Here is a 124,637-nt window from a genome sequence, read left to right as displayed (position 1 = left end):
CTTGCCAAAACTATAGTTTGTTAACAAGAAATTTGTGGAGTGGTTGAAAAATGTGTTTTAATGACTCCAACCTAAGTGTATGTAAACTTCCGACTTCAACTGTAAGTGCCTTTGAACAGGGTACAGTAGTAGGTGCCAGGTGCACCGGTTTGAGTGTTTTTCACGCTCAACAGTTTTCTGTGTGTATCAACAATGGTCTACCACCCAAAGGGCATCCAACTTGACACAACTGTGCGAACATGGGCTTGTAAAGTCTATGCTCTGGCGAATTGAGGCTGTTCTGAGGGCAAAAGGGGTGCAACTCAATATTAGGAAGGTGTTCCTAATGTTTAATGCAATCTGTGTATCTATCTATATACAGGTAACTGCCAAAATAAAGGAAACACTTGAGTAATTGAGGGATGCAAAGTATATTGAAAGCAAGTGCATTCCACGCAGGTGTGGTCCCTGAGTTAATTAAGCAATTGAAACATCCCATCATGCTTAGGGTTTTATAGAATGCCCAGTTGCCTATTATTGTGGCTACCATGACGCGAAGAAGATAGCTCAGTAAATTTGAACGAGGGGTCTCAAAGGAGCATAGGGGGTTCAAAAGGTGTGTGCGTCTCAATCACCAGATCTCAACCCAATTGAACACTTATTGGAGATTCTGGAGCGGTGCCTGAGACCGCGTTTTCCACCACCATCAACAAAACATCAAATTATGGAATTTCTCGTGGAAGGATGATGTCGCATCCCTCCAATAGAGTACCAGACACTTCTAGAATTTGTGCAAAGGTGCATTGAAGCTGTTCTGGCAGCCAATGCCCTTTTAAGACACTATGTGTTCCCTTTATTTTGGCAGGTACTTGTGTATCTTCACTATGTAAGAAACATTTGAACACCAATGTGTTGTTGTTTTAGTATTTTTTTCAACTTTTCCTTAAAGGAAGCGTGGAGTTCTCAATAGATTGATGGAGTGTCAGAGGGGGCAGGCCTGACAGTCAGGAGAATAGACCTTCCAGTGACAGATGACAGGAGAGATTGGAGCGTTGGTAATGATGAGACCGGGGTGCACAGCGCCTGTACAGTGCAGCAGTAGATATTTTATTATCTTTCAAGAGGAACAGAACAGCTGCTCAGTCTTTTAGAGTGAGATATAAACGTCACTGTCCGAGGTCAACCGCATAGGGGCAGTTAGATACACGTGAGTTTTCCAAACATCGTGTGTCTTGCCCATTCACCCTCTGAATGGCACATATACACAATTCATCTCTCAATTGTCTGAAGGCTTAGAAATACTTCTTTAACCTGTCTCCTCCCCTTTTATCTCCACTGATTGAAGTGGATTAAACAAGTGACATCTATAAGGGATCATAGCTTTCACCTGGTCAGTTTGTTCTTGATGTTTGGTATATATTACTATGTATATTACTATCGTTACGTACACATAGTATAAATATGGAGAAGTTCCATTATGTGGTAACCATAGAATATGGTGGTGATCAACCTTGGTCATAAAGACCTACAGGATTTGCACGCTTTGGTTGCGGCCCAGCAATAAAACACCTGACATGACTAGGTGTTAAGTAGAATCATATGTTTTAGTGTTGGGCTGGAACAAAAAATGCACGCTGGGTAGTAGCTAAGTAGAGTTGGTGAGCAGACCGCTGAAGTAAGTGAATGGAAAAGGAATGGTTTCTATAATGAAGATGGCAATCTACACTAAACAAAAATACAAACGCAACATGTAAAGTGTTGGTTTCATGAACTGAAATAAAAAAAATCCCAGAAATGTTCCATACGCACAAAAAGCTTATTTCTCTCAAATGTTGTGCACAAATTTGTTTACATCCTGTTGGTAAGCATTTCTCCTTTGCCAAGATAATCTGTCCACCTGACAGGTGTGGTATATCAAGAAGCTGATTAAACAGCATGATCGTTACACAGGTGTACCTTGTGCTGGGGACAATAAAAGGCCACTTTAAAATGTGCAGTTTTGTCACAACACAATGCCACAGATGTCTCTACTTTTGATGGAGCATTCAATTAGCATGCTGACTGCAGGAATGTCCACCTGAGCTGTTGCCAGAGAATTGAATGTTAATTTCTCTACCATAAACTGCCTCCAACGTCGTTTTAAAGAATTTGGCAGTACGTCCAACCGGCCTCACAACCGCAGACCACGTGTAACCAGTGGAGTGCTGAGGAATATTTCTGTCTGTAATAAAGCCTTTTTGTGGGAAAAACAAATTCTGATTGACTAGGCCTGGCTCCCCAGTGGGAGGGCCTATGCGCTCCCAGGCCCACCCTTGGCTGCACCCCTGCCCAGTCATGTGAAATCCATAGATTAGGGCCAAATGAATTCATTTCAATTGACTGATTTCCTTAAATGAACTGTAACTCAGTATAATCTTTGAAATTGTTGCATGTTGCGTTTTTACATTTTTCGTTCAGTATATTTTAACATGGTCTTTGGCTGTGTGAGTTCTGGTATCTGAGGGTTAGTATGACTAGTTAGACTACGGCAGGTGAGGTCCCCATGACAAAAGACAGTTAGTTGGGATGATAACCACTTACTCCCAACACAGGGATGAATCTCTCACGAAGTCCCAAATGACATGTCAGTAAAGTGAACTGCTTAGCTGACTTGACCTCTCTAGGTGAGTGCTACATGAGAGGTGAATAGATACATGGATGGATGGAGGGGGTTATGGACAAGGCAATCTGTTAGCATCCAAAGCCAAGATGAATGTCCCTATTTGAGCAGGACAATGTCTTCTGTTTGCCTCGTGGCATCCCTCCCTGCAGCAGCTGTGTCCTGAGCCTACGTTACCCATGTAGGAGCATCAGCACAGAGGGAAAAATGTTCTGTCACCGCAAACTGCCGGGTCATAGCAGGATCAGAAAATTGGGGCTGTAGAGAGAAATGTCTTTCTCTCGCTCTCCCTCCCTCTCCCACTCACTCTTCCACTCCTACTCCGCCTCTCTGTTTTCAGTTATCATGGTCCTGCTGTTTGTGCGGGAGACAAAGCCTCAGGACACGGGAGCAATATCCCACTCATGTGATTAGCTCAAGAGAGCTGGAAACCAAATTAAATAATGTCCAGCAGATAATCCTGCTGGCCAGTATCCAGAATGCGTGTCTGTGTATGGCTAAAGGTTGTTCTAGTACTGTTAAGTTCTGCAGAAGATGTCTCGTGCACATTTCCCTGGATTCATCTGAGTTTGGTGGCATACTTGAAAGTCATCACAACCAAAACCTTTCTTTTGCTTGCTGGCTGAGGCATGCACTTTCCACATTATTCTGATGTGCTGAGGTGCTTTGTGATCTGTTAGTTCTGTCTCACAGAGCAGTCTGTGATTGTAGTTTACCCCAAACAAAGGTCTCGGAGGCAGCTCGCTCTATCCGATCCCAGACTTTATTCTGGGATGGAGATATTACCGTGTCTTCTGACAGACGAAAGACCTGCACTCAACCAAATGGGGTGAGGAGAAGGTGAGCGGGCTCACACTAACAAATAGAGAGAACATCATACATTTTTTTTCTTAGTCTCACTCTTCAAAGCGCCCCCTGCCACCCTATTTTATTTTGCTGCAATGTCTGTGCTGCTGTGTTGCTGCTTTAAAAAAAAAAATCCAGCTTTATTTCATCAGTCAGTTAGCTGCCATTTTGACTTCTGAAATTCAAATTGCAGCTTCTCATCAAAAATTAGGAGATATATTTCAAGTTATTGTGTAGTGTATTGTAACTGGAGAAAATGTGGCTTTTTAACATGTTAACACGTTTTTATCTTTGTATCACATGGCGTATCCTTGCTAATTCACGCACACACAAAAAAAGTATAAAATTCCAGTTCACTATCAGTAGTTTGAATTTTTTTTTAAATTGCCATATGCCCTCGCACTTACAGTAGCTTTTGGCTGTCAAAGTGAACTGTTAGCTATCATTTATCCCTAGCCTCCATCTGACGTCTCACAAGCCTGTCTCCATCTCTGAATTAGAATGTCTCTCTCTCGCTCTCTCTCTCTTTTTTCCCTCTCTCTTTCTATTCCTCTGCTCAGATGCCTGTTTCTGCCATGCAATCCCAGGGCACTCTGTTCAGATGAGCGGGCCGGAGGATTGGTTTGTGGGGTTGACTGGGTTCCATATTATCGGAATGGAGTTTCCTGCTGCAAACCGCAGTGAGGAGTGGAGTCTAAACTCACTGTCTCACATCAGAACACTATAGGCCATTAGTTTGTGCATGTGTGTGCGCCACCGACGTATGTTCATACGCATATAAGTAAAACGAATCGAATAAAGATGCGTGTATGCATACACATTCTGTATAAGCATATTTGATTGTTTGAGTGCCATTATGATGTAGGTAGAGAGAGCTTAATACTTACGCCAGGGCCAGAACTACTCCTCCTTTGTGACATAATATCTCCAAAATGTCGGTGCCCGCGGTCATGTCCCTGACACATCCCCCTCTCAGCCCTCACTCTGAGTTCATTTGGTGGCTCAGCGTTGATGAGACATTGCCTAAATGTTTGCTTAATGAGAACCACATGGAGGAAACAGTCGTTTAACACAGCAGATGCCAGCTTGACTCCGTCCTCACAACCCCCCCAATCCTCCTTTTTATTCCATCCTCCTGATTTCCCCCCTTTCTCTCCCTCTCACAGCAGACATTTTCTCTCTTCTATCTGTCTTTCGTAATCGATCCCTCTAATTATTGCCGGAGCCAAACCTGCTGTCTTGCCGGGCTGAATGAGCTTGTAGTATAGCACTTTATTTTCAGTCTTCAACGCACTTGAATATTCTCACTGCATGGTCAAACTGAGCTAAACAAGGGGGACTCGAGCTGAATACAAAATGCAGAATGAAAGAGATTTGAATTGAGTGGTCTGCCTGTGGTTGCTCTGATCATCATACATCCTCTCTAATCACAGAGATGTTTACAGAATAGCTCCCAGCATGCAGTGGGGTGTGTCGTGTTCCTCCTTCATGCACTTGGAAGGAACAGTGCCCTGCAGCCATTGTTTTGGAAGATTTCCTCCCCAGATCTTGGCATATTTGTTTTTTGTGATGTGATTAAAATGATTCATCTGAATTCAGCATTGTTCAAGTTGCTCTGGGGAAAGAGAGAAGAAAGAGAGAGACAGAAAGCATAAGAGGGAAGAAAGTACGTTTTAGACCAGTCTAAATTCATTTTCAGTGGCAGAGAGCATGCGCAGCAGATTATTGGTGTAACGTATTCCTGATTCTTAGAGCTATACAGTATCCACAATATACAGTACAAGTCAAAAGTTAGGACACACCTACTCATTCAAGGGTTTTTCTTTATTTTTACTATTTTCTACATTGTAGAACAATAGTGAAGATATCAAAACTATGAAATAACACATATGGAATCATGTAGTAACCAAAAAAGTGTTAAACAAATCAAAATATATTTTAGATTTTAGATTCTTCAAAGTAGCCATGCCTTAATGACAGCTTTGCACACTCTTGGCATTCTATCAACCAGCTTCACCTGGAATGCTTTTCCAACAGTCTTGAAGAAGTTCCCACATATGCTGAGCATTTGTTGGCTGCTTTTCCTTCTCTCTGCGGTCCAATTCATCCCAAACCAAGGCTACTTTGAAGAATCTCAAATATAAAATATTTTTTTATTTGTTTAACACATTTTTGGTTACTACATGATTCCATATGTGTTATTTCATAGTTGTGATGTCTTCACTATTATTCTACAATGTAGAAAATAGTTTTAAAAAACCCTGGAATGAGTAGGTGTGTCAAATTTTAACTGGTACTGTACTTATTATTGTTTAAGCTACAGATGCCAGTTAAGTTGGTGAATGACAGCAGAACAAAGATTAAAACCTATAGGCACAGATACCTAAATACCCGCTCAAGTACCATTAAAACCTCTTAGATGTCTAGTCTCCTATTTGGGGGACTTTGACCGGTTCTGGACTGGTTCCGACTGACATTTTGGTGTACAAAGTGCTCTGTGAACATCGTATGGTCCTGTGTCCTATATTGCAAGATAGCCCCCCCCAAAAAAATATTTATTTGTTTGGGGGAAATAAATGATTTAATGAAAAGGGAGAATCTGGCAGATGCAACAATACTAGTTTCATCTTGCTGTGGATTTAGAGCTCTCAACATGAAAGAAATAGTAAATCATTTCATAGAATGAAATTAAGACCACTTTCTCTTGGTCACAGATAGATGAAACCCTTCATGCTTGACGCTGAAGTTGTAACGAGTCTGGCCACATTTGAATGGTGTCTCTGTGCAGTTCAGTGGACGTTTAGGAGAACATTATCTTCCTGCGGTTATATGAAATACTGCCAATATTGTACTGCCACTAATTTTACAGTTATAAGAAATGTGAAATCTTATAGTTAGTCGTATAAGTTGTATTGTTACCATATTTAGAAAGCATTTCAGTCATTGCAAGCCCTATTTCCCTACTTTTGAACCTTTCTAGGATAGGTGGCACCAAATCGTCCCACCTACGTAACAGCCAGTGTAATCCCGTGGCGCGTTATTCAAAAACCTTAGAAATGCAAAAACTTAAATTTTTCAAACATATGACTATTTTACACCATTTTAAAGACAAGACTCTCGTTAATCTAACCACACTGTCCGATTTCAAAAAGGCTTTACAACGAAAGCAAAACATTAGATTATGTCAGCAGAGTACCCAGCAAGAAATAATCAGACACCCATTTTTCAAGCTAGCATATAATGTCACATAAACCCAAACCACAGCTAAATGCAGCACTAACCTTTGATGATCTTCATCAGATGACAACCCTAGGACATTATGTTATACAATACATGCATGTTTTGTTCAATCAAGTTCATATTTATATCAAAAACCAGCTTTTTACATTAGCATGTGACTAGCATGTGACTAGCATTCCCACCGAACACTGCCGGTGAATTTACTAAATTACTCACGATAAACGTTCACAAAAAGCATAACAATTATTTTAAGAATTATAGATACAGAACTCCTCTATGCACTCGATATGTCCGATTTTAAAATAGCTTTTCGGTGAAAGCACATTTTGCAATATTCTCAGTAGATAGCCCGGCATCACAGGGCTAGCTATTTAGACACCCAGCAAGTTTAGCACTCAGAAAAGTCACATTTACTATAAGAAAAATGTTATTACCTTTGCTGTCTTCGTCAGAATGCACTCCCAGGACTTCTACTTCAATAACAAATGTTGGTTTGGTTCAAAATAATCCATAGTTATATCCAAACAGCGGCGTTTTGTTCGTGCGTTCAAGACACTATCCGAAAGGGTAAATAAGGGTGACGAGCATGGCGCAATTCGTGACCAAAAAAATCTAAATATTCCATTACCGTACTTCGAAGCATGTCAACCGCTGTTTAAAATCCATTTTTATGCCATTTTTCTCGTAAAAAAGCGATAATATTCCGACCGGGAATCTGCATTTAGGTAAACAGAGGAAAGAAAATAAAGCATTCGGTCGACTCGGGCACACGCCTAAGCCCACAGTACTCTGAGCGGCCACTTGCCAAACGCGATAATGTGTTTCAGCCAGAGCTTGCCTCGATATCCATCAGCTTTTTCCCGGGCTCTGAGAGCCTATGGGAGCCGTAGGAAGTGTCACGTTATTGCAAAGATCCTAAATCTTCAATAAAAAGAGCCCAGATGAAACACAACTTGTCAGACAGGCCACTTCCTGCATGGAATCTTCTCAGGTTTTGGCCTGCCATATGAGTTCTGTTATACTCACAGACACCATTCAAACAGTTTTAGAAACTTTAGGGTATTTTCTATCCAAAGCCAATAATTATATGCATATTCTAGTTACTGGGCAGGAGTAGTAACCAGATTAAATCGGGTACGTTTTTTATCCAGCCGTGTCAATACTGCCCCCTAGCCCTAACAGGTTAAATAAGAAAATTCATATTTTCATAATATTTGTACTATGTACTTGAGCTTGTGTCCTCGAAAGTGAGTACACCTCAGCAATTTACTATTTTACCAGAAAGGTGAGTTTCAGAAAGATTGATTGTTTATGACCAACTCTTGAAAACAATATACTTTAGGTAGAAATAAAAATGTTGCCCTATCATTCAACTTTTACTTTATTGAGTTTATTTTTACAGGTACAGTGCACATTAATCAACGTTTCAGTAAAAGTGCCTGGTTTTAGCCAGCCGGTTTTAGCCAGCCGGCTAATATTCAACTGCAGTCCCTGGGCAGGTTATTGAATGAGGTTGGCTCATTCATCCCCCTCTTCTCCCCTGTAACTGTTCCCCAAGTCATTGCTGTCTAGGGAGTTTTTCCTAGCCACCGTGCTTCTACATCTGCATTGCTTGCTGTTTGGGGTTTTAGGCTGGGTTTCTGTACAGCACTTTGTGACATCAGCTGATGTAAGAAGGGCTTTATAAATACATTTGATTGATTGATTGATTGATTGATTGATTGATTGATTGATTGACTGTAAATGAGAATGTGTTCTCAGTCAACTTACCTGGTAAATAAGGGTTAAATAAAACATATAAAAAACTCAAGGCTAAGTTGACGTATCGGGTTTAAAAAGAAACCGTTTAACCATCTATTGGTCTATTCACCGTTTATTTTCACATAGTTAAGGGGATTTGTTGGAGAGCACAAGAGATTAATCCTCTCTACAGCTCTGCTCTACTCCAGCGGATTTCAGGAATTTGCTTTTATCAGGACAATTTGGATTTCCATTTTGAAATCACGAGTCGTGAGTACAACAGTCAAACCTTGCAACTGGAGAGCACTTATGTCAGTGTTTGAAACAACAAAATACCTGGGTGTGGTCTGTGGTTAGACATGGGCTGGCATGAGGGAGATAGGCAAGTCCCTACAAACCTAAATTAGCTTTAATCCTTGTCATCTCCTCTGAGCTCATAGACTTTTATTTTGTATTTATTTACTTAACCCTTATTTTACCAGGTAAGTTGACTGACAACACATTCTCATTTACAGCAACGACCTGGGGAATAGTTACAGGGGAGAGGAGGGGGGATGAATGAGCCAATTGGAAGGGGTTAGTAAGTGGAGAGGGGCATAATTGCACAACACGTTGGATTGTAGACGATAGCGGGAGGTCTAGTCAAGTGCCACATAATTGATCTGATATCTACATGTAATACTCAGATTACACAGCACTTTTAAGAATATTGCGTTACATCTGTCGCGACTCGGGAGGCGGTCTGTGGCTGTGTCTCACTGTCTCAGGCCTATTTCATTATTCCCCGTGTCGACTGCCAGTAAGCTTCCCTGGTGAGGCGACTCGTCTCATTTCATAAAGAGAATGGAAAATGACAAGATGGAGATCAGGCAAGCGGAACGACGATGCACTTGACAACAGGGAGCTGCTATTGTAACCAGAGAAATGTAGTATGGGAGTGTTTCCACTAGCACTCAGGTTCCATGGATGGACTCAGGGGTTGTCATGAATGTGCAAGTGTATAATGCATACACACATGCATACACCACACACATAAAGATACACACACACACACACACACACACACACACACACACACACACACACACACACACACACACACACACACACACACACACACACACACACACACACACACACACACGTAAGTGGTGAATGGCATGTTATGTTCCTGTTGTTTCAGACATAGAACACTCCACACCTCTCAGACCCAGGTGGGAACTTGTTGGCACCTAAATAGGGAATAAGATCAGTGTTAATATATTCAACCAGGCTTACAATTATGAGCCATAACACCTTTGAGATAAGTGCATTTGAGTTGAATCAATTCGCACACCATCTGTGTAGGACCAGTGTGTAACACTGTAAAACATCCTAGTGTATCTAAAATAGAATATCACAGAGCCAGATTTCAGTAAGTAGCTTTAACCGGTGTCCAACATCCAGATCAATGGCAGGGACACAGCTTTTGTATTCAGGAGGGACTGCCGCATTGCCTCTTCAAGGTCTGTTGAGTATTTTAATTTGGAAGAAATACATTTTTTTAATATGATTGCCTCCATATGGCCTTGGTAGTGGCTCCGCTGTGCTGTGCTGTGCCGTGCGGTGTGGTAGACCTTCCTCCCTCTGACACTCTAGCCTCCACCGCCATGCCTCTGTGGTGGTGATGTCATTATTCACTGTGACATGCACTGATTTGCATCATATTACCAGAAGTTTAATAAGTTTAATAACCTTTACTGGTTGAATAAACATTGTTTCAACGTAATTTGTCAATGTATTGTGATGTGGAACCAACGTGGAAAACACATTGGATTTGAAAAAAGTAATCAACCAGTACTGTTTTCATCTAATTTCATCCAGTGTTGTAAACATTGAAATTAGGGTAAGCTTCAACTTAAATACATTCACTTAACCTGACTAACAAATTGTTAGATCAATCTAATTTCAACACAATCATTAACTATGTGTATGTTGAAATTGCGTTGACCTAAAATCATTCTATATTGGGTGGTTGAAATTATGTCGAATTTCATATTTGATTAGACATATTTTATTTGACCTTGTTTCAATGTTGATAGTAAAATTGTATGTTTGAATCAATGTCATTGTTTCAACGTCATGCTACTGTCACAACCTGGCTCTTAGATGGTGACAAGCAAGGGAGTCCACACGTTGGCAATTAAGGAGTAACAAAAATAACTAACAAAGTATAAAACTACAAAGGAAAACTAACCTGTGACGTGTGAAAGTAGGCATGTGAGGGGTGTAATGGAGATGCGTGGATGAAGGTAAAATGTGTGTAAGTGTTGAAGGGTGCACCTAATCAAAAAACATAATCACCCAGATCACAAAACAAAAAGTTGCTTGTGGAGAGAGAGAGAGAGCCAGGACTGGGCACCAGGAACTTTTATCTCCTGGTTGATCTCAAACCCAGGTACAAATTGTTACCTTAACAACCCCCTATATTGAAATCATATGAAGCCACAGTCCCGAGATTTCTGACTGAACAGTGACTCCTACTGGTATAAGAGGGGCAATGCACTTCAGTGAGAACAAGTCTATCATCCAGATACCTACCTCGACGTACTCTGCTTAGCTTTATAAACAAATAAATATAAACTGCTATTTCCATGACGGATTGACCAGGTAAATCCAGATGAAAGCCATGATCCCTTATTGATGTCACCTGTTAAATCCACTTCAATCAGTGTAGATGATGGGGAGGAGACAGGTTAAAGAAGGATTTTTAAGCGTTGAAACATGCATTGTGTATGTGTGCCATGCAGAGGGTGAATGGGCAAGACAAAAGATTTAAGTGCCTTTAAACGGTGTATGGTAGCAGGTGCAGTCCAGTTTGCATCCGAACATGCAACATAGAGAAAACCAGCAAGGGGGCCATCATCAGCATTATGCAGACATGCCCTTCGCTGTGAGTATTCCAATGAATGGAACAGTCAGCCACATGTTGGCAAGTATCCGGCCAGTAAACTTCACCTGTCAGTGGCAACAGCTTTCACAGACTCATAATTTGTACAAATACGAAAGGTAACCCACTTCATTACTTTCATACATTTAATAACCCAATTATGAAACATAACTTATGTAATCTGACATTTGCTGCTTATTTTAGTTGCAAAATGGCGCCGATATACATTTTTGTGTGTTATTTCTTATATTATTAGTCCAGAAAGTTTTTTGCGTTATTACATACAGCCGGAAATAACTTTTGGATATCAGAGCGGCAGTAACTCACTAGCATTCCAACCAGAAATACGACTTTCACTAATTGGATTCTTTGTTCGTAACCCCCAAGGCAATTTAACTTATCCCTAAGGCTGCTCCAAGACGCCACCGGCGAAGAAGAGGTATTCGGAGTAAACTTCTAGTTTGACTCAGGAGGCGTGCACACCATCCACAGCTTTCGAGTATATTACTCACTAATGTTCAGTCCCTGGACAATAAAGTAGATGAGCTCAGGGCGAGAATCTCCTTCCAGAGAGACATCAGGGACTGTAACATAATCTGTTTCAAGGAATCATGGCCTTCTCCGGATATATTGTCCCTGTCCATACAGCCATTGGGTTCTCAGTACATGCAGATAGGAATAAAGAACTCTCTGCGAAAAAGAAAGGTGGAGGTATATGTTTCATGATTAACTACTCATGGTGTATTTGTATTTATTATGGATCCCCATTAGCTGCTGCCAAGGCAGGTACTCTTCCCAGGGTCCAGCAAAAGTACGTCAGTTAGAACATTTTAAAAACATTATAATATATTCACAACAGATTTCACAACACATTAAGTGTGGGCCCTCAGGCCCCTACTCTACTACAACACAAAATCCAAAGGTACGTGTGTGTATAGTGCGAATGTTAATTATACCCAATTGGTAGTTACAGTCCTATCCCATCGCTGCAACTCCCATAATACTCAGGAGAGGCGAAGGTCGAGAGCCGTGCGTCCCCCAAAACATAACCCAGCCAAGCCGCACTGCTTCTTGACAAAACACCCATTTAACCCAGAAGCACCAATGTTTCGGAGGAAACACCGTACATCTGGCAACCGTGTCAGCTTGCATTGCGCCCATCCCATCACAGGAGTTGCTAGTGCACAATGGGACAGGAACATCCTAACCAGCCAAAGCCTCCCATAACCCAGACGATGCTGGGCCAATTGTGCGCCGCCCCATGGGTCTCCTGATCATGGCCAGCTGCAACAGAGCCTGGACTCGAACCAGAATCTCTAGTGGCACAGCTAGCACTTAGACCACTGCACCACTCAGGAGGAACTTGTCTGTGTAAATGTTTGTGTTGCTTCAAAGTCCCCGCTGTTCCATAAGGTGTATTTTTATCTGTTTTTTAAATCTAATTTTACTCCTTGCATGTGTTACTTGATGTGGAATAGAGTTTCATGTAGTCACTGCTCTATGTAGTACTGTGCGCCTCCCATAGTCTGTTCTGGACTTGGGGACTGTGAAGAGACCTCTGGTGGCGTGTCTCCACTTTTATGCATGGCTGTCTGAGCTGTGTGCCAGGAGTTCAAACAGACAGCTCGGTGCACTCAACATGTCAATACCTCTCACAAATACAAGTAGTGATGAAGTCAGTCTCTCTTCCACTTTGAGCCAGGAGAGATTGACATGCATATTATTAATGTTAGCTCTGTGTGTACATCTAAGGGCCAGCCAAGCTACCATGTTCTGAGCCAATAGAAATTTTCCTAAGTCCCTCTTTGTCGCACCTGACAACATGACTGAACAGTAGTCCAGGTGCGACAAAACTAGGGCCTGTAGGACCTGTCACGCCCTGACCATAGAGAGCCCTTGGTTCTCTATGGTGTAGTAGGTCAGGGTGTGACTAGGGGGTGTTCTAGTTCAATATTTCTATGTTGGTGTTTTGTATGGCTCCCAATTAGAGGCAGCTGGTAATCGTTGCCTCTAATTGGGGATCATATTTAGGTAGCCATTTTTCCCACCTGTGTTTGTGGGATATTGTTTGTGTTGGTGCTTGTGTCACCACGTAGTGTTGCTTGGTTACTGTTTTGGTTAAAGAAGTTTAACTTTAAATAAATATGTGGAACTCAACAAACGCTGCGCCCTGGTCCGTCTCTTACAACAAACGTGACAGGACCTGCCTTGTTGATAGTGCTGTGAAGAAGGCAGAACAGTGCTTTATTATGGACAGACTTCTCCCCTATCAATATGTTTTGACCATAACAGTTTACAATCTAGGGTTGGTTACTCCAAGCAGTTTAGTCTCCTCAACTTGCTCAATTTCCACATTATTAATTACAAGATTTAGTTGAGGTTTAGTGAATTATTTGTCCTATATCGACATAACCTGAAAGGCCGCTCAGGAACAAGCCACTGCTCCAAAACCGCCATAAAAAAGCCAGACTACCGTTTGCAATTGCACATGGGGACAAAGATAATACTTTTTGGAGAAATGTCCTCTGGTCTGATGAAACCAAAATAGAACTGTTTGGCCATAATGACCATCGTTATGTTTGGAGGAAAAAGGGGAGGGCTTGCAAGCCGAAGAACACCATCCCAACCGTGAAGGACGGGGGTGGCAGCATCATGTTGTGATGTCAGGTGCTTTGCTGCAGGAGGGACTGGTGCACTTCACAAAATAGATGGCATCATGAGGATGGAAAATTATGTAGATATATTGAAGCAACATCTCAAGACATCATTCAGGAAGTTAAAGCTTGGTCGCAAATGGGTCTTCCAAATGGACAATGACCCCAAGCATACTTCCAAAGTTGTGGCAAAATGGCATAAGGACAAAAAAGTCAAGATATTAGAGTGGCCATCACAAAGCCCTGACCTCAATCCTAAAGAAAATTTGTGGGCAGACCTGAAAAAGCGTGTGCGAGCAAGGAAGCCTACAAACCTGACTCAGTTACACCAGCTCTGTCAGGAGGAATTCACCCAATTTATTGTGGGAAGTTTGTGGAAGGCTACCCGAAACGTCTGACCCAAGTTAAACAATTTAAAGGCAATGCTACCAAATACTAATTGAGTGTATGTAAACTTCTGACCCACTGGGAATGTGATGAAAGACATAAAAGCTGAAATAAATTATTCTCTCTACTATTATTCTGACATTTCACATTCTTAAAATAAAGTGGTGATCCTAACTGACCTAAGACAGGGAATGTTTACTAGGATTAAATGTCAGGAATTGTGAAAAACTGAGTTTAAATGTATTTGGCTAAGGTGTATGTAAACTTCTGACTTCAACTATAGACGCTTTGCTCAAAGCCAGTGACATGTCATTAGTAAAGATTGAAAAAAGTAAGGTGTCTAAACAGCTGCCCAGGGGAATTCCTGATTCTACCTGGATTATGTTGGATAGTCTTCCATTAAACAACACCCCCTGTGTTCTGTTAAACAGGTAACTCTTTATCCACAATATAGCAGGGGGTGTAAAGCCATAACACTTTCATTTTTCCAGCAGCAGACTATGATCGATAATGTCAAAAGCCGCACTGAAGTCTAACAAAACAGCCCCCACAATCTTTTTTATCATCAATATCTCTCAGCCAATCATCAGTCATTTGTGTAAGTGCTGTGCTTGTTGAAGGTCCTTCCCTATAAGCGTGCTGAAAGTCTTCTATAATTTTTTTACTGTAAAATAGCATTGTATCTGGTCAAACACATTAACCTCTTGACGTTACCCTAGGATAGGGGGCGCCACTGCGCATTTTGGAAAAAATGTGTGCCCATTTTCAACGGCCTACTAATCAGACTCAGAAGCTAGGATATGCATATAATTAATACTTGTGGATAGAAAACACCCTAAAGTTTCTAAAACTGTTTGAATGGTGTCTGTGAGTATAACAGAACTCATATGGCAGTCAAAATCCCGAGACCGATTGAACCAGGAAGTGGAATTCTGAATTGTGGACTCAAATTCACGTCGTCGCCTATAATTCACACCGTGAGATATCGTTTATTGAGCACTTCCTATTGCTTCCACAAGATGTCGCCAGTCTTTACAAAGTGTTTTGAGCCTTCTACTGTCGAAACTCAGTGAATGACACGCGTTGGAAATTGGTCACAGCGGGAGGGCCATCACCATTATGACGCCGGCGGCCCTGTCTACCCCCACCTTTGGAAACGTTTTGAAACACATTGAAATCGTCCCCCTCGAATCTTATTGGCTCTCTTGTTGAAACAGGCTCTGAAGATTTATGTTATACAACGTTTGACATGTTTGAACGAACCTAAATAAGAAAAAAATGCATTTTGTTGACAGAGTAGCCCCGCGCACGTCGGAACTTTTGGTGCAACAACAAGCTAATGGAACATAAAGGATGAACTTTTTCGACCGAAAATACATCTGTTGTGGACCTGGGATCCCTGGAAGTGCTTTCTGATGAAGACAACTAAAGGTAAGGGATTATTGACAATATTATACAACATTAGATGTGATATGCGATTGTTCCAAGATGGCGCCGAGCTGTATTTACTAGCTCATTTTCTGAGTATCGCATCCCCTTTTATCGCTAAGTGTGATTACCCAGTAAAGTTATTTTTAAATCTGGTATGACAGGTGCTTTCAAGAGATATTCATCTATAAATCTTAGAATGACAATATTACATTTTAAACATGTTTTCGAATAGTAATTCAATAAATTGTAGCACTGTTTCATCGGATGCTTTTGACGGGAAAATAGTTAGTCAACGTCAGACGCCGATGTAAAATGCTGTTTTCATATTTAAATATGAACTTTATTGAACAAAAGAATGCATGCATTGTGTAACATGATGTCCTAGGTGTGTCATCTGATGAAGTTTGTAAAAGGTTAGTGCTGCATTTAGCTGTTTTTTGGTTATTTGTGATGCATGTGGTTGGTCGGAAAATGGCTTTGTTGCTGCTTTTTACGATGGACTCCTCTAACATAATCTAATGATTTGCTTTTCCTGTAAAACCTTTTTGAAATCGGACGACGTGGGTCGATTCAGGAGAGGTGTATCTATAAAACGAAAAATTATTATTATTTTTTTTTCAAATTATGAAATTTTGTTATGTTAATGGCGATATGATTTTTCGCTGGATTTTGATCCCGCTGACGGGATGAGACGCTGTTGGTAACAGGCTGATTGGTCAGCTATTTTATTTAACTAGACAAGTCAGTTAAGAACAAATTCTTATTTTCAATGATGGCCTAGGAACAGTCGGTTAACTGCCTTGTTCAGGGGCAGAATGATAGATTTTTACCTCGTCAGCTCGGGGATTTGATCTTGCAACCTTTCAGTTATGAGTCCAATGCTCTAAGCACTAGGCTACCTGCCACCAGTAAAGTGGCTAGACTATTCTTAGGTAGGGGAATTACTTTTGCTTCCCTCCAAGCCTGAGGGCACACACTTTCTAGTAAGCTTAAATTGAAGATATGGCATATAGGAGTGGCAATATCATCCATTTTTATCATCAGTCATTTTCCATCCAAGTTGTCAGACCCCGGTGGCTTGTCATTGTTGATAGACAACAATAATTTTTTCACCTCTTCCACACTCACTTTACGGAATTCAAATTACAATGCTTGTCTTTCATAATTTGGTCAGATATACTTGGATTTGTAGTGTCAGCGTTTGTTGCTGGCGTGACATGCCAAAGTTTGCTAATCTTGCAAATGAAACAATCATTCATGCAGTTGGCAATATCAGTGGGTTTTGTGATGAATGAGCCATCTGATTCAATGAATGATGGAGCAGAGTTTGCCTTTATGCCCAAAATTTCATTTAAGGTGCTCCAAAGCTTTTTACTATCATTCTTTGTCATTTATCTTTGTTTTATAGTGCAGTTTCTTCTTCTTTTTATTCAGTTTAGTCACATGATTTCTCAATATGCAGTACGTTTGCCAATCGGTTGGGCAGTCAGACTTATTTGCCATCGCATCATCCCTCTCAACCATACAATTTTTCAATTCCTCATCAATCCACAGGGATTTAACAGTTTTTACAGTCATTTTTTAATGGGTGCATGCTTATTAGTAACTGGGATAAGCAATTTCTTAAATGTGTCAAGTGCAGCAGCTGGTTGTTTCTCATAACACACCACTGACTAGCAAATATTCTTTACATCAACAACCTAGGAATCACTACAAAACGTATTGTATGACCTCTTATACACTATATTAGGGCCAGCCTTTGAACCTTGGTTTTCCAAGATATGGCTACTATATTGTGATCACTACATTCGATGGATTTGGATAGTGCTTCAAGCTAATTTCTGCAGCATTAGTAAAGATGTGATCAATACATGTGCTGTTTGTAACTACCCTGGTAGGTTGACTGATAACCTGATCCATGTTGCAGGCACTAGTTACAGTTTGAAGCTTTCTCTTGAGTGGGCAGCCTGATGAAAGCCAGTCAATATTTAAATCACCCAGAAAATATACCCCTCTGTTGATATCACATACATTATCAAGCATTTGATTGTGGTAACATACAGGAACTCGAGTCCTTTTGTTCGCCCGACCTAGAATACCTCACAATCAAATGCCGACCGCATTACCTCCCAAGAGAATTCTCATCAGTTATCGTCACAGCTGTGTATATTCCCCCTCAAGCCGATACCACGACGACCCTCAAGAAACTACACTGAACTTTGGGCAAACTGGAAACCGCATATCCTGAGGCCACATTTATTGTACCAGGGGATTTTAACAAAGCAATTCTGAGGAAAACGCTACCAAAGTTCTATCAACACGTTGCCTGTAGTACTCACGCTTCAAAAACTCTCTACCATAGTTACTCTCCCTTCCGGGATGGCTACAAGGCCCTCCCCCGCCCTCCCTTCAGCAAATCAGATCATAACTCCATTCTGCTCTTCCCTTCCTATATTCAGAAACTCAGACAGGAAGTACCCATGCTAAGGCCTATTCAACGCTGGTCTGACCAATTGGAATCCATGCTTCACGATTGTTTTGATCACACAGACTGGGATATGTTCCAGGTTGCCTCTGAGAATAACATTGACGTATACACTGACACGGTGACCGAGTTCATAGGGAAGTGTATCGGGGATGTTGTTAGCACTGTGACGACTACCCAAACCGTGGATAGATGGCAGCATTCACACAAAACTGAAAGCTCGAACCACCGCATTTAACCACGGCAAGGTGACTGGGAATATGGTTGAATACAAACAGTCTAGTTATGCCCTCCATAAGGCAATCAAACAGGCAAAACATCAGTACAGAGTCAAAGTGGAGTCGCGATTTAGCGGCTCAGACAAGACGTATGAGGCTGGGACTCCAGACAATTACGGATTACAAAGGGAAAACCAGCCACATCACGGACACCGAAGTCTTGCTCCCGAAGAAGCTAAACACCTTCTTCGCCCACTTTGAGGATAACACAGTGCCATCGATGCGGGCCGCTCCCAACGACTATGGGCCCTCGTTCTCCATAGCCGACGTAAGGTGTTAACCCTCGCAAAGTTGCAGGCCCAGACGGCCTCCCAAGCCACGTCCTCAGAGCATGCACAGACTAGCTGACTGGAGTGTTTACGGACATATTCAATCTCTCCATATCTCAGTCTGCTGTCCCCACTTGCTTCAAGATGTCCACCATTGTTCCTACAGTGCCTTGCAAAAGTGTTCATCCCCTTTTGGTGTTTTTCCTATTTTGTTGCATTACAACCTGTAATTTAAATTTATTTTTATTTGGATTTCGTGTAATGGACATACACAAAATAGTCCAAATTTGTGAAGTGAAAAAAATAACTTGTTTCAAAAAATAAAAAAATTTAATGGGAAAGGGGTGCATGCATATGTATTCACCCCCTTTGCTATGAGGCCCCTAAATAAGATCTGGTGCAACCAATTACCTTCAGACGTCACATAATTAGTTATGTTGCACACAGGTGGACTTTATTTAAGTGTCACATGATCTCAGTATATATACACCTGTTCTGAAAGGCCCCAGAGTCTGCAACACCACTAAGCAAGGGGCACCACCAAGGAAGCGGCACCATGAAGACCAAGGAGCTCTCCAAACAGGTCAGGGACAAAGTTGTGGAGAAGTACTGATCAGAGTTGGGTTATAAAAAAAGATCAGAAACTTTGAACATCCCACGGAGCACCATTAAATCTGTTATTAGAAAATGGAAATGGCACCACAGCAAACCTGTAAAGAGAGGGCCACCCACCAAAACTCACAGACAAGGCAAAGAGCATTAATCAGAGAGGCAACAAAGAGACCAAGGTTAACCCTGAAGGAAAGTAAAGCTCCACAGAGGAGGTTGGAGTATCTGTCCATAGGACCACTTTAAGCCATACTCTCTGCAGAGCTGGGCTTTACGGAAGAGTGGCCAGAAAAAAAGCCATTGCTTAAGGAAAAAAAGAAGCAAACATGTTTGGTGTTCGTCAAAATGCATGTGGGAGACTCCCCAAACATATGGAAGAAGGTACTCTGGTTAAATGAGACAAAAATGTAGCTTTTTGGCCATCAAGGAAAATGCTATGTCTGGAGAAAACCCAACACCTCTCATCACCCCTACCATCCCATCCCCACAGTGAAGCATGGTGGTGGCAGCATCATGCTGTGGGGATGTTTTTCATCAGCAGGGACTGGGAAACTGGTCAGAATTGAAGGAATGATGGATGTTGCTAAATACAGGGAAATTCTTGAGGGAAACCTGTTTCAGTCTTCCAAAGATTTGAGACTAGGACGGAGATTCACCTTCCAGCAGGACAATGACCCTAAGCATACGGCTAAAGCAACACTCGAGTGGTTAAGGGGAAACATTTAAATGTCTTTGAATGGCCTAGTCAAATCCCAGAATCTATGGTATGACTTAAAGATTGCTGTACACCAGCAGAACCCTTCCAACTTGAAGGAGCTGGAGTAGATTTGCCTTGAAGAATGGGCAAAAATCCCATTGGCTTGATGTGCCAAGCTTATAGAGACATACCCCAAGAGACTTGCAGCTGTAATTGCTGCAAAAGGTGGCTCTACAAAGTATTGACTTTGGGGGAGGTGAATAGTTATGCACGCTCAAATTTTCAATTTTTTTGTGTTATTTCTTGTTTGTTTCACAATAAAACAAAATGGATCTTCAAAGTGGTAGGCATGTTGTGTAAATCAAATGATACAAACCCCCCAAAAATACATTTTAATTCCAGGTTGTAAAGCAACAAAATAGGGAAAATGCCAAGGGAAGTGAATACTTTCGCAAGCCACTGTATACCGAAGAAAGCAAAGGTCACTGAATAAAATTACTATTGCCCCATAGCACTCACTTCTGTCATCATGAAGTGCTTTGAGAGGCTAGTTAAGGATCATATCACCTCCACCTTACCTGACACCCTTGACCCACTGCAATTTGCATACCGCCCCAATAGATCCACGGACAATGCAATCGCCATCACACTGCACTCTGACCTATCCCATCTGGACAAGAGGAATACCTATGTAAGAATGCTGTTCATTGACTACAGCTCAGCCTTCAACCCCATAGATCTCTCCAAGCTCATCGTTAAGCTCGGGGCCAGCACATGGAGACTTGCACGATGATGTGATGAAGTCCAAAGTGACAGATAGGCTTGATACTGATGTCTCTGAATGGAGAGAGACCTGGCACTCAGCATCAAAATTTTACTAGACACAACTTTTAATTGTATTGTCTAATTGTATTATTGAATTGAATGGTATCAGTTAATATGGGGAGGGAGAAATCCTGTGTATTCTGCGCCAGGATCAGGGAACTCCTGTTGTATACGGGACACCACACAAGAAGGTATGACCACTCTGACATGTTTGCCAAGGTAGCCCCATTACCACAAGACAAAATGCCAATATGCACAGTATCTGATGAAAGGTGCACATTGTTATATTAGCAGAACACTGATTCTACGGTATTATGTAAAGGGTTGTTTATTCTACATGGAACTGTTACTACATTTGAAAGTTATCAAAACACTTAGTTTAGAATATCTACATAAATTCAGCAATTGCATTCTTCTCATATTACTCTGTAGGCTACTGACCTATTCAAAACTTCCTCCAGCATCTTAGCATACATCTGCCTGTAGTTATTCAACTCAACCTGCAGGAGTTTTTTGTTGTTGGGACTGAGTTGGTGGAAACAGCCTCAAGGTTCTGACAGATGGGTGTGTCTTGGTAGTGGCAAGGACACACCCAAGAAACATCCACATCAAACTGCACACCCAAGCCAACTCACATTTGGTTTCTGTCATGAACCCCAGCATTTCTTGAGGAGCACACCAAAAAACGAGGCTAAATCAGCAGGTGCAGTTCTCCTTTAACCCATTTGACCTCTTTTCCACTCCTGTTGTAAATAACCCCTAGCAACCCGTAGCTGATTTTTCCCAGGCTTCAAAGACATTAAATCTGTCACTGCTTATTTGGACATGAAATAAAAAAATTACAGTCGAGGTTCACTTAATCAGTCTTTCTCCCATCTCCTTCTCTCTCTCTCTCTTCCCCTCTCTGTCTTTCTTTCGCTTGCTGCTGTGGCCCTGTATTGAAAGGACACTGGGGAAGGAAGGTGTGTGTGTGTGTGGGAGTGAAATCCCTGAGCGGTTTCCTTCCTCTCCGGCAACTGAGTTAGGAAGGACGCCTGCATGTAGTGACTGGGTGTATTGATACACCATCCAAAGTGTAATTAATAACTTCACCATGCTCAAAGGGATATTCAATGTCTGTTTTTTTTTTTACCCATCTAACAATAGGTGCCCTTCCTTGAGCGTCATTGGAAAAGCTCCCTGGTCTTTGTGGTTGAATTTGTAAGGGACCTTACAGATAATTGTATGCGTGTGGGGTACAGAGATTAGGTAGTCATTCAAAAATCATGTTAAACACTATTATTGCACACAGAGTGAGTCCATGCAACTTATTATGTCACTCAGCTCCCGAGTGGCGCAGTCTAAGGCACTGCATCTCAGTGCTAAAGGCGTCACTAAAGACACCCTGGTTCAAATCCAGGCTGATTTAAAAAAAAGATATATATGTTTTACTTTAGATGATTTAGTAAATATTTTCTTAAACTGTATTGTTTGTTAAGGGCTTGTAAGTAAGCTTTTCACGGTAAGGTCTACACCTGTTGTATTCAGCACGTGACAAACACAATTTGATTCGATTTTTATTGAACGGTATTGAAAACAAGGGTGTCACTAGTTTTGACCCCTACTTTTTGAGAAAATAAATTATTACTTGTTAAACCAAATCTCTTTCTCTGAGCAATTGCATTAGTATAATATAATTTCCCAATTTTGGGGGGGCATACAATACCCACTGGGAAAAAACTGGTTGGAATCAATGTTTTTCGATGTCATTTCTACAACAACAAAAATGTGATGACGTTGAATCAACGTGGAAAACTGATTGGATTTGCAAAAAGTCATTGACGTAAGGGAATTTTGTATTTTCACCCATCTTTGAACCTAAATTCAATGACAGGGTGAGTTTCTTTGGTTGATTTCACGTTAAATTCACGTTATTTGATAAATAAAAACTAGACGTTGAACTGACGTCTGTCCCCAGGGGGTATAGCTAATTATTTGAGTTATTTCTTTTATACAGTCATTTTTGCTCATCTTTATAAAGGGTTGCAATAATTTTGGACCCCACACTTACAGTATGTCTGACAGGAATCACAACAAGTATTTATGAGCTATTACATGGTAGGCCTACGCTAATAAATTGGGCTACACTACCAAGATTTAAAATGTAATGACAGTGGTCAAATTGTTTAGCCTGGCTGGCATGCTCTAAATGACGTTTAAATCAACTCAAGGTAACTTGTCTACTTTTAAAAGTGGTACATGCATGTAACAATAATGTAGCTGATGCTGTTTCTACACAATGTAATAAGGTTTTGTGAGTTGAAAATGTCTTCCCCCTCAGCACTAGCACTAATTCCTGTTCTCTCCCCGCTCAGCTCTCTTCTCTCCTGGCTGGCAGGTGCTCAGTGGTGGCCTGGCAGGCCTGGGTCAGCGAGGCAGGGCTGTCAGATCAAATCTGTCTTCATTTGGGAGGATGCATCTTTAATAAAGCCCAGCATGGCCCAACAGGAGGCTGCTGGCGCAGCCCGCTAATGTGTGACACCATAAATCCCCTTTAGAATGGAAAGAAGCATCCCATGTGGAGGGAAAGGCATATTACAGAGAAGGGCTGGCTGGGGGTGACACCCATCATGGACTAGACCAGACACAACAACACCCAGCTAGAGAGAAGGCCAAAGTCAGAGGAGCTGCTATTGTCAGGGGCATCATGACCATTGAAAATGAGGGGGGAACAAGGCCCCCCTCAGTTTGATCAGAGCCCCTTCAAAGAAATTAGGTGTGTGACACCTCTGGCTGTAGCGACTGAACATAATCAAATCTGTTGTTCAAAGACTGTTGTGTTTTGTTATCGTGTCACACGGCAATATTAATCCTGATTCCACCTAACTCAGTGTGTGTGCCTGCAATTCATGAACATAATTTCCATCTCAGTGGCTGGGGGTGCTTGCCAGGTGCTTGCGAAACAAAAAGAACAGAGTGGTGAATGTACACAGAACAAAAACGCAACATGCAACAATTTCAAAGATTTTACTGAGTTACAGTTCATATAAGGAAATCAGTCAATTTAAATAAATTCATTAGGCCCTATTCTATGGATTTCACATGAGTGGGAATACAGATATGCATCTGCTGGTAACATAAACGTTAAAAAGAGGTAGGGGCATGGATCAGAAAACCAGTCAGTTTCTGGTGTGACCACTATTTGCCTCATGCAGCGCGATGCATCTCCTTCGCATAGAGTTGATCAGGCTTTTTGTGGCCTTCAATGGCTATGCAAAGTTGCTGGATATTGGTGGGAACTGGAATACGCTGCTGTACACGTCAATCCAGAGCATCCCAAACATGCTCATGTTTGGTGAGTATGCAGGCCATGGAAAAACTGGGACATTTTCAGTTTCCAGGATTGTGTGCAGATCCTTGTGACATGGGGCCGTGCATTATCATGCTGAAACATGAGGTGATGTTGTCACACTATCTCTGTGCATTCAAATTGCCATCAATAAAATGAAATTGTGTTAGTTGTCCGTAATTTATGCCTGCCCATACCATAACCCCACCGCACGGCATGGTAGAGAAATTAACATTGAATTATCTGGCAACAGCTCTGGTGGACATTTTTGCAGTCAGCATGCCAATTGCACGCTCCCTCAACTTGTGACATCTGTGGCATTATGCTGTGTGACAAAACTGCACATTTTAGAGTGGCCTTTTGTTGTCCCCTGCACAAGGTGCACCTGTGTAATGATCATGCTGTTTAATCAGCTTCGTGATATGCCGCACCTGTCAGGTGGATGGATTATCTTGGCAAAGAAAAAATGCTCACTAACAGGGATGTACCAAATTTGTGGACAAAATGTAAGAAAAAATAAGCTTTTTGTGCATATGGGAAATTTCAGGGATCTTTTATTTCAGCTCATGAAACATGGGACCAACACTTTACATGTTGCGTTTATATTTTTGTTCAGTATAATTAGGGACTCTGACCACCTGATAACCTTCTAGTCATGACTTAAATTTTTTGACACGGAGAGAGCACTGGCATGTGAAATGTGGCTTGACAAACATGAGTGTGAGCAGGGCTGTGTATGTATATATATAAAAAATATATATATATATAAAAAAAATATATATATATATATATAAAAAAAAAAATATATATATATATATATATATAATAAAAAAATATATATATAAAAATCTATAAAAATAAAAATATATATATAAAAATATATATATAAATATATATATATATATAAATAAAACTTACTGGAAGTACAGTATATGTTCTGTTCTGTTGAGGAGGGAGTAGACAAGGGGGATTGTATTAGTAGAAAGTGGAGATGAAGAGAGATGGAAATCAGTAGGGTACATATTGGGAAGGAGGATGGCAACAGGAGAGGCAAAAGAAGAATGTCTCACTGTCACTCTCCCTTCACCTAGTGTATCTGTAACAAGGCTTCTAGTCTGTGACAGGAACAACACCAGTCCTGCTTTGTCTGAACGTGAATTGGATTCTGTCAACAGGCTGGTGTATGGTAATAAAAAACCAGAGACAGCTTTCTCTTTGTGTGATAGACTCCTGCCATTCTGGCCTGGCCTCAACATAAATCAAGCAGGTGTGATGAGGGACTTGTTGGAGCTGTTTGGAGACCTGTTTTAACAAGCACAAAAGGGGCACTGTCTGTGTGATTGAGTCAGAACACTCCCTCTCCTCATCAGTCTCACTTCTCTCCACCCACTGCCCCCGCTCAACTCCTCACATTGTCTCCCACGTAATTACACCTGCTCCTCCAAGTATGCCCAGAGGCGCGTAGCATACCCTTATTATTAAAAATATGCAGAGTGCTGTTCCTCGCAGAAAGTCATTGAGTGGAGTGAGTGAGGGCTGAGATGTCGCCGTGGAAACGTGAGATAATGTAGCGTGGGGTGTGTATTGTGCAGCATGCACCTGTATCTCCTCCCGGGAGAGAAGGACAGAACACTCCCCAGTTGGGAGGAGAAGGTGGGGCTACTGTACGTCCGCTGGCATTCATCCACTGGTGCCTGCGCTAGGCTACTCGCCAGTCTCCACATGCGTGCACGCATGCACACACAGAGCTCTCTGCTATTAAAAAGACCCAATCCCAGCTGATTTTGGCAGGGGTTGGTTTAACAGACCCAAAACCAACAATGGAACAAGTGAAATCCTCATCAAATGAGGTCAGACTACAATATTTTGGGTAACATAACTGAAATGTGTTGACGTAATATTATACCAATTCTGAGACAGTCCAATTCTAAGACAGACCAGTCCAGCCACATTAACAAAATACAGTGCCTTCAGAAAGTATTCACACCCCTTGACTTTTTCCACATTTTGTTGTGACACAAGGTAGGATTAAAATGGATTTAATTGTAATTTTGTCGTCAACGATCTACACAAAATATCCTGTAACATCAATTTGGAAGAAAAATTCAAACATTTGTAAAAAAAAATATGAAAAGTAAAACAATTATATCTTGAGAGTTGAAGTCGGAAGTTTACATACACCTTAGCCAAATACATTTAAACTCAGTTTTACAATTCCTGACATTTAATCCTAGTAAAAATTCCCAGTTTTAGGTCAGTTAGGATCACCACTTTATTTTAAGAATGTGAAATGTCAGAATAATAGTAGAGAGAATGATTTATTTCAGCTTTTTTTCTTTCATCACATTCCCAGTGGGTCAGAAGTTTACATACCCTCAATTAGTATTTGGTAGCATTGTCTTTAAATTGTTGAACTTCGGTCTAACGTTTCAGGTAGCCTTCCACAAGCTTCCCACAATACGTTGGGTGAATTTTGGCCCATTCCTCCTGACAGAGCTGGTGTAACTGAGTCAGGTTTGTAAGCCTCCTTACTCGCACACGCTTTTTCAGTTCTGCCCACACATTTTCTATAGGACTGAGGTCACGGCTTTGTGATGGCCACTCTAATATCTTGACTTTGTTGTCATTAAGCCATTTTGCCACAATTCATTGTCCATTTGGAAGACCAATTTGTGACCAAGCTTTAACTTCCTGATTGAAGTCTTGAGATGTTGCTTCAATATATCCACATCATTTTCCATCCTCATGAGGTCATCTATTTTTTTAAAGTGCACTAGTCCCTCCTGCAGCAAAGCACACCCACAACATGATGCTGCCACCCCCGTGCTTCACGGTTGGGATGGGTGTTCTTCGGCTTGCAAGCCGGTCCCTTTTTCCTCCAAACATGACGTTAAGTCATCATGGCCAGACTGTTCTATTTTTGTTTCATCAGACCAGAGGACATTTCTCCAAAAAGTACAATCTTTGTCCCCCTGTGCAGTTGCAAACCGTAGTCTGGCTTTTTTATGGTGGTTTTGGAGCAGTGGCTTCTTCTTTGCTGAGCGGCCTTTCAGGATATGTCGATATAGGACTGGTTTTACTGTGGATATAGATACTTTTGTACCCGTTTCCTCCAGCATCTTCACAAGGTCCTTTGCTGTTGTTCTGGGATTAATTTGCACTTTTCGCACCAAAGTACGTTCATCTCTAGGAGACAGAATGCGTCTCCTTCCTGAGTGGTATGACGGTTGCGTGGTCCCATGGTGTTTACACTTGCATACTATTGTTTGTACAAATGAACGTGGTGCCTTCACACATTTGGAAATTGCTCCCATGGATGAACCAGACTTGTGGAGGTCTACAATAAATTTTTCTGAGGTCTTGGCTGATTTCTTCTGATTTTCCCATGATGTCAAGCAAAGAGGCACTGCGTTTGAAGGTAGGCCTTGACATACATCCACAGGTACACCTCCAGTTGACTCAAATGATGTAAATTCGTGATGTCAATTAGCCTATCAGAAGCTTCTAAAGCCATGACATCATTTACTGGAATTTTCCAAGCTGTTTAAAGGCATACTCACCTTAGTGTATGTAAACTTCTGACCCACTGGAATTGTGATAGATTATTTCACTTAGAATTCACTATGTCTGTAAACAATTGTTGGAAAAATTACTTGTGTCATGCAGAAAGTAGAGGTCCTAACCAACTTGCCAAAACTATAGTTTGTTAACAAGAAATTTGTGGAGTGGTTGAAAAACGAGTTTTAATGACTCCAACCTAAGTACGACTAGAATTTATATATAAATGCCTGGATTATTTTAATTTTGGTGAATCTCTTATACAATGGTATAGCAACACCGGGTGTAAATTTCTGAGAATTTCTCAGAAAGTATTGAGCTGTCAAGAGGAGTGAAGCAAGGCTGTCCGTTGTCTCCATATCTATTTATTATGGCCATCAAAATGCTAGCTATTAAAACTGGATCCAACAAGAACATCAAGGGGTTAGAAATCCAGGGATTAAAAACGAAAGTGTCAATATATGCTGATGACTCAAGTTGATCATTGAGATCTAGATCCCTTTTCTAGCAACTCTGGACTAAAACCAAATTATGGTAAGTGTACCATATTACGTGTTGGATCGTTAAAAGACAACGTTTACACTACCTTGAAGTTTACCAATAAAATGGTCTAATGGTGAAGTAGACATACCTGGTATTCATATCTCTAAAAATATAAATCAACTTACCACAACCAATTTCAATAGAAAGTTAGCGAAAATACACAAGATTTTGCCACCACGGAGAGGTAAATACCTGTCTATTTATGGAAAATTACATTGATTAAATCTTTGGTCCTATAACAGTTTACTTAATTCCACTGAAAGCACCAGCTGCTCCGGACGACTGTGTGATCACGCTCTCCGTTGCCGATGTGAGTAAGACCTTTAAACAGGTCAACATTCACAAGGCCGCAGGGCCAGACGGATTAGCAGGACGTGTACTTTGAGTATGAGCTGACCAACTGGCAAGTGTCTTCACTGACATTTTCAACCTGTCCCTGACCGAGTGTCATACCTACATGTTTCAAGCAGACCACCATAGTCCCTGTGCCCAAGAACACCAAGGTAACCTGCCTAAATGACTACCGACCCGTAGCACTCACGTCTGTAGCCATGAAGTGCTTTGAAAGACTGGTCATGGCTGACATCAACACCATTATCCCAGAAACCTTAGACCCGCTCCAATTTGCAGACCGACCCAACAGATCCACAGATGAAGCAAATCGCTATTGCACTCCACAATGCCCTTTCCCACCTGGACAAAAGGAACACTTACGTGAGAATGCCATTCATTGACTACAGCTCAGCATTTTTTTAAAAAATCTTTATTTAACTAGGCAAGTCAGTTAAGAACAAATTCTTATTTTCAATGACAGCCTTGAAACAGTGGGTTAACTGCCTGTTCAGGGGCAGAATGACAGATTTGTACCTTGTCAGCTCGGTGATTTGAACTTGCAACCTTTCCGTTACTAGCCCAAAGCTCTAACCACTAGACTACCCTCAAAGCTCATCACTAAGTTAAGGACCATGGGACTAAACCCCTCCCTCTATAACTGGATCCTGGACTTCCTGATGGGCCGCTCCCAGGTGGTAAGGGTAGGTAACAACACATCTGCCATGCTGATCCTCAACACAGGGGCACCTAAGGGGTGTGTGCTCAGTCCCCTCCTGTACTCCCTGTTCACCCATGACTGCATGGCCAAGCATGACTCCAACACCATCATTGTTTTCCGACAACAAAACAGTGGTAGTAGGGCTGATCACCGACAACCACGAGACAGCCTATAGGGAGGAGGTCAGAGACCTGGCAGTGTGGTGCCAGGACAACAACTTCTCCCTCAACGTGATCAAGACAAAGGAGATGATCGTGGACTACAGGAAAAGGAGGGCCACGCACGCTCCCATTCTCATCGACGGGGCTGTAGTGGAGCAGGTTGAGAGCTTCAAGTTCCTTGGTGTCCACATCACCAACCAACTATCATGGTCCAAACACACCAATACTGTCATAAAGAAGGCACAACAATGCATATTCCCCCTCAGGAGACTGAAAAGATTTGGCATGGGTCCTCAGATCCTCAAAAAGTTCTACAGCTGCACCATCGACAGCATCCTGACTGGTTGCGTCACTGCCTGGTATGGAAACTGCTCGGTCTCTGACCTCAAGGCGCTACAGAGGGTAGTGCCTATGGACCAGTACATCCCTGGGGCCAAGCTTCCTGCCATCCTGGACCCCTATACCAGGCGTCAGAGGAAGGCCCTAAAAATTGCCAAAGACAACAGCCACCCTAGTCATAAACTGTTCTCTCTGCTACCACATTTCAAGTGGTACCAGAGCGCCAAGTCTAGGTCCAAAAGGCTTCTTAACAGCTTCTATCCCCAAGCCATAATACTCCTGAAGAGCTATTCAAATGGCTACCCGGACTATTTGTATTGACCCGCTGTATATAGCCTCATTACTAAATAACCTGAAATAAAAAAAATTATATATATATATATATATATTATATATATATATATATATATAAAAAATAACAGTAAATACTTTCATAAAACTGCATTGTTGGTTATGGGCTTGTAAGTAAGCATTTCACTGTTGTATTCCGCGCATGTGACAAATATGCGCGGAATATTCGACGACTCGTTTTTTTAAATCATATGAGCAAAAAATATTTCACTTTATTTGGAACACTAAGCCATACAAAATTAAACGTGCCTATTTATGTAATGAATATGAGTTTGGGTGGCTCAAATTATTAAATATTAAAGCATAAAACCTCATTAAAAGCTTCCCTCATATTATATTTAAACACAAACTGGTTCTCTAGTAGATTATTAAGAAAGGCTCATTTGTTCAAAAATTGCCTTTATAAAGACTGCAACTTCTCATTTCCGATTAATTGAAAATGGAACTTTGTTCAAAGTATCGCCCTTTCTTAAACAAACCTGGTTACAATTTCAATTTTATCCACCAGAAAATATATTACAACAAATATAATATTTAGGTGAAACGCAAATATACTGATTGATAAAAACATACCCCTTATGGATAATTAATTTTATTATGAATAGGAATGGTGGCGTTATAGGCAGCTATCGAAAATATATGGTAAAGTTTGCTCAATCCAAAGTTACAACCAACCAGGGGCGAAAATCTGATATCAACTTTGGAGGGGACAATTACATGAAATTTTCTCAAGAGCAATTCCTGAGGGGGACACCAAAAGTAGTGCTGTAACACATAGCCTACATTGTAATATGGTAAATGTATATTGAGGAACCAAAGAAATAAGGTGTTTGCCGTACTCCTAACTACCGGTACCCAAAACTACACAACAGCAATACCATTGCCTTTAACAAATCTTAGTTCAGTCACCAGTTTAAGTTGAGAGTGGGGGTAACCATGGCATTTTCCAATTATGTTCCTATTTTACAAGTCAAAAAAATTGAGAACCTTTCATAATGTTGCCAAACAAAGACTCAACAAACTTACCTGAGACTCCGTCTCTGCCAGTCTGTCCCTGCATATCTGTCCCCAACTCTGCTGTCTGTGTGCCATCTGTTGCCTGCTCTGCCTAATGACATCATTGTGAAACATTTCCATTAGAATTTCATTTCTTTCTTATGAACATTTTATCAACTAGTCTGAGATTAGGCTACTAGGGTTCTTACTTTGCGTTTTGGTGAACTGAAAAATACTCTGATGTCCGTCTTTTATTTTTCTGCCATTTTTCTACCTGGCTGGCAGGCTGGCTGGCCACACACACACAGTGTGTAGGTTATTTACAGTAGGAGATGGGCTTCTATCATCTTATATCATTCTATTTGGGCTTCGATCTAAAAGGTAGCTAACAAATGTGAAACGGATTAAAATGACAAGAGTTGACAGCTGTATGAGTTCACCATTTACACAACATATGCTGCAACCTTTTGTAATTTTAATAGTTTGTTTCATATTGGCTGGCTTCCAACAATAGCTGAATTTGCAAAGCAAGCGAGCACCAATTCCGTTTCAGTGGTGTTTGCTATAATCTTTGCTACCCGGGTTAAATAAAATAAATAAATAAAAGTTCCCTTGCGACAATTTAGCTTTTGCAACGAGACCATTAAATATATTTAAGACAATGGTAGAAGAGAGTGTAATTCTGTTCAGTTTATCGCAAACCTTATCACAGGGACTTTGAAGCACTAACTTACATCATCTGCATGCTGATCTTGGAATAAATTGACGATAGCAAAGATTCCATCTTTGACGAGGCCACATAAATGGAATAGGTACTAGCTAGCTTAATAGTTAATATTTGCGCGCTAGCTCTGCATATTCAGCTAGTGTGTGTGCGCGATTGACTGGATTAACCTCACGTCAGTTACGTTCATTGAGTGCCTTTCAGACAGTAAACACGACCCCTCTGTTACCTTGCCAACTAAGGAACTGGCAGTGGATCAAACCATTGTGAGGCAAAGGGTGGGGGAGTTGCACTCTTTTGAAACTTAAAAACACGCTATTAAGTGTCTATAATCAGCACAATTGCTTTCATTGCGTATTATTAATATTATTTAAATTACATAGTTATGTTTCAGTGATATATTGGGGGGGACAAATCATATTTTTCCCAGGATGGGGGGGTCGTGTTCCCCCCGTCCCCCCCGGGATTTCCTCCCCTGCAACCAACTGATTGCAGCATTACCGCAGAAATGGAGGCAAGTGGAAGAGGGACAAGGTAGGGAACTTTTTAATCTGCCATATATTAAAAGATAAAAATTGGCTGATAAGGGTCGCCATAAATAGAAAAATATACCAGTTTTATTTGAGGACAAAAATGTTGACAGCTGCGCCAAATAGCTGGGAAGAGATTTTCGATGTACCGATTTCATGGCACTTGGTATATGAACTGATACAAAAAACAATACTTGATTCAACAGTATGAGTTTAAAATTATTATACAAAATTCTTGCCACCAACAGAATGATATATATATATATATATATATATATATATATATATGGCATACAAATCTCAGCTCTGCATATTTTGCTGAGAAGGGACATGTAGCTTCTGGTCACAGGTTCAGGAATGTCAAAAACAATCACAACATTCATTTAAAATTAACCTTACAAATAGCATTGTTGGGTGATTTGGAAAGCCATAGTCAATCAATCATTAATATAATAGTTGTCAAGGTTGTCATCTTCAGCTCAAAATTGGTGGATACCATGCGATTACAAAGATTCAAAATTCATGTAAAACATCACAGCATAGTTGAAAAATATATGGCACAAGAGTGGTCTACCGTGATAGGTGGAATGCAGGGCCTGTCCTTGCCGTTCTGCCTCCCTTGGCGAAACCAAAAAAGTAAGCAAAATTATGAAAAGATGTAAAAAAAAAAATACATATTTTCCAGACGTTGAAGTTCGGTTGAATTTAAGTTCTGAATACAATGTGAAAGGTATTTTCCATCTGTTTTATAATATATTTTACAGGATGTTGAAAAGGCGTCTTTTCCGGACGTTGAAAAATACATATTTTCCAGACATTGAAATCAGGTTCCTTTTCAGTTCTGAATTAAAGTTGAAAATAGGCTACTTATTTTCCATATGTTGAAAATATGTATTTTGTAGATGTTGATCTTATCTATTTTATGGATGCTGAAATCAGGCAAATTTGGGGTTCTGAATAAAAGTTGAAAATAACTCATTTATAGAGGTCTATGTTTGGGCCAAAATCACGGCTGATCCAGAAGGACCAAAAACCAATGTCTGTGGATGTGGAAATTAAGTCTGGACTGCACCAAAACAAGCTGTTGGTCCATACTTACTGAGGTGTAACCGACAGATTTCCCTGAAATTCAATTTTATGAATGCCCATCTATGTGGTAAGCCTACAGGATAAAAAAAAATAGATTAAAAAAAAAGACAGGACCAAAAAAAGACGTCCAAAAGACGACTGCTCTTGCTTACTGGGGTAGCCTACCATGTTCGCCAGCAATGGAATTTTATGAATGCCCATCCATGTTGTAGGCCCACCGTTTGTAAAACGGGCTGTTGCATTGGCTTTATTAGTCCTGATTCATGTGACTAATCAATTTGTCTATTTATGCTCTGGATATCAGCTACCCAACTTTCAAGCAGTTGTCGTGAGCCTATTTGCAAGGTCTTTACACAGCGGGAAATGCAGGAGTATTTTCTTTTTCGCGATGATCAGCTTGTCAAACATTGATGGATACAAACTCGAAACCACTCCTGGACAACAGTTGTGATTGTCTGTTCCATATTGTCCAGTTTACTTTGACCCGTCCTGTTTTTAAGAAATGTTGTTTAACGTTACAGCACATTTGTTTATTTGATTGAGCGCCATTTAGGTAAGGCTATTTGATCAGAGAAACTTGCATAATGTAAAAAGTGTCCGTCTCATTGCATTGTCATACATTTTATCTCCAGCCTGTAGGCTACAGAAAAGGCCACATAATCTTTCTGCCATATCCTATATCTGCTACATGATTTATGTTAGATTCTTTTTTTACACAATGTTGGTGGAACGCCGCAGCGATGCGTCTCTACAACAGCACCCTGGAGAAGCGCGCTGGGAATGGACAAGCAAAATACTGTAATGACCCGGCTGGGTCATAAAGGAAAAAGAGACGGACTCTAGGTGTGCAGGTCAGAACACAGGTTTATTCCTAAACTGGGCTATTGTTCAGGCCACAGCCCACGCCGCTAAATGCCGAATGTACACAACTATACCAAGTCTAATTAATGTTTACTCCCATAAGAACAGATCAAGGCCCCGAACAGAAAGAGAGAGAAGATGAGACAGTAATCCCTATTTATCATTTCCAAATCCCGCGGGATTACCCATCATACCCCCCCAACCTTTCCCTCTGTCCTGACATATTTAACCCCTGCTAGTAGCCATGAGAACCATAACACACCCACAAACACAGAACACAATACCGGGTCGTTACAATACTTTGCGCCTCTGCCTTTGATAAAGTGAGCACTGCTTGTCAGAGCGGCATCACCTACAAATCCCATATGCAACTGGTTAAGAGAAATTGTTTGGGGCAGGTTTTGTGTGTTTTTGGAGATGCATCTTGGTCAATTTACCTCAGAATATTCCGCCTTTGTCAATCTACCGCCATAGACGGCGTTCTAATCCTTCCTAATGAGCGGGCCGGCCATGGTGGGATGGTCTGAGTAGTTGAGGGGTGGGATTAAGGAGCTCATTATCGGTAATGGTATTACTGAACACGACATACATTGCATACCAGAGTAACATCTAATGTATGCAGTGGCGACAGGTGGGCCCCACATTTGTTTTGAGCCCCACTTTTTATTTGGGGGGGGGGGGGGGTTATTCCTGTTTCGCATGTTATTTTGGCATTAATATGGGTCACATCATTTTGCAAACAATGTAACAAAAAAAATATATACTGCTCCAAAAAATAAAGGGAACACTTAAAAAACACATCCTAGATCTGAATGAAATAAATAATCTTATTAAATACTTTTTTCTTTACATAGTTGAATGTGCTGACAACAAAATCACACAAATAATCAATGGAAATCCAATTTATCAACCCATGGAGGTCTGGATTTGGAGTCACACTCAAAATTAAAGTGGAAAACCACACTACAGGCTGATCCAACTTTGATGTAATGTCCTTAAAACAAGTCAAAATGAGGCTCAGTAGTGTGTGTGGCCTCCACGTGCCTGTATGACCTCCCTACAACGCCTGGGCATGCTCCTGATGAGGTGGCGGATGGTCGCTTGAGGGATCTCCTCCCAGACCTGGACTAAAGCATCCGCCAACTCCTGGACAGTCTGTGGTGCAACGTGGTGTTGGTGGATGGAGCGAGACATGATGTCCCAGACGTGCTCAATTGGATTCAGGTCTGGGGAACGGGCGGGCCAGTCCATAACATCAATGCCTTCCTCTTGCAGGAACTGCTGACACACTCCAGCCACATGAGGTCTAGCATTGTCTTGCATTAGGAGGAACCCAGGGCCAACCGCACCAGCATATGGTCTCACAAGGGGTCTGAGGATCTCATCTCGGTACCTAATGGCAGTCAGGCTACCGCTGGCGAGGACATGGAGGGCTGTGCGGGCCCCCCAAAGAAATGCCACCCCACACCATGACTGACCCACTGCCAAACCGGTCATGCTGGAGGATGTTGCAGGCAGCAGAACGTTCTCCACGGCGTCTCCAGACTGTCACATGTGCTCAGTGTGAACCTGCTTTCATCTGTGAAGAGCACAGGGCGCCAGTGGCGACTTTGCCAATCTTGGTGTTCTCTGGCAAATGCCAAAACGTCCTGCACGGTGTTGGGCTGTAAGCACAACCCCCACCTGTGGACGTCGGGCCCTCATACCACCCTCATGGTGTCTGTTTCTGACCGTTTTGAGCAGACACATGCACATTTGTGGCCTGCTGGAGGTCATTTTGCAGGGCTCTGGCAGTGCTCCTCCTGCTCCTCCTTGCACAAAGGCGGAGGTAGCGGTCCTGCTGCTGGGTTGTTGCCCTCCTACGGCCTCCTCCACGTCTCCTGATGTACTGGCCTGTCTCCTGGTAGCGCCTCCATGCTCTGGACACTACGCTGACAGACACAGCAAACCTTCTTGCCACAGCTCGCATTGATGTGCCATCCTGGATGAGCTGCACTACCTGAGCCACTTGTGTGGGTTGTAGACTCCGTCTCATGCTACCACTAGAGTGAAAGCACCGCCAGCATTCAAAAGTGACCAAAACATCAGCCAGGAAGCATAGGAACTGAGAAGTGGTCTGTGGTTACCACCTGCAGAACCACTCCTTTATTGGGGGTGTCTTGCTAATTGCCTATATTTTCCACCTGTTGTCTATTCCATTTGCACAACAGTATGTGAAATTTGTCAATCAGTGTTGCTTCCTAAGTAGACAGTTTGATTTCACAGAAGTGTGATTGACTTGGAGTTACATTGTGTTGTTTAAGTGTTCCCTTTATTTTTTTGAGCAGTATATATATATATCCAGCCATTCAAAAGCTTGGGGTAAATTCAAAATGTCCTTGTTTTTGAAAGAAAACAATTTGTCCATTAAAATAACATAAAATTGAATAGAAATACAGTGTAGACATTGTTAATGTTGTAAATGACTATTGTAGCTGGAAACAGCTGATTTAATGGAATATCTACATAATGGGCCTCTGTACACCTATCAGCAACCATCACTCCTGTGTTCCAATGCCACGTTGTGTTAGCTAATCCAAGTTTATCATTTTAAAAGGCTACTTGATCATTAGAAAACACTTTTGCAATTATGTTAGCACAGCTAAAAACTGTTGTTCTGATTAAAGAAGCAATAAAACTGGCCTTCTTAAGCCTCTTAAGGATCCGCTCCTTTTAAAAAAAAAATTCGCCTAAAAAGACATACCCAAATCTAACTGCCTGTAGCTCAGGCCCTGAAGCAAGGATAAGCATTTTCTTGGTACCATTTGAAAGGAAACACGTAAATTTGTGGACATGTGAAAGGAAGGTTGAAGAATATAAAACAAATCTGGTAAAAGAAAAAAAAGTTGATTCGTATCTTTTTTTGAACTATCATCTTTGAAATGCAAGAGAAAGACCATAATGCATTTTCCACCACAGGAGCAATTTTGATTTGGGCCACTAGATGGCAGCAGTGTATGCGCAAAGTTTTAGACTGATCCAATGAACCATTGCATTTCTGTTCAAAATGATGCATCAAGACTGCCCAAAAGTGTCTAATTTGTTTATTAATAACTTTTCATGTTCAAAACTGTGCACTCTCCTCAAACACTAGCATGGAATTATTTCACTGTAATAGCTACTGTAAATTGGACAGTGCAGTTATTTGAACAAGAATTTAAGCTTTCTGCCAATATCAGATATGTTGATGTCCTGGGAAATTCTCTTGTTACTAACAACCTCATGCTAATTGCATTAGCTTAACTGTCCCGAAGAAGTTAGACCAGCTGAGTATCTGGAGCATCAGCATGTGGGTTCGATTACAGGCTCAAAATGGCCAGAAACAAAGACCTTTCTTATGAAACTCATCAGTCTATTCTTGTTCTGAGAAATGATGGCTATTCCATGCGAGAAATTGCCAAGAAACTGAAGATCTCGTACAACACCGTGTACTACTCCCTTCACAGAACAGCGCAAACTGGCTCTAACCAGAATAGAAAGAGCGGGACGCCCCGGTGCACAACTGAGCAAGAGAACAAGTACATTAGAGTGTCTAGTTTGAGAAACAGACACCTCACAAGTCCTCAACTGGCAGCTTCATTAAATAATACCAGCAAAACACCAGTCTCAATGTCGACAGTGAAGAGGCGACTCTGGGATACTGGCCTTCTAGGCAGAGTTGCAAAGAAAAAGCAATATCTCAGACTGGCCAATAAAAAGGCCAGCATCCCGGAGTCGCCTCTTTACTGTTGACGTTGAGTGGCGTTTTGCGGGTACTATTTAATGAAGCTGCTAGTTTTCAGCTGTGCTAATAATTGCAAAAGGATTTTCTAACAATCAATTAGCCTTTTAAAGTGATAAACTTGGATTAGCTAACATAACGTGCCATTGGAACACAGGAGTGATGGTTTTGCTGATAATGGGCCTCTGTACACCTATGTAGATATTCCATTTTTTTTTTATTATCTGCCGTTTCCAGCTACAATAGTCATTTACAACATTAACAATGTCTACACTGTATTTCTGAACAATTTGATGTTATTTTAATGGACACAAAAAAAAAAGTGTTTTTCTTTCAAAACAATAATTTCTAAGTGACGCCAAACTTTTGAACAGTAGTGTGTGTCTCTCTCTCTCAATGGTGGTTGGCTGGAAACTAATTAAGATGACAAAACAATGAATTCCTGAAATGGATAGCCTAGCCTCTACTCCTGATGGCATTGTTTGCTTTTAAATAAGCCAATAAGGTTTGGGAAGATTGATTGCAGACATAAGAAATACGTGATAGGCCTACATATTTTAAATTTACCTCCATAAGTCAATCCGGGGTTAAAATGAATCTACTGTGTAATGGTTATAATGTATTATCCTTGTTGGACCCTGCAAACAGACTGTCTTTGTATTGAGAGTGAGGGACAAAGAAACATGGTTAAACACTGCATTCATTTGGACCATCTCTATGATCACAAACCCAGGAAATAAAATAAAAACTGCTTACACAAGAGCCACTTTAACATTCAAACACATTGCCCGAAAAGCACACATCACCAGTGACTGAATGAGGGAGGTCTGGGCATTGTTATGGTACGAGGATATGTATAGTTGCTCGGGGCTATGCAAAGGTACTATTTAGTTGTGCACAGAGACTTAGTGTGTTTCTGTTTGTTAGCTCACACTACCTCCCGGGTGGTCTTCAATGTGCATGGTGAGGTAATGGCCAGGTGTTTTACTCACACGTTCACCAACTCTGCAGTTACTTTATAATCCAAATTATGAACAGTTTTCCTGTAAAATAATGTTCCACATTTGATATTTACTCATACATACTTGACACAAGATAGAAACAGAGCACAGCATTTAGTTAGCAGGAAAGTAAACAGTGCTTGAAAAACAAGATACTTTAACACCACACACCTAAAACACTGCAGATTAAAGCAGAATATGAACTAATTTCCATACCATACTGCCTGTAGAGTGCCCTCCTGGTAAGAACCGTGGGTACTGTGTACCTTCATTAGCATTTGTCAAGAAAGACAACCCTTAACTTTTCCCCTTTGGGCTCACAACGTTGGAATGCTTTGAATGACTGCCATTCCTGTAAATGGTGTAGTTGAACCAAAGAGGATTCGGATAGAAATCCACTGACCATTGGCTATACCTCAAAATAATATTTTTTGGATGGTTCTGGGCTATGCAATCACTTGACTATCGAGCCAGTGATTTCTATCTGAATCCTAGTAGGGATTTAATTGGACAGGAACATTCCGTCACGTCTAGCTTCCCAAATAGAATGGAAGTTACTTAACTTTAATTGGAAAGTATTTCAAATCAATTCATCTTCAAGGTAATTCTGCCACCTTTAAAAGTTCCAGTTAGCCTTTTCTCACCTCTTAAGAGTAAAATTTGGACAGTCAACAACGGCTGCTGCCTGTAATGTCTCATCTGCACAAGCTGACAGAGAACTTCTTAATGTATAAAAGGTGACATGTAAAGTCTTGCCTGTGTGGTATGGTTGGTGCTGGCTGTGGCAGGATAACCTCTGTCTGCATGCATGTGTTTGAACCTGCAATGAGTGAATGTGCGCGTCTCCATTTCGTGACCGTGACTCTCTCTGGTGCCCAAATACCTCCACATTCCTCAGTCTCTGGAGTTTAAAGGACCTCAGTCGAGAAAGGAAAACAGCAATGCAAGACATTTTATTCAGCTGTACATCATGAAAAATGTTCATCATGTCCACCTAACAAGTGCAATACTAGTGAGAGAAAATAGCAAGTGCTTTAATAATTATATTAAAAAGGAATAAATACAACTAAACAAGCATAGCAACACTGTGCAGTGGGAGGAAAGTAGAAACACAAGTGTTTAAAATATAACCAGCAAAAAGGATATAGATATGTATATATAGCCTAGTTACTATCAGTCAAAATAAGTCTGTTTAGTTGGAGTTCTACATACCATCCTATTTTGAAGGGAAAATGTTATATTACATATTACAGAGAGCCCTCTCACAAAGCCCATCTGAGTCATGATTCTCAGTCCATGGAACGTTGATCTACATGAAAAGGTGTAAAAAAAAAATAATCAGACACTGCATTGCAGGGGCCATGGGCATGCGTGGTGGCAGAGTGTGGGTTGTCATGACTGAGGCTAGTAAGAGTCATGACTGGTGTAGAAGTCTGGACAGTACTATGGGGGGGGGGGGGGGGGGGGGGGGGGGTTGCAGGCAGGCTGGAGCCCCCCTGGAACTACAGAGATGCTCATGCATATCTTGCTCTTGACAAGTCACAATGCCTCAGTCACTGTGGGGCCCTGGATCACATAGCGGTCCTCTTAAATGTCTGAGTTGAGACTGAGGTTGGCCAACCTGGGGTCCGAGCTGATCTCATACCTGTAATGGTAGCCCTCCATGTGGTCCCTGCACGCGTCCCGAATATTGTATATCCACCGCTTTATCCCCTTCCTGTTGAGGTAGAGGACCAGCAGAAATATCACTCCGATCAAGGCCAGCACCATGCCCAGGAAGACATACGAGGTCTCCAGCACACTTTTCATTTCACCTGAAAAGGTACACTCCAACTCCAAGTCTTCTATCTGGAGCAACGGTAACTGCCGCAGTACCTCAGGGTCAGAACAGGTCATATTCTGCTTGTCTGTGACCTGCTCGGAGCTCTTCAGCCAGCGAACAAGGTCCTCGATATTGCAGTCACAGAGCCAAGGGTTCCCTGCCAGATGCACCTGAAGCCCAGGCTTGAGGCTTAAGTCCATCAGTGTAGTGTTGGGTAGTTCCCTCAGGGCATTGTCCCTCAAGTCTAGCTCACGGAGCGGAGGAACACTCAGCGTTCCGTTCCGGATGAAAATGAGAGAGTTGTTTTGTAGGTTGAGGATGGTGAGGTTGGAGAGGTGGGAGAACATGCCCTCAGGGAGGACAACCAGGTCATTGTTAGACAGGTCTAAGCGGGTAAGTTGAAGGGCTCCGCCACTCCGTAGCAGGCTGAAGAACTCATCCATGGAAGTATGGTTGTAAAAAGCTCTGCTGAGGTTAAGATCCAGCAGTTTGTTGTAATCAGGGAAGGCTTGAGCACTAAAATTCAGAATCCTGTTGTTACTCAAGTCTAGCAGCCTGAGATTTGGCAAGTTGTTGAATACATTGTGCCCCAGCAACTCCACCTGGTTTCCCGTGAAATACAAGTCTGTTAACTGCTCAAGAGGCACAGGGAAAGACCCAGCTGTGAGATGGGAAATGTTGTTCCCAGTAATAAACAGGGTTTTAGTGTTTGCTGGCAATGATTGCGGAACCATGAATAAGCCCTGGTTCACACATTTTACCGTGGGCGTGAAACAGACGCATTTGTCAGGACAGGCTGAATTTGAAACAAGGACAGCAAAGAAAAACCACAAACGAAGCAGAGTCTTATTTTCCAGGGATTCTTCAAGTTTACAACATAACAATGAGCTCACAAAACGCATTTTTTCACCCGTGGTTCCAATGAATCTGACTGATGAAACAAACCACAGCGCTTATTACGTGCACAAATGTTTTTCCCCCTGAGTCAATCCACGTTCTAGTTCCTGTCCTCCACGTGGAAAAGGCTACTTTTCAACCTTTTTCCCCGAAGGAAATAGCTCCACTTCCGATTTAAACTGGGAGGCAACGACTACATTCATTAGCTAAACAGCATCCTCGCAATACATTTTACGCAGAGAAAAGTTTTTGTTGCCAATCAGTCTCTCACCATGATCCTCGTGTTTAGTGGGGCTTTCAAATCCGGTTGCAGTTCGTTTTGATCGCACCGTTCTCACTAAAATATATTCGCACACGCTCGAGTCAGCCTTTGAAGTGAAGTGCGTAAACAGCCATTAGATTTCGAGGAGTCCCAATAATGCCCAGAACACACGATACAACAAAAGTATCTGGAGCACACTTGGTCCAACGATGCTTCCCTCGAACCAACTGAATACACTCTTCTCCAAGTGGAGTATGCGAAAATTAGTCGGCGGCGGCACAAACCACTGCAAGGGCTATACCATGTTCAATTACAACGGGTGAGCAAGGAAACTTCTGTAAATGAATGTTGTCGTTCAACAAATGAAATATTTGTTATATATCCTTGTTATTGCTCACATTTATTATTTCCTTTATTTATGTAAATGTGTATACAATCACAATATGTGCAGTCTCTATTGGGCATTTCACTGTGGTCAAGAAAATGATATGGGTGTGAGCCAAATCAACTGCCGCTTCATAGCTGAAGTAGTTTAGTCTAATCTAATGAAAGGTTTTCGATCCAAAATCAAATACATCATCAACTATACTCAATTATTAGGAGAACTGTAAACAAGTATTGCATATTATTTAACATTGTAGATATCAGGGCCACTCAGCATTAGCGGTTCTGGGGTGGGGGCAGTGCCCCTGTGACAACAATTTGGACCCCCTTGTGGCCCCCCAAAATGTGGAGTATGAAATAATTTTTACATAACAAATTTTTGCTATCATTCTTTTTTTTCCATCCGTTATTAGACAGTGGCAACGATGATGATTATGAACATGGTATTTTGCCTGCTAATGCCTGCAATGCAGTGAAGAAAACGATATGACAACAATCACTTCTAATGTAACTGGCACCTCTAACAGTACAACTGGCCCCAGCTTGCCCCCCCCAGTAGAAATGGTTTAGAACCGCCACTGCCACTCAGCCAATGTGCTGGAGAGCTAAGGGAATGCAATTTTAAACCTCAGAAAACAAGAACCCATTAGTCTCAGATTTTATGATTCAATTGAAAGATTATTATCAAATGAAAATCCATCACTTTTGTTGTGTAATGCACTTCCTCACTTAATGTACGCTATTATGTGCTTTTAGAGGGTAATGACAATCAAAAGATAATGTGGGTGGTTTAATGTACTATAGCCTACTGGGCTGCAATGTTTTGAATAGCCAGCAGTAACATGTAAGCATAGCCATGGGAAGTAGGGGTGCTGATGGTGCTGCAGATAAAAATATATATATATATAATAATTAATAAAATATGACAATATTTTTTGTCCCACAAAACGAGTGTACTAGATCCCCCTCACTCGACAGCACCCCCAACCCAAAACATCTTCCCGCGGCCGTTCAGTACATGTGTTAATTTAGACAGTTATCATTAATTTAGATGAGTTAACAGCCGATATATAATCCTAATTGATTGATGAGGAGCACATTGTCCCCTGGGTCCAGGGCATAACACTGATGAAGTTGGGTTGGACAGAAACCAAGCACTGCTGTTAGTGTGAAGAAGGCTGTGTGTGTGTGTGTTTGAGAGAGACAGTACATAGGTATACACAGTAAATGTCATGCTCTTATACATGTAGTTACATTTACGTCATTTAGCAGATACTAAATCCAGAGCGACTTACTGGAGCAATTAGGGTTTAGTGCCTTGATCAATCATGGGCACATCAACAGTTTTTCCACCTAGTCAGCTAAGGGATTCAAACCAGTGACCTCTTGGTTACTGGCCCAACGCTCTTAAACGTTAGGCTACCTGCACTGTAATTACTCTTGTAATAACATTCTATTAAAATGTTAATTGATAATAACCTATTAACATAATTTTTAGTAATCCATTGTAATGGTTTTGTAATTACATAAGAGAAACTTATCCCCTTTTAAAATAGCGAAACTGCTGGTCACCAGATCTTCCGGTTCCAAGTCAGAACTTAATCTGGTCCAAATAAAGGAGAGCAGCATAAAAATAGTTTATTTCCAAAACGGTTAGATATCCACCAATTTTTCACATTTGTGTTTTTTTCATCAGAAATAAATGCTTATGGGTACCTTTATGTGTGTGTCAAATTTGACTGTTATCAGATTTTTACTTCATAGATTTTAGATGTTTATTAAAATGTTTATTTTTTTTTTTTTTGCAAAATGCTCTATATATCCCATTGTTTAGCTGGAATAGAATGTTTGTATGCTGTATATTTAACATATAAATTCTATCCATAATAAATGTAGCCTCATGCTATAGCGTTTAGTTGGTCTCGTCCCAAATAGCACCCTATTCGCTGTATTGTACACTACATGTGACCAGAGCCCAGATCTCATATGACTGTTAAATATAGGCCATTTTTTTCATATTTAAGTCACAAATACATGTGTGCAGGTCTTTATTAAAAACGTAATTATGTGTCACATTTAACTATGTAAAACTTTGCGGTGCAACTTTTTTTCTGAGAGTGAGGCAGATCGACACTACATGTATGTGGACACCTGCTCGTCGAACATCTCATTCCAAAATCATCTGCATTAATATGGAGTTGGTGCTCCGTTTGCTGTTATAACAGCCTCCACTCTTCTGGGAAGGATTTCCACTAGATGTTGGAACATTGCTGCGGGTACTTCCTTCCATTCAGCCACAAGAGCATTAGTGAGGTCGGGCACTGAAGTTAGGCGATTAGGCCTGGCTCGCAGTCGGCATTCCAATTCATCCCAAAGGTGTTTGATGGGGTTCAGGTCAGGGCTCTGTGCAGGCCAGTCAAGTTATTCCACACCAATCTCGACTGACCATTTCTGTATGGACCTCGCTTTGTGCACGGGGGCATTGTCATGCTAAAACAGGAAAGGGCCTTTCGCAAACTGTTGCCACAAAGATAGAAGCACAGAATCGTCTAGAATATCATTGTATGCTGTAGCATTTAGATTTCCCTTCACTGGAATTAAGGGGCATAGCCCGAACCTTGAAAAACACCCCCAGACGATTATTCCTCCTCCACCAAACATTCGGGCAGGTAGCGTTTTCTTAGCATCATCCAAACCCAGATTCGTCCGTTGGACTGCCAGGTGGTGAAGCGTGATTTATCACCCCAGAGAACACATTTCCACTGCTCCAGAGTCCAATTGCGGCAAGCTTTACAACACTCCAGCGGACGTGGGGCATTGCACATGGTGATGTTAGGCTTGTGTGCGGATGCTCGGCCATGTAAACCCATTTCATGAATCTCTTGATGAACAGTTCTTGTGCTGACGTTGCTTTCAGAGGCAGTTTGGAACTTGGTAGTGAGTGTCGCGACCGACATGCTACATGCTTCAGTACTTGTCGGTCCCGTGCTGTGAGCTTGTGTGTCCTACCACTTCGCGGCTGAACCGTTGTTGCTCCTAGAAGTTTCCACTTCACAATAACAGCACTTACAGTTGACCGGGGCAGCTCTAGCAGGGCAGAAACTTGAGGAACTGACTTGTTGGAAAGCTGGCATCCTATGACGGTGCCACATTCAAAGTCACTGATCTCTTCAGTAAGGCCATTCCACTGCCAATGTTTGTCTATAGAGATTGCATGGCTGTGTGCTCGATTTTATACACCTGTCAGCAACGGGTATGGCTGAAATAGCCAAATCCACTAATTTGAAGAGTTGTCCACATACTTTTGGGCATGTATTGTATCTCGTTTTGCAACAAAATGTGATTGTTTGTCTCTATGAAATAAAACCATCTAGTGATAGATTCCAAACAAATACATGTCTGTCCTTTAAAAAAAAAAAGTTTATTTATTTAACCAGGCAAGTCAGTTAAGAACAAATTATTATTTACAATGACTGCCTACCGGGGAACAGTGGGTTAACTGCCTTGTTCAGGGACAGAAGGACAGATTTTTTATCACGTCAGCTCAGGGATTCAAACCAGCAACCTTTTGGTTATTGGCCCAACACTCTAACCACTAGGCTACCTGTCACCCCTTTTAGCAACCCACCCCATGCCATGATTAGATTCTGAAAAAACACACCAATCTCCTTCCTACGTTCTTTAAACTTAAAAAGCCTATTTACCAACAATTCTGAAAATTCATATATAGCGTTTTGCATTGAAACTCTTCTTAACTACACAGGCATAGGTACTGAAGAATAACCTTTCTGGCTGCACTCTTTCCTCATTAGTGGTGGTTTCTAATGACTGGCCTCCTGATCTTAGTCAGTAGCAGAACTGTTTTCCTGGGATTATGCAGGATAATGCTGCTATTGTAGCAAAAAAAGTAAATGTGTGACTAGAGAAGGAAAGATTCATCAATATGTAATCATGTGTCAAGCCCTGGTGTGAACCCAACGTATAACCCTAGCTCTACCCTTGACCCCTTACCTATTCTTATCTGGAGCCCACGTGACCAACATTTGAAACTAAGAGATGTGGAGGAGAAATAATTTTTCCTTTTCAGGAACCTTCATGCATTTATTAATTAAAGTCATTATTTATTATTTTCAAGTTGTAAACCCCCCAGGACCAGATATACCAGTGATGAGGAAAAAAACATATTGTGTTGATTAAACAATAAATACATTAATGTAATTAGTCTACCCCCATCTCATAACTCAGAATAGATGTCACTTTTCGTTTATTAAAGGACAGCCTATTTCTCCAAGCAGTGACGTCAATCATCGAGAGGAATTATTTTGACAGTGTGCCAATCATCTGTGACAGGGGGCGCTATCAAGGACCTACATATGTGTCTAGAAGATATGCGTTCTCCCGTGACTGCTGCACATATCGTTGTTCATATTTTTAATGCAGACATTCAGTACATGTGCGAGTTTACAATTGAAAGTGCTCAATCAACTCCACATTGACAAATGCAACCAGACCTCTGAGGTTTTGATCAGACTTTCGTATGGTAATTTCAATGCCGATTACGATGACACGGTCCAATTGAAAACGTGATTGCAAGATCTCTCAACCAATCAGAAGTCTCCGTGTTACCCAGCCTCACTCCTTTTTTGGATCCTTACATAACTGCGGAATAAGGTTTGTTTTTCCCAAATATCCAGGTTTAATTAGAGCTTTCAGCCATGTATATTTTTGAAACGATGACACGGTGGGTGTGTACCATTGGAGCAAGCTTCATCACCACTCTCGTCTTCATCTAGCGGCAGGTGAGAAAACGAAATGTGATCGTGGTAATCTATTTTCACTGCAACTCGCTAGCATTGCTAATTTAACTGAGTTTAGCGATGATGTGTCAGTAACATCATTCAGATCTCGATGGTCACATCAGGGTAACAAGCCAACAATACGTATATAACAAGTTTAATTTAGATTCAAGTATTTGAGATTGTCCAATGTGTTAATGGTTTGTAGCTAATTTACAGTTGGCCAAGTTCAAATGCTTGCTAGCTGTCAATGTAGTAGGTAACTAGCCAGGATTTAGAGAAGGAACGCTTCATTCGCTCGTAGGAAACTGTTAAATCATGGTGTAAAACTTTGGTGTACATGCAAATAACTAGTTGCAATACCACTGGATTACATTGTAGCTAGCAGCCCAGTGAGTAAAAAAAATGTAGGCCAAATGTCTGGTGCTAGTCTCCTAAGAGACTTAACGTTAATAACTAGCTAACATAGTTGTCCTAAGTAGCAAGTATGCTAGATGGAAGCAGCAACGACTGTATCCGCTACTGACTTAGCTACGTAGTTAATCAACATATGTTAGCTATGTTAACTACACCGTGGACATTTGATGCACACCATACATCTGACAGGTATTTTGCAGACCAATGCATCTTTATTTAAATACCTTTTTATTATATCTAAAAACATGTTTTTCAATTTCACAACTCCAAGCTGTGCATGTTGTGAAAACAGTCAGTTTCAAACTGTTTCATGTTCCTATTTTGATACCCTTATTTGTTTATTTTCGTGTTACTAAAACTTGTGTGCAGTGTTTTTGGCCTGGAGTCAATATGGTTAGCAGGGCTACTATTATAGGCATAGTAGGGTCAAGTCAATCGATCCTTGCTGGCTGTCCCTGGCTATCTGGGGTGCTGAACTGCACTCTGACCTCTGATGACCTTTCAACATAGATTAAACGGTTAAAACCTAGCAAGCCATGTAGCATAGTACAGTTAAAGAGCAAAATTGGTACGTTGGATTTTCCAGAGCATGCATTTGTTCTTGGCACTTTGAATAGGCCTGTTCTGTGGAGTTGTGGACAGACATTTAGTGCATGCCAGGTTTATGTTGTGTAGCTATGAATCCAGTTGTTTTCTCTGCCTTGCATGTACTTCCAGTGTTTTACAACTAATGACTAAGTCCACCCTTTATTCCCCAGGTTCCCAATACAATTATGGCGTTTTGAGAAGGGTTTTGTGTTTTTTTGGGGGAAAGGGGGTCTTTCCCCTCAATTTGGATGGACTATTTGAAGGGACTTTCTGGAGGGTTGTTGAACCTGCCTTTTGTAAAATATTGTATATATATTTTTTGAAGTTGGAAAAGGAGAGATTATTTTTTGTAATATATTTGTATCTTGTTTTATATAAGTGTAGAATTTATATAATCGTTTATTTATTGAATTCCTGATGCCATTGTTTGTTTCAAACACATTTGGTTGTGTTGAGCTTTGGGTCTACATGGTGGACTAAGATGACCTAAAACAAGGCCATGGGGTTGCTAGGGTGCGGTGGAATCTCAACACAAGCACAATTCTAGCACCCCAAAACAATCTCCCACCTTTTTCTATTTTCTTCAGCGAGCAGCTACTTACAAAACATTATAATTTCAAAGTCACATTGACTTGACCTAAAGCATTATTTTAGGGTTTGTTGTACAGAAGGGTTGCTGTTTCAGTGTTTGTTTTAGAGTTGGGAGTGGGGGGAGCAGGGTCTCCGTGACTGGGTAAGTTTGCTGCTTTAGAGCGGGGAGTTTACTGCAAGGTTTAGAAGTCTCTCAGGATGAGCGTGGTGATGGCAACCCCGGACTGCACGCCAAAATGCCGCTCCATGCGGCATGCAGATGAAGTGGTGGCGGCTCTGACGCGGGGTTCAGAGGGGCGACTGCGGGCCTTCCTCAACGCCCACTGCCACAATGCGGCCACACTGAGGGACGCCTTCGGTCGCACGGCCCTGCACCTGGCCGCCTCACTGGGCAAGAGGGCCCTGCTGGAGTGGCTGCTGGAGAGCAAGAGCGCTGACCTCATGGTGAAGGACAAGGAGTCTGGCTGGACCGCCCTGCACCGCAGCATCTTCTACGGACACATCCACTGCCTCATGTCACTCATTAAGGTGAGTCTCCCTCTGTTTCAGGGATTCAGAACTAATGTTTAGATGACTGGGCCTCCTTTGGCCGCTACATACAGTGGCAAGAAAAAGTATGTGAACCCTTGGATTTTATAACTGGTTGACCCTCCTTTGCCAGCAATAACCTCAACCAAATGTTTTCTGTAGTTGCGGATCAGACCTGCACAATGGTCAGGAGGATTTTTGGACAATTCCTCTTCACAAAACTGTTTCAGTTCAGAAATCTTCTTGGGATGTCTGGTGTGAACCGCTCTCTTGAGGTCATGTCACAGCATCTCAATCAGGTTGAGGTCAGTATTTTGTAGTTGATTTTGTTAGTTTTGTGTCGTTGTCCTGTTGCATCACCCAATTCTATTGAGCTGCAATTGGCAGATAGATGGCCTTGCATTCATTCTCCTGCAAAATGTCTTGATCAACTTGGGAATACATTTTTCCGTTAACGATAGCAAGCTGTCCAGGCCCTGAGGCAGCAAAGCAGCTCCAAATCATGATGCTCCCTCCACTATACTTTACAGTTGGGAAATTGTTCTGATATTGGTGTGCTGTGCTTTTTTTCTTCTCCACACCGTGTTGTGTTCCTTCCAAACAACTCAACTTTTTAGTTTCATTTGGCCATAGAATATTTTGCCAGTAGTGCTGTGGAACATCCAGGTGCTTTTTTGCAAACGTCAGATGTGCAGCAATTATTTTTTTTTTGGACAACAGTGGCTTCTTCCGTGGTGTCCTCCCATGAACACCATTCTTGTTTAGTGTTTTATGTATCGTGGACTCATCAACAGAGATGTTATTATGTTCCAGAGATTTATGTAAGTCTTTAGCTTACACTCTAGGATTCTTCTTAACCTCATTGGGCCTTCTGCGCTGTGCTCTTGAAGTCATCTTTGCAGGATGGCCACTCCTAGTGAGAGTAGCAACAGTGCTGAACTTTCTCCATTTATAGACAATTTGTCTAACCGTGGACGGATGAACATCAAGCCTTTGAGATACTTTTGTAACCCTTTCCAGCTTTATGCAAGTCAATTATTCTTAATCTTAGGTCTTCTGAGATCTCTTTTGTTCGAGGCATGGTTCACATCAGGCAATGCCTCTTGTAAATCGCAAACTCAAATTTTGTCTGTTTTTTTACAGGGCAGGGCAGCTCTAACCAACAGCTCTAATCTCGTCTCATTGATTGTGCTCCAGGTTAGCAGACTCCTGGCTCCAATTAGCTTTTGGAGAAGTCATTAGCCTAGGATTTCACATACTCTTTCCAACCTACCCTGTGAATGTTTAAATTATGTATTCAATATAGACAAGACGTACAATAATGTGTGTTATTAGTTTTAGCACATTGTGTTTGCATATTGTTGTGACTTCGATGAAGATCATATCAAAGTTTAGGACCCATTTATGCAGAAATCCAGGTAATTCCAAAGGGCTCACATACTTTTTCTTGCCACTTTAAATGATTGCTATGTGGAGGAAGACATTTCTATGGCTTCCATTGGCAGTACTTTTGTTCTTTAGCTACTCTATTCTTAACCGCTACATCACTTGCCTACAGCTAAATGTAGTTATAGGGATATAATATACTGGCTCTAGTCTAGAATGGTGCTTCTGTGTTGCAGCATGGTGGCATTCTCTCCACCCAGGATAAGGAAGGCCTCTCTGTCTTGGACTTAAGCATGAAGGACAGACCAGCACACGTGGTGTTTACAAAGACGGGTGAGGATCGCTTACAGTTTCATATCCATCTCTCATTTAGACAATGCATGATTAAAAAGTGAAAAGGCGGATGTTTCTTTAAAGCACATGGTCAAGACGGCTGTCAATCGTTGTTGTCTACCTGTAGAAAATAGTTTGAAGTCTTGGCTAGGGATGCACGATATATCGGTGAACATATCGGAATCGGATGATATTAGCTAAAAATGCCAACATCGGTATCGGCCGATGTCTAGTTTAACGGCGGTGTTAAAAACTGATGTCAAAGGTACCGTGCATACCTATATAACGTAGGTACATGACATAATATTGGCAAGTAAAATTTTGCGCTACACGTGCAACACAGAGTTCCTAACCTAGCCCACACAATGTCTGTTTGGATCGAGCAGTCATTTTGAAAGAGCAAGAACATTTCAGCTAGACAACTCAAAGGCGAAATTTATTAAAGCCAAGATAATGGAATTCATTACCCTTGACAATCCACCGTTCTATGTCGTGGGTGATGTGGCTTTCGCTGACTGGTCGAGCATCCGTACACACTACCAAGTTCGCTATTTTTCAGATGTTGCCCTACCGGAGTTACACAGTAATAGCGTCACTGCTATTAGCTTCATGACATACATACTATGGAACGCCGTTTGGGTCATTGCGTGTCAGAAAAGATACAGTAGCACTGTCAAAGCTGTACAAACAAGCAAACACAGGCCACGAACGATGTGTTTACAATACCGTGTTGGTAATAAAGCACCATTTGTTCGACCGCAACTTCTGGGGTATCTAGCTTTAGCTTGGTACCAAGCTAGCACCAATACATCCAGCCTGAAAACAATGACCAGTAGAACCTGCAGTCATTTTCATTATTCTTAGCAATGATTTAGGAGTCCTTGTGAGTAAGTATTAGCTAGGTTGCCACTTGTTGTTCGCCTACTGAAATTGAACTTCAGTTCATGAAAATAAATAGCTAGCCAGCTACTTAACCCTGTTGCCCAAAGCTAACGTTATAAGCAGCCAGCTAGCTTCATCTGGATAGTGAGGTTCGACCGGACCGGGTTATGTGTTGTGAAGCTAGCCACAATAAAGATTAGACACAATAGTGGAATTTGCAGTCTGCCTTCAAAATAAGTGTCATTGACAGTGATGCGAATTTAATACAAATAGAATTATGCCATACTTTTATTTTGAAGGCTAACCGCAAAGTCCACTATTGTGGCGATTCCTTATTGTGGCTAGCTTCACATAGATGGGTCAGACGACCATTAATTAAATAAGTCTTATAAATTAGGGTTATTTTAGATGACACCTAGCTATATAGTTAGCTAGCTAACTATAGCTACTGAAACAGATGTCGTTATATGACGTATCTTTTTTGACACGCAAAGAACCAAATGGCATTCTATAGAAATCCTGGTGGAGAATGAAACGACTGAACAAATGAACAATGAAATGGCACAGCAAGTAAGTGAAAGAAATAGGTTTTGATTATATTTTACTGGTAATGGGGACATGCGTAAATGCCAACAAATTAACTTTTTGGTCAGTGTGGTGTGTGTAACCTTTATTTAACTAGGCAAGTCAGTTAAGAACAAATTCTTATTTACGATGAGGGCCCGGACGACGCTGGGCCAATTGTACTCAACCCTATGGGACTCCCAATCACGGCCAGATGTGATACAGCCTGGATTTGAACCAGGGACTGTAGTGAAGCCTCTTGCACTGAGATGCAGTGCCTTAGACTGCTGCTTCCGTATGTGTGTTAAACATTCTAGTACAGTTAAATAATTAAAAGGCCGCTTAAATTTTAAATATCGGGTTTTGTTGGCAAGGAAAATATCGATATCGGCCAAAAATGTCATATCGGTGCATCACTACTTGTTATCCCCCAAAGTGGATAGTACCTTTGACTGCATGCACAGTGCATTCAGAGCCATTCAGTGACTAGCCACACTACAAACATAATTCTATCAGTTTCCCGTACGGCTGGGCGATATGGCCAAAATATCATATTACGGTATTTGAAAATAATTTGGATGGGATGACTGTATTTGACGGTATTTTTTTTTATTCGTTTTTATAATAGAAGTTCTACATTTGCTATATGACTGCAAGACCGTCAAATCTAAGTGATTAAAAAAAATAAAATAAAAAATGTATGGGTCTTTCTCCTTTCTGATTTTGTTTTATACTGTTCAATTCAACAAAAAATGTAATATTGGTGCATCACTAGACTTGGCTGTGACAGACATTGTTTTGTAACTTTTGTTTTCTCGCTCTCAGACCCCACTGAGGTTTATACCTGGGGGAACAACACCAATTTCAGTCTGGGGCACGGGAACCAAGAGAGCAGGCATCACCCGGAGATTGTGGATCTGTTTGCCCGTACCAGGGTTTACGTCAAACAGGTAAACAAACTGACTACTATAGAGATCCAATAACTACTCTTTAATTAGAGACTTGGCCTCAATATATGGCTCACCAGGGGGATCCATCACAACGATGCTTATGTAAACACGGTTGTCCTGTCTGAGTCTCCTGGATAACAGGCATGTCACCCGAGTCTCCCCCCCCGGGATATTCCCTCACAACAGGCTGCTCTCCCGGGAACAATGGGCATGGGTAGAAACTAGAAAACAAAGGTGTTCGTATAAGTTGGAATTGTTCTTATTGGGTGGTTGTGTATGGTATAAGGGGTAAAATCACAGCAATGGTAACTGGCTATTATGTAGCTCTCTCTTAACGATGCTAAAATCACATCAGGAGATGACTTTTGAAGTCTGTTTCCCAAGCTTTTTTGTGTAGTTACCTTTAATTCAAGTGCACATGCACCTAGCACTGTTTTAGTTTGCAGTGTGTTTCTGTAGCATGGAGTTGGAGTTAGCAAAACAAATGCCCACTGGATTGATGCAAATAATCATGAAATCATTCTACCAGGTGGGCATGGGCTACTTTTAAGTTAACATTTTAATTGAGTATGTTTTTGCGAAAGCTTTTACATCTACCACGAGACCGTTATCAGTAGCATCTATATATATATATATATATATATATATATATATATATATATACACACATACTGCTCAAAAAAATAAAGGGAACACTTAAACAACACAATGTAATCCCAAGTCAATCACACTTCTGTGAAATCAAACTGTCCACTTAGGAAGCAACACTGATTGACAATAAATTTCACATGCTGTTGTGCAAATGGAATAGACAACAGGTGGAAATTATAGGCAATTAGCAAGACACCCCCAATAAAGGAGTGGTTCTGCAGGTGGGGACCACAGACCACTTCTCAGTTCCTATGCTTCCTGGCTGATGTTTTGGTCACTTTTGAATGCTGGCGGTGCTTTCACTCTAGTGGTAGCATGAGACGGAGTCTACAACCCACACAAGTGGCTCAGGTAGTGCAGCTCATCCAGGATGGCACATCAATGCGAGCTGTGGCAAGAAGGTTTGCTGTGTCTGTCAGCGTAGTGTCCAGAGCATGGAGGCGCTACCAGGAGACAGGCCAGTACATCAGGAGACGTGGAGGAGGCCGTAGGAGGGCAACAACCCAGCAGCAGGACCGCTACCTCCGCCTTTGTGCAAGGAGGAGCAGGAGGAGCACTGCCAGAGCCCTGCAAAATGACCTCCAGCAGGCCACAAATGTGCATGTGTCTGCTCAAAACGGTCAGAAACAGACTCCATGAGGGTGGTAAGAGGGCCCGACGTCCACAGGTGGGGGTTGTGCTTACAGCCCAACACCGTGCAGGACGTTTGGCATTTGCCAGAGAACACCAAGATTGGCAAATTCGCCACTGGCGCCCTGTGCTCTTCACAGATGAAAGCAGGTTCACACTGAGCACATGTGACAGACGTGACAGTCTGGAGACGCCGTGGAGAACGTTCTGCTGCCTGCAACATCCTCCAGCATGACCGGTTTGGCGGTGGGTCAGTCATGGTGTGGGGTGGCATTTCTTTGGGGGGCCGCACAGCCCTCCATGTGCTCGCCAGAGGTGGCCTGACTGCCATTAGGTACCGAGATGAGATCCTCAGACCCCTTGTGAGACCATATGCTGGTGCGGTTGGCCCTGGGTTCCTACTAATGCAAGACAATGCTAGACCTCATGTGGCTGGAGTGTGTCAGCAGTTCCTGCAAGTTCCTGCAGTTCCTGCACATTCAACTATGTAAAGAAAAAAGTATTTAATAAGATTATTTCATTCATTCAGATCTAGGATGTGTTATTTTAGTGTTCCCTTTCTTTTTTTGAGCAGTGTATTTATTTTTTCCTATTCCTTATTTATTTTTTTATTTTTTTGGTGTGGTGGCAACAATGGAGGCAATGCGCCGCTGCTAAATAAATACTGGGGAAACACTGACTGACATCATTGTCCTCCTATCACTATGGATTTGGGGGTTTTAGAAATTGAAATATCAATGGTCATCTCCTTTTGAGTGAGAGGGTGAATGAATGAGAGGAGTAGGACAGGTGCACTGGGCTTGGGTTCTGTGTCTGTCTTTGTCTAGCCCAGCCCTGCATGGTTAAACCCACGTTGGCCTTATGTGTGGTCCCCTCTACAGTGTCCCTGATGGCCATGTGGAGGCTCACCTGTGTTACTGTCAGTCTCTTTCTTTAGTACAGAGCACGGTTCCCCAACTTGTGGCCCGTTGTTTTATTTGACCCCCAAGTTTTTGGAGGAAAAAAAATACATGTATTTTCATTGTTGGACATAAGACTGTTAAAAAAATAAAGCAGGAAATTGGCTCCAAGTGATTTTCATTTAAGAAATCTGTTCCAAGTATTCCCATGCATAATAGAGAGATGTGATCGTATACAAATTTAAGCAAGGTTTGTAATGATTATGTTTTAGTCAAATATTATCTCTGTTTGGGCTTCTTGCGGTCAATTTGCAGTCCACAAATGATTTGTAATTAGGTTCCGGCCCCTGAACATCCGCTCAAAAACAAATCGGGCTGCCGCATAATCTAGTTGACGATCCCTGGTGTTAAGTTCTAATTATCAGCGTAAGAACTCGACGGACACTATGAAAGCTGAATCCAAGTTTATTCTTCCCAAAGGATTGAACAGCTGAACATACAAAAACATGTTTATGATAGTGGTGGTATATGTACCCCAATTTGGGGTGGAGTCTCCTCCTCCTCTCCAAACACTACATCTCTGTTGCTAGACAGGAAATTAAGTGCAATAAACTGTTCCTTCTCCCTTAACGTGACCTCGACCTCCTTCATCACTAATCCATGGCTCTCTCCCCATATCAGTGCTGCCACGTGATCGTTTCCCCTGCACTCGGCACATTCCAAGCTTAACTGCACCCATCATATATCTTCCTCCTACAGATAACCATTAACTTCTGGTGTAGACCCTCTAAACCTAAACACTCAATATTTCAATATCATACCTGATAATTAACCTTATCCCAAGTTTAGGAGTTAGAACCCAGAATCCATCACTGGTATAGAGGATGCTGAGAGGTATGAGGAAGAAACCTTGTGAGATAACTTTGTTTTTTAGGTGATGTTGTAGAGATCTGAGGTTATGTTGTGAAGATGTAGACCCTAACTATGGTTAGAACTGTTTTCCAGCGGTTATTTAGACTCTGACAGGAAGGACCTTTTCACAGGGAGCTATGCCAGGGATTGCAATCCTATGACATCATCAGCTCTAGTGCTCTGCTACAGCTCATGATGTCATAGGGTGGCATGCATTCCTAGTTAAGTACAGATTTTGACTAAAGTCTTTGGGTTAGATGCATTATAGATATATCAGATGTAATGTTGAAAGGTAATGACCCAACTTTTGAGTTTCTCTTTTAAATTTCATTGTCTTATGGCAGGTTGCTGTTTAGTGTCTACATTTTATACACATTTACATGACCTGTGCATTTTGATGACCTTTGCTCATTGGGGAGCAGATCCCATTTCAAGACCTCTCAGCGACCTACTGGTACCCCCCACATGGAGGCAGAGCCTTTGTCCTCAGTGCAACCTGCCCACAGTCCAACAGGTGCTAGGGGTTAAATATTTATCCCAGTATGACATGCTTTAATTAAATGAGCCACGGCTGTGGGTATGTGTGTGGGGCTGTCTCGTTATCAATGTGATACATCGGGGAAACATCCCTTTCGCCCTATTGAGTGCTGGAGGGGAGCAATGCATTAGTAATGATGTTTACTTTTCCACTTGTGCCCTGGCCTATAGTACCACCACTATTTGACTATTACTACGAGAGGGCTTAGTTTGGCCACGGAAATGGAAAGACACACACAATCAACAATCAATCAAACGTGCTGCTGTCTTTTTCTTTGAGTTCTTGTGAAGAGAATTTGACAACGGAGTAAAATTGTCTCACTGAATAGACCTACGTTATTGATTACCAAGAAATGTGTTTCCTTTCCTCTCAGGTGGTGCTGTGTAAGTTCCACTCGGTGTTCCTGTCTCAGAAGGGGCAGGTGTATACATGTGGACACGGGCAGGGAGGTCGGCTGGGACACGGGGACGAACAGACATATCTGGTGAGAATACTATACTGTATCTGACCTATCAAATTTTTTTGGTCACATACACGTGTGTAGCTGATGTTATTGCGGGTGTAGCGTAATGCTTGACCTATGACCTACTCCGACTGTTTGTGGCCTGTATTATAATAATTAAGTTGGCGCTTACGTTTGTCTTTTTTCACATGTACAAGTGTATATTCTACCCATGTGTGAACTGGAAATTCTTTTTTTTTTAATTTTAAAAATTTTTAAATTTTTTTGTTGCATATCCCACTCCCCCTGAGACACCCTTCAAGAAGGGGTCATGACCAGGGATCAGTCATTATTGACAGTGACCCAGGAGCAATTAGGGTTAAGTGCCTTTCTCAAGGGTACATTGACAGTTTTCTTTCACCCAGTTGGCTCTGTGATTCGAACCAGCAACCTTTTAGTTACTGGACCAGCGTTCTTAACTGCTAGGCTACCTGCTGTATGGCTGTTTAACTCTGTTCACCTGCTTCTAGCTTGATTAGCTGTAACCACTCCACCCTGAGTGTACCTGGGATTTATTTGCACACCTGTGCTAAACCGGGTTGAAATATTTTTTTGACATGTGTTTGAGCTTATCTGGCACAATGGAACCAGTGGAATTGTTCCAAAAGTGTGAACTTCAATATTGCCCCATTTTTGAAGGCACTCCAGGGCAGGCTCAAGCAAACGTTCAAAGTAGTTGATATATTAAAAAAATACTATTCAAAGTGAAGTAGGGCTGTGGATTTTTATCATCTGTCAGGTTCCTCGAATGGTGGAGGGGCTCCTGTCCCATCACTGCTCCCAGGTGGCTGCAGCCAAGGACCACACGGTGGTGCTGACCGAGGAGGGCTATGTCTACACCTTCGGCCTCAACACCTTCCACCAGCTGGGACTGGCTCCCCCGCCCGCCTCCAGCCACCTGCCCAAACAGGTAAGACACCTGGCCAGGCATGGTGCCCACATAGAGACGACATAGCTAGGCGGGGAGTTGTCCCTAACCACGTGACCGGAGTAGGACAAGCTAAGAAAAAACTCCCGGGGCCTCATTTATCTATGTGTGTGTGTGTGTGTGTGTGTGTGTGTGTGTGTGTTTTATAACAATTGCATAAACAAATCCAATGCATCCTAAGACAAACATGTACACAGAGCAGACACTTTAATCTGCGCTATGCTGAGTTAATGTGGATTGGTTGTTGACTGACATTGGTCTTGTCCAATGGGATGCAGGTATTCTCCAAGACCCTTAAAGGCAGGACTGTGATTGGTGTAGCAGCGGGGAGATTTCACACAGTGCTGTGGACCAGGGAGGCTGTCTACACAGTGGGACTGAACGGAGGGCAGCTGGGTAAGTCATGATGACTGGCACACCATAGCATAACATTGGTTTCCAATGACTTTAAAGTTAAGCCAAGGCAACTAATGATATGCTTTATCATTCCCCTACCATGACTGTATACATGGGGATGGTTGACTTTTGACCTCTAGGCTACCTGTTGGACCCCAACGGGGAGAGGTGTGTGACCGCGCCTCGCCAGGTGTCTGCCCTCTACCACAAGGACGTCACCATCGCCATGGCAGTGGCAAGTAATGGAGCAACGTTGGTGGTGACAGAGAAGGGAGATGTCTACCTGCTGGCTGACTATCAGTGCAAGAAGTTGGCATCCAGGTGACTATACTGATAGTGGAGAAGTGACTACCAGGGTCAATTCCATTTCATCTCAGGAAGTCAACTGCAATTCCAATTTCTCATTGAGGACAATTGGAATATACATTTCAGTTTACTTCCTGAATTGACCGAATTCCAAATAACATTTTCTTTGAGAGAGAGGGAGATGACATTAACCTAAGGTTGATCGAATTAGCATAATACAAAAATCCCCATAAAAATAATTCCGTTTAAGATGGAGATATCTGTTTTGCATTGGATGTGTCTCAATCCACCGCATCTGCCTATTTAACACTTCCGCATTTGGGGTGAAAGGTGACAGAGCTAGAGAGATGTTTGTCAGACCATGAGACATCCCTAAAATCGGTCTGGAGCATCCGACCGGTTTGGCCTACAAACTATTATGACCACTCTATGGAAAGATGACTCTCACGAATACGATGGTGTTTACTCTGCGACCCACACAAGCGTCGTCTGAAGTTGGTACAGCCGAACTCCCAATTTCTCTCTGTAGCGGCAGAACAGTTTGGGCTACATACATATGACCCCTCTGTATAAAGGTGAGACTCATGAACACGTACATGTTGGTTGTTTTGCTCTCATTTATGGATGTACACTACATGACCAAAAGTGCGTGGACACTGTTAACTCGAAATGACACAACGACAAGGTTCCAGTTTAACAAAGTTTACTATACCGTATGAACACACTACAAGGTAGCCATTCCACTCTAGGCTAGGTCCATCAACGACAAGACTTCCTGCGCAGGTGCACTCTTGACTGAGTGATGGCCCCGTAAATAACAGGAAATGTAGGGATACTTAAAACATGAACTTAACAGACACATGCTCGTCGAACATCTCATTCCAAAATCATTGGTCCCATCTTTGCTGCTTTAACAGCCTCCACTCTTCTGGGAAGGATTTCCACTAGATGTTGGAACATTGCTGCAGGGACTTGCTTCCATTCAGCCACAAGCATTAGTGTAGTCGGGCACTGATGTTGGGCGATTAGGCCTGGCTTGCATTTGGCGTTCCAATTCATCCCAGAGGTGTCCAATGGGGTTGAGGTCAGGGCTCTCTGCAGGCAAGTCAAGTTCTTCCACACTGATCTCGACAAACCATCTCTGTATGGACCTCATTTTGTGCATGGAGTCATTGTCATGCTGAAGCAGGAATGGGCCTTTGGCAAACTCTTGCCACAAAGATGGAAGCACAGAATCGTCTTGACTGTCATAGAGTTAAGATTTCCCTTCACTGGAACTAAGGGACCTAGACCGAACCATGAAAAACAGCCCCAGACCATTATTCCTCCTCCACTAAACTTTACAGTTGGCACTATGCATTGGGGCAGGTAGCTTTCTCCTGGTGTCCGTCAGACTGCCAGATGGTGAAGTGTGATTCATCACTCCAAAGAACGCGTTTCCTCTGCTCCAGAGTCCAATGGCGGCGAGCTTTACACCACTCCAGCCTATGCTCGGCATTGCGCATGGTGGTCTTAGGCTTGTGTGCGGATGCTTGGACATGGAAACCCGTTTCATGAAACTCCCAATGAAGTTCTTGTGCTGACGTTGCTTCCAGAGGCAGTTTGGAACTCTGTAGTGTTGCAACCGAGGACTGACTATTTTTACACGCTACGAGCTTCAGCACTCGGCGGTCCCGTTCTGTGAGCTTGTGTGTCCTACCACTTTGCGGCTGAACCATTGTTGCTCCTAGACGTTTCCACTTCACAATAACAAGGCTTGCAGTTGACCGGGGTAGGGCTAGCAGTGCAGAAATTTGACAACTGATTTATTGGCATCCTATGACGGTGGCACGTTGATAATCAATGAGCATTTCTGTAAGGCCATTCTACTGACAATGTTTGTCAATGAAGATTGCATATCTGTGTGCTCAATTTTGTACACCTGTCAGCAACGGGTGGGTCTGAAATGGCAGAGTCCACTAATTTGAATGTGTGTCCATATACTTTAGTGTGTGTATGTATAGTGCCATCGGAAGTATTCAAACCCCTTGACTTTTTCCACATTTTGTTACGTTACAGCCTTATTCTAAAATGGATGTAACTTTTTTTTTCTCTGCAATCTACAGACTACCCCATAATGTGAAAACAAGTTTTTATACATTTTAGCAAATTTATGAAAAACATATGTAAATAAAGTAAGTATTCAGACCCTTTGCTGAGACTCAAAATTCAGCTCAGGTGCATCCTTTTCATTGATTCTCCTTGATGTTTCTGCTACTTGATTGGAGTCCACCTGTGGCAAATTCAATTTATTGGACAGGAAAGGCGCACACCTGTCTAAATTAGGTCCCACAGTTGACAGTGCATGTCAGAGCAAAAACCAAGCCATGAGGTTGAAGGAATTGTCCGTAGAGCTCAGAGAGAGGATTGTGTCGAGGCACAGATCTGGGGAAGGACACCAAAACATTTCTGCAGTGTTGAAGGTCCCCAAGAACACAGTGGCCTCTATCATTCTTAAATGGAAGAAGTTTGGAACCAGCAAGACTCTAACTAGAGCTGGCTGCCTGGCCAAAGTGGTCAGGGAGGTGACCAAGAACCTGATGACAGAGCTCCAGAGTTCCTCTGTGGAGATGGGAGAACCTTCCAGAAGGACAACCATCTCTGCAGCACTCCACCAACCGGGCCTTTATGGTAGAGTGGCCAGATGGAATCCACTCCTCAGTAAAAGACCCATGACAGCCCACTTGGAGTTTGCCAAAAGGCACCTAAAGGACTCTTAGACCATGAGAAACAAGATTCTCGGGTCTGATGACACCAAGATTGAACTCTTTGGCCTGAATGCCAAGCTTCACGTCTGGAGGAAACCTGGTACCACCCGTACGGTGAAGCATGGTGGCAGCATCATGATGTGTGGATGTTTTTCAGCGGCAGGGACTGGGAGACTAGTCAGGATCGAGGTAAAGATGACCGGAGCAAAGTACAGAGATCCTTGATGAAAACCTGCTCCTGAGCGTTCAGGACCTCATACTGGGGTGAAGGTTTACCTTTCAACAGGACAACAACCCTAAGCTCACAACTAAGACAACGCAGGAGTGGCTTCAGGACACGTGTCAGTCGTAGAGTGGCCCGGACTTGAACCCGATCGAACATCTCTGGAGAGACCTGAAAATAGCTGTGCAGCAACGCTCCCCATCCAACCTGATAGAGCTTGAGAGGAATGGGAGAAACTCACCAAATAAAGGTGTGCCAGACTCGGCTGTAATCGCTGCCAAAGGTGTGTCAACAAAGTACTGAGAAAAGAGTCTGAATAGTTATGTAATTGTGATATTTCAGGTTTTGTAATGCATTTGCATAAATGTCTAAACCTGTCTTTGCTTTGTCATTATTGAGGGGAAAAACGATTTAATACATTTTAGAATAAGGCTGTAACGTGGAAAAAGTAAAAGGGGTCTGTTGTATAGCACACTATTACTTATACAACTAATATCAGGGCATGAGACGGCAGTAGAAATTAACGTGGGCATTGTTAAATGCTTTTCACAGGAAGAACATTCCAAGCATTTCAACGTAGGTAAACAGGTTAAGTAGGTTACAGGTGCCTAAAGGGACAAAACTAGAATATCAATACACAACAGGGTGTGAATACTTTCCGAATGCACTGTATATGGAGACTGTTAAGTGACACAGAATTCTCGTTAAAAAAAGATCAGGAAACATTCTTAAATCTCTCAGATATAGCATAGGCATTTCAGAAGAAAGTTCCTTTAGTTCTCTTTCCCCCCGCCCTTATCTGTTTTATGTACTGAATCTGTTATTCAATGTGTTTTGTATGGGCTAATAGCAAAACATTATTTATCAAATTAATTTTGTATATATTGTTTTATACTTCAAGGGGTCTTTTAAAATCAATTAGTAAAATGATCCTTGGTATGACCTTGAGACAACAATTCCATATAGCTTAGTAGTTACCCCCTCCTGGCTTAAACAGGGCTTAGACAATAATGGGTTAACAGGAGAGGGAGAGAGATGTGATCATTTATTTTTGTCTTCCCATGCCCGATGTCTCTCAGACAACTGAACATCCGGAAAGTCCTTGTGAGCGGAGGCAGCCTGGACCATCGTGTGGACCCCCAGGTCCTGAATGAGGGAGGGGGAGAAAAGGTGGCCATCCTGGCCCTGGATGAAGCTGGGAGGGTAAGGAACAGCTGGGTCCAATACATAGAAAAATATCAAAAACTTAGTGGTGACAAGCTACGGTCATTTTGTTAGTGGATTCTTCATGTTGAAACAATTCACTCCATATGATCACCCCTCAAGCTGATGTATTTGAGTCATTGATTATCTTATTCCATTCTTTATCACTTTGTTTTTTCTGTTTGGATGATGATGTGCGTTGATCTGTATGGTCTTTTATGGTTATTCTATGTATTTGTTGTCACCACACACTGACAATGCCTTTCTAATTGTCCCTCTGGATTATTAAAGTTGTATTGAATTGATTTCTCCCTCTTCATCAGGTGTTCTGCTGGCGTTCAGTGGGCGGTTCGGTGAGACAATGCAGGTGGGCATACGGGCGCCAGGTGTTCATGTCAGACATCGCCCTGAGCAGGAACAACATGATGTTTGTCACACAGGAAGGGGAGGGCTTCAGCGGACAGTGGCACGGAGAGTACAGGAAGAGCGTGGAGAAGAAAGGTGAGTTGAGAAAAGAGTTTACTCTCATAGCTCAGCGACGACATAATGATACTTCTGAGTACTACCTCGTATTCTTTCACTTTCCTCTTTTGCATGTATGGTGGATAATAAAGTTATGGAAAAATAGTCAACAAGACTTAGGTTCAAAAGTACTCTTTTGCACCCTGAATGTAAGTAATGTTTACTAGTTCTCTGTTCTTCATGATGTGTATCATCCAACATAAATCAGAAGTTGTTTGTATTTGAGTCATTGGGAATTAAGTTAGAATCACTGCATTGTCATTTGACTAAAGCGTTTCTCCCTTGTGTGCTTTAGATGGGAGTGTGGAGGTGTGTGGTTACCCAGAGGGTGGAACTGTGTACGAGCGAATCCGCTTGGAGAAGCTCCCCTACGTCCACCGTGCGGTCAGCATCACCATGGACTCCAAGGGACGCAACTTTGGAGTGCTGCAGTCTGACCCTAAAACCAGGTACTGTTCCTCTGTGTTGTCACACCTTTTAAAACATTTGAACTACGTTGTCTTTATTAGGCCACACCGTAACAAAACGTTTTGAAATGGACAATAAGTGTTTGGGGAAGTTCAAATGGGACATCCCTGTTTAACTACATTTTGGAGCATTTTGTGCCTAGTGAACATGACCCTGATTCGTGAACAAAATGTCTGATCTCTGTCCTTCCCCCGCCCAGCCTGTATGAGATTCCCAGCGTATCTCCCTCCTCCTTCTCCCAACACTTCCGGAGCCTGCTGGAGGAAGCGGACGAGACGGATAGCATCCACGACTTGACCCTGCAGGCTGGAGACCGCACCTTCCCCGCCCACAAGTACCTTCTCTCCATGAGGTCGGAGTTCTTCAGGAAGCAGCTGGTGCCTGACGGGGAGGAGGGAGACGGGGAGGTGAGGAGGAGTGAGGATGCGGTGGGCTGTGACCTGCTGGTGGTGGAGATGGTGAGCCCTGAGATGCTGGAGCATGTCCTGAAGTTCATCTACACCGATTTCTGTGATCTGCTGGTGCAGGGCCACCGGCCTCGAGTCTTCGGCCAGAACCAGAATCAACAGGGCCCAGGCCCGGAGCAGCTGATCAGCAGCCTGCAGGACCTGGGCTTCCATGAGGGCAACCTGGGGGACCGCTTGGCCCTGGAAGTGTACCGCTCGCTGACCCCATCGGCCCGAGGGGATGGAGACAAGCCCAAAAGCAAGGGCACAAAGCCTGGGAAAAAAAGCAAGGGAGGCAAGGCTGGAGCTGGAGAGGGAGGAAGAGTCAACCCGGTCAAGACCTTACAGGGCGTGGCCAAGAAGCTCGGCATGGGCAGTCTGTCAGCACGGTGCGTACTGAGTTGGTTATGATTGTTGTCCACCACGATGAAATCTGGTAGTGGACTGTGGGTCTGTCCGTTAGTATGTTCGTCACACACGGTATCTCAGACCGCAGTGGCCCGATTTTGACAACTTGGGTGAATGATGTGTCTTGCCATAGAGATTCGGCATTTACAAATTATACTGATTGGCCAGATGGTGGCGCTATAACATGTGATTGAAGATGCTAACTTTGAAAGGTCATGCACCTCAGCCCGTTTGACCTGAAGTCATGAAATTTGGTACATAGGTCCCTCTCCCAGCAAGGAACACATTTGCTTTATTTTTGAATTTTGTGGAAAAACACAACGCTGTTCTTCTGGCACCGAATGACTGATCTGACAACGTGATATGTGGCATCTATGGAAAAAGGACTCTCGATGCAATATTTTTAAACTAGTACCTGAAACAACATGACCAATAAACATTCACGTGGGTGAGGTTTGGCACATAAATGCATATAAATCAGTCAAGGATATTTGTATTTTAACAAAATGTTGTACACATTTTGCAAACACTGTCAAGACTCATCATGTGCAAGAACATTTATATCGACCACACGGTGGCGCCATTACAGTGACATGTTATATCTCTTGATCTGTTTGACTCGGGGTGATGAAATTTGGCACATATGCTCAGGGAGAATGAGTCTAGCTAACCCATGTGATATCTCGGTCAACACTGGCCGATTTTGACGAAATTTGGGTGAATGATGCGCCTTGCCAGAGATCCGGCACTTACAAAATTACACATTATTAATCAACTGTACGCATGTAAGTCACGTGATATCTCAGACACCACTTGCCCGATTTTGACATTTGTGGAGGACGACATGTTTACTGTTTTTTTGTCTTTCTTTTAACCCCTAATCCTTTGGGTGGTTAACATATAGAATCGTTTTTAAGATGGTCATTTAGCTATCTGATTTTGAATTTTAGGACCCCTGTAGGTATAACATTTTTAATATTTGATGGAACATTGAATTTGGGTTTCTACTATTAGCCTTAAACGCATTGAATAACATGTTCATACATGGCAAAACAGAATGTCCAACAATGTATCAAATGGAAGTATGGTTTGAGCTGTCTGAAGGTTTCATGTGTAACCCTTGTCCCATAAAATCCTATTCATGTAAATTCTTTTTTTTTTTTACCGGGTTACCTTGAGACGAGTCTTGTGAAGCTTGTGGGCATCATAGAGTAACACGTTCGTTAGTCTCAGAATTTTGATGGTGAGGTCATATTAGTTTGTAGCTCAAACCGTTCGGACTTGACAGAAGTGTTTGGATTTGAGACATGAGACTAGTCCTGTGAAGCTTGTGGGTGTTGTAGAGCAAAACCTGGAACACCTTTTGTGTTCAAGTAGTTTCTAGCCACAACCGTTTGGACACTGCAGACGTTTTGTGAGAGAACCGATTTTCGGCATGTCTCCTGGTCTGACAAACACCGCTGTAGCTTTGCCACCTTCCATCGCACATGCCAAAGGCCATCGCCGGATGCGTTGGATTTGAGACACAGCCCATGCAAAAAAAGTCTAACTCTGTTGGATTTTGAAGGAAATGTTGTATTATGTTAATTGATTTTCGCATTGGCATTGACCTTTGGGGGGTTATTAACATGTTATAACCCGTAGTGTATTTTGTTAAATACATTCATTACAGTTTGGATGGCGTGAAGTATGAAAATGGGACTATCAATGTAGTGCATAAGATGACGGCCGACAAGCCACGATATAACCAGAAAAAGTGGTGAGTAATTGCCTTGTGGCAGATTAACTGAGACAATGTTGTGTTCATAGAAAGATAATTACCAGAATGGACATTCCTATTCAAGTCAATGTTCTGTGATTCTATTCAATTGTTGTGTGTCCTTGTCAGAAAACCACGGTAGTTTTAATATCAGAGAGGAGATATTGTTCCGTCTAAGTTGTATCTTTGTCTCCCCCAAGCTCCTACCTCTGTGACGTCACTCTGAGATCTGAAGATGGCAAGGAGTTTCCCTGTCACAAGTGTGTGCTGTGTGCCAGACTTGGTGAGCTACTATGTGTCAACAGTTTGTTGCGTTTCTTGGAGTGTGACGGGTGAACTGTGTGTTTGGGTTATTCAAGGTTGTAGACATCTGACACTAGATTGGCCAGTCATTTGTTAAAGCTGTGGGGCCAGTTTTCTGTACATAGATTAAGCCTATCCCTGGACTAAAAGCATGCTCAATGGAGAATCTCAATTGAAAATGATTTTTAATTAAGGACTAAGATTTTTGAAAATGGAAATTTCTTAGTGGCAGTTCTATTGTAAACATGTCATGTATGTGTTTCAGAGTACTTCCACAGTATGCTGGGGAATCCCTGGATAGAGGTATGTTATTTTTTTGTCTTTGATGTTATTTCATGTTTATCAATCTGTGTTTTTACAATTGATAAAATGTCTCTTTTAGTTGCTGGCAATTGGAGGTCTTGCTCATTGTACACTAAAGCTTCATTTTAATATTGCCAGAAGTAACCGTTGGCTCTGAAAACATTGTCTCAAGTTGTGCTTGAGTAAGTGTGCCGCTACTTGTGATCAGTGATAGTTATGTAGTTGTTGTCTGCCCCCCACAGGCCACTTCTTGTAGTGCCCTAGAGATGCCCACCAGCTCAGAGATACTGCAGGTCATCCTAGAATATGTCTACACTGACGAGTCTCCCACTATCAAAGGTACAGGACACACCAGATCAATCATATACAACCTGTACACACACACACATACTCAGTGAAAAATGCTTTGGAACTATGGATGGAAATTAGCTTTCTTGCTAACTTGGGTACATACACATTGACTCTGAAATGTTGCTAAATGTGCACTGTCCCTGTCAAATAAGTAAATTAAATAAATATTGAGTTAAAAGTAGGTATCATGTGGCTACCCATTATAATATTTATGAACCTCATCATGTTGACTTTGATCTTGATGCACAAGGTAGTTGATAGCTACATGGTGGAATCTAAAAGTATTTCTCTATCCTCTTCCAGAGTCTCTAAATGTGGAGTTTGTCTGCAACGTGTTGGTGGTGGCCGATCAGCTTCTCATCACCCGACTCAAGGAGATGTGTGAAGTGGCCATTACTGAGAACCGTAAGTCCTCTCATCTTCCCTCTGTCCTCTTAGCCCTCTCTGCTCTCCTCCCATGCCTCTGTCCTCCTCTCTTTCTCTCATGCCTGTCAACATGATGTCAAACAGCTTTGTCTTGAAAATCACTCGTGTGAGAGCACTGACCTGTTTGTTTAAAAAAAATGGCTTCCTCTTGTCTCCTCAGTGACACTGAAGAATGCTGCAGAGCTGCTTCAGTTTTCTGCCATGTACAACGCTGAGCAGCTCAAACTATCCTGCATCCAGTTCATCGTGCACAACATGGCTGCCCTGCTCGAGTCCAAGTGAGTGTGTGCACAAAGTACATTTGGAAAGTATTCAGACCACTTTACTTTTTCCTAATTTTATGCTAGAGCCTTATTTTTTAAATTAATAAGGGCACTTAGCTTTTTTTTTTTATTTTATCTTCACACAATACCCCACACTATTACGGACTACAAAGGGAAACCCAGACGTGAGCTACCCAGTGACGCGAGCCTACCAGACGAGCTAAATGCCTTTTCTGTTCGATTCGAGGTAAGCAACACTAAAGCATGCACGAGAGCACCAGCTGTTCTGGATGACTGTGTGATAACGCTCTCGGTAGCCGACGCGAACAAAACCTTTAAACAGGTCAACATTCACAAAGCTGCTGGGCCAGACGGATTACCAGGACTTGTACTGAAAGCATGCACGGACTACCTGGCAAGTGTCTTCACTGACATTTTCAACCTCTCCCTGACCGAGTGTGTAATACCTACATGTTTCAAGCAGACCACCATAGTCCCTGTGCCCAAGGAAGCGAAGGTAACCTGCCGAAATGATTACCGCCCCGTGGCACTCAAGTCGGTAGCCATGCTTTGAAAGGCTGGTCATGGCTCACATCAACAACATCCACCCTAGACCCACTCCAATTCGCATACCGCCCCAACAGATCCACACATGGCGCAATCTCAATCGCACTGCACACCGCCCTTTCTCACCAGGACAAAAGGAACACCTATGTGAAAACGCTGTTCATCGACTACAGCTCAGAGTTAAACACCATAGTGCCCACGAAGCTCATCACTAAGCTAAGGACTCTGGGACTAAACACCTCCCTCTGCAACAGGATCCTGGACTTCCTGATGGGCCGCCCCCAGGTGGTAAGAGTAGGCAACAACACGTCTGCAACGCTGATCCTTAACACTGGGGCCCCTCAGGGGTGTGTACTTAGTCCCCTCCTGTATTCCCTGTTCACCCACGACTGCGTGGCCAAACACGACTCCAATACCATCATTGAGTTTGCTGACGACACAACAGTGGTAGGCCTGATCACCGACAACGATGAGACTGCCTATAGGGAGGTGGTCAGAGAACTGGCAGTGTGGTGCCAGGACAACAACCTCTCCCTCAACGTGAGCAAGACAAAGGAGTTGATCGTGGACTACAGGAAAAGGCGGGCCGAACAGGCCCCCATTTAACATCGACAGGGCTGTAGTGGAGCGGGTCGAGAGTTTCAAGTTCCTTGGTGTCCACATCACCAATGAACTATCATGGTCCAAACATACCAAGACAGTTGTGAAGAGGGCACGTCAAAACCTTTTCCCCCTCAGGAGACTGAAAAGGTTTGGCATGGGCCCCCAGACCCTCAAAAGGTTCTACAACTTCACCATTGAGAGCATCCTGACTGGTTGCATCACTGCCTGGCATGGCAACTGCTCGGTATCTGACCGTAAGGCCTACTGAGGGTAGTGCGAACGTCCCAGTACATCACTGGGGCCAAGCTTCCTGCTGTCCAGGACCTATATAATAGGCGGTGTCAGAGGAAAGCCTATAAAATTGTCTGAGACTCCAGTCACCCAAGTTATAGACTGTTTTCTCTGCTACCGCACGGCAAGTGGTACCGGAGCACCAAGTGTAGGACCAAAAGTCTCCTCAATAGCTTCTGTCCCCAAGCCATTTGGCTGCTGAACAATTCATAAAAATGACCACCGGACAATTTACATTGACACCCCCCCCCCCCCCCCCCCGTACACTGCTGCTATTCGCTGTTTGTTTGTTACCTATGCATAGTCACTTTGCCCCCACCTACATGTACAGATTACCTCAACTAGCCTGGACCCCTGCACACTGACTCGGTACCGGTGCCCCCTGTATATAGCCTCGTTATTCTTATTGTTTTTATTATTACTTTTTATCTTAGCCTACTTGAAAAATATTTTCTTCTTGAACTGCACTGTTTGTTGGTTAAGGGCTTGTAAGTAAGCATTTCACGGTAAAATCTAGACTTGTATTCGGCGCATGTGGCAAATAAAGTTTCCTTTGATTTTTTTTTTTAATGCAAATTTATTACAAATAAAAAAACTGAAATCACATTTACATAATTATTCAGACCCTTTACTCAGTACTTTGTTGAAGCACCTTTGGAAGTGATTACAGCCTCGAGTCTTCTTGGGTATGACGCTACAACCTTGGCACATTTGTATTTGGGGAGTTTCTTCCATCTGTCTCTGCAGATCCTTTCAAGCTCCGTCAGGTTGGATGGGGAGTGTCGCTGCACAGCTATTTTCAAATCAAATAATTTTATTGGTCACATACACATGGTTACTAGATGTTGCGAGTGTAGCGAAATGCTTGTGCTTCTAGTTCCGACAGTGTAGCAATATCTAACAAGTAATCTAACAATTCCACAACTACCTAATACACACATCTAAGTAAAGGAATGGAATAAGAATATATGGATGAGCAATGACAGAGCGGGATAGGCAAGATGCAATAGATGGTATAAAATACTGTACATATGAGATGAGTAATGTAAGATATGTAAACATCATTAATAAAGTGACAAGTGATCCATTTGTTAGTGGCCAATGATTTCAAGACCATGTAGGTAGCAGCCTCTGTTAGTGATGGCTGTTTAACAATCTGATGGTCTTGAGAAATAAGCTTTTTTTTTTTCAGTCTCTCGGTCCCAGCTTTGATGCACCTGTACTGACCTCACCTTCTGGATGGTAGCGGGGTGAACAGGCAATGGCTCAGGTGGTTGTTCTTGATGGTCTTTTTGACCTCCCTGTGACATCGGGTGCTGTCGGTGTCCCGGAGGGCAGGTAGTTTGCCCACGTTGATGTGTTGTGCAGACCGCACCACCCTCTGGGGAGCCCTGCGGTTGTGAGTGGTGCAGTTGCCGTACCAGGCGGTGATACAGCCCGACAGGATGCTTTCAATTGTGCATCTGTAAAAGTTTGTCAGGGTTTTAGGTGCCTAGCCAAATTTCTTCAGCCTCCTGAGGTTGAAGAGGTGATGTTGCGCCTTCTTCACCACACTGTGTGTGTGGGTGGACCATTTCAGTTTGTCTGTGATGTGTACGCTGAGGAACTTAAACTTTCCACCTTCTCCGCTGCCGTCCCTTCGATGTGGATAGGGGGGTGCTCCCTCTGCTGTTTCCTGAAGTCCACGATCATCTCCTTTGTTTTGTTGACGTTGAGTGAGAGGTTGTTTTCCTGACACCACACTCCGAGTGACCTCACCTCCTCCGTGTCGGGTGTCTCGTCTTTGTTGGTAATCAAGCCCACTACTGTTGTCTTCAAACTTGATGATCGAGTTGGAGTCGTGCATGCGCACACGGTCGTGGGTGAACAGGGAGTACAGGAGGGGGATGAGGACGCACTGTTGTGGGGCCCCAGTGTAGAGGATCAGCGAAGTGGAGATGTTGTTTCCTACCTTCACCACCTAGGGGCAGCCCGTCAGGAAGTCTAGGACACTATTGCACAGGGTGAGGTTGAGCCTCAAGCATAATGATGAGTTTGGAGGGTACTATGGTGTTGAATGCTGAGCTGTAGTAAATGAACAGCATTCTTAACTAGGTATTCCTCTTGTCCAAATGGGATAGGGCAGTGTGATGGCGATTGCATCGTCTGTGGACCTATTGGGGCGGTATACAAATTGCGGTGGGTCTAGGTTGACTGGTAAAGTGGAGGTGATATGATCCTTGACTAGTCTCTCAAATCACTTCAGGTCTCTCCAGAGATGTTCGATCAGGTTCTGGTTGGGCTACTCGAGGACATTCAGAGACTTGTCCTGAAGCCACTCCTGCATTGTCTGAGAACCTGCTCCAGAGCGCTCAGGACTTCATCAAGGATCTCGCTCTACTTTGCTCCATTTATATTTCCCTTGATCCTAACTGGTCTCCCAGTTCCTGCTGCTGAAAAACATCCCCACAGTATTCAGGCCATAGAGTTCAATCTTGGTTTCATCAGACCAGAGGATCTTGTTTCTCATGGTCTGAGTCCTTTTTGTGCCTTTTGGCGAACTCCAAGCAGGGTGTCTTGTGCCTTTTTTTATTGTGGGGTTGCCACTCTACCATAAAGGTCTGATTGGTGGAGTGCTGCAGAGAGAGTTGTACTTCTGGAAGGTTCTCCAATCTCCACAGTAGAACTCTGGAGGTCTGTCAGAGTGACCATTGGGTTCTTGGTCACCTGCCTGACCAAGGCTCTTCTCCCCTGATTGCTCAGTTTGGCTGGGCGGTCAGCTCTAGGAAGAGTCTTGGTGGTTCCAAACTTCTTCCATTTAAGAATGATGGAGGCCACTGTGTTCTTGGAGACCTTCAATGCTGCAGGAATGTTTTTGTATCTGTCCCCAGGTCTGTGCCTCAATACAATCTTGTCTTGAGCTCTACTGACAATTCCTTCGACCTCATGGCTTGGTTTTTGCTCTGACATGCACTGTCAACTGTGGGACCTTAAATAGACAGATGGGTGCCTTTTCTAAATCATGTCCAATCAATTGAATTTTGTTTATCAAAATGTGTTTTTTTTTCTCATTCTTTGTGGATCTGTGTAATCTGAGGGAAATATGTCTCTCTAATATGGTCATACATTTGGCAGGAGGTTAGGAATTGCAGCTCAGTTTCCATGTTGTTTTGTGGGAAGTGTGCACATAGCCTGTCTTCTCTTGAGAGCCAGGTCTGCCTACGGTGGCCTTTGTCAATAACTATGCTCAGTGAGTATGTAAATAGTCAAAGCGTTCCTTAAGTTTGGGTCAGTCAGTGGTCAGGTATTCTGCCACTGTGTACTCTCTGTTTAGGGCCAAATAGCATTCTTGTTTGCTCTGTGTCAAGTATCTTTTTTTGTTTTCTCAATTGTTTGGGTCTCATTGTTGCTGTCCTGGGGCTCTGAGGTTTGTGTTTGTGAACAGAGGACCAGCTTGCTTAGGGGACTCTTTTTCAGGTTCGTCTCTTTGTAGATGATGGCCTTGTTTTGGAAGGTTCTGGAATCGCTTCCTTTTAGGTGGTGGTTGAATTTAACGTCTCTCTACTGGATTTTGATAATTAGCGGGTATCGGCCTAAATCTGCTCTGCATGCGTTATTTGGTGTTTTACATTGTACACAGAGGTCATTTTTGAATAACTGATTCAAGTATTTTTGCCAGATCCTAATTGGTATGTTGAATTTTATGTTCCTTTTGATGGCATAGAAGGCCCTTCTTGCCTTGTTTCTCAGATCGTTCACAGATTTGTGGAAGTTAACTGTAGCGCTGATGTTTAGGCTGAGGTATGTATAGTTTTTATTGTTTGCTCTAGGGCAACGGTGTCTAGATGGAATTTGTATTTGTGGTCCTGGCAACTGGACCTTTTTTGGAACACCATTATTTTTGTCATACTGAGATTTACTGTCAGGGCCCAGGTCTGACAGAAACTGTGCAGAAGATCTTGGTGCTGCTGTAGGCCCTCCTTGGTTGGGGACAGAAGCACCAGATCATCAACAAACAATACACATTTCACTTCAGATTCTAGTGAGTTTAGGCCAGGTGGTGCAGACTGTTCTAGTGCCCTCGCAAATTAGTTGATTATGTATGTACAGTTGAAGTCGGAAGTTTACATACACTTAGGTTGGAGTCATTAAAACTTGTTTTTTCAACCACTCCACAAATTTCTTGTTAACAAACTATAGTTTTGGCAAGTTGGTTAGGACATCCACTTTGTGCATGACACAAGTAATTTTTCCAACAATTGTTTACAGACAGATTATTTCACTTATAATTAATTATATCATAATTCCAGTGGGTCAGAAGTTCACATACACTAAGTTGACTGTGCCTTTAAACAGCTTGGGAAAATCCAGGAAATTATGTCATGGCTTTAGAAGCTTTTGATAGGCTAATTGACGTCAATTGGAGGTGTACCTGTGGATGTATTTCAAGGCCTACCTTCAAACTCGGTGCCTCTTTGCTTGACATCATGGGAAAATCAAAGAAATCAGCCAAGACCTCAGAAAATAAATTGTAGACCTCGACAAGTCTGGTTCATCGTTGGGAGCAATTTCCAAACACCTGAAGGTACCACGTTCATCAGTACAAACAATAGTACGCAAGTATAAACATACCGCTCAGGAAGGAGACTCGTTCTGTCTCCTAGAGATGAACGTACTTTGGTGCGAAAAGTGCAAATCAATCACAGAACAACAGCAAAGGACCTTGTGAAGATGCTGGAGGAAACAGGTACAAAAGTATCTATATCCACAGTAAAACGAGTCCTATATCGAAAAATGACTTGTCATGCACAAAGTAGATGTCCTAACCGACTTGCCAAAACTATAGTTTGTTAACAAGAAATTTGTAGAGTGGTTGAAAAACAATTTTTAATGACTCCAAACTAAGTGTATGTAAACCTCTGACTTCAAGTGTGTGTTTTGAAGAGGGTGGGGCTTAAGCTGCATCCCTGTCTCACCCCATGGCTCTGCGGATAGAAATGTGTTTTTTTTGCCTATTTTAATCCACGCTTGTTTGTGTACATGGATTTCGTAATGTATATATTTTTTTTTCTCCCAACACCACTTCCCATCAATTTGTATTGCAGACCCTTTATGTCAAATTGAGTCAAATTGTTTTTGTAATTTAAAAAAAAAAAATTTTTTACTTATCAAAGCATGAGAACACTTTGCTTTTGTTTTGTCAATTAGGGTGTGCTGGGTGAATACTTGGTCTGTCCTATGGTAATTTGTTAAAATGCCAATTTGACATGTGCTCAGTACATTTTTTTTGACTGAGGAAATGTACAAGTCTGCTGTTAATGATAATGCAGAGGATTTTCCCAAGGTTGCTGTTGATGCATATCCCATGGTAGTTACTGGGATCAAATTTGTCTCCACTTTTGTGGATTGGGGGGGATCAGTCCTTGCTTCCAAATATTAGGGAAGATGCCAGAGCTAAGGATGTTAGAGTTTAAGTATAGCCAATTGGAATTTGTGGTCTTTATGTTTTTATCATTTCATTGAGGATACCATCAACACCACAGGCCTTTTTTAGGGTGGAGGGTTTATTTTGTCCTGTAGTTCATTCAATGTAATTGGAGAATCCAGTGGGTTCTGGTAGTCTTTTAATAGTTGATTCTAAGATTTGTATTTGATCATGTATATGTTTTTGCTGGTTGTTCTTCATTATAGGGCCATAGAGATTGGAGAAGTGGTTTACCCATACATCTCCATTTTGGATAGAGAACTCGTTTGTTTAGCGTTTTCTAATTTTCCCAGATGAGGCTATACTATGGATTCTTCTTCGAGAGTCTCCCTCTCTGTTTTATATATCCGTATCTCTCTCTGTATCTCTTCAGAGCGCTGGATATCCTGAGTGATGACCTGCTGGTGGAGCTCTCTGCCTCCTACAGGAGGATGGTGAGTCATTTCCCCTTTGTGCCGTGACCGTACCTGCATCAACTGTATAGTGAGATACCTGGCATATGTTCATTAGGGGAACTCAACAGAAAACGAAAATAGGGTTTGTTATTGGACGGTTTCTCAGATAGTCCCTCCCTGTTTCACTCGTTTTCTTCCATTTGTTTCCTACTCAACATTACTGTGGTTTCCTGAACTGAACATGACTGTTGGTTCTGATCTGAAAACGACTTTTGGTTCTGACTAACTGACCTGTTACCATCCTTTATTTTTTTTACCATCCTGTTCCTGTCAGATTCCGGCCATGCAGAAGCGACTGATCACGCCTTACCCAGACGCCCCGGACCTCACTGTGTACGAGGACGTGGACTCTTCATTCTCCTCTAAAGCTGACGCTGAACTAGACTTCTCCTGCAGGTACTATACCATCTATCAAACTACTGTACAACACTGTGGCTGCATCTCATTCCAGAAGTTGCTCCGTCGTTCACTCCCTGTTATGAATGAGATCGGACTGAATTGGTGCTGAAAGTAGGTTCCGATGTTTTGGATTGAAATGCATCCAGCCAGTAACTTCCCTGACATTTGAACTGTGGCCGAATTTGTTTCTCTTCCTCATCCTCCTCTCAGGGAGACTCTGTTGAAAAAGGCTAAGTTGAAGGCCAAGAAAAAACCTAGGCGACGCTCCGACAGCTCAGGGGGTTACACCCTTTCTGACATCATCCAGAGCCCACCTGCTGCAGGTAGAACACACACACACGCACTCTTTATCACGGCACGCAATAATTATTTGCTTTAGTTGGAGTTGGGCTGATATGGATTATGATACACTATGTCTCTTCTCAGTCCTTTCTCCCAGCCTGGTCAAGTCAGGAAAGATCAACTCCATGGAGTCTCTGCAGGAGCTGATGACATCTGACTCTGAGGGCAGCTACAAGGTTCTGGGCAGCCCCCGAGAACTCAAGAGTCCCGTGTTCCACGACAGACCCGAGGAGGGGAGGGCTGAAGGAGGTCCCAGGTTGAAGACTCCCCCCAACACCCCCGCCACCATGCGGAACGGCCTCCCCGCCGAACCCCCAAAGATTTCTGTTCCAGAGCACATCCCCAAGGTCACAGCCAGGTGAGCCAGGTCACTGTGGACCAGGTCAGAGTTCAGGGGTGGAACTGTATGTGACTTTGTCGTTTCTCTCTCTCCAGTCCTGCTCTGTCACTTCCTGTCTTGGACCTCAGGGCCATCATGGATATGGAAGCCAGCTCAAAGACACAAAGTCTCAGAGCCACTCCCAAAAGTCCTGTCAGTGTTGGCAGCAGTAGCAAGCAGTCCCCTCTCCCAGCCAAGCTCTCCCAGAAGCAGAGGAAGATGATCGCCATGGCAACCAAGGAGGGCAGTGCTGAGTGTGCCCTATCCAAATCGCCACCAGTCATTATTCCCTCAAAGAATGAGAAAGCATGGTAAGCCCCCCTCCATAAGGAACACTCCTGATATCAGAGCCAGCACAGAAGGTGGTGGGTTGGTGAGACAATCCCTATGTAATAGAGTATGTCCTCTCCTGCTCTCTCATTTGTGTTGAATGTTGTTTCATGTACAAATACAGAATCTGCCTATTCCGTCAGCTGTTAGTGAAAGTAGTACTTTTTAATGCACTGAAGTAGCACTTTTGATTCATCAAATGTTGTTGAGTGTGGTTCCACCTCCCTCCTCTCCTCAGGGCCACTCCGGTCCAGACACCCCCTTCGTCTCGAGCATTCCGGGACCTCCTGGTGGAGGAGGAGAGCCGGGTCAGGAACGGGAGGCCAGGGTCCCTGGGAAGGCCAGTTGCTCAGGGGCCTCTGGTCTCTGCTGCCAGGAGGGTCAACTTCAAATGTACTGCTCAGCCCCCCAGCGAGCCAGAGAGACCCGCCGGGTAAGACTGTGCACACACAGACATGCACACATACACAGTCGGTCATATTTTATGTTAATTGTCACCAACATGCATACAGAGGTGTGTGTATGTATATAGATATATGTATATAGAGATAGGTGCATGTATGTGTATATAAATGTGTATATGTATGTATATATATATATATATATATATATATATATATATATATATATATATATATATATATATATATATATATATATATATATATATATATATATAGCTCAAAAAAAATAAAGGGAACACTTAAACAACACATCCTAGCTCTGAATGAAAGAAATAATCTTATTAAATACTTTTTTCTTTACATAGTTGAATGTGCTGACAACAAAATCACACAAAAATAATCAATGGAAATCCAATTTATCAACCCATGGAGGTCTGGATTTGGAGTCACACTCAAAATTAAAGTGGAAAACCACACTACAGGCTGATCCAACTTTGATGTAATGTCCTTAAAACAAGTCAAAATGAGGCTCAGTAGTGTGTGTGGCCTCCGTGCCTGTATGACCTCCCTACAACGCCTGGGCATGCTCCTGATGAGGTGGCGGATGGTCTCCTGAGGGATCTCCTCCCAGACCTGGACTAAAGCATCTGCCAACTCCTGGACAGTCTGTGGTGCAACGTGGCGTTGGTGACTGGAGCGCGACATGATGTCCCAGACGTGCTCAATTGGATTCAGGTCTGGAGAACGGGCAGGCCAGTCCATAGCATCAATGCCTTCCTCTTGCAGGAACTGCTGACACACTCCAGCCACATGAGGTCTAGCCTTGTCTTGCATTAGGAGGAACCCAGGGCCAACCGCACCAGCATATGGTCTCACAAGGGGTCTGAGGATCTCATCTCGGTACCTAATGACAGTCAGGCTACCGCTGGTGAGCACATGGAGGGCTGTGCGGCCCCCCAAAGAAATGCCACCCCACACCATGACTGACCCACCGCCAAACCGGTCATGCTGGAGGATGTTGCAGGCAGCAGAATGTTCTCCACGGCGTCTCCAGACTCTGTCACGTGCTCAGTGTGAACCTGCTTTCATCTGTGAAGAGCACAGGGCGCCAGTGGCGAATTTGCCAATCTTGGTGTTCTCTGGCAAATGCCAAAAGTCCTGCACGGTGTTGGGCTGTAAGCACAACCCCCACCTGTGGACGTCGGACCCTCATACCACCCTCGTGGAGTATGTTTCTGACCGTTTGAGCAGACACATGCACATTTGTGGCCTGCTGGAGGTCATTTTGCAGGGCTCTGGCAGTGCTCCTCCTGCTCCTCCTTGCACAAAGGCGGAGGTAGCGGTCCTGCTGCTGGGTTGTTGCCTTCCTACGGCCTCCTCCACGTCTCCTGATGTACTGGCCTGTCTCCTGGTAGCGCCTCCATGCTCTGGACACTACGCTGACAGACACAGCAAACCTTCTTGCCACAGCTCGCATTGATGTGCCATCCTGGATGAGCTGCACTACCTGAGCCACTTGTGTGGGTTGTAGACACCGTCTCATGCTACCACTAGAGTGAAAGCACCGCCAGCATTCAAAAGTGACCAAAACATCAGCCAGGAAGCATAGGAACTGAGAAGTGGTCTGTGGTCACCCCCTGCAGAACCACTCCTTTATTGGGGGTGTCTTGCTTATTGCCTATAATTTCCACCTGTTGTCTATTCCATTTGCACAACAGCATGTGAAATGAATTGTCAATCAGTGTTGCTTCCTAAGTGGACAGTTTGATTTCACAGAAGTGTGATTGACTTGGAGTTACATTGTGTTGTTTAAGTGTTCCCTTTATTTTTTTGAGCAGTATACATACATACATACATACATACATACATACATACATACATACATACATACATACATACATACATACATACTATAGAGGAGTACAGTAGCATGTATGGCCAAGGGATGAATGCCCTTATGGCTGAATCAATGAACTATCACTCTACCCTAAAGTACCAGTGTTGTCCACTAGATGTCTCTAGTGTGTCACCATGCTCACGCAGATTCCTGTTTCTATCAAAGACAGGAATGCTAACAGCTCTACTAGCATCAATGTCATTTGGTTACCTTGGTGATGCACAAATTCGATGTAGTAAGAAGATAGGTAAGCTTGTATCTATGGTTATTGTGCCATAATTAGGCCTATGTTTATTGCTGATGGTTAACCATACAGGAATTAGTTCAATCTGTGTGTGAGGTATCTCTTTAGAATTAACATAGTCACTAAGAAAGTGGCAAGTGACTGGCAGAGTTTCTCTATGGTGATTCCCAGTTATTCCAAAGGGAAGCAGACGAAAGAAAGAATAATGATTTGGAGGACTGTTTTTATACAGAGAATTAAGTTGATTATGTTAAGCTTTACTCTCCAAATGAAATACTCTGGAGTGTGGTTTCCCGGACACAGATTAAGCCAAATCCTGTAATAAAAAATGTTTCAGTGGAGATTCTCTATTGTCCTTGATCTTTAGTCCAGGACTAGGCTAGTCTGGGAAATCAGCCCTGAGAATCTGGTTTGCTTGAGCAGGTGCGTCAGAAATGTTCAAATATCATTGGAAGGTAAGAAGCTCCTGCACACTGGGCTTGTGATGTATCACCTTTATTGATGTCTAAAGCTCTGACGAGATTGAAACAACAATAAGCATAGCCTTCTCTACACACACTCTCGTGAAACTCCTGCCAACATTGGTGCAAAGTGATCTATGCAGATGCACAAAAAATGCTGAACTCGTCATTGTTTTAGCGAGAGGAAAATATCGCCCGAACTCCCTTCGCTAAGCCCTGCCTGGAATTTTGGGCAACCAGTCGCAGCGCTCCAATGGATAGCAACTGTCATTGAGTCTGACACCTCAAACTCATGAACACATGAAGCCAGTGGGGAAAAACTGAGATTTTTTTTTTTTTTAAATGTTTTGAATGGCTAAATAATTTAACAGTGCACCAGGGGTACTTGCCACTGTTTCCTAATATGCAGAGGGTCTTGGAGTATTTTGCTAATACGAAATTATACTTTGTTAGCTCAACTGGTTAGCTACTGGCTCTCTCTCATTGAGCACCTAACTTTGCTAACGCTGCCTAGCTTGCTAACTACGTAATATAACTTTCTCAAAGTTGGCTATATTAGGAATATAATTGATCTGCTGTCGACATCAGAAAAATATTTGAGAGCACTTATTAGTAGGGATGCGCGATATATCGGTGAACATATCTAAAAATGCCAACATCGGTATCGGCTGGTGTCTAGTTTAACGCTCCAATGTGCAAAACTGATGTCAAAGCTGACGTGCATACCCACATGACGTAATGACGCCATGTAAAATGTTGCGTTATACGTGCAACACAGCATTCCTAACCTAGCCCACAATGTCTGCTGTGTGGATTGAGCGGTCATTTGAAAGGGAAACAACATTTCAGTGAGACAACTCAAAAGGTGAAATCCATAAAGCCAAGATTATGAAATTCATTGCCCTTGACAATCAACCGTTCTATGTCGTGGGTGATGGGGCTTTCGCCGACTGGTCGTGCACCGGTACACACTACCAAGTTTGCTATTTTTCAGATGTTGCCCTACCGGAGTTACACAGTAATAGCGTCACTGCTATTAGCTTCACGACATGCATACTATGGAATGCCGTTTGGGTCTTTGCGTGTCCAAAAAGATACAGTAGCACTGTCAAAGCTGTACAAAAAAGTCTGCAAACACTGCCCAAGAATGTTGTGCTTAAAATACCGCATTGGTAATAAAGCATCATTTGTTCGACCGCAACTTCTGGGGTAGCTAGCTTTAACTTGGTACCTAGCTAGCACCAATACAACCAGCCTGAAAACAAGGACCAGTAGAACCTGCAGTCATTTTCATTATTCTTTAGCAATGATTTAGAAATCCTTGTAAGCATTAGCTAGCTTGTTGTTCGCCTATTGAAATTGAACTTCAGTTCATGAAAATAAATAGCTAGTCAGCAACTTAGCTTTGGGCAACAGGGTTAACGTTATAAGCAGCCAGCTAGCTTCATCTGGCTAGTGAGGCTTGACCGCACCGGGTTATGTGTTGTGAAGCTAGCCACAATAAGGATTAGGCAAAATAGTGGAATTTGCGGTTTGCCTTCAAAATAAAAATATATAATTGACAGTAATGCAAATGAATACAAATAGTAATTGCAAAGTCCACTATTGTGGTTAATCCTTATTGTGGCTAGCTTCACATAGATGGATCTGCACCATTAATCAAATAAGATAAATTAGGGTTATTTTAGATGACACCTCTCTATATAGTTAGCTAGCTAACTATAGCTGCTGAAACTGTCATTTTGCTATGTTTTTGGGAAAGAACATTGTTTGCATCCATGAGCTAGCTAGCTTTTTTTTTATGACCAGCACTGTAGGTGCGCGAGACAACTTTACCAGCATCATAGCATACGTATTGATGAATCGTTGTGAAATATGAAATAAGAGTGATTGCGTAATAACTACTTAAAAAATGTATGAATCCGTGAAATTATTGTGACGTGCAGTCATATTCTGATTGGTCAAGAAGCATATTTGACGCGTCAAATAGTGTTAAATAGTATATTTTTTGACACGCAAAGACCCAAACGGCGTTCCATAGAAGTACTGGTTGAGAATGAAACGACTGAACAACGAAACAGCACAGCAAGTAAGTGAAAGAAATAGGTTTTGATTATGTTTTACTGGTAATGGGGACACACACAAATGCCAACAAAATAACTTTTTGATCAGTGTGATGTGTGTAACCGTTATTTAACTAGGCATGTCAGTTAAGAACAAATTCTTCTTTACAATGGCGGCCTACCCCGGCCGAACCCGGATGACGCTGGGCCAATTGTGTGCCGCCCTATGAGACTCCCAATCACGGCCGGATGTGATACAGGCTGGATTCGAACCAGGACTGTAGTGACGCCTCTTGCATTAAGATGCAGTGCCTGACACTGTTGCGTCTGTGTGTGTTACCTATTTAACTGTAGTAGAATGCCTAAAAGGCCGCTAAAATGTTAATTATCGGTATCAGGTTTTTTGTAAAGGAAAGTATCGGCCAAAAATGTCATCGGTGCATCACTACTTATTATCCCCCAAAGTGGATAGTACCTTTGACTGCATGCACAGTGCATTCAGAGCCATTCAGTGACGAGCCACACTACAAACATAATTTATCAGTTTCCCGTACGGCTGGGCGATATGGCCAAAATATCATATTACGGTATTTGAAAATAATTGGGATGGTATGACTGTATTTGACTTTTTTTTTTTTTTTTTTTGTTTTTTTTATAATAGAAGTTCTACATTTGCTATATGACTGCAAGACCATCAAATCTAAGTGATTTTAATGAGTCTTTCTCCTTTCTGATTTGTTTTATACTGTTCAATTCAACCAAAAATAATTTATGACCCAATTATGATCAATTTCTAAATTTCCTGCACTCATTTCAGATCATTTCCACACTTGTAGGCATTATTTTTAACCAAATGTTGCAAATGCAATTTGACTTGTGATTTGGAGCAAAACACTTAGGTGAACTGTTGGTATCATTGAAATATAGTTAGAATATTGTGGTGGGCACTTTGAATACAGTGTTTGACATGACAACAAGTATAAAATGCCAAGGAGGTGTTATTGTGACAGGGTAGGAACCAAAATTGTTAAGGGTTGCCTAGGGGACTCAATAATCTTTGGCTACATTGAATGTTTTCTCTTAGTAGTTAACATATTCATGCTTTGCGTATTCCTCTCCTGATTTAGAAGATACTGTTACACAAACATGCTGATTTAGGTCTACACCGTCACTGGTATGTGTGTATAAAAACTCAGACAAAAAAGAAACGTCCCTTTTTCAGGACCCTGTCTTTCAAAGATAATTCGTAAAAATCCAAATAACTTCACAGATCTTCATGGTAAAGAGTTTGAACACTGTTTCCCATGCTTGTTCAATGAACCATAAACAATTCCTGCACCTGTGGAACGGTCATTAAGACACTAACAGCTTACAGATGGTAGGCAATTAAGGTCACAGTTATGAAAACTTAGGACACTAAAGAGGCCTTTCTACTGACTCTGAAAAACACCAAAAGAAAGATGCCCAGGGTCCCTGCTCATCTGCGTGAACGTGCCTTAGGCATGCTGCAAGGAGGCATTGAGGACTGCGGATGTGGCCAGGGCAATAAATTGTGATCTCCGTACTGTGAGACGCCTAAGACAGCGCTACAGAGAGACAGGACGGACAGCTGATCGTCCTCGCAGTGGCAGACCACATGTAACAACACCTGCACAGGATCAGTACATCTGAACATCACACCTGCGGGACACATACAGGACGGCAACAACAACTGCCCGAGTTACACCAGGAACGCACAATCCCTCCATCAGTGCTCAGACTGTCCGCAATAAGCTGAGAGAGGCTGGGCTTATAGGCCTGTTGTAAGGCAGGTCCTCACCAGACATCACCGGCGACAACGTCACCTATGGGCACAAACCCACTGTCGCTGGACCAGACAGGACTGGCAAAAAGTGCTTTTCACTGACAAGTTGCAGTTTTGTCTCACCAGGGTTGATGGTCGGATTAGAGTTTATCGTTGAAAGAATGAGCGTTACACTGAGGCCTGTACTCTGGAGCAGGGTGGAGGGTCCGTCATGGTCTGGGGCGGTGTGTCACAGCATCATCGGACTGAGCTTGTCATTGCAGGCAATCGCAACACTGTGCGTTACAGGGAAGACATCCTCCTCCCTCATGTGGTACCCTTCCTGTAGGCTCATCCTGACATGACCCTCCAGCATGACAATGCCACCAGCCATTCTGCTCGTTCTGTGCTTGATTTCCTGCAAGACAGGAATGTCAGTCTTCTGCCATGGCCAGCGAAGAGCCCGGATCTCAATCCCATTGAGCACCTCTGGGACCTGTTGGATCGGAGGGTGAGGGGCTAGGGCCATTCCCCCACAGAAATGTCCGGGAACTTGCAGGTGCCTTGGTGGAAGAGTGGGGTAACATCTCACAGCAAGAACTGGCAAATCTGGTGCTGTCCATGATGAGATACACTGCAGTACTTAATGCAGCTGGTGGCCACACCAGATACTGATTTTTGATTTTGACCCCCCTTTTGTTCAGGGACACATTATTCAATTTCTGTTAGTCACATGTCTGTGGAACTTGTTCAGTTTGTCTCAGTTGTTGAATCTTGTGTAAATATTTGTATGAACATATGTTAAGTTTGCTGAAAATAAACGCAGTTGATAGTGAGGATGTTTAATTTTTTTGGTATGTATGTAGCTAATTAAGTTTGCTCTGACTACATTTATCAGTTAGCTAGTGATTAGCATTAGCGGCTAACAAGATTTAGACCCAACTTGCAAAGAAAATACAAACTAGCTGTTTGCAGGTGTGAGAAACATAAACTAATAGTGTAGTTATAGAATGCTAGTGGAATTTATATTAAGATTCGAAGTGAAAACCACATCCTTGTCAACATTGTTGCATGTGCTGCATGCAGACTGAACGCAAGTGTCTCGTGGTTGAGGATTAACACATGAGCTCCTTGAGTGACGTGCGGGGCTAGGTCTGTGTGGGTAGCAGCATGAAGAGAGAGCGGCAACAGGATGACTCAAGCAGCGACGTAAACTATAAAAATGCATGTTACACACGGCGTATCACATTTTAAATACCAAACTTTCAAATAACGTTATAGAATGCAATGTAAAAATCCAAACCGGTCCGGGCATCAATACCGGTATTTGGTCAAATACAGTATACCACCCAGCCCTATGTTCCTGTGAAGCAATTGTAATGACAATCCACCACAACATACCCAAGAGTTTCCTGATTAGTTAGGGGTAGTCTGTTTAATTTCATTGTGTATTAAAGGCACATTTTAAGGTCATTGTGAGGGGATTTCGCCAGTGGTTGGAAGGGGAATTTGGCTTCCTGGATTAATGTTGTCTGAGGTTCCAACAGTAACCAAGTGGGGTGGGGCTTAGTGAAGGGTCAATGTACTGAAAGGGAAGCTGCTGCCTGAAGCAGGATGTGACTCACTGCTCGGGCTGTGGAGCCAACAGGCTGATGGTCACAATGACCTTTTCACTTCCCATTCAACAAGACTGAAACGGCAGTTAGAAGAACAGTCTAGTGAACTTCGCCCCGGGTTGGAACAGATCCTATGATCTGCCCCCCCCCCCCCCCCCCCCCCCCAATCCTAACCTTAACTATTAACGGGGAAAATGCCAAACTGACCGAAGATCAGCATCTAGGGGCAACTTCACCCTGCACCGTGAACTACACCACTAAGACACCAGCTGGATTGGTAGAGCTTTAAATGCCAAAAGAGCTGAGTATTTGCCTGGTCCCAGATCTGTTTGTGCTAAGATAAAAATAACCACAGGAGTTGTCAAGACAGCACAAACTGAGACCAGGGAAACTGAATACTGTGTGCTCCTGATTTGAAAGGACAGTAAACGATACGATTTCAGCGTAATAGATTTTAGGGTGTTTTTGACATAAAAACGTTTGGAAGAGATTGTGCATGTGCTGTATCCTATAACGTTGACATCTAAATGAACACATAATATGGACGGAGGTGTTTGAGAAATGCTTGTGAAACCATTGTGTGGATGTTTTTACTTAACCTTTGGTAGCAATGTTTTAAATTGTGACATCTCTCAAATCGTATCAGGCCAAAAAATTACAGGAAGTGTGTGTGCGCTTGTGTGACCCAAGGGTGTCAAACTCGGGATAGAAGAGGAAGTAAGCCAAATTCAAGAGCTTCTGCAAAAACAGAGTCATTCGCAGCCTCTGTCTTCCAGTCGTAGATCTTTTATCACTGCCCAGAGCCAAGATGGATTAAAGACCACAGACTAGAAACGCTCTCTTTCCGGTCTGTGACGTCCGCTCCCACTCTGTGCAGTCTCTAATGGCACCCTATTCCCTATGTAGTGCACTACATTTGGGCTCCCGAGTGGCGCAGCATCTCTGTGCAAGAGGTGTCACTTACAGTCCCTGGTTCGAATACAGGCTGTGTCACATCCGGCCGTGATTGGGAGTCCCATAGGGTGACCCAGCATTGTCCGGGTTTGGCCGTAATTGTAAATAAGAATTTGTTCTTAACTGACTTGCTTAGTTTTATAAAGGGTAAATGTAAAAAATATATATATATATACACACACACACACACACACACACAGTTGAAGTCGGAAGTTTACATACACCTTAGCCAAATACATTTAAAATTCCTTGTCTTAGATCAGTTAGGATCAGCACTTTATTTTAAGAATGTGAAATGTCATAATAATAGAGAATAATTTATTTCAGTTTATTTCTTTCATCACATTCCCAGTGGGTCAGAAGTTTACATGCACTCAATTAGTATTTGGTAGCATTGCCTTTACATTGATTAACTTGGGTCAAACGTTTTGGGTAGGCTTCCACAAGCTTCCCACAATAAGTTGGATGAATTTTGGCCCATTCCTCCTGACAGAGCTGGTGTAACTGAGTAAGGTTTGTAGGCGTCCTTGCTCGCACATGCTTTTAGACACATTTTCTATTGGATTGAGGTCAGGGCTTTGATGTCCACTCCAATACCTTCTTTGTTCTTAAGCCATTTTGCCTCAACTTTGGAAGTATGCTTGGGGTCATTGGAAGACCCATTTGCGACCAAGCTTTAACTTCCTGACTGATATCTTGAGATGTTGATTCAATATATCCACAATTTTCCTGCCTCATGATGCCATCTAATTTGTGAAGTGCACCAGTTCCTCCTGCAGCAAAGCCCCCCACAACATGATGCTGCCACCCCCGTGCTTCACGTTTTGGTTGGTGTTCTTCGGCTTGCAAGCCTCCGCCTTTTCCTCAACATAACGATGGTCATTATGGCCAAACAGTTCTATTTTTGTTTCATCAGACCAGAGGACATTTCTTCAGAAAGTACGATCTTTGTCCCCATGTGCAGTTGCAAACCGTAGTCTGGACTTTTTATGGCAGATTTGGAGCTTCTTCTTTTGGCTTCTTCTTCTTTGCTGAGCGGCCTTTCAGACTATGTCGATATAGGACTTGTTTTACTCTGGATATAGATACTTTTGTACCTGTTTCCTCCAGCATCTTCACAAGGTCCTTTGCTGTTGTTCTGGGATTGGTTTGCACTTTTCGCACCAAAGTACGTTCATCTCTAGGAGACAGAACGCGTCTCCTTCATGAGCGTTATGATGACTGCGTGGTCCCATGGTGTTTATACTTGTGTACTATTGTTTGTACAGAGGAACATGGTACCTTCAGGCGTTTTGAAATTGCTCCCAAGGATGAACCAGACATGTGGAGGTCTACAATCTCTTTTCTGGAGGTCTTGGCTGATTTTTCTTTTGATTTTCCCATGATGTCAAGCAAAGAGGCACTGAGTTTGAACGTAGGCCTTGAAATCCATCCACAGGTACACATCCAATTACTCAAATGATGTCAATTAGTCTATCAGAAGCTTCTAAAGCCATGACATCATTTTCTGGAATTTTCCAAGCTTTTTAAAGGCACAGTCAACTTCGTGTATGTAAACTTCTGACCCACTAGAATTGTGATATAGTGAATTATAAGTGATATAATCTGTCTGTAAACAATTGTTGGAAAAATTAATTGTATCATGCACAAAGTGGATGTCCTAACTAACTTGACAAAACTATAGTTTGTTAACAAGAAATTTGTGGAGTGGATGAAAAACGAGTTTTAATGACTCCAACCTAAGTGCATGTAAACTTCCGACTTCAACTGTATGTTTGACCAGAGCCCACACCCAAAAGTAGTTCACTATGTAGAGAATATGGTGTGATTTGGGATGTAACCTAGTAGTGGGCCCTGAATATGAATCAGCCAGTGAGTCCGTGGTTTAGTGTTGGCTTCTGATCCTAATCAGCATTGATTAAAGGTGACTTCCATGTCACAAGTGATCACTCGGAACAGGAAGTAGGATCCAGGTTCTAGTCTACTCCTCATGCTTATGGATGAGCACGGAGGGAGGGAGAGTTCAGGGCTGGGGAACGTGTAATATCCATATTTGTAGTGTTTTTTTCATAAGTAGTGTGTAAGTCAATGTTTTCTCTATTGCCTTACAGGGACCATTAGCGTTTTCTTTCACGCACACACACACCCACTGTTTGTTGTAATTCACCCAACCCTTGTCCTCTTGGGTAGCCTGTGGTCATCCTTTGTTACCTCTGTACATAGAATATATCCAGTTCAGATCTGTCGGGGTCTGTCTCAGATCAGTGTCAGAATTATTACAGGATCTACCTAACACATGTCACCTTGTCCCAACCTTGAAAAAACCCTGAACAACCACAAGGGGGGAAAAAAGGAACAATTGTTTGAGGGGGAGAATGTTCAACCTGTCACAAACTCAATGTCATTTTCTTTACTGACCAGCCCCTGGGTGCTGGGAGTGGCGGGCAGCCCCCCTACGGCCTCCACGGTAACCTTTGCTTCTATCGTGGAGGAGGAGAAACAGCAGGAGGCTGCGCTGATCCGCAGCCGAGAGAAACCTCTGGCACTCATTCAGGTAACGCTTGTGTGTGTGTGCAGAAATTTGTAGCAATGTTTACTATGCACATTGCTTTTCCTTTCACTGTGAGCTTGTCTGTTCGAACTCACGTACTCAACAAAATGATTCAGTACCTTGATAAATGTCTCTAAGAGGAAATCTGAAGGACTTAGTGTAGATCAGCTGTTGATATTCAACCCCCCCCCCCCCCCCCCCCCCCCCCCATCACCTCTGTCTAGCTCATGTCTGTTGGACAGCTGCCTTGACTTGGCTGTGGCTTTAAAACACTCCAACTGTGTTTGTCTCCCGTCCCTCTCCTCCTCGCAGATTGAGGAGGCAGCGATCCAAGAGCTTTTGTATCACTACGGCACCCGCAACAACCCCGACGAGATGATTGTGGTGGAGAGGTCTGTCCAGGGGCCCATCGCCATCCCCTTCTGGAACAAACACTGAGACGTCTCACCCACGTGCGTTGTGAGACGTCACATACTCATATCCTTATCCACCCGATGACCATATGTATCTCCTGTCAGTCAGTGTTAAGATATACCTCAGGCCTAGTTGTGCCAGTAGGCTGGGTCTGACGCAGGTCTGTTATGCCCAACTCCAGTGTTCCTTAGTTTTTGTCACAGCTCTTTTTTTCTTGTCGACCTGTCCCTGAGCAAGGAACAGTGGATGAGAAAATAATATTTTTTGCACCTTGCCATCAAAACATGAGTAAAGATATTCTTCCAAAAAGTTTAGTTGCCAAAGACAAAGTATGTAAGGAAATGGAGTAGTCCAAACTACAAATTGGGTCCAGAACTACATTAACAAAGCAGGATTGGTCGGTTTCAGCACGCACACTATTTAGGTGAATAAGCTGTGCCATTTAGGAAAAGTACTATAGCACAAGTTCCTCTGAGAAGAACTAAGCCAAAAGCCAGGGCCTGGAGTTCAGAGGCCAGCCTGATCTGGTTGCTACCTAGTTCTACTTTATGAGTTGGGAAATGAGTTGTGTTCTGGATATATTGTGTGATGCAGGGTAGTTGAATCATGAAAGAAGGTGGTAGGGAGTGACGGTGTCATGCAGCCTGCCATTTTCTAATGTGAGCTAATTGTGTATGAGTATTCGCTGGTTTCCCTTTATCAGAGTTTCGGGCAAGCTGTCGGGTTTGTGCCTTGCTTCCACCCTGACTATCCTCTGTGTACACACGCGCACACTAATAATTTCACTACTTTCTGGCTGGCTGTATTTGAGTTGTTTTACTTTATTTTGTGTTCTGGAGCTGATGTGTTGGCTTGGTACCCCAGACCATGTAAACCCAGTCTTATTCCATGCAGCGCCCTTCGTTTTGAGACTTTGGATGTGAGAAAATGGCATGCAATAAAACTCACCTGTGCAATGACCATGTTTCCTGGTTCTATCACTCTTATTGTGGAATTGGTCTTATAATGATTTGTGCAATATTACAATATATTGTGTTATGCGAATGTCCAATGCTCATGATAGTCTGTCTAGTGTTGCTACAAGAACGGAGGCAATCGCCCTCAAACTCCCTGACAGATTCAGTGAGAGCTACATTAATCTCAATGGAAACAGTGCCTCTCTCCACTCAAACATCTGTGCTCTGCATAAATAAACAATTAGACACCTACCTGTGATGACCCTGCCATGAAAAGAGAGGAAGGGTGGTGATTTAATGGGTCCTAATAGTTCTAAGTCGATACAGTATGACATCAGGAGTCCGCCAGAGACTGAGACCTGAGTTCCTTGTGATTATTCCATTAAGCTCAATTAGTCAGAATGAAGATGATGCGTTACACAGAAAGGCTCTCAGAAAAATACTTGCCTCCATGTCATGTCGAAATGGTCCAGCTAGGTCACTGAAAATGTTTACCTCAAATGTGAAGTAAGTGTATACCTCATTAGACGTTTACCTCCTGCTAATGAGCGTGACATACTCCAGAGATGCCCACCACATCAGAATTTAACTATATGAATGTGGATATCTCCGGAAATGCTCCTTGTTCATAGAATGTAACAGCTGAATTTCCATCTAAGGGGGAAACATTTTCAATTTTTTTATATAACTTTTAAAAATGAGTCAATTTACTTGAGTTCCAACTTTGAGCATGTTCATTAGTGTCATCCCTGAGCGTTTCATATCTGTGAAGCTTGAGTAAAATGCCTCTCAAAGCACTAAGCTAATCTCTCTTGCGCTCTCCCACCGCTGGCCAGAGCCAAGATAGTGACATCTACCCCCACTGTGTTCTGTCTATAAAGGATGCATCCCAGATGGCACCCTATTCTCTAAGTAGTGCACTACTTTTGACCAGGGCTCTGGTCAAAATGTAGTTTACTATTTAGGGAACAGGATGTGATTTGGGACGTAGCCTAGTAGTGGGCCCTGAATTTGAATCAGCCAGTGAGTCTGTGACAGGGTGTAGTTTTAAAAAACAGCCTGTAATTGAACCAGGGTCTGTAGTGACTCTTCTAGCACTGAGATGCAGTGCCTAAGACCGCTGCTATTGGTAACTTGTGACATGGACGTCTTCTCTTATCACTCAGAACAGGGAGTAGGTTCCAGATCCTGGGCTACTCATGCTTATGGATGAGCACAGAGGGGAGGAGGGGGAGAGTTTTCTCTATTGCCGTACAGGAACCATCAGCGTTTCATCTTGAAGTTCGAGCCTTGAGTGTTTCTACATCTCTTCCCCCAATCTCCCTAATTTCTTTCACAGACCACACAGTGCATGCCAGTTATAATTCACCTACCTTGTCCTCTTGGGTAGCCTTTGGTCATCCTTGGTTACCACTCTCACACAGCCTATATCTAGCTCAGACCTCGCTCTCTCTTGGTCTCACAGTCCTCTGTTCCTTACAGTTTCCCCTTACCCAGAACAGCCACTGACTAAGCCAAATCCATCTAGTAATTTCCTTACAACCAGAGGGTCGGTGGTCAACAGTAGGTGGTTTGAGTAAAATAAATCTCTGTTTCCCCTCTTTGGGAGTCACTTCATTTTAGGTGGTTATAGAATTGAACTGCTTTTTTCTGAATTTTGATAGTGGGCATCGTCCTAATTCTGCTCTGCACACATTATTTGGGGTTTTATGTTTTACACAGAGGATGTTTTTTTGCAGAATTCTGCATGCAGGCTCAATTTGGTGTTTGTCCTATTTTTTTTTTTGTGATTTCTCGGTTGGTGAGTGGACCCCAGACCTCACAACCATAAAGGGCAATGGGTTCTATAATTGATTTAAAGTATATTTAGCCAGATCCTTATTGGGATGTTGAATTGTATGTTCCTTTTGATGGCATAGAAGGCCCGTCTTGCTTTGTTGAAGTTACTTGTGATTCTGATGTTTAGGTCGAGGTTGATGGTTCTTTGTGCACTCTAAGGCAACAGTGTCTAGATGGAATTTGTAGTTCTGACAACTGGACCTTTTTTTGCAACACCATTATTTTTGTCTTACTGAGGTTTACTGTCAAGGCCCAGGTTTAGCAGTCTGTGCATAAGATATAGGTGCTGCTGTAGGCCCTCCTTGGTTGGGGACAGAAATACCAGATCATCTGCAAACAGACATTTTGACTTCAGATTCTAGTATGGTGAGGCCAGGTGGTGCAGACTGTTCTAGTGCCCTCGCCAATTTGTTGATATATATGTTGAAGAGGGTGGTGCTCAAGCTGCATCCCTGTTACAGCCCCGAGGAATGAAATCTGTGTTTTTGCCAGTTTTAACTGGACGTCTTGTTTGTGTACAATGATTTTATAATATATGGTTTTCCTCGAACACCGCTTTCCATCAATTTATATAGCAGACCCTCATGCCAAATTGAGTTAAAAGCTTTTTTGAAATCAACAAAGCGTGAGAAGACAGCTTTTGTTTTGGTTTATTTGTTTGTCAATTAGGGTGTGTGGTGTGAATACGTGGCCTGTCGTACTGTAATGTGTTAAAAAGCCAATTTGACATTTTGCTCAGGACATTGTTTTCCCTGAGGAAATGTAGGAGTCTGCTGTTAATGATAATGCAGATCTTTTTTTCCCGGGGTTGCTATTGAAGCATATCCCACGGTAGTTATTGAGGGATAATTTGTCTCCATTTATGTGGATTGTGGTATCAGTCCTTGCTTCCAAATGTTGGGGATGATGCCAGAGCTGAGGATAGAATCTGTGCTCTGTTTATTTTATAATTTCATTTAGGATACCATCAAGACTACATGCCTTTTTGGGTTGGGTTTGTATTTTGTCCTGTAGTTCATTCAATGGAATTGGACAATCTAGTGGGTTCTGGTAGTTTTTAATAGCTGATTCTAAAATGTGTAATTGATTGTTTTTGCTGCTTGTTAGTTAGGGCCACAGATTGGATAAGTGGTTTATCCATACATCTCCATTTTGGATTGATGGCTCTTCATGTTTAGTGTTTTTCCAATTTTCACAGAAGTGGTTAGTTTATATGGAATCTTCAATTACTTCCGACATACTGTTCCTTTTTCTTAGTGTATTTCACTATTGTTTTAGTGTTTCACCACGGTGAAGGAATATGTTTTTCTGGGTCTCTGTTTTTGGTTGGAAAGGTTTCTCCGTTTCTTTCTGCTTTTGCATTCTTCATCAACCCATTTGTCATTCATTTTCTTAGATTATCTGCTTGAATTTAACATTTGATAGGGAGGCTGAAAGGTCAAATATGCTGTTTAGGCTTTCTACTGCTAGGTTTACACCTTCACTATTGCAGTGAAACATTTTTGTCCAGGAAGTTGTCTAAAAGGGGTTGAATTTGTTGGTCAATTGTTTTTTTTTGTTGGTAGGTTTCTACACTACTTTCCTTCCATCTATAGCCTATTTTAATAGTATGCAGTTTGTTTGGCTTTGAGGCCTCATCACTGAATAATTCTCTGTTAAAGTAGACTGATTTTGCTGTGATCTGATAGGGGTGTCAGTGGACTGACTGTGAATGCTCTGAGAGACTCTGGGTTGAGGTCTGTGATAAAATAGTCTACAGTACTGCTGCCAAGGGATGAACGGTTGGTACTATCTATACTTGTTCAATAAGAAACACTAGTTTTGTTTTCTGATGCACCAGGTTCTGCTACGTTGTGCTCTCATAAATACGACCCTGATGAGCGTGACAGCCAGACGTTCTGGGAGCGAAGTCCTTCTGTGGAGGGACAGACAGCATTTCTGTCCGTTTCTGCTCCATCCTGCAGATGGGAAACTCATAGTACCGTTGGTCACCCTCCAGGCCAACCAGAGAGGAGATACCGTACCTCAGGATTAATATAGTTATGGAAAAAAAGGGAACATGCTTATACGCTCCACGGAATACCATCTCCTTCCATCCCACGTTCCCAGTCTGTGATATGGCACTCCGATCCAACCCGGGGCTGGAACATACCAGGCCAAGGCCTAGCTACATCTGGGTCGTATTCATTAGTGCCACTGTAGCAACATTTTCTTTTCAACGAAAACGAGCATTTCTTATTGGACAAGTTCAGGTAGTCCCTACCTGTTTCTGTCCATTTTCTTTTGTGGTGCCTAGTGAATACGACCTTGGTCTTCCACCAGGATGAACATTTTCACACGCCCCCACCTTTCACTTACTCAGTTGAATGAGACCTTAATCATCGTCCCTCCGTTTTAGAGCAGAATTTGAGGCTTGGTAACAAGGGTGAGTCAGTCTTTGGCTTCATCTTATTATTCATTTCAGCCCCACCTCGTTGTGAGACTGGGATCCTCATTTTGGAAATGAAAGGGTGTTGAGAATGGACATGAGCGTAAGGTGATGAGTAGAATAGGAGGTATACAGCCTTGTCTCACATCACAATTGATCAACTGTATTTCACAAGTGTTCACACCTACAGCAAGCAACTACAGAAAGCCAGGCTTCTGGGTTCAGAGTGAGAGGATATCATTTCTGGCCACACCAGACTCAAAAGCAGCAGGTCAATAAAGAGGATGTTCTCATAGAACTCAACACAGAACATCCTATAATTCACTAGTAAGTCACCTAAGTTGGCTGTGCGACTGGACTGAGATAGTCTGTACTTTTGTCTCTGTCCCGAATTAGGCTGGCCTTTGACTCTGTTGGCCCTCTATAGGTTGTACGCTTACATCACTGTTGAGACTGACAGTGTCTAACAAGAATACAATTCTGTTTTACCACTGACTCTGTGACATGTCACTTTCACTCTCCAGAGAGTGTCTGACAGTCCGAGACTGTCCAAGAGCATCATAAGTTGTGACTCGTGTTAGAGTTATTAATACCCTGCAGTCCTCACCTGTCCATTGGCTAAAGTCCCTTCCAGCAGTTTATAGTCTCTCTTCATAGCCGCAGAGTGTGGTTAGATCCCCGGCCAGAAGTCCCAATCCCACTTAGCGGTCATGGAGCCAGTTAAGCATTGATTACTTGACTGCTCCACAAACGTCAGCTCAGCTGGCTGCTTCAGACCATGAAGGTCTGTTCCCAAGACAAGCTTGCACTGAATGTGCCGTCCTGCCAACTTGGCTGCTGTCTGGTGACGTCTTTGATGCTCAATGAGGTTGGTGATTTATGATGGGCTAAAGCCACGTGCTACCTGGACCGCACCTAACATCCAGTCCTCCTGGCAACTTGGCTGGACAACCAGGCTGCAGAAAATATACCTTTTTTAGTTTCTGTTGCTAGGCAGTGGACAAACCAAGGGTTGACATGACATTCTTTGGTCAGTTGTAGGTTTGTTGTATCCAGTCTTCGCCCACTACCTTTTGTGAGAAGCAAAACTCCTATCACTTCCTATCCACAACATTATTGAATTAACAGCTCAATTAAAATTAGTTTAGAGATTAGAAAACCCCTGAAATACACCGTGGTGGGCGTACACGAGTGCCACAGTTTGGAGGCTTTGTTAGATTGGCCTAGCTGGGCCAGAGGTCCAGGTGTTAGGGCAGAGGTCTAGTGATGGTTGATGGCGTACAGTTGGACTGGAGAAAGTAAGCCAGCCAAGCCAACAACACAATACAGGGAGGGTGAACCCACGCAGCGCAGCACACCGGTCAGATCAAAGAGGGTCTGCTACACCCATCGCTAAAATGCTTTAGCAGCTAGAGGTGTGCTTCCCTTCTCCGGTGTCACTGGACACCCTAGCTGTCAGATCACAAACAGCCCATAATTAGGCCTATGAGACCTCCACTAGGACAGAGATGGGCCTCTCTATGTACCCCGGAAACACGACCCCTATTGTTACCCCCAGCATGGCCCTGACAAAAGAAACCCAGATCAGTCTCACCATGCAGCTACACACACGTGAATGTGCACACACGTACAGTTGAAGTCGGAAGTTTACATACACTTAGGTTGGAGTCATTAAAACTCGTTTTTCATCCCCTCCACAAATTTCTTGTTAACAAACTATAGTTTTGGCAAGTCGGTTAAGACATCTACTTTGTGCATGACACAAGTAATTTTTCCAACAATTGTTTACAGACAGATTATTTCACATATAATTCACTGTATTACAATTCCAGTAGGTCAGAAGTTTACATACACTAAGTTGACTGTGCCTTTAAACAGCTTGGAAAATTCAAGAAAATTGTCATGGCTTTAGAAGCTTCTCAGAGGCTAATTGACATCATTTGAGTCAATTGGAGGTGTACATGTGGATGTATTTCAAGGCCTTCCTCCAAACTCAGTGCCTCTTTGCTTGACATCATGGGAAAGTCAAAAGAAATCAGCCAAGACCTCCAGAAAAGAAATTGTAGACCTCCACAAGTCTGGTTCATCCTTGGGAGCAATTTCAAAATGCCTGAAGGTACCATGTTCATCTGTACAAACAATAGTACGCAAGTATAAACACCATGGGACCACACAGCCGTCATACCGCTCAGGAAGGAGACTCATTCTGTCTCCTAGAGATGAACGTACTTTGGTACGAAAAGTGCAAATCAATCCCAGAACAACAGCAAAGGACCTTGTGAAGATGCTGGAGGAAACGGGTACAGAATTATCTATATCCATAGTAAAACGAGTCCTATATTGACATATCCTGAAAGGCCGCTCAGCAAGGAAGAAGCTACTGCTCCAAAACTGCCATAAAAAGACAGACTACGGTTTGGAAATGCACATGGGGACAAAGATCATACTTTTTGGAGAAATGTCCTCTGGTCTGATGAAACAAAAATAGAACTGTTTGGCCGTAATGACCATTGTTATGTTTGGAGAAAAAAGGGGGAGGCTTGCAAGCTGAAGAACACCATCCCAACCGTGAAGCACGGAGGTGGCCACATCTTGTTGTGGGGGTGCTTTGCTGCAGGAGGGACTGGTGCACTTCACAAATTAGATGGCATCATGAGGTAGGAAAATTATGTGGATATATTGAAGCAACATCTCAAGACATCAGTCAGGAAGTTAAAGCTTGGTCGCAAATGGGTCTTCCAAATGGACAATGACCCCAAGCCCACTTCCGAAGTTGTGGCAAAATGGCTTAAGGACAACAAAGTCAAGGTATTGGAGTGGCCATAACAAAGCCCTGACCTCAATCCCATAGCAAATTTGTGGACAGAACTGAAAAAGCGTGTGCGAGCAAGGAGGCCTACAAACCTAACCTACTAATTGAGTGTATGTAAACCTCTGACCCAATTGGAATGTGATGAAAGAAAATAAAGCTGAAATAAATAATTCTCTACTATCATTCTGACATTTTCACATTCTTAAAATAAAGTGCTGATCCTAACTGACCTAAGACAGAGAATTTTTACTAGGATTCAATGTCAGGAATTGTGAAAAACTCAGTTTAAATGTATTTGGCTATGTAAACTTCCGACTTCAATTGTAGACGAATGCATGCACACTCACGCACAGTTGCATGCACGCCCGAGAAGGGTGAAGTAGGAAACATCCATATTAAAGCAGCTGCTGCTTTATTAGTTGCCACGACCCTATCTCGCTAGGAGTCAAAAGACATTGACTGAGAAAAGCTGGAAATCCCATTCCGTCCGGGAGCTTCTGATCCGCGCCCAAAACTAACTGTACCGTCAGCGCCGGGAATATCGCTCCGACAGGACAAATTAATGCGACCCACCTGGAAATCCAGTTATTTTAGACAGGGGGAAGGGGGGCGATTGAGACGAAGGCTGAAAGAGGTAGATGGAGGAGTTGGAGAAGATTTCAACAGTATTTGAGAGGTGGACACAGATGACTTAAACCCTGCAGAAGTGCAGGTATAATGCTTTAGGAATTGTTATGAGCGTTCATAATAGCTCATTATAAGATGTATAATACAATTATGTGGGAAATATTTATTTGACTCAAAATGCTTGGTATTTCATCAGGATTATTATGAGAAGACGTTATTAATTAAGGACTCATGCATGCGTATGACATGTCTTACGCTGCGTTATAACCACCTCATTATACCTGCAGGCTTTAAGTAAAGTGCTCCAAAACAAACCTTAAACTCTTTATCCCCACAAAATGCACTGACCATACAACTTCTAAGATAATGTACTTCGCAACTTTGAAAAATGCGTCTTGCATCACCATCAGTGGTACATGCAGATAACGTGCGAAGGTTCCGGTCCTGGTCTCACTACTGTAGCTCTACACAAAAATATATAATCTAAGGTAGTTCATGTTATTCACTTCTCAAACTTCAGCTGCCAAGAGGAAACAGATTAGCCTAGATGTTTGTCATTGGTTTCCACACAACTTCACAGCCAAAGAGAGGAGATAAAAATGCATGCTGCTGAAAGGAGTGGTCTAGATTACGAAATTACTTTTTTGCTCATTTGCCTGCGCTAATCAATTGCTTAGAAATGTAGGACGATAGAATAACGTGACATTATGGGAAGGGGGTAAAGACCACAGATATAGTGAAGGAAAGGGTTAAAGGTTTGAAAAAAGAGAGCAAAGGAGATGGAGCACTTCAAATCCTCCGCATAAATCCTCTGAAAGTCATGCACCGCATGAAATAAAACATTTCCGTCTATATGACCTATTCCAAATATCTTAGTTTGGCATCTGTAGAACGTTTCAGAGCGATTGTGGCAACGTATGTGTATTTACATTTACATTTTAGTCATTTAGCAGACGCTCTTATCCAGAGCGACTTACGTAGTGAATGCATACATTTCATACATTTATTTTCCCCGTACTGGTCCCCCGTGGGAATCGAACCCACAACCCTGGCGTTGCAAACACCATGCTCTACCAACCAATACTGTTTTCAATTCAACTTTTGCTTTCAAAAACATGTAAAAATGAACTATAGCCATTGAATTCTACCATGCAAACATACAGTGTGTTATTTAAGCAACAAGGCCCGTGGGGGTGTGGTATATGGCCAATATACCATGGCTAAGGGCTGTTCTTATGCGCGACGCAACACGGAGTGCTTGGATACAGCCCTTAGCCTAGGTATGTTGGCCATATACTACAAACCCCAAAGGTACCTTATTGCTATTATAAACTGGTTACAAAAGTAATTAGAACAGTCAAAATAAATGTTTTGTCATACCCGTGGTATATGGTCTCATATACCACGGCTTTCAGACAATCAGCATTCAGGGCTCGACCATAAAGGGAAATAATGCACACTCTAGAATGTCCTTCAAGCCAATCAGAAAGGAGTATTCAACAATGTTATGGTATAATGAGACCCGATAAGATTTCTGTTGTTTGCAAGCTCCACCTCAATTGAAATAACACAATTTAAAGTTTTAACATGTAGTACCAATACATAATATAATATTGGAACATCATTAGGAAAATCTGATTTCTAATAGTAATGTTTTGATTTGACAGAAACAGGCAAGTCACCCACAGGAAGGCCTCTCAGCCAGCTACACTGAAGGAGGTCAAAGTATAAGGAGGAAATCAAGTTGAACGGGTGTGAAAAGAAAGAAATCCCATCATACACTTGGAATCACACAGGTTCTCCCTCTACAGCAAATTACTCGTCAGAAGATAATGGTTTGATTATCAAGCACAACCAATAGTTTTGCATTTGCTATAGGCCTAAATCCCCACTCCCATCTAATCAGTGCCTTGGTACTCATTCACTCGTGTTAGAGCATAATAACCGGTGCTTCCATCCCCTCCTGTTAAAGTGAGGTCAGATGAGAGAGGTCAGACCGGCTCGTTTGCTCTTAATGAGATAGAAATTCTCATCATGCCGCTAGAGGACCCTGGACCTCCATGGCCCTCTGGGTAATGCACATACTGACACCACATCCCATGCATCTCATACAGCACATTAAAATAGGTCTAACTAGAAAACACACGAGTGCGCTCTCCCCGGAACCGCATCGCCAAAATTTGAGGGCTGCTCCTCTATCCAACTCATTAGCGTAATGTGTTCATGTGTCATTCCTCTCCATATGATCTGAGGAATTAGCTAGCTAGCTAGCAGTCCTGCTCGACTAAAGGGACTCTCGCTCACAATTAAAAACATGTTTAGTTAGCTGTTGTATTTTGTTTTCAAAACATGTTTCAAATGTCAACGACCTTCATTAGTTGGATGTGGATGATGCAGACGAGTGAAGAATAGTGACTAAGACATTAGATTCAAACTCCCCGACCGTCTCTAACTCTAAAGATGAGCTCAAAGGGGAGATGATGTGGCAGTCTGAGGGGATGCGACACTTCACAGTGCATCAATCCAATGGTTCTTGTCAGCTGGTTGGCACAGTGAAAACCCCGGCTTCTCTTCTTAATTTATTGGACCGAACCGTCCTGATAGTTTTTTTTTATGGACCCTGGAGGCAGGCGTTCTGTAACTGTAAAAGAATGGTTTTACGAGGGAGAGGGCCAACAGTCACAGTTGAGAAATAAGATATTTTCAGACGTTGGGTCCCTACCGTGTTGCATTGAAATGAAGTCTTTTCAACAGTGGCGTGTATTCATTTTGTACTTGTACGCACACACACAGAAATCCGTACCATGGACAGCCACATCATATTTAGTTTACGTTGAATGGACTAAATAGTTTTTGGAATCTTTTAATTGTCACTGTACTAGACTAAGCAGAGGCGATTTGATGATGTTGAAATTGTGCTGGAATAGTGGAGGCAGCTCCTGTTTTCTTTGAGACTTGCGGTAACTCTCCGTGGTTCTAAATCAATAGTTGTTTAGTGATCCGAAAATGTCAGAAACATTAACTTGCTTGACCATGCTGTAGCTCATGTAACTGTTTGTTACATGCAATATGGTTTGTGGACAGATGTTGCTCTCCGGTTTTGTGACGAAACAAACGTGTGGTTGAATTTATTCTGCTGCTTTGTCTTCTTATTTTCTCGGCCTTTAGGCCTTTATATCACGGTGGCAAGGCATATGAACTAACATGTTATAGAGCAAACAACACAATTATCACAACACATAAGTTGTAATATGGCATTTTCCCCCAGGCTTGGCTTCCCCAGTGATTTTACCCACACACCGCTACTGCTTTTCAAAGCACTCACTGATTATGGCATCTCTGAAGATAAAGTCATCTGTAATAATAGAAAATTCAGGATTGTCCATGCAACTAGGATGTTTCCAGTCACCGAAGCATAATGTGACAATTTTTGCATATCCCTTTTTTCCCCACTATGCAGCCCCTGTCAACCATTGTAGAGGAATATACACCTACTGTCTCTATGGCAACCACTCTGATTTGGCTGGAGTGGAGATGGCTGGTGCACAGAGCTCTTGAATGAAGGCCTACCCATACCTCCACACCTGGGAAATAGATTGAGTCCTCACATACATTTCCAGATGTGAGTTATTGTTTGAGAGACATGTGATCTCTCATTGGACCGTCCACCAATCAAAAGCTGGCTATCCCAGTATAAGCCAGTAGTGTGAATGAGATGCATGATTCGAATAATCTGCATATGGAAGTATGGCTGTGAATGTATCTGATCTAAGTCTCTATAATGCATCAAATCAAAAACATTTGTATTGGTCACACATGTTTAGCAGATGTTATTGCAGGTGTAGCGAAATGCTTGTGTTTCTAGCTCCAACAGTGAAGTAATAGCTAACAATTCACAACAATACACACAGATCTAAAAGTAAAAGGATGGAATTAAGAAATGTGGAACTATTAGCACGAGCAATGTCAGAGTCAGGAGAATAAATATATAATGTGCTGGGATGTATAGACATTATGGACAGTATGTGGATAGAATATTTAGTATATCTGTAGAATGTGTAGGAGAGAATAGTATATGTACAGCAATAGTTAAATAGGATAGCATTTGACTAGAACAATACACACATCTAAAGTAAAGGAATGGGATTAAGAATACATAAATATTTGGACGAGCAATGTCGGAGCGGGTGTGATTGTAAATGATCAGTGATCTATGTGAATGCGATTGCCTCTGACCCCCTGTTGTGATGAGTGTGACTGTGCAGGTAGGCTCTGGGATCTCTGCTCTGCTGTGGGCTAAGAGCAAATGGAATAATCTGAGTTTAAAGAGCTGGGTGGCTGCACAGCCATATAGATGCCCTGACGGCTGCCCCACCCCAAACGGCCATGACATGGCACAGCAAGTGTGCTTGGCTTTGGCAGGTTTCTCTCTGATGTTTGATGGAGATGAGCGTCTGTTCTCTGTTTATCTGATGCTAGCTGTCATGCTGTGCTGCACTGTGCCATGGAAGTTCAGTCTGACACTGACAGAGTTGTGTCAGCTGTTTCGCTCACACTTCAGCAGAGAGCATTAAGCCCAGGGGGTATGATGATGGGGGGGGGGGGGGGGGGGGGGGAAGGGATTCAAGACAACAGAGACTGCTAATGTCCACAACACACATTCACAACACTAGTTAGCCCAGGCCAGGTGGTATATTGGCCAAGAAGAGAGAAATACCATGGTTGCATACAGGGACTAAACTCATATTGTCAGATATTTCAGGGCTGGTCACATCCCGTTCACATTCATAAGACCACTGAGCTAGTCAGGCCTTCCAGAGTCGCTAGGCTAAAGTCCCCTCCACATTGGTAAGACCCCTCCCACATTAAAAAATAATAGAATACTATAGTAAACTGTAGTATACTGTAGAATACTATACTACACACTGTAGTATCCCTTAATCATGTGTAGTACTTACAATAGAATGTTGTAGTATACTTTAGAATACTATAGTAAATACTACAGTATTATCTGCAAAAAAGGACTGTAGTAAATACTACAGTAATGTCCACAAAAACACTACACTTTTTAACTATAGTAAATACTACAGTATTTAATTTGTGTATACCCTGCCCATTCTCCACTCCCACATTGCAATTTGTGCCACACATTAGTGTGAAACCTACATGCCAAGTATAGACCACATATTGTGTTCCCTACATTGTCATAGAAAAGAGCAGAAGCTCTGAAATATCCGTTCAGACCCCAGACCTACCTACCTAACTACAGGTTATGGAAAATGTGCTCTTTCAGTATTTCTCCAGTAGGTTTCCTGAAAGAAGTGGAGGCTTTCTCCATGTCAAAGATAATAAAACAAAAACACTATAGTAAATTCTACAGTGACGTCTGCAAAAACACTACAGTAAATCCTACAGTATACTATAGTCTGTAAAAAAAAATATGTCATTAATTACAATAGTATATACTACAGTTTTATTTTACTACAGTATTGATACTATACTTAACTGTAAATACTACAGTAAATACGACAGTATTCACTGTAGTGTTTTTGCAGACGCAAACCACTACAGTGAATACTACAGTAAAGTCCATAAAACACTACAGTGAATTGTACCATTTTCCTGTCAAAATGTATCGAGTACTTTTGGGTGTCAGGGAAAATGTATGGAGTAAAAAGTACATTATTTTCTTTAGGAACGTAGTGATGTAAAAGGGAATGTTGGCAAAAATATAAATAATAATGTACAGATACCTAAAAAAAAACTACTTAAGTAGAATTTTTAAGTATTTTTACTTAAGTACTTTACACCACTGCTCACAATATGTTGTTGCTGGATATTTTTCAAATGACTCAGATTTGGTTGGGATTGTACTCCAACTTTTTCCTCTTTCCCATAGAGGGCGGTATGGCAATGTCAACGCAAAGTAGGCTTTTGCTCCACAATTTCTGTATGGTCTATGAAATCCTGCAAGTCAAAATAACAACTCTTATAGCGAAAACCTTACATCTCCTATAAATTTCAACTTAAAATAATGCGATTTCAACTCAAAGGAGGACACATTAGGTTATTATATGTTCAATTAACTGTTCTTGCATTTCATAAGACTATACAAAACTGTAATTTTATTTGTGTATATAAAACATCTATCAATATGGTCACGGCTGTAGTAACATAGCAAGCGTAGAAAGACGCCTGTGCGGTGTCCCTCAAGTTAGGTTAAATTCTGTATACCTGCAAAACGGCATCATCCGAAGTAAGAAGTCCGATTTGCTATTGGTGAGCACAGATTTCGCTGTAACTTTATTTTTTATGTTTATGGCACCTGGTATTTCCAGGTGGTCTCCGGTCCCAGTACTAACCAGGCCGATGGTATTGCCACAATAGTATATATTTTTTTCTCCCCGAATTAGGTCCCTTGGCTCATCTCTGCAACTACTCAATGGGATCGGGAGAAGTGAAGGTCGAGTCATGTGTCCTCCGGAAACATGACCCTCCTGGCCGCCTACTTCTCTGCTCAACACTGCTACCTTAAACCGGATGTTAGCCGCACCAATGTGTCGGAGGAGCCAAGGAAAGCCCCACCTGCCAAACCCTCCCCTACCCCGGACGGCGCTGGGCCAATTGTTCGCAGTTCTATGGGGGCCACGGCCAGTTGCGACAAAACCTGGGATCAAATCCCAGGCTGTTGATGTCACTCTAATTTATCTTCGTTCAAATGATAAGGGGGTTGTACATATCATGTGACATTCCTAAAACTGTACCTGCCTTTCAGCGAGAAGCAACGCCCACAAGCCAAGCACAATGGATAGGTAACGGTTAACTTTGATCGAAAACAAAAGTAGCCAAACTAAACCACATCCTTTGCACGTGACAAGTTACATGGAAGGCTTTAAGAATTTATTGGAGACGAACAGTGAACCAAATATTTAGAAGTTGCGCGTCACAATCCACGGGGATTCCACAGAGGGCTGATCACTGCAGAACTGCGTATTCATGCAAATTCAAAAAATCATAGGCGTGCCTTAGGCGATGGAGTCACAGCCCGAACACAGAACTCCTGGTATACCAACGAGCACCAAAGACGGTGGTGCGCACAGCTCGGATACACTGAGTGACAACCGATGAGGAAACGTTTCACGCTCTTTAAAGAAAGGAAAAAAGGCAGAAGTGAATATCTTTGAGAGAAGATCTTATTTACTGTCCTCCCTCATTTCACGACAAAAGACGCGCGAGTCAACCGGAGTACGCAGCTGTCATTTCTTTACTGCGCATTGAGTAGCCTAGCCTATTTCGATTTGATTTATGTTTCAGTATAATATAGAGGAGATACTGCACTCTGACTGAAGATACCGATGTGGATGAAGTTGACATTGCCCCTCTATAGCCTACTGTCACTGCGCGTAAAATCCACATTTGGATTCCGACCTGTCGCTAAAGAAACTTTATAGTCAATTGCCGTTTCATTTTCTCCACAATGTCTGAAGAAGATAATAGCTGCACGGGTGTTAGTACTATAACTGAGGTTGAAAGCAGCAATATCAGCGTTCTCGGCTGGGAACAAGTGCAGCGCCTTGATGCTATCCTGACGGAGACCATTCCCATCCACGGCCGGGGAAACTTCCCCACTTTGGAGATGAAACCCCGACAAATAGTGAAAGTGGTGCGTAGTCGAATGGAGGAGAGGAATATCCACGTCCGGGACGTGCGGCTAAACGGGTCTGCTGCAAGCCACGTTCTTCATGAGGATAGCGGACTGGGCTACAAGGACCTTGACCTGATCTTTTGCGCGGATATGAAAGGGGAAAGTGATTTTCAGATTGTGAAGGATATCGTTTTGGACTGTCTCCTGGACTTCTTACCTGACGGGGTGAATAAGCAGAAAATATCACCATTGACATTAAAGGTAGGCTACACTTTCCATGCAACATTTATTGAAATAAATCAAATAGCTATTTAGAAATGAATTTCATTTATGAATATGGCTAATTGGGCTTTTACGCACCTTTTGGCCTTTTGCACATCATTGTGCATGAGATTTCAAAATGCAATAAGACAAGTTGACTGATTAGTATAATTTTATTCAGTTAAGAGGATTGCAGTAAACCCATTTAAAGCAGATCCAGTCTCCTCGGCCACCTAAGTTCAATAGATAGGGCAGTCAATGTTTGTCCCTTATTGTAGGCAACAGAAAGATGCAAAGAAAATATGGGCCCAATGTAATCACATGAATACGTCTTTATATGGAGCTATGCAAGATTGCCTGTTCCTGATTTAGTGCATGTATCGGCTTAATTTGATTTAGATCAGGAGTAGGTGCCTTTATACAGTATTTTTAAAATCCATTGACAGGTATTTATTTTAACTGAACAAAGTGCCTTTATAAAGTATGTAAACAGTATTTCTATCCATTGACAACTGGAGCTAAAGACTTCTTTTCCCCGTGTGTTTCTGTCTGACAGGAAGCATATGTGCAGAAGATGGTGAAGGTGTACAATGATTCAGACCGCTGGAGCCTCATTTCCCTCTCCAACAACAGAGGCAAGAACGTGGAGCTCAAGTTCGTAGACTCTCTGAGGCGGCAGTTTGAGTTCAGCGTGGACTCCTTCCAGATCAAGCTGGACTCCCTGCTGCTATTCTATGAATGCTCTGAGAACCCCATGGCCGAGACCTTCCACCCCACCATCATGGGTGAGAGTGTGTTTGGGGACTTTGGTGCTGCCCTCGACCACCTACGCCAGAAGGTGATCTGCACCCGCAACCCAGAGGAGATCCGGGGCGGCGGCCTGCTCAAGTACTGTCACCTGCTGGTAAGGGGCTTTCACGCCGACTCCGAGACGGAGATGAAGTCCCTGCAGCGTTACATGTGCTCACGGTTCTTCATCGACTTCTCAGATATCAGCGAGCAGCAGCGCAAGCTGGAGTCCTACCTGCAAAACCACTTTGTGGGCCTGGAGGACCGCAAGTACGACTACTTGATGACCCTGCATGGGGTGGTCAACGAGAGTACGGTGTGCCTGATGGGACATGAGAGGCGGCAGACACTGGGGCTGATCGCCATGCTGGCGGTGCGCATGCTGGCTGAGCAGAACGTCATCCCAAACGTGGCTAACGTCACCTGCTACTACCAGCCAGCCGCCTACGTGGCAGACGGTAACTTCAGTAACTACTACATAGCCCAGGTACAGCCCATGTTCCACTGCCAGCGGCATGCCTACTCCACCTGGCTACCCTGCAACTGAGACAGCACAGGGAAAGGAAGGAGTGAGAGAGAGAGAGGGAGGGAGAGTCTGATTCATTCATCACTGTAAAGTGTTTTTCAGATGAATGAATGAGAGAAAAGGTATCCCCATGACCCACCATCCTGTATTGAATTTAAATGTGTTATGTTCTGTTAGAGCGTGATGGGGGAAAGAAAATAACAGCTGGGTCTCAGCTCCTGTGAGGTCAGTCTTAAACCAATGGCAGGACAGTTTACTGTGAAAATGCCACCCTGTCTGACACACAACCCAAGCTTGGGAAGTATGGGATGGGGTTTTGCCCAATACAATAGATAGGGCAGTCAATACAATAACTGTCAATGATGGACAAGAATGAAAGCCACAACAATACTTTCATTGACACTGATCTGGATTGACTGACTCTGTTGCGAACTGAAAAGGCTGTGGAATTGAGCGATAGACAGAACATAATGTGTGGCTGCATCTGTGTTCTGTGGTGTCCAGCTGCCTCCTTGGCCGTGAAGAGGATGCAGGCCCCTTTGCTCTCTCAGGGGTGTGTGGCTTGCACCCTGACGCGCGCCGGGCAATGTCCCTGCAACACAGGGGTTACTAGAGCACCATAAAACGTTCTTTATTTCTGGTGAGGTGAGATGTCATCGCGAGCTTTGAATGACAGAAACTACACCTTAACTAGTAATGATTGATATGAACATGATGATGTGTTTACAAACCAAAGATTTTTCATTTATTGTTTTTAATACCCAAGTTTGGTGGGGGAAGAAAACAAATGTATAATGCTATCTATATTTGTATATGTGAACGTGTTTTTAAGTGCCTAACACCAATCAGTAGTATAGACAGAGGAATAATGAGCAGCGGGCCATATCGTTTTGTGAATAAATCCAGTCTGGTTTTCATCAGGCACACAAGACAATAGCACCCCAGAGGCTTGTGAATGTAACCGTGAAATCCTGATTCAAATCCTGATACAGTCCGTGTTGATGTCATATTTTTTGGAAGACAACAACATATCCCCTTGCAGTCATAGAGTATTAGTCGATTGGGGAGAGATGGGGTTTTGCTGTACTTTGTACAAAGTAGTGTGACAGGTTGATACAAGACCTTGCGTTAGCGTTTGCTGATATTTTAAACATTCCAGCTCCAATTATTAATAACAGTACCTCCTCATAGGTGCGTTGAAGCCACAGAGACGAGAGCATTGTTTGCTGTTACTCTCCCATAGTCATTTTCAGACAAACAAGAAGAATATTAGCTTGTGCCGTGGTGCATGTACTGAGATGGTTTAATATTGTTTTGTTGTTCATGTCGACAGCTTTGGTGAGCTTTTCAGATATCAGCGTTAAAGAAAGGCAACATCCTGTAGTTTTCAGTTTCATATGGATCACTGTATATTCAGTTTCACATGGTTTAAACTTTACTGTATTTTGTATTGGGGTGCTTCTCTTATAACTCACCTTTTGTAGCAAGTTCACAGCAGGCTGAGGGAATGAAAAACCTGTGTCGGAAGAAATAGATACAGAAGGAAAGAGAGACCGAACGGATCAAAAGGCAAACAGACAGTCTGCGTGTTCCTGTGCTGCCTTCTAGTATGATATTTGCTGAGACACCTGTGATGATGGGACATTATTTGCTGTAACATCCTAGCAGGGAACTACGCAGCTGCCAAAGAGGTTGAATTTATCTGGGCTGTGTCTGTAGTGTATGCGCTCGCTTTGGGTGGGCTCAAACCTACCAGCAAATGTTGTGCCAAATGTTTATCTGCCGCTTGCCCAATGTTGAATGAGTGTTGGGCCTTTTGTCGATGGAGAGAGAGGTTGAGGATGTGTTGTTTTTATATAGAAGTACAGATATTGAGCTGTGTGGGGGGGGGGAAGAAAGAAACATGAGGGACAGAGGAAAATGTGAGAGGCAGGAAGCTGGGCTGGGGAGATAGGTGCAGCTGGTGAAGGGGTTTGTCTTGCTTTCACCACAGACAGACATACAGACAGACATACAGTGGTAATACCTCTTTCTCCCATCTTAAGATGACCTAAGCAGAGAGAATAGGCAGGAGAGAGAGGGGTTCTGGTACACACAACACAACTTTAGGGAGGTAGCCTATTAAGCCTAGCTTTACCTCTTATGTCAGGGCCTCTTCTCTAGGGGACTAAACCGATATCCTCGCATGCCTTATGAGCTTTGATAACATTTCCTGGGTTGGTGCACTGCCATGGTATTACTGTAAATTACCTGTTAATTGAGGCTAAGTTAGGCAGTGGTTGCATGATCTAACTGCTATGCTGTAAGGTCCAAGCCCATGGGGAAATACTGTCTCATGCTAATTCAGTTTCTCTAATGCCATTTCTCAACATCTGAAATATGTTCCTCAACTGATAGGAATAGATTTTTGACATAAAGATGAACACGAATGCTGATTCATCACCAGTATTGTGGGTCTTGGGGTGAGAGACAGTGTTATTAAAAATTGCAACATCGGTGTGCACTATACAAATCTAAAGTGTGTATCTTTAGAGAAGAATAAACAGTGTGTTCACTTTGGGTGGGATTCCTGGCTTCCCACTTCTGTACAAATGGGTCATGTCACAACTCTTTAGGACATCTTAAGGAAACTACTCTCTTTGTCTCCACTGCTGAGATCCTACTCTTGTCCTCTCTCCTCTCCCCTCACTCCCATAATGTGCAAGCAGTAATGCAGCTCCCTTAGGGAGCGAGTGAATGGACATCTAATGGAGTTCTACAGGCACTCCAAAGGGGATGTGAATCGACTTAGGTGACCACTGTGTGACTGTAACCTAGGTGGTCAAGAGAACAGAGAGAAATGCACTCTACTCAAATAATTTCTGTAGACTCCTTTTTCTCTATTTTGATATTTCACACATTCTGGTCTAACATATTTGTTCTTTTTGACTGTGTACATTTTGATGATATCGTCTGGATCGTGCAGGAAGTGTGTATTCTCATCTCTTCTCACTCTGTGAAATTGGCTCAGAACAGTTAAGCCAGCACCAGTCTACCATGTCGTTGGCAAGCAACACACAGGCTACTATGTGTTGCTGCGTTGTCTTGTATGCATTGTTTAAATTTTTCACCTCCTATTCATGCAGTCTTTTTCAATCAAACCACCAAAAATAGAAAAAGAGCCTGCCTCATGTATTTTTTTAATGATTGTTATTTTTTATAACTGTATCAGACCATGTTGCAGCGCTTTGGAGTCTGTGATCAGTTTGCAAACTATCATTTCTCAGCTTACATTTTTCTCTCCAGATCTTGTTAATGTCTGTTTCGAAGATAAAGGATGTTTTCATCATTAAAAAAAAATGAAAACCCCATTTTCATGTCTGTTTCTTGTTTGTAACAATGTTTGCAGGTTCTGTGACTGAATTGTGTTGACGGCGATGCTCAACTGTCTGCTCTATCTAGATTCTGATTGTTCCTGTCTAGCGTTAGGCTATTTCCCTAAACCACCCCCCCCAACGCTCAATGTCCAGGCTTGGCCTCAATGGTCTGCCCATTAAGGCAACTGACTTCAGGCTTCTTTTTCATGAGAGGGCATCTCTTTTAACTGACGCTAGCCATTCAGCAGCTTTTAGAAGGCTGGGTTCCCTGCTTACAGAGGACAATCCTGGCCAGATCCTGCCAGACCAGACCCAATGGGCACCGGCCAGAGATAACTACTCCACCGCTGCCAGAAATAGCTGGTGGTGAGTGGGAGGGATTTGCGTCCACCCAAAAAGAGACTTTAACGCTTTTGTGTTGTGAATATCTTTGCCTGCTCATCAAATTCTCTTTCGGAATTACTCCGTGCCTCCCATCCACACCACTTTAAATGTTGACTGACTGATCAGGCAAGGGCAGGGTAGCAGTGAATGGACCAGTTCCATGGATTGAAATGGAGCTCTAAAGCAACTTAGCTCTAGTATGGGTCACATGTCTCATTGTGTTCCACATGGAGAGAGACAGACAGAGTAAGATGAGCAAGTAAAGTACAGTGTAAGGAAGTAAGCTATATTTAGGAGCCATGATAAGGATATTATCCCTTTCACTGAAAATTAAATGGGTGACTGCTCTATGCTTGTAGACACACTTCACTTTTCCAAACCCATCAGAAGACGAGATACGAGAACGTTTGGACCATCTGATCACATGTACCTTCAGCTTCACCAAGATCTCCAATATCTCCTCAGTGCAGCTGGCTTCAAACACCAGAAAACGTATATTAGTGATGCCTACACAGCACATTCTCCAGTGTTGAATCAACACTGAGCATGCTTTTATTTTGAAAATGTTTAATTTTATTTGAACTTTATTTAACTAGGCAAGTCTGAGCATGTTAAGTGTAACATTTTCAGTGTTTATACAGCACCACACTTCCAGTGTTAAATTAACACTTTCCTTAGTGTAACGCCTTATTTGCATATTTCCCAGTGTGCCTTGCCTTTCGAGTGAAATGTAGAGTTTCTACCCATGACTGTATTTGTTAGTGACAGAGACATGGTTGTTACATTCATTCATTTTCAGCCCTGTGGCCTTCACCAAGTGATGTTCTAAGTGAATATGTTATCATTAAAATTACATTATTTAAGGCAATACATACTTAAGTCCTTATTTTGAGGGCCTAGTTTTACCCTTATGCTGTACACTAGCCTGAAACATATGGTTTACAGGTCACTTCAGGCCTGCAAGTCACACTATGCTGGCTTGCAAAGTGATGTGCAATTCCTATTGGAATCCAGCCTGAGTGGGGATATTCAACATTTGTAATTTGTATTTACCCGCAAGCTGTATTCAGAATGACTGCCAGGGTTGGGAAAACAGAGATATGAGACTACCTAAAGCATCTAAACTAGAACAACCATTACATTAACCGGGGAAATACGTCCAAGTAACAGATTGGATTGGTTTATAAAAATCTGTGATATTTATATTTGAGTAGCATAAGAATAATTAATCAGTCAATGCACATGCAAAAACAAAGAAAATAAAAAATGCCATAGAGCATGCTGGGAAATATGACAATGATGGCTGTGTTTTTTTGTTGTTGTTAATCTCTGATTATTACACCAACACTGGGGTTATTTAACAGTGTTAATTTAACTATTTACAGAGGTAATGTAATTTCTGAATCAACACTAGAAATGTTACACTGAAAAATCCACACTACTTAACACTGGTTTGTTGGTATTTGCTGTGTACTTAATGGCCTGTCTTTGCTTGAAAGGGATGAGACTAGACAAAACAAAATATGATATATAGCAGACAGTGTGCTTGGGGGAGATCCAAGGTCCACCGCCATGTGACTCTCCAAAAGACTGCAGTAGTGAAAACATTGGCAATAGTTAGGAGGCTCATATCATTTTTCAGTTAATTGATTACATGTTGTGGGAGGTTGTTGGATGACTGAAAAACTGATCTATCTTCTGTCCTTAAATTCCCTGATGCAGAGCTCCTAAAAAATTATTTAATGGCTTTTCCACCCGGGGAGTGGCCGGATACTCCATTGGATTTTCTCTCTCTCTCTCTCTCTCTCTCTCTCTTTCTTTTTGAGATTAAGGCTTTTATGGAATAAGCCAAGGACTGTTGGAGCGAGACTCGCCGTTGCCGACCCACCATGCAGGGACAGGAGCCAATGTTGCTCCTCCGAATTCATTAATGGCTTTTCCACCCGGGGATTGGAGAGTGGCCGGCTACTTCATAGGATTTTCTCTCTCTCTCTCTCTCTCTCTCTCTCTCTCTCTCTCTCTCTCTCTCTCTCTCTCTCTCTCTCTCTCTCTCTCTATCCTGCTCGCTCTCACTCGCTCTTCCTCTCATTTTTCCAGATTAAGATTGTTATGGAATAAGCCAAGGACTGTTGGATCGAGACTTGGCGTGGCCAACCCACCATGCAGGGACGGGAGCCAATGTTGTGATTTACGACGTGGCCTAGTCATTTCAATAAGGCGGCAATTTTCTCACTTGGAAAAGTATGGAACACTAAACAGACTGGATACGGCCACGATTCCTCACTTGGAGAGGCAATTGTAAACAAATTCCAGGGGGGTGAGTTGTAAAACATTTAGGGAGCGCTACACAGCTATGGTGAATACAGCCGTGTAGAGAGAGAGAGGTCAGAGTCACCGAAGGGTCACAGACAGCCAGTCTTAGACTACTACTGTTTTTAAAATCTATGAGGACAGATCTGGGGCCAAATGTATCAAGCATTTCAGAATAGGAGTTCTGTTCCAGTTATCTAATTCGCTGTCATCTTAAAGGACAGTCAGGCAGGCGTCCAGGCTTTTGTTGAGGGAGGTGTGTCGACGATCAATGACGAAAGGTAACAGGAGAGCTCACAGCCTTATTTGTGTTGCTGTGTGCTTTTCTGAGAACCTGCACTCCACTCAGTGCCAGTACTCCTCTTATTTCATACATGCCTCTAGTCTAGTGTGTTGAGGATAGTGTGTTATCTTTTATTATAGATAATAGAAAAACAGAGAGAGAGAGAGACGAAGAGAGAGAGGTCGGAGGAGCAGGAGTATCAAAGGGAAGACGAGTGGAGAGACAGACGGGGGGAATAAAGCGAGTCAGAGCAACTGAGAGGAGAGAGTGGGGTGATACAGGGAGAGCAGGAGAATCTGTGAGGACAAAATGGGAGGGGGAGAGAGATTCAGAGAGAATGAAAGGGAAGAGAAAGAGTTGGAGACACTGAAGGAGCAAGAGAGGGAGAGACTGAGAGGGAGAGGTGTAGAGTAGTGACATGCAGTCAGGGTAGGCGGTGCTTACCCTGTGACAATCTAATACAAAAATATATTACAAAAAGCCCCCCAAAAAATTATGATATAAAAAAAATCTATCAAATGTTGTTATCTGATATCTTTTCTCAATGATTCTGGTGGTTTTTAAGATATTTTTTATTGTTGCTAAAACTGTACCAGGGTGTTGATGCACACAGCCATTCCTGACTCCAGTCACTGTTAATGGACAGGGTCATCATAGGCGTCACTGCTTTGCCTAGTTTGAAGTAGCTTCATTCGTTGCATTGACAATTTCAAATTTTGCGCATGTGTATTGTCTAAACATTGTGTGTGTAAACCTGGGGTAATATATTACATTTTATTGTCACAAAGACCAGATAGGTGCAGTGAAATGTGTTTTTTTACAGGGTTAGCACACATGGAGCAAATTAGGGTTATGTGCTTTGCTCAAGGGCACATTGACAGATTTTTCAACTTGTTGGCTTGGGTGTTCAAACCAACAACCTTTCAATTACTGGCCCAAAGCTCTAACCACTAGGCTACCTGCCGCCCTAAACTCTGCACATTTGGGCGTGTCTACATAATATGGCACTCGCATCGCTTGAACTGAATGTAGCTGGCAAAAACAACCTTTAGAGGGTTCGAAGAGTGGAACGTCAACTATGATGGGTTAAGACCAGACAGAGGCAGAATACAGGAGCTCTATAAGACGTGACTTTATTCATGAGTACTCATGAGTATACAGTGAGTACTGGACTGTCCACTTGTCTGAAACATCATTACCAAATAACACATTTTACCTGGACTTTTACACATCTTGGACTTTTGCTTATTGGACGTAATGGGAATGGGTCTTCTCCCACCCCTCAATGCGGGCCTGAGCCTTGGCTTCTACAAGATGGATGCGACTAACTAGAACGATTCTACATGCTTGGCTGCACGGGTGCGCACCAGTGTCGGTGGGATTCTGCTCTCTGATGGTGTGGATGCCCTAATTGATGGAGAAGCCTAACTGTGTTCTGTGTGGGGGGATAACTGTTCTACCAGCTAATGTTGTTGTCTGTGTGACTTTTTGTGTCCGTGTGAAAATGAAACCGATGGAGGTTTTGGGGATGCGCCTCCCACACGACCGTGTACATGGGGTTCTGCTGTGACTTCTAAAATTTTGTCAACGAGAGGTTCACCTTGAAGGACAGACAAATAAAGATTTCATTTACAGGTCGGCCTAAATGCAGTTTATTTAGCAGTTTGCAGGTTAAGCTACTTTTGAATGAACATGAGAATAAACCAAATGTGTGTGTGTTTGCGCGTGCTGTGCGCAGTGCATTGGAATAATTGTAAATCCATTGTGAAAAGCTATGGAGTTTGCGTTGCAAACTATTGGGATGAAATTTGTCCATATTATTGGTATTTTAGTGCCACCTATCAGTTGTAACTGTGGATGCTACATCAGTCTATGGCTGAGCACTGTGTCATTTTGTCAGATAATGTATAATATGCCGCAATCAGAGAGTATCGCTTGTGTGTCTTGGCTACATTGGTATTTACATTTGGTGAAAATTGGTTGTCAATTTTGGTTAATAGCCTATGTCACTCTGGTTGTTGGAGCTATCTGTTGCATGGTGAACTTCATCAAGGTTTATTTGTGAGTAGGGTTGCACATTTTGGGGAATATTCAGAGGTGGAACAATTTCTGTGGGAATATATGGGAATTAATGGAAATATATGCAAATTAATATTAATACCATTTAAATGTGATGTTTTTTGCATTGGATATAAATTATTTACCATATCATATGGACACAGAAACATAAACCTTTTACCTTACCATACGTAGACATAATTGCAAATGATTAAATCCTTCCAATAGAAAGAAAAACTATTTAGTTACGATTTGAACTTCAATTAAATGAGTTGACTCTTCACATGGGATGATTTCACTGAACAATAAAAGAAAGGGAACATTGAATGATCTATCGCATCTCCCCCCCAAAAATGTTTTCAACATCTGTAATATGATAGTCTAGAAACTAAAGCTTTGGTTGTCTTCCTCTCAGCCTTTCATGTCTTCTCCCTGGACCTTCTCAATGTCCACCTCTTGAACATAAGACTCTGAGGCCTCATCTCTACTGTTACTTTCCAACCTTGTTGAGGATGGCTCGTTGTCAGGCTCAAAAGCCTCAAATTTGCCCGAATGGACACCAATTTTTCAACCCTTGTATTGGTCAGCCTGTTGCGTGCTTTGGTGTGTGTGTTCCCAAACAAGGACCAGTTGCGCTCTGAGGCGGCTGATATTGGTGGGATTTGGAGGATGAGGCAACAGGGGAAAGAGCCTCAGATCCACAAAGTCCCTTCCACCAGGTGGCTGATGAGATATGTTGGCACGACTGCCATATTGCATCTCCATCCCAAAGCCCTTGCTTGGATGTGTACTTCGCCAGACTGCCAAGAACCTTGCCCTCCTCCAGGCCAAGGTGGCAAGACCCGGTAGTGATGACACCATAGGCCTTGTTGATCTCTGCACCAGACAGGATGCTCTTGCCTGCATGGGAGTGTATGGGATTCAGGCAGAAGTCTTCATGCTTTTTGATGTATTTCAGAACTGTAGTTTCCTCTGCTTGAGCAACAGTGAAGTGGGCAGGGCAGTACGGATTTCTTCTCTTACATCAGACAGGACAGCATTGTCTCCCTCAATCCGTGCAGTGTTGTGCTCTTATTCTTCTCACTTTGCTTGGTGAGGTAGATTGCTGCTATAACTTGATACTTAACCATTTCATTGGCTCTCTTGTAGAGTGTATCCATTGTTTTCAGTGCCATGATGTCCTTGAGGAGCAGATTCAATGCATGTGCAGCACAGCCAATGGGTGTGATGTGAGGGTAGGACTCCTCCACTTTAGACCAAGCAGCCTTCATGTTCGCAGCATTGTCTGTCACCAGTGCAAATACCTTATGTGGTCCAAGGTCATTGATGACTGCCTTCAGCTCATCTGCAATGTAGAGACCGATTTGTCTGTTGTCCCTTGTGTCTGTGTTCTTGTAGAATACTGGTTGAGGGGTGGAGATGATGAGTTAATTATTCCTTGCCCACAAACATTCAACCACCCATCAGAGATTATTGCAATACAGTCTGCTTTCTCTATGACTTGCTTGACCTTCACTTGAACTCTGTTGAACTCTGCATCCCGCAAATGAGTAGATAAAGCATGTCTGGTTGGAGGGGTGTATGCTGGGCGAAGAACATTCAGAAATCTCTTCCAATACACATTGCTTGTGAGCTTTAGAGGTGAACCAGTTGCATACACAGCTCGAGCAAGACATTCATCAGTGTTTCTCTGACTATGTTCCTCCATTGAGTCAAAACAACTTCTGATTCCAGGAGGAGCTGTTGCTATCAATAAGGTGTCTGATTCATCATTTTAACCTCGAAAAGAAGTACAGGGACTTTTGTCAGAGGTTGCTTGTTATGAGCGCTGAGGGAACTTTATGCACTTGGCCAGATGATTCTGCATCTTTGTTGCATTCTTCACATATGATTTGGTGCAGTATTTGAAACTGTACACAGCTTTTCCTTCTACATTATCTGCAGTGAAATGTCTCCACACACCAGTGGCATTTTCCTGTAAAGATTAGAAAAAAATGAGTAAAAAAAACAACAAATACAATTCCATGTACAGATAAATAGTTAAGCAGTTAGATTAAACAACTCCTTTGTAAGATAAATGATTTAAAATTAAACATGTATGGAAACAGGTGAACTAACACTCCTCAGTTAACAGGCTCAAGCAAGCTAAAACCCACATGGTAGCAAAAACGAACTAGCAGAACAATTTAGAAATGATTTAAACACACTTTGCTGTAGGCTACTATTTACTAGTTAACAAAAAATCATGTATGTCATATAAAATATATTCACCCCACCCAGTATTGTAAACAAAACATACCAGAAAGCATGTAGTCCTTGCCTCAGACTGTGTTGTAGTGTGGGCTCAATAGCATCTCATTAGTGAGCAAGAATCAGCTGTACATGTGATGGAAGAATGCATGCAGAGGTTTGCTATTCCATTGAATTGGGGATAGTTTTACCAAAATATGCCATAAAACCTAGAATTGCCTTATGTGAATCCCACAAAAAAGGTTCAATGTTATAATATAAGCTAACTTTTCTGATGAATTTAAGCTAAATTCCTCAAATTCCAGGGCTTAACTTCCCATGGAAAGTTTCCGGAAATTTACCGTAATGTTTCCGACCCTTTGCAACCCTATTTGTGAGTAAATCTGGTTTTGATAATAGGCAGTGCCAACCCAGCCACTGCCCTCACCACACATCACTGGCGCAGAGAGAGACAGACACAGACAGACAGACAGACAGACAGACAGACAGACAGACAGACAGACAGACAGACAGACAGACAGACAGGGATGGTGAGATTGAGAGGGGGAGAGCAAGAGAAACTGGTGGAGGGGATGGCAGGGGTAAGAGAGAGAATGGGAAGGGGGGAGAGAAAGGGAAGGTGATCCTCTTGTCTGGGGGATTAGACTCATTGAGGTTAGCAGGTCTGTCTTTAGTCAGACCCTGTAGCCTGCAGCATAGATAATCATATCACACTCTCAGCACCTGAGGTAGAAATAGGGGGAGAGAGAAAGTTCTGAAAAGCAGAAATAACCATGCTGACAGGTAGATAGATGTATACAAGGATAGATGAAGAGAGGGAGAAAGTGATGAGGGAAACACACATCCATGCACACACATAAACACACATTGGCATGACACACTGTGTGCAGTGTTGATTTGGACATAGCACTGTTTACTATGGGTGTGCGGCTTGGAGAGACTTGTCAACACTAGTTAACCCATACATCACTAAAAAAAGAAATGCTACTCTTTATCCAAGTGTTACCTAGCGAACACAAAACACACTGACACGTATTTAAACATATTGAAACTGAAACACAACACCCACGCATGGGTGGTAAACCTGTCAGCTAGTAGGGCTCGGCTCTGGCCTTACCTTTTAAACACACTCGTAAATGTAATGTTATGTCTGTAACTACTGTTACCTGAAGGAGCAAAACGAGGTACAACATACTATGGGGGAGTCTCACTCTCGCGACTTTGGTTGAAGGACCTAAAATTACACCTGACAGGGCTAATGAAATCCACACACCCTGGAAGTCCCTCGTTCCACAAGTGATAAGCTAGAGCACTGGTTCTCCATCCTGGTCCTGGGGACCCAAAGGCCTGCACATTTTGGTTTTTGCTGTAGTACTACACAGCTGATTCAAATGATCAACTCATCAAAAGGCTTTGATGATTTGAATCAGGTGTGTAGTGCTAGGGCAAAAACAAAAATGCGCACCACTTTGGGTCCTCAGGACCAGGGTTGAGAACCACTGAGCTAGAGGCTCGGATTCATTCCTATTATTTAATACCTCTCTTTAACGAGCCCAGGAATGGGCAGTGAGGGGCCAAACAGGCGTTGTACCCCGTTTGTCTCCTTCAGGGAACAGTAATTATAGTCAACTTTGGTACGACATAATATGGGGAAATAGAATCCCACCCCAAGCTGACCCCAAAGGATACTAAATGAAACCTGACCCCAAATGCCTCAGTCTTTGTATTGTGCACACGGCGTGCTGCCTAGTAACTTTCCCCTGTCCCAGCCATAAACAGACTGTGGGTTACACTGGGAACAGTGACATCCATGCAATAAAACCTCACGAAAGTGTGTGGTGATGCCCAACTCGCCGCAGCACAAATATCTCATACAGTCAACCCTTTAAACAACACCCAAGAAGCTGCCAGACCCCTTGTGGAATGGGTGCATACACCACTAAGTAATTCTTGCTCCTTGCCGCTATACGCCAGGGCCCGGTTTCCCAAATGCATCTGAAGGCTAAGTTCATTGTTAGAACCATAGGATCCTTAAAATGCTTTTGTGAAACCGGGCCCGGGGAGATCCAGTGGGACAAAAAGCTGGTCACATAACTGGATATCCCGCGTAAAGCAGAGGGCGTGTAACCTCTGTTACTCTTCAGAAGCAAAAGGAGGAGAATAGGGAAATAGCTCAAAAGCTAAGGACCTGTAGGGCATTTGGACTCAACGTCCCCTTAGAGTCGCCTGTGGGAGAACTGAGTTCAGGAAGGGTGTACGGATAACGCGTGGAACTCCCCAACATGTTTAGCTGAGGCCAAAGCTATGAACAAGGAGTAGAATGGTGCCAGAGTGGATAGCTGACGTTTTATGTGCTCCTAACCAACTGTGCTATTTTGTACGTTTTTCGCGTTGTTTGTAACTTATTTTTAAACTTATTTTATACATAATGTTGCTGCTACCGTCTCTTATGACCAAAAATAACTTATGGCATCAGAACAGCGATTACCCACCTCGAACTGGAAGAAGGATTTTTCTTTAACTAGTCTGACGCAAAGGATATACTCCTTTCTCCGGAACAGGCCCAAATCCCCGTCATTTGCGTAAAGAAAAGATGGAGATAAAGGGGGCGGAGGTTGGGCTGCCTTCTGAGAATTCGTAGGCGAGTGTGTAAACTCCCATTGCTAACCGTTGTACTAAACAATGTGCAATCATTGGAAAATAAAATAGATGACCTACGATCAAGATTACACTTCAAACGGGACATTTAAAAACTGTAATATCTTATGTTTCACTGAGTCGTGGCTGAGTGACGACATGGATAATATAGAGCTGGCGGGATTTTCCATGCACCGGTAGGACAGAGAAGCTACGTCTGGTAAAAACGAGGGGCGAGGGTGTGTGTCAGTTTGTCAATAACAGCTGGCGCACAATGTCTAATATTAAAGAAGTCTTGAGATATTGCTCGCCTGAGGTAGAGTACTTTATAATAAGCTGTAGACCACACTATCTACCAAGAGAGTTCTCATCTATATTATTCGTAGCCATCACAACCGATGCTGGCACTAAGACTGCACTCAATCAGCTGTATAAGGCCATAAGCAAACAAGAAAATGCTCATCCAGAAGCTGCACTTCTAGTGGCCAGGGACTTTAATGCAGGCAAAATTAAATCTGTTTTACCTCCTTTCTACCAGCATGTCACATGTGCCACCAGAGGAAAAAAAACTCTAGACTACCTTTACTCCACACACAGAGATGCATACAAAGCTCTCCGCCGCACTCCATTTGGCAAATCTGACCATAAATCTATCCTCCTGATTCCTGCTTACAAGCAAAAACTGAAGCAGGAAGTATCAGTGACTCGCTCAATACGGAAGTGGTCAGATGACGCGGATGCTACCATACAGGACTGTTTTGCTAACACAGACTGGAATATGTTCAGGGATTCATCAAATGGCATTGAGGAGTATACCAGAGGTGTGACCAAGTCATTATTTTACAAGTCACAAGTAAGTCTCAAGTCTTAGCACTGAAGTCCCAAGTCCAGTCTCAAGTCAAGACCGTCAAGTATCAAGTCAAGTCTCAAGTCCTAAACTTTGAGTTTTGAGTCCTAAACAAGTCATAATGTGCTCTTCACCAAATGTAATACCATTTCATATTTTTAACAAGAGTAATAGTATATTACAATTACGCAAATCATGAATGTTTATAAACATATCTATATATTTATTACTTTCCAAATAAACATTACATTTCCATGGAAATACATGGGTAGTCATGAGAAAGACACACCCCCCCAACAGTGATCAACTATCGAGGATTGCTATGGGGCGCAATCGGGCGATGTAGGCTTGTACACAATCGCCCAACCTTACACACACACACACACACTCTGTGTGGTTACAGTAGGCTAACATATGTCAATGGTTTTAGGAACAGCAGTAACATCAGGCAGGATTTAGGCTACCAATTGCCTAGCCAGTTGTAGCTCAATCTTGGGTGCAATGATCACGTTCCCGCACTGACTGACTGTGTGGAGGCTCATTGATTTAACGTTACGTTAGCCTACATGATACACCAGTAAAGTAATAAAATATATAGCTGTCGGCTATATTAGGCATGACTTACCGTTCTTTGTGCAGTTTCAAATGTCGAACAAAGTTGGAAATTGTTGCGCCTCTGTCTGTAATTTTCTTCCCGTATGTTTTGCAAGTTGCAATCGATTTTTTGTTGATGCAGCGTCGTCTTTATATCCGAAAATAATTATTTGGGGTATCATCTTTCCAAGGTAAGTCGTGGTAAGTCGCTCCATCTGAATTCACCTGCCGACGTTCCTCTGCACTGCCACGCACAACTTTTTCTCAGGTCAAGTCACGAGTCATTGGTGTTAAAGTCAAAGTCGAGTTGCAAGTCATCATATTTGTGACTCGAGTTGACTTGATGACGTTACAAAAATGTGGGGGGGCGTACAATGAATTGTAGCCTCTTGCGCTAGATAAATTACATATTTACCTTATTTATTTTATATTAATGGTTAACAATGAATATTTCATTGATAGTAAGATATTTCTGTCCTACTGTGTTTTTATGGTCTCCACTCTAGTTCCCTGTAGCTAATCTGAGCGTATGGTCACTAGAGATGGCTTGAGCTGACTGCATTACATAGACAAGAATGTGTTTTACTAGAGATGGCTTAGGAGTAGAACAATCCGTCATTGTCTCAAAATCATCCTTGCATCTGTGAAACTAAGCAAGGGTGGGGTTACGACAACAACCCCATGCAGATAACGACCGGATGAACCCAGAGTGGCTTATGATGCTCCTTGGTCTGTACGGGAGGGGTGGAACCAGCCATGTCTAAGCATTCTTAGTGTCAGCTATATAAAGAACTCTGCATTTTTGTACAGGTTCTCGGCCCAACAAGACTGGGTTGACCAGTCTCATTATTTCAATTATTAAATCGATATTGAATAAAGATGATTGTTTGAAGAATGACAAAGTCTCTCTCACTTGATTAGAATTTTCCACAACACTCTTCCTGCTCTTTTTGGCCTAGAACCAGGCCTGCTTGACCTCCAGGGCCAGTGCACCTGCCCCATCCCCTCCAGATCCATGAAGGGGGAACACCTATGCTGCACCAGTTTAACTTGACGAAATCCTGAAACAGGGGCAGATGATGCTTGACCATGGCTGCCACAGGGGGCAGGTACTTCTTACCGAACTTGGATTACTTCTGCCGTGGGGGGGGTAAGACGGCAACTTCACCTCCAAACGTGTAGTTCTATGAATGACGCGTTGGATACAAGCGTTTCCCCCTCTACTCCCGTAGCATGAGGAGGTGACTGTCCTGGAACTAAGTGCTTTTCATCACTAAAGAAACACCCTGAGCCATCCAGAGACACCAAGTCGTCATCCGAACCTGGGCCCTGTATGTCACCTTGGGAGACCGAACCAGCCAGCTCACCATAGCCTTGCTGGGAGGCTAGTTCCAGCTGTTCCAACCACATCCCCAAGTCCCTCTTCACTTCCCGCACCTCCATGTCCTGGCATCCAGGAAAGTAAAGTCCCCATCGGTAACTCCAAGCTTCCTCAAGAATGCTGCACATCTTTCCATGGAGTTTGCATGCAGCATGTGTCAATGCGCACATGGACTGGTTCAAACGAGGGCCGCCTGGGCATGCTCCAAGTCGAGACAAACTACATATAAATCACCTGTGGAAGGCAGGGCTTCCAGCAAGACGCAGATTTCAACCGAAGTCGCAAGAGTGTGACTCCCCCATAGTGTGTTGTACCGAAGTTGACTGACTGAAAGGGAACTCTCAAAGTATAGGTTGTTCCTTAGAAATGAAATATCAGTTATTAGAAAGTGTGTGTGTGAGTCACTGAGTGTGTGTTGATGTCGGACTTGTCTTATTCACTTATTGTGTTATTGTATTCTTATTCTTGAAATCTATATCTGGATGCTCAGTGAAGTATGGCAGCCAACATGTTGTCAGCATCATTCTCTAGGA

The 124,637-nt window shown here is 42.6% G+C and overlaps 3 protein-coding genes across 4 annotated transcripts; 2 read left to right on the top strand and 1 right to left on the bottom strand.

The window, feature by feature from the left end:
• Nucleotides 1-40,257: 40,257 nt before the first annotated feature.
• On the bottom strand, nucleotides 40,258-42,614 carry tpbg (trophoblast glycoprotein). Its single transcript, XM_014168503.3, has one exon. It carries the CDS (start codon nucleotides 42,042-42,044, stop codon nucleotides 40,908-40,910), a length of 1,137 nt encoding a protein of 378 aa, XP_014023978.3. The 5' UTR covers nucleotides 42,045-42,614; the 3' UTR covers nucleotides 40,258-40,907.
• A 4,677-nt stretch (nucleotides 42,615-47,291) lies between these two features.
• Nucleotides 47,292-91,080, top strand: LOC106583864 (inhibitor of Bruton tyrosine kinase). 2 transcript variants are annotated; one of them, XM_014168485.3, is made up of 26 exons: nucleotides 47,292-47,484; nucleotides 48,657-49,605; nucleotides 51,228-51,324; nucleotides 53,596-53,720; nucleotides 57,724-57,834; nucleotides 58,592-58,762; nucleotides 59,059-59,176; nucleotides 59,317-59,497; nucleotides 63,532-63,655; nucleotides 63,979-64,156; nucleotides 64,473-64,626; nucleotides 64,845-65,480; nucleotides 67,172-67,258; nucleotides 67,459-67,541; nucleotides 67,827-67,864; nucleotides 68,107-68,203; nucleotides 68,519-68,620; nucleotides 68,802-68,919; nucleotides 76,203-76,263; nucleotides 76,559-76,680; nucleotides 76,894-77,006; nucleotides 77,110-77,383; nucleotides 77,461-77,715; nucleotides 77,973-78,167; nucleotides 89,578-89,710; nucleotides 90,020-91,080. In XM_014168485.3, exons 2-26 carry the CDS (start codon nucleotides 49,276-49,278, stop codon nucleotides 90,143-90,145), a joined length of 4,029 nt encoding a protein of 1,342 aa, XP_014023960.1. In that variant the 5' UTR covers nucleotides 47,292-47,484; nucleotides 48,657-49,275; the 3' UTR covers nucleotides 90,146-91,080. The 2 variants fall into 2 exon arrangements, with proteins under 2 accessions (XP_014023960.1, XP_014023967.1); XM_014168492.3 differs by having other exon boundaries at nucleotides 47,334-47,356.
• Nucleotides 91,081-104,212: 13,132 nt separating this feature from the next.
• Nucleotides 104,213-111,354, top strand: LOC106583857 (terminal nucleotidyltransferase 5A). The gene is made up of 2 exons (XM_045704727.2): nucleotides 104,213-106,689; nucleotides 107,246-111,354. The coding sequence occupies exons 1-2, from the start codon at nucleotides 106,261-106,263 to the stop codon at nucleotides 108,023-108,025; spliced, it is 1,209 nt and encodes a 402-aa protein (XP_045560683.1). The 5' UTR covers nucleotides 104,213-106,260; the 3' UTR covers nucleotides 108,026-111,354.
• The last annotated feature ends 13,283 nt before the right edge of the window (nucleotides 111,355-124,637 follow it).

The sequence above is a fragment of the Salmo salar genome, chromosome 02, assembly GCF_965601325.2.
Source record: "Salmo salar chromosome 02, fSalSal1, whole genome shotgun sequence".
In the NCBI taxonomy this organism is placed as follows: domain Eukaryota; kingdom Metazoa; phylum Chordata; class Actinopteri; order Salmoniformes; family Salmonidae; genus Salmo; species Salmo salar.
Note: the sequence above shows the minus strand (reverse complement) of the source record. Positions and strands in the feature narration are given on the sequence as shown.

What these genes read in the sequence shown, in the direction of transcription:
- tpbg (XM_014168503.3), bottom strand. Translation starts at nt 42,044, where the DNA reads ATGCGTTTTGTGAGCTCATTGTTATGTTGTAAACTTGAAGAATCCCTG.
- LOC106583864 (XM_014168485.3), top strand. Translation starts at nt 49,276, where the DNA reads ATGAGCGTGGTGATGGCAACCCCGGACTGCACGCCAAAATGCCGCTCC. An exon ending in ACTGAACGGAGGGCAGCTGG is followed by an intron (nt 59,177 to 59,316) that starts GTAAGTCATGAT and finishes TTTGACCTCTAG; the next exon opens with GCTACCTGTTGGACCCCAAC. An exon ending in GAAGAGCGTGGAGAAGAAAG is followed by an intron (nt 64,157 to 64,472) that starts GTGAGTTGAGAA and finishes TGTGTGCTTTAG; the next exon opens with ATGGGAGTGTGGAGGTGTGT.
- LOC106583857 (XM_045704727.2), top strand. Translation starts at nt 106,261, where the DNA reads ATGTCTGAAGAAGATAATAGCTGCACGGGTGTTAGTACTATAACTGAG. An exon ending in TATCACCATTGACATTAAAG is followed by an intron (nt 106,690 to 107,245) that starts GTAGGCTACACT and finishes TCTGTCTGACAG; the next exon opens with GAAGCATATGTGCAGAAGAT.